Consider the following 144,179-nt stretch of genomic DNA (forward strand, 5'->3'; position numbering starts at 1 on the left):
GTGTGGGAGAGCTTGCTTACGTCAATGGTGGGCAAAGTGGTGGTGTTACACATTTTTTTATGGTTTCATTCACACTTAAAAATTAGCATCTTCGAACTTTTTTCTATACTTGTTTTGTATTTACGGTTTTGTTATTTCATTGAGTAAGGATGTAAAGGGAAGCCTTGAGCTAGATGAGAAGAGAGCAAGAGATGAGTCCACAGACTGAAAGAGCGAGAGAGGAGGGATGGTAAAAAGGGAGATCTCACAGATACTGCGTTTTTAGGTAGCCTCCTACATTGGGTCAACCTGATGTAAGTCACTGGTTTGACGTTGCTGGAAGGAATGGATAATTTAGAAACTAGAGGGTGCTGTTATTCATACCTACAACAGAAAAGGAAGGGAGCCCAGTTAAACTGAATAGACAAATTAGATTTTTGAAAAAACGCATGGAAAAGAGTGAGATGAAGAAGCAGAATGAGAGTGGAGAAAAAAATGTTTGAAACACTGGTACTTTGATCACAGTGTAGTATCCATGACCACATAATATATATTTTTTGCACAACTTCAACTTATGGACTGGTAGGCAAAAGTAGTTTGACACTAAAGTGCTATTGTTTATTTTAAAATGACTATGTGGATGTTTAGGCGTGTCCAGGTACTTTTGTCTATACATACAGGTGTAGGCCTGCTTTTTAAGTCATTATTATTGTAGTGCTGTTTGCAAATTTGTCACACTGCTACCAGCCATGTACATCAAGGAGTTTGTTTTTTAACTGTATTAAATGAATGAGTCAAAGCTATTGAAGATCTGTTGAAAAGCTGCAGACAAGGCATCATTCCTATCAACCAAAATAATTGTGGGTCCAACAATGAGAACAAATGCAGTGTATTTATAATTTTGGTGTTATGTAAAGTTCAATAGTATACAGGGTTAACTGAATTAACAACAGAGACAGAATGCAATATGGAGTTTTCTTAAGTTTGGGGTATGGTCTCATCTCCGGGGATTGCTCCTCAGAGCCAGATGCTGATAACGAGTAGCCCTACACTGGGCAGCTGGCATCAGAAACCAAACCCGCTGCCCGTTATTATAACTGGGGGAGGTGGATGGTTGTCGACAACTGTTGATGAAAGTGAGAGAACATGGGTAAGTTGACATATATAAATACATTGTAAGATTTATGCCCATTGGTTGAGAAAGAGGACGGTGATAATTACAAGAGTGAGCCCATGTGCTGAACAGCAAGCATGAGGAATGTGCATTATTGTGCCGTGCTTATAGGCTTTAAGGTAAATAATGAATGACATTCCGGACGTGGCTAATAGGAAAGAAGAGAAGACCGCTATACTGATAATACGTTCGTATTCATTCCCACTATGCCCATATAATAGGAAGCTAAGTGAATTATGTTATGCTTACTTGAAGTTAACCAAGCATTCAGACCAGCCTTCCTGATTGAACTTCCATAAACTATGTCTGTCATGAAGTAACTTGTTTGTTTAGAGAGGATGTCCTGCAAACCTTCATATAGATGTAATTAACATATGACTAACAGTTAGCCTACTTTCCCCCAGGGTGATATTTTACACAAAGCAGGATAGCCATCTAACTTTCTGAAAGATTGTGAATGTGCTCCATATTTGTGAGTTGAATCGGGCATAATTCTGTGACCCCAAACATTTTTGAGATGTTTTGATGAATAATTTGAGTTCTCAAAGCTGGCATTCTTATTTTATTTGTGAAATAGAACCCTGTTGATGATGTAGGATCAACATTTGTCCCCCATTTGTTCTTTACCTAATTCTAGAATAATGCATTGACTCTGTTTATTACTGTAGTGTAATAAGCCACAACATACAATTGTACTTAAGTCTGTTATATGTAATTATTTTTAACAGCAAAAAGCCGCTTGTATTCGTATACCAATGAATCTCGAACTATATCTAACTTGCACCCTGTAATCTGCCGGTATCTGCCATGTGTATTTTGTACTGAAATAAACCAAATACTTTTTTTACACCCACTTTTTATATGTTATTACTCAAATCTAGAGTTTTTGCTCAGAATGTGTCAGAATGAAATAGGGCAGCTGGTTTATCTGGACAACACCAACTTTTTTTCTACTTTACTATTTCTCTTCAACAGCATTGGTGAACACTTGGTGATAGGAAATAAGTAGTAAATCTCAGTTTGGCTGAGGTCAAATGTGATTAAAAAAAAAAAACTGATGAATGCAATGAGAAAAGGAGCATGTAACTGTACAGATCAATAAAAAGGACTGTTTTGAATTGGGATTGTGACAATTCAATGTACTCAAGCATGCACTTATCTGATGTTCATTCTCAAAAATATTGTGTATGGTAGCCTGTGTGGTCCAGTGGTTATAGCCGGCATGGGTTTGAATCCGTCCCAGTGCCCTTTGATTTGCCCTCCCCATCTTTCCAACACTGTTCCATCGCTTCAATAAAAGCTAAATATATAAAGTAAAAAAAATACCTTTAACCCTAGTGTAGTGTTCGGGTCTGTGGAACCCATTTTAAATGTTTACTAAAATAACAATTATACAATCATTTTTTTCAACCTGAGACTCATTGGACTTGGCTCATTTTCTGTGAAGAACATGTAAAAGAACACATTTTCATTGAGTGCACACCCCCCCCCCCTGCACATTTATATTACATATGTGGTGTTTGGGTCCACTGGACCCGAGGGTAATAAAAGTGTATGTGTGTGGGTGAAAACAAGTAATACTTAAACAAGGTTTGCTGTGTGCCTTCACTCTGTCTTCCTCCTCACTGGGCCTGCTGTTTCAACATAGCACCAAGAACCTGTCTGTCTCCTGCTTTCTTGCACTCTTTACCCTTTGTAGTGTGTGAAACCACACAATGTCTTGCGGGAACCTGAACAATGTTATTACATTACATTATTTCGATACATTGTAAAAAATTAAGTATTTCCTACACTGTACCCCAGTCAGGTGCAAATTGGGGGAGGGACAACAAATAGCTTTGCATGTGAAGCTCCTTACCACAATCGGTATGGCAAAAATGATCTCTGCTCAGAGGGCCCTTGAAATTATTTTCGCAGAGAGAGAAGCTAGTGTGGAAGGAGTTTTCCGAAATATGAGGATCATGTCTCTGTCAATTCGGAGTCTGACAGTGAGTTGGAAGGAGAGGATGAGATTGACCCTCAGCATGCACCAGAACCAGCCCATCAGCAACCAGCTCATCAGCAGCCTGCAGGAGGAGAAATATGGATGTCAAAACATTGTGATATTGAATGGTCTTCTTGGCCAAGGAATGAGCCACCCGCGTGGCTGCCAATGTGATAAGGATGCAACCAGGGCCGACGCGGATGGCGGTTACTCATGTGCAGGACATAGTCTTATTTTGAACTGTTCATCCCAGACACCATCCAGAAAATCATTCTGGACTGCACTAATTTGGAGAGAGATGTAAGGAGATGGCCCATTTACATGCATACTTTGTGGTTCTTATCCTTGCTGGTGTTTTCAGATCCAATGGGGAATCCCTGTGGGATGCAGAAACTGGCAGAACTTTTCCATGCAACATTGTCTCTGGAAAACTTCCAAATTATTTCCAGGATTATCCGCTTCGATAACTGAGACACCAGACCAGCTTGGCGGCAGAGAGACAAGCTTGCTGCAATCAGGTCAGTGTGGGACAAGTGGGTGGACCGCCTTCCCCTGTTTTACAAACCTGTGCCAAACGTTAGGCAGTACATACCATCTAAACCCTATACGGGGAGGCCAGGTGGAGGAGCCCCTGAGAAGACAGGAGCTCAAGAGGAAGCTGACGATGGTAGGAGCAGTATGCAAAAACAACCCAGAGCTCCCACCTCAGCTGTTGAATACACAGAACAGGCCTATCAATTCCTCTAAGTTTGTGTTCACGGCTGACACTTCCCTATTGTCCTACTTACCAAAGAAAGGCAAAAATGTGGTACTCATGAGTACACTGCATAGGGATGGGAGAATCTGTGGCCAGAAACTGATTACAATGCCAAAAAAATACAGGTGGACAATTTAGACAAGCTGTTGACTGGCTACAGCTGCAAAAGAAGAACCCTACGCTTGTGACGGCTGTCAAAAGGAGAGGACCAAGGTGCAGCGTGTGTGTAGTTCCACATTTTATTTACTCTGTGAAACTATGCAATACATCAAATAACCGAATAGACAAAACAACAAACCGTGATGCAGAGGAGAAACAAACACCACTCAAAAATAAATACCCACAAAACCCAGGAAGAAAAACCCCTACTTAAGTATGATCTCCAATTAGAGACAACGAGGACCAGCTGCCTCTAATTGGAGATCATCCCAAACAAACCAACATAGAAATACAAAAACTAGAACCTAAGAACATAGAAATAGAACACATGGAATAAACCCCCCTGTCACGCCCTGACCTACTCTACCATAGAAAATAACAGCTTACCATGGTCAGGACGTGACAGCACCCCGCCCCCAAAGGTGCAGACTCCGAATGCAACTAAAAACAAAAGGGAGGGTAGGGAGGGAGGGTAACCAGTGTCTATGGCGGTACCCAGAACCTTATCATCTAGCGCATCCTCCAGTAGAGGCGGCTCTGGTTCGGGGCGTAACCCCCGCTCCGCCTGCTGATCCCTCTGCTTCTGTGCCACCAGACTGTAGATCGCCACTGGAGGTTCCGGGCTGCAGGCCGTCGCTGAAGACTCCGGGCTGCAGGCCGTCGCTGAAGACTCCGGGCTGCAGGCCGTCTCAGAAGGTTCCGGGCTGCAGGCCGTCTCAGGAGGTTCCGGGCTGCAGGCCGTCGCCGGAGATTCCGGGCTGCAGGCCGTCGGAGGAGGTTCCGGGCTGCAGGCCGTCGCCGGAAGCTCTGGACTGGGAATGTGCACTGGAGGCCTGATGCGTGGGGCTGGCACAGGTGACGCCAGACTAGTAATGACGTAAATGTAAATATGGACCGATTCCTAGCTCCGACCAGTGGGATGACGAATACAGGTCTCCAGGCCTGGGAGATGACTCCGTTTTCTTTTAACCACGAGGAGCCAATGTTTAATGAGACTGTTTTCAATGTTTAGATTGACTGTTCCTTTGATGATAATTATGATGAAAATCCTGAAAACGAAGTGTCATAATTGGATATAGGCCTAGGACAATCATTGATGTGTATCGAATGTATATACATGTATTGGTTTTGTTAATCCTTGTATCACAATTATGTTTCCATATAGCATTTGATAATCAATGTGTATTATTAGTCATTTAAGAGTGGAATGATAAGAGAATTATCTAATAAAGGTAAATGAATCAATAATCCATTATTAATTAGTAGTTATGTAGCATGGGTAATGAATAATTAAAGTACTGAACGTTAGTTGCATAAGGTCTAGAAGAGACCCGGAAGGGAAAGAAATGTGCGTGTGTGATTAGTGGGCCTATGGGAACCGTAGACATGTGTGTGTGTGTGTAGAGACCGGGAGTAGCCTTCAAGGTTCTCCTAATCTCGGGGGAAAGGAACAGGCAGCGCTGGACAGTGATTAACAGTGGTGGGAAGTCAAGGGAGGCATACTGTTCACCTACTGTTTGCGTGTATGTGTGTAGGTTATCTACTGTTGGTATGGAGGTGTGTGCGTAAGCGGAGAGAGGATAAAATGAACTTCTTTGTTAACTTCTGTCCCACCTGCGGGACACAGCCAGTGAAATATCAGGGCGGCAAATTCAAAAACAACAAAATGTCATAATTCAACTTTCTCAAACATACAACTATTTTACACAATTTTAAAGATACACTTCTCCTTGATGTAACCACATTGTCCAATTTCAGAAAGGCTTTACAGCGAAAGCAAAACATTAGATTATGTCAGGAGAGTACTGAGCCCAAAATAATCACACAGCCATTTTCAAAGCAAGCATATATGTCACAAAAACCAAAAACACAGCTAAATGCAGCACTAACCTTTGATGATCTTCATCAGATGACACTCCTAGGACATTATGTTATACAATACATGCATGTTTTGTTCAATCAAGTTCATATTTATATCAAAAAACAGCTTTTTACATTAGCATGTGATGTTCAGAACTAGCATACCCACCGAAAACCTCCGGTGAATTTACTAAATTATTCATGATAAATGTTGACAAAATACATAACAATTATTTTAAGAATTATAGATACAGAACTCCTTTATGCAAACGCTATGTCAGATTTTAAAATAGCTTTTCGGCGAAAGCACATTTTGCAATATTCTGAGTACATAGCTCAGCCATCACGGCTAGCTAATTTGACACCCACCAAGTTTGGGGCAACCTAAGCTCAGAATTACTATTAGAAAAATTGGATTACCTTTGCTGTTCTTCGTCAGAATGCACTCCCAGGACTTGTACTTCAACAACAAATGTTGTTTTGGTTCCAAATAATCCATAGTTATATCCAAATGTTTTGGAGGGGCACACAGGGAGTTTAGCAGAGTCAGGGTGGAGACCTGAGCCAACTCCCCGTGCTTACCATGGGGAGCGAGTGAAGAAACAAGCACCGTGTTAAGCGGTGATGCGCACTGTGTCGCCAGTGTGCATTCACAACTCGGTGCGATCTGTGCCCGCGCCCCGCATTCGCTGTGCTAGGTTGTGCATTCAGCCAGGAAGGGTGATGCCAGCTCAGCGCTCCTGGTCTCCAGTTTGCCTTCTCGGTCCAGGATATCCTGCGCCAGCGCTGCGCACTGTGTCGCCACTATGTGTTCACAGCCCAGTTCGTCCTGTGCCAGCTCCCCGCGTTTGCCGGGCGAAAGTAAGTATCCAGCCAGGACGGGTTGTGCCAGCTATACGCTCGAGACCTCCGGTGCACCTCCACGGCCCATTATATCCTGTGCCTGCCCCACGTACCCGGCCTCCAGTAAGTCTATCCAGCCTGGTACGTCTTGTGCCTGCTCCTCGCTCTTGCCCTGAGGTGCATGCCACCAGTCTGGCGCCACCTTTGCCACTCCCACGCATCAGGTCTCCAGTGCACCTGCCCAGTCCAGGGTGTCCTGTTCCTGCTCCCCGCACTCACCCTGAGGTGCGTGTTATTAGTCTGGCGTCACCTGTGCCAGCCCCACGCATCAGGCCTCTAGTGCGCATTCCCAGTCCAGAGCTACCGGCGACGGCCTGCAGCCCGGAACCTCCGGCGACGGCCTGCAGCCCGGAACCTCCGGGCTGCATTCCATTGTACTCCCCCCAATCATTAGTTTTAAACTTCCTCAATGGTTATGTGATTGAACATGCGCTACCCTTGGATACAATACTGTACTTCAAATCTATGAAACTCCCATACCTAATATACTCCTTGACTAGTTTGGCCCAAGCAACCCCTTCAGTCTGTCTGCAAACAGGCTCACAAAGTGTTTAATAGGAATACCCTGTCATTATACACACACAACTGTGATTAATGTGCACTGTCCCTGTAAAATAAAATTAACTCAGCCTGAGGTCAATGGTTGCCAATTCAACACCTCACAGTCTGTGTCCTCTGAATCCTCACTGTCATCCCCCTCATCTAGTCATGCCTGTTCTTCCTCATCCTCGGACTCCTCTTGCTCTCTCATTCGCTTACGTTGCCTCTTCTGTCTATCCCTAAACTGTCTCTGTCTACTGTTCCTTGGTGGGGCCTTACAATCCTCTGCCATGTGGCCTGTTTTATTGCAGTTGTAGCACATTCTGTCCTCAGGTTCTATCCACTTTCTACTCTCCCTTTCTTTTTCAAATCTTTCCTGCTCTTTCCTGCAATTTCCCCAATAGTGGCGATCAAATGTTCTGCTCCTGTCTGTTCTTTCTTACTTTTCCTTTCCTTGCCATTATGCTCATGGTGTATAGCATACCTCTTTACTTCGGCCAATGTGGCTGTTCCCCACCCTATCAGAGTCTCTTTTATGATTTGGCAAATTTCAGGCTTCATACCACTCAAGAAGGCTATTTTTAACTGTTGGTGGTAAGGTCCGTCGTCTCCCTGTCTAGGATCTACCAGTCCACTATTAGCATTGAACACATCTCTCAGTCTCTCTAAATACTGGCTAACCGTTTCCCCATCCCCTTGTTCACACTCATATATCTTTGAAAAGTCCGCATGTGTATGGTAATAGTCCCTAAGATTATTACAGAGCTGTGTCAATTTGTCTGCATAATCCCCATCTCCTGCCCATGGTAAAACCGGTTCTCCTCCTTGCCCTGGAACCCAGGCTCCCTTCACTGCTGCCCAGTCTTTCCCCACTATCTGTCGGAAAGCCCTTTCCAATTCTCCTGTATTTAGTTTAAAACTCTCGGTCAGTCCCTCCATATCTCTCCTAAACCCTTCTATTCCTGTTTTTGGATGTACTATTCCCTTAACTGCTCTTGCGACATCTCTCTGAGTCCAGGGTCGATACACTTGTAAGGTATCCGATTGATCAGCTTCGCCTGCCCTAGGATTAGGAAGCTCTATGAGAGGACACTGATCCTCCTCCCAATCTGATTGAACCTCCCTCAGCCCTGGCTTATTATACGGTGCTAGTCGCTTTTTTAGGTTAGACTCTCTTGGTTCTGGCTCTTCTTTCCTCTCCCTGGCTATGGCTTGCTCTCTCTGTTCGTGTTCATATCTTTCTCTCTTTCTCTCTCTTTCCTTTGTTCTCAATCTATCTTTCATTGTTTCTTCCTGAATACTTTGCTCTCTCTCTCTAATCCTACTTGGCTCTCCCTTCTTTTCACTTTCCCTTTTATTATTACCTTCTACTCTTTTCCGGGCCTCTAACAACCACACCCTGGCTGTATCCAAACCTTCTGCTTGTTGTCTCTGGATGTTATTACCACAGGTTTCATGCATCTGTTTTATTATAACCTCCAGCTTGTCCACATCTAGACGCCCCATAAACCCGTATTTCTTTCTCCATTTCGGACCATAATACACATTCCTCTTATCCTCCTTTGAGGATTTACCACCCATGTTTATTCAATTACTGTTATGCTTATTCTCACAATATGTGTGTACTTACTCAATTACTACATTTATTTTCTAATATGTATTCTCACTTTCTATGGGTGTAACCTCCTTCCTCCTGTTTGGAATAATCAGACCTATTTTGCGCGCCTCCGGTAGATCTCGATTATCCCCTCTAAAATGTATTTTGACAGGTGATCTATATTCATACAAATTATGTCCCTGACCTACGCTCTTATAAATTGTATTATTATATTTTGCCTTCTATATTATGTTTTCCGCCTAATATATTATTGACCAGTTATCGTTTAGGTCTCGATATTAGCTCCAATTCTCACAATCTATGTGTGTGCTTCTATAATTCTGTTATTATACTTAAATCTCACAATCTATGTTTGTGCTCTACTGTTATCATACTTAATCTCACTTACTCCTGTTAGTCCTAGACTAACGTAACTTACTTATCTTTATTTCGCCTTCTATATTACGTTTTCCGGCTACTGTACTTCAACCAGTTAGGTCTTACTGTTAGGTCTTACTGTTAAATACTGTACTTCAACCAGTTTTACTTTTAGGTCTTACTGCAACCAGTTTTACTTTTAGGTCTTACTGCAACCAGTTTTACTTTTAGGTCTTACTGCAACCAGTTTTACTTTTAGGTCTTACTTAGATCTGTAACTCAGTGCCGCCAACACTAACATAGATTATTTTGTCTTAAACTTTCTCTACATTAGATTATATGGATGGTATACCCGATACAAATCTTACTTACTGTTAGTTTTACGGTTAAAATCCTCCCTCACATTTATCTTGACCAATGCTTAATAGGAATTTAATCCAATCCATTCTAAGTCAATTTTTAGTAAGTTTAGAATTTAACCCCAAACTAATGAATAAAGATTACTGACCTTATCATGCAGCTGAGAATTCAATGTAGGTTGGATCTCGTCACCGTTTCTGTCGCATACCAGTTCACCACCGGCCTGTAAAGAACCCTCAGAAAGGGGCCATGTCTTTAATCTACGGATATTTCATCCGCCCCGCCCGTGCACGGTTTCGCTGTCTCCCTGGACCGACAGAAGCAGATTTTGAGATCCGGCTCGAAAAGGACCAAGCTGTCAAAGGAATTATTCTATCCCAATGATGATAATTAACAATCAATAAGCCTTGACTAATTCCCAAGGTTTGTAAGACAATGGGTTAATAATTAGGCAAGGACTCAGCTTTCTGTAAAAGGTCCCTACGGTTTATTCAGAGAACATTCTGCCCAACATTAACAAAGAAGTTCATTTTATCCTCTCTCTCTGCTTACGCACACACCTCCATACCAACAGTAGATAACCTACTCACACAAATACACACAAACAGGAGGTGAACAGTATGCCTCCCTTGACTTCCCACCACTGTTAATCACTATCCAGTGCTGCCTGTTCCTTTCCCCCGAGATTAGGAGAACCTTGAAGGCTACTCCCAGTCTCTACACACACACACACATGTCTACGGTTCCCTTAGGCCCACTAATCACACACACACATTTCTCTCCCTTCAGGGTCTCTACTAGACCTTATGGAACTAACGTTCAGTACTTTAATTATTCATTACCCATGCTACATAACTACTAATTAATAATGGATTATTGATTAATTTACCTTTATTAGATAATTCTCTTATCAGTTTGGCAACGAGTATGAAGTGAGGGCCAACCAACGAGAGCAAACAGGTCGCAATGGTGGGTAGTGTATGGGGCTTTGGTGACAAAACGGATGGCACTGTGATAGACTGCATCCAGTTTGTTGAGTAGAGTGTTGGAGGCTATTTTATAGATGACGTCACCGAAGTCGAGGATCGGTAGGATGGTCAGTTTTACGAGGATATGTTTGGCAGCATGATTCAATATAGGAAGCCTTTGTTGCAATATAGGAAGCCGATTCTAGATTTCATTTTGGATTGGAGATGCTAATTGTGAGTCTGGAAGGAGAGTTTACAGTCTAACCAGACACCCAGGTATTTGTAGTTATCCACGTATTCAGAGCCGTCCAGAGTAGTGATGCTGGACGGGCGAGCAGGTGCGGGCAGTGATCGATTGAATAGCGTGCATTTAGTTTTACTTGCGTTTAAGAGCAGTTGGAGGCCACGGAAGGAGAGTTGAATGGCACTGAAGCTTGTCTGGAGGTTAGTTAACACAGTGTCCAAAGAGGGGCCAGAAGTATACAGAATGGTGTCGTCACCAGCAGCAAGAGCAACATCATTGATGTATACAGAGAAGAGAGTCGGCCCGAGAATTGAACCCCGTGGCACACCCATAGAGACTGCCAGAGGTCCGGACAACAGGACCTCCGATTTGACACACTGAACTCTATCAGAGAAGTAGTTGGTAAACCAGGCAAGGCAATTATTTGAGAAACCAAGGCTGTCGAGTCTGCCAATAAGAATGTGGTGATTGACAGAGTTGAAAGCCTTGGCAAGGTCGATGAATACGGCTGCACAGTAATGTCTCTTATCGATGGCGGTTATGATGTCGTTTAGGACCTTGAGGTGCACCCATGACCAGTTCTGAAACCAGATTGCATAGTGGAGAAAGGTACGGTGGGATTCGAAATGGTCGGTAATCTGTTTATTAACTTGGCTTTCGAAGACCTTAGAAAGACAGGGTAGGATAGATATAAGTCTGTAGCAGTTTGAGTCTAGAGTGTCACCCCCTTTGAAGAGGGGGATGACCGTGGCAGCTTTCCAATCTTTGGGAATCTCAGACGATACGAAAGAGAGGTTGAACAGGCTAGTAATAGGGGTTGCAACAATTTTGGCAGATAATTTTAGAAATAGAGGGTCCAGATTGTCTAGCCTGGCTGATTTGTATGGGTCCAGATTTTGCAGCTCTTTCAGAACATCAGCTATCTGGATTTGGGTGAAGGACAAATGGTAGGGGCATTGGCGGGTTACTGTGGAGGGTGCCAGGCAGTTGACCGGGGTAGGGGTAGCCAGGTGGAAAGCATGGCCAGCCGTATTGAAATGCTTATTGAAATGCTCAATTATAGTGGATTTATCGGTGGTAACAGTGTTTCCTAGGCTCAGAGCAGTGGGCAGCTGGGAGGAGGTACTCTTATTCTCCATGGACTTTACAGTGTCCCAAAGCTTTTTTGAGTTAGTACTACAGGATGCAAATTTCTGTTTGAAAAAGCTAGCCTTAGCTTTTCTAACTGCCTATGTATATTTGTTCCCAACTTCCCTGAAAAGTTACATATCACGGGGGCTATTCGATGCTAATGCAGAACGCCACAAGACATTTTTGTGATGGTCAAGGGCAGACAGGTCTGGAGTAAACCAAGGACTATATCTATTCCTAGTTCTAATTTTTTTGAGTAGAGCATGCTTATTTAAGATGGTGAGGAAGGCACTTTTAAAGAATAGCCAGGCATCATCTACTGACGGGATGAGGTCAATGTCATTCCAGGATACCCCGGCCAGGTCAATTAGAAAGGCCTGCTCGTAGAAGTGTTTTAGGGAGCGTTTGACAGTGATGAGGGGTGGTCGTTTGGTCGCAGACCCATTACGGATGCAGGCAATGAGGCAGTGATCGCTGCCTCGATTGAAAACAGCAGAGGTGTATTTGGGGGGCGAGTTAGTTAGGATGACATCTATGAGGGTGCCTGTGTTTACGGATTTGGGGTTGTACCTGGTAGGTTCATTGATAATTTGTGTGAGATTGAGGGCATCAAGCTTAGATTGTAGGATGGCCGGGGTGTTAAGTGTCGTGTCTTTGGCTATAAGTGATATGACATGCTAACTTATAAAATGATTTCTCTGTAATTAATATTACCTGATTAAGCTAATCATGTAAATGTAATTAACTAGAAAGTCAGGGCACCACGGGAGAGAACGTTTATAGAACCGTTATCTTCCGAATAAACTCTTAAAATACTTTGTAATATTTTACATCGATAGCAGTCAATATTAACCCTTGTATTATTTTCAGTCTCATAATGAAAGTTGTAAATTCTTGGTTATCTTCACGAACCCTGGCTAACAAGTTGAATCAGCAATACAAAATTGGGTTTAATTATTTATTTACTAAATACCTAACTAATCACACAGAATTACAAATACACAGAATACAATGATGTCATACAGAAAACGTCCCGGTAGACGGAACAGATATGACGGCTGGTTACACAAAGGAAAGGGGGTTGGGCTTGAATGAAAGAGCGGGAAGATTTAGGAACAGAGAAACAGCAGCTATGCTATCGTAAATACATTATCTTATGCATTCTAAATTACCGCCCATTTGGAAAAGGAAAATGCAATAAATATTTACTCTGAGCTGCGCTTCGGTAGATTGGTCGTAGATGCTGGCCGGGTTCGCCAACAAGACCTTCCGTACTCGGAAGAATGTCTCTGGTGGTAAATTGGATACGTGGTGGTATCTTCGTCTGGTTGTTAGACTGGATCCGTCGTCCGTCCTTTCCTAGCCCACGTTACAGCGGCCGCTGCTAACTCAACGGCTAGGAAGTAGCACTTCTGTAGTGAATAAGCTCAAAGTTCATACCAGTTCATACCAGAGCTCACGCCGAGGTTGGCTTAGTTCTGTACTTGACATGTGTGTCCTTCTAACGTAGAGGCTGCAGACCTCCCGTACTGGAACAACGTGGTTATCTTTTCATCAAAGGATTATATAGTGGAGAGGGGGAGGGAGGTGTTTCATCGTTTATAACCCCTGTCTCTTCACAGGGTTGGGCCACTGATCGAGCAGGGCACTTTCCTTATGAAAACCCAAATCTCTCATTCGGAAGCTAAAATTACATTTCATCTCCTAACAAACATTTTCAATATCAAACATTTCAATTGCATAACAATTCCATGTGACTCTGATAACTAGAGGGCGTATACTTTCTCAGATACAGTTTATGTCGTCCTGTCATCAGTCATAATGTCTCAGATGACAACCGAACTGACATACATACTCATTACGTTCCCAAGCATATTTCCAACTGGTTTTATTAACAAAATATGTGGTACCTTTCCCCATTTGTTTGATGTTCCCAGACTCTCTATATTTAACACAGGCTATTCAAGTCCTTCAGTAGATTCAGAGAGGGGAAGTGGTAAAAGGTATTTATGGGGGGGGGTCATAAACCTTACCCACAGGCCAACGTCATGACATTAAGCATGTCCCAGTTTAGGTCACCTAGTAGCACGAGCTCAGAAGATAGATGGGGGGTCAATCAATTCACATATGGTATCGAGGGCACAGCTGGGGGCAGAGGGAAGTCTATAGCAAGTGGCAACAGTGAGAGACTTGTTTCTGGAAAGGTGAATTTTTAGAAGTAGAACCTCGAATTGTTTGGGTACAGACTTTGATAGTAATACAGAACTCTGCAGGCTATCTTTGTAGTAGATTGCAACACCGCCGCCTTTGGCAGTTCTATCTTGGCAGAAAATGTTATAGTTAGCTATGGAGATTTTGGGGGTTTTGGTGGTTTACCTAAACCAGGATTCAGACACGGCTAAGACATCCGGGTTGGCAGAGTGTGCTAAAGCAGTGAGTAAAACAAACTTAGGGAGTAGGCTTCTGATGTTAACATGCATGAAACCAAGGCTTTTACGGTTACAGAAGTCAACAAATGAGAGCACCTGGGGAGTGAGAGTGGAGCTAAGCACTGCAGGACCTGGATTAACCTCCATATCACTAGAGCAACAGAGGAGAAGTAGTATAAGGGTACGGCTAAAGGCTATACGAACTGGCCGTCTAGCACGTTTGGAACAGAGAGTAAAAGGAGCAGGTAAGGATAATCTTTTCTCGTTTTAACGAATTAGGCTAAACGATCAATTATTTTCGACCAAAATCATTGGGCAGGCATCACTGGCCAATTGTTTATTATCGATATAACTATAGCTATGATAATTAATTATCGTTAATTGTGCTTCTCTTTTCTCAATGCAACCGAACAAATATTTTGTTAGATAGAAAAATAAAATTGTATTTCTTTATTTTCATTATTATTTATAAGACAGTAGGGCTATCTACGATAAGTAGGCCTACGATACGCTACAATGTAGGTATTTGTTCCTATGTGATTACATTTTGTTACATGTCGAGACGTTCTAAAAGTAACTTTTGTTTCGTTTTAACCTCCGCCTTAAGAGGGCGACATAGTCTAACAGTCGTTTATTTTATGTGTGGGGGCCTTTTTTACATGAGAAAATCACTGAATAATGTTTTGAGTATGGCATATTTATTTAGAGCAAATAATGAATAGATACATTTTGTTGCAGTTGTGTCTCCTGCTTGAGAAATGCCAGGCTTGGCAGAGATATCTACTGGCATGCTGTCGCTGCTCCCCCTGGCTTGGGCCAGAGTTGTCTACAACCACAATGAAGGTAAACGCACATCTGTTCAGTAGTGGTGTGTGGGTAAAATCACTGGGGAAGCCAAGCCAGGGAAGAAAAAGCCATATTACAACCTATGTGTTGTGATAATTGTGTTGTTTGCTCTATAACCTGTTAGTTCATATGCTTGCCACTGTAATATATAGGCCTAAGGCTGAGACAAGGAGACACAGTGGCAGAATAAATTCAACCACACCTTTGTTTCATCACAAACCCAGAGAGCAACCTCTGTCTGATGAAGTCCACAAAGCATATTGCATGTAACAAACAGTTACGTGACCTACAGCATCGTCAAGCAAGTTAATGTTTCAGATTTTTTTTTACAACTAAACAACTATTGATTTAGAACCACGGACAGTTACCGCAAGTCGCAAAGAAAACAGGAGCTGCCTTCACTATTTCAACTTCAACATTTCAACATCATCAAATCACCTATGCTAAGTCTAATACAGTGACAACTAAAATATAACAAAAACTATTTAGTTCAATCAACGTAAGCTAAATATGATGTGTCTGTCTGTCTGGCTGGCTGGCTGGCTGGCTGGCTGTAGAAAAAACATGTTGACTCACCCTACTTGTAGAGAAATTCTATCCTCCTCTCTTTGATGTTAACGAAACTGTCTATGACTGCCATACAGTACACACTTTTAATTTTTGTTGTACTAGGCTACCTGACTAAAATGCTTGCTCACTAACTTCCTTTCATGGGCAACGATGAGCCAGCTAATTAACATTAGCCTACTACATCTAGCTCCATATTGATCTTCCATCCTCTCAGGCCAGGGGCACAATGTATGAATTTATGGTTGGATCAGAATCTTTGTTATAATCATTGGCCAGCACGGAGAATTAAGTAAAACCACAAGTCTAAATCCCAATCTCCATCCATGGGTAATTTAGGAAAGGGGCAATTTTAGCTAGCTAGTTAGCTAGCCACCGGAGGACAATGACAACAATTACAATTTTTCTGTCAGTGATTGGTGTGAAGCCAACTCCAAACTGGCTTCCCTTGACACTTTTTTGTGCGCCAGGACCATTCACAGTTGGGCTCACTCAGTTTAGCTCAACGCTGATCTGCTATTGTTTTACACTTTTTTTTTTCAAGGGTGGCCAAATGTTCGCTGGCTTCCCTTGCATTCAGTGCTATGAGTGGCAACAATGTCATACACTTTTTGACCAGACAGCATCAGATAGATACAGAGACAAAGAGGTGCTGTCTTGGATACTTTCTCCAATGACATACATTCAGCCTCTTCTTGCAAATTGAAGGAAAATTATGAAACACAGAGAGACTAAAGATAAATTATTTCATGTTATTTATTTTTTGGTAAATTTTGTGGAGGGGAAGCCTGGCTTCCCTTGGCATCCATGAATACATGCCACTGCGTCTGTTTGTCCTTAACACTCTCAAGTGTGTGCACTGCACTGAGAGGGAGAGAATGTCTGTCCAAATGTGCATTCAGTTAAACTTGTTTTGGAGGCAAGTTTACACCCTCCTCTTTCACCCTATTTCATGTAGGGTCATATTGGGCCAGTGGTTCCCAAACTGTGAGGCATTAAGGAACTCAGTTCGGCTTTCAACGTACTCTTGAAAGTTGTAATAGTAGAATGCACAATGTGCAATTTCATGATTGGATAGTGAATCAGCAGTTTTCCTCTTGTCACTGCAGACCTTAGAGAGCTATTTATAACTTGTCAGAAAGTTTTTTTAGCCCGTTGATTTTGTTGTAATGTATCAGTCACTCAATTATCACATGAACACATACAAGACATGGCAAAATATGTAGAATTGCAGGAAATTTGCTTTAAAACTGCAAAATGTGTTCTCCACCACATGGCAAATTGTGTAGAATTGCTGTTTTAAAAAATCACCACCCCATGGCAAACTTTATAGAATTGCAGGAAATAGGTTTGAAACTTGCAAAATTCTCTCCTCCAACAAGAGGTGTGTGACCAGTTTGTGTCATTGACAGTGTAGGGGGAGGGGTGTCCCCAAAGATAGAAAGGGGGCTGAGTGAAAAAGTTTGGGAACCACTGTGTCAGGCAATTGTTCTTTTGCTTCACTTTTTCTATTTATATCTGATTGTGAGGTTATCCATTCAATACTGACTTTTGTCTGTCGAAGTCAGACTTATGATCAATGATTGCTAGTGTGTGTGTGTGCGTGTGTGTGCGTGTGTGTGTGTGTGTGTGTGTGTGTGTGTGTGTGTGTGTGTGTGTGTGTGTGTGTGTGTGTGTGTGTGTGTGTGTGTGTGTGTGAGAAAGAGGCTCCGTCTCTATCTCTGATTATATCAATCTCATGCCCATCAATATCGTCTCTCTCTCGGTCTGGCTTATTCCCTCTCTGTCTCTCGCACGCTGTCTGTCTCTCTGTTTCTCTCTTTTTCTGGGTCCAGTGTTCCTTGGACAACAGTCCGCATCCTCGTACCCGTCTCGCTCGCTGCTCTGGAACAAATGGGACCTGGAGCTGGTGACGCCAGGCAGGCTTGAGAGGGAGTGCATGGAGGAGGTGTGCACCTACGAGGAGGCCAGGGGGGTGTTTGAGGACACACCCCAAACGGTGAGGGAAGGGGGCAGTGAATGTGGTGGTACCTTTCATGAAAGTCTGATTGGGAAATTCTGTATTATTTACACACATTAAGAATACTGTAAGCTTGTTCAATTAATTGACTAATTGGATACTAGGAATTTACTTGGAATTAATTTTATATTTTCCCCAGAATGTATTTTGGGACACATATACCAGCAGTCACAGTAAGACCTTTTTTGGGGGGGCTTTTAGTAAATCTATACTAAGTCAATATTGACATTTACTTTCTCACGACTGTCCTCATGTTTCTCTATGGATGATGCTAGTGTTGTGTACTATAATCGCACAGGCTGTAATCTGAATATAATGTACATTGCAAATGTATTTATTGTGTTGGTTCTTTAGACACGGCGCCCAGAGTGGATGTGTCGGGTCTAGTGGCAGGGATCTTGGCTATTCTAGTGTCTGCTGTCATAGCCACGGTGCTGGGCTGCTACTGTTAAAAGAACAAGGCTGGTAGGACGGCAGGCAGGTAAGTTTGAGTGTGTGTGTTGTGTCTATGTATGTTAGTGTGTCGATCTTAGAGTGTAAGTATGTACAGTATAGCCTAAGGCGTCTACTGCCTGATTGCCCTACCTGTCAGCAAATTTAAAATGATAAAGTAGGCCTATGTAACCCCTGGTATCCCAACATAGTAGCAACATATGGTAAAGTACATTGTCTTATTATTTTTTAATTACAGTAGCCTACATGAGGTATTAGCAACATGATAACATAGGTCTATGTAATCCCGGGTAGCCCTACATAGCAGCAACATTATTTCAGAAATAAGCAATGGACCCTGACTCTTCCCATATTTTGTCTTGTGTGTGGCCAACATTACTTGTGTGTAGCCTAACCTAGTATTACTTTTATGTCATCTGTTTCAATGCTCCAGTGAGGATGGTTTTGGATGGCCAGCCTGCCCCAGAGACAGTGCCTCTCGCTGGGATCATCGCCCCAGGACTGCCCTCCTATGGCGAAGCCCTGAACCACAGTGGGCAGCATGACGCACCCCCGCCACCTTACTCTGGGTAGTCCTGTGTGTGTGTGTGTGTGTGTGTGTGTGTGTGTGTGTGTGTGTGTGTGTGTGTGTGTGTGTGTGTGTGTGTGTGTGTGTGTGTGTGTGTGTGTGTGTGTGTGCGTGTGTGTGTGTATCACAGGAGGTTGGTGGCACCTTAATTGGGGAGGACATGCTCGTGGTAATGGCTGGAACAGAATGAGTTGAATGGTATCAAGCACATGGTTTCTATGTGTTTGATGCCATTCCATCTACTCCGTTCCAGCCATTATTGAGCCATCCTCCCCTCAGCAGCCTCCACTGGTGTGTATGTACAGTTGAAGTCGGAAGTTTACGTACACTTAGGTTGGAGTCATTAAAACTCGTTTTTCAACCACTCCACAAATTTCTTGTTAACGAACTATAGTTTTGGCAAGTCGGTTAGGACATCTACTTTGTGCATGACACAAGTATTTTTTCCAACAATTGTTTACAGACAGATTATTTCACTTATAACTCACTGTATCAAAATTCCAGTGGGTTAGAAGTTTACATACACTAAGTTGACTGTGCCTTTAAACAGCTTGGAAAATTCCAGAAAATGATGTCATGGCTTTAGAAACTTCTGATAGCCTAATTGACATCATTTGAGTCAATTGGAGGTGTACCTGTGGATGTATTTCAAGGCCTACCCCCAAACTCAGTGCCTCTTTGCTTGACATCATGGGAAAATCAAAAGAAATCAGCCAAGACCTCAGAAAAAAAAATTGTAGACCTCCACAAGTCTGGTTCATCCTTGGGAGCAATTTCCAAACGCCTGAAGGTACCACGTTCATCTGTACAAACAATAGTACCGAAGTATAAACACCATGGGACCACGCAGCCGTCATACCGCTCAGGAAGGAGACGTGTTCTGTCTCCTAGAGATGAACGTACTTTGGTGCGAAAAGTGCAAATCAATCCCAGAACAGCAAAGGACCTTGTGAAGATGCTGGAAGAAACAGGTACAAAAGTATCTATATCCACAGTAAAACGAGTCCTATATCGACATAACCTGAAAGGTCACTCAGCAAGGAAGAAGCCACTGCGGTTTTGAAGCCACTGCTTCAAAACCGCCATAAAAAAGACAGAATACGGTTTGCAACTGCACATGGGGAAAGATCGTACTTTTTGGAGAAATGTCCTCTGGTCTGATGAAACAAAAATAGAACTGTTTGGCCATAATGACCATTGTTACATCAGGAGGAAAAGGGGGATGCTTGCAAGCCGAAGAACACCATCACAACCGTGAAGCACGGGGGTGGCAGCATCATGTTGGGGTGCTTTGCTGCAGGAGGGACTGGTGCACTTCACAAAGTAGATGGCATCATGAGGGAGGAAAATTATGTGGATATATTGAAGCAACATCTCAAGACATCAGTCAGGAAGTTAAAGCTTGGTTGCAAATGGGTCTTCTAAATTGACAACGACCCCAAGCATACTTCCAAAGTTGTGGCAAAATGGCTTAAGGACAACAAAGTCAAGGTATTGGTGGCCATCACAAAGCCCTGACTTCAATCGTATAGAAAAGTTGTGGGCAGAACTGAAAAAGCGTGTGCGAGCAAGGAGGCCTACAAACCTGGCTCAGTTACACCAGCTCTGTCAGGAGGAATGGGCCAAAATTCCCCCAACTTATTGTGGGAAGATTATGGAAGGCTACCCAAAACTTTTGACCCAAGCTAAACAATTTAAAGGCAATGCTACCTAATACTAATTGAGTGTATGTAAACTTCTGACCCACTGGGAATGTGATGAAAGTAATAAAAGCTGAAATAAATCATTCTCTCTACTATTATTCTGACACTTAACATTCTTAAAATAAAGTGGTGATCCTAACTGACCTAAGACAGGGAATGTTTACTAGGGTTAAATGTCAGGAATTGTGAAAAACTGAGTTTAAATGTATTTGGCTAAGGTGTATGTAAACTTCCGACTTAAACTATGGTGGAACATACAGTTGACGAATGTGTACTGTGTGTGAATGTATTCTAGCTTTCTGTACTAGTTGTAATATGCATGTCTGTCCACTGTGTGTGTCTGTCTGTCTGTCTGTCTGTCTGTCTGTCTGTCTGTCTGTCTGTCTGTCTGTCTGTCTGTCTGTCTGTCTGTCTCAGTGGTGGAAAAAGTACTAAAATATCATACTTGAGTAAAAGTAAAGAAAGTCACCCAGTAAAATACTACTTTCGTAAAAGTAAAAAAATATTTGGTGTTGAATATACTTAAGTATCAAAAATAAATGGAATTGCTCAAATGTACTTAAGTATCAAAAGTAAAAGTATAAATAATTTCAAATTCCTTATATTAAGCAAACCAGACTGCACCATTTTTATTATTTATTTTTTATTGACAGATAGCCAGGGGCACACTACAACACTCAGACATAATTTACAAACTAAGCATTTGTGTTTAGTGAGTCTGCCAGGTCAGAGGCAGTAGGGATGACCTGGGATGTTCTGTTGATAAGTGTGTGAATTGGACCATTTTCCTATCAAAATGTAACGAGTACTTTTGGGTTTCAGGCAAAATGTATGGAGTAAAAAGTACATTATTTTCTTTAGGAATGTAGTGAAGTAAAAGTTGCCAAAAATATAAATTTTAAAGTAAATTACAGATACCCCAAAACACTACTTAAGTAGTAATTTAAAGTATTTTTACTTAAGTACTTTACACCACTGGTCTGTCTGTGCATCTTTCATTCATGTCATTATTTTTCTTTCTCTCTCTTTTTTACACGGGGTCGCCATCAGAACCTCCTGACCCAGCTGACAATACTGAGATTACTGCTAATACTGAGGACACTGAGTGAAAAGGAGGGATGGACATTTTAAAAAGGGGCATTCATGAAGTGTGTGTGTGTGTGTTACAAGCTTCTTCAATTGGGGTTCTGGACAGTTATAAGTGAGCACAGCTGTGAACATTTCCATTTCAATTCCTGTGAGTTCTTGAAATAGACATGGTATATGTCCATTTAATAAGAGAGCATTTCAATCCCTGTACTGATTGAAATTGGGATGTAATTGACACAGTTCTAATTCTTAGGTCTTTTTTTTTTATTCAGGGGAAGAGGGGAGTTCATGGAGGGAAAGGCTGAAGGATGTTATAGATAGAGAAATTAAGGGAATGGGATGAAGACTTGTTAAGAGGTTACCTGTGAGAAAGAGAAGCAATCCCTTGAAAGTTACATATCTTGAAAACTTGATTGCTGACAGTCCCCAAATGTCAACAATGGACTAATGAAACAAAGGATCGTTTTTGGGTGGAATTTCCTTTAATATGTATAAACTAGCACCTGGTACTGTATTTAGGTCAACATGTTGGCTAATTTTCGTCTTATTTCAGTTGTTTCTATCTGTATTGTTACATGACAGACCACTCTGAACTTGTTTATATTTATACACATTTCTTATTAAAAACATTTTAATAAAATGTTTTGCACCTGGCCACTGGTCAATCAGACAGTCATCTAGACTCCATAGAGTTGCACGTTTTCAAGAAGGTTTTAAAATATGCCAGGGTGTTAGAAGTGAAAGTCATCCAAAAGTAATTGGATTATGTTACTCCTTTTGAGTAATCCAAAGGTTTCCGTTACTGATTACTTAATTAAAAAAAATATAACTGCAATCAGTAACGGATTACATTTTTTAAGTAATCCACCCAACCCTGCATATATCAGCACTCTTCAAAATGAAATTTCTCTTGCATTACTCCCAAATGTACCCTTTTTCTCCCTGGATGAGAATTGGCCTGTGCTACACTGTCTTCTGTCAGAGAACGGTCTCTGTGTATATGACTAAAGGCTTTACATGGTCAATCTGCAACTGAGGTGGCTGTAAAGCATTTACTGCGCAGACATATTGTGCTTAGCCGAACTATCGTGAAGGACTTTGTCAAGGAAGTTGAGTTGGTGTTTATAATGGACCTCCCGCCCCCACATACCGTCAACCAATCATGTCAATGCGGAGCTATACAGAGTCCTCCGCTTTGTTAAACAATTTGAGAGGCGCACAGCGATGCGATACAGAGCATGATTTGCCCTCTGCATTCCTCCGATTGCTCGGAAATTTCGTCACATCCGCCATACGAAACCTCCGACCACACTCCAGATCAAGCATAAATTGTTTTTTTAGCAAGAGTTGGACTAGCAGACAGACTGCGTGTGTGTGTGGGCACTGGGGAGGGAGAAAAAGTGAGTGAGTGGGGAGCGAGGGAGTGTACCAACATGCGATCCAGCCAGCCGCTCTCAAAAATGGCGTCTTCAGAAGAAAAATACGTGAAACCAAACATCAAGATTCTAGTACGGCCGCGAGACCTCTCTTCAATTCTCTTTGGTTTATTTATAATTGTTTTTTACAAAAGAACGCAAGCACTACTACAATATATTTTGAAGTGCGGTACGAATATTGTAGTCGTCGAAGTCAGAAGGCCCGCCTACTTAACCAATCAGATGAGGGAGTGTGATGGAAGCGAATGCCGGTTTACGATTCGTGGGAAAAGACCAATCAGATTAGGGAGTGTGATGACGCGTATGCTGACCGGCTTGCAGGGGCAGACGAGAGACATGTATTTATACCGCGTTCATATAGTAGTCGGAACTAGGAAACTGACATTTCCGACTTGCTAACTGGCTGTAGTTAAACACGTGCCGCGTTCAATGAATCATCAAGTCGGAAATTTCAGAGTTTCCTAGTTCCGACTAGCAACTGAACGCGGCACCATTTTATCACGTTATCCATCAATGGTTTCTTTATTTATTGGATGTCTTTTTCAAACACAGTTACTTGTCTTAACCCAAAATAGGTTTACTCCAATATCTGCATTGTTTTTAAAGTGGCATGTAGACAAATTGTCACCTTGATTTTATTTTCAAAATCCACAAGTAAAACGTAGTTTCATAGAAATGTTCACATACTTGTTTTTATTTTAAATGTGTTTATTTTTGGATGATTTAAGATCAACTTCAGCCCTGTTACTTTATTTGGCACCTATGAACATACTATAGTCGTTTATTTAACTTAACAGTACACCTTTTGGTATTTTGGTTCTGTTTCCGTTTCTGTACAAAGTTATGGAAGATGGCAAAACATTTAATAATAATCATGATTAATTGGACTTACAGTGGCAAAAAAAAGTATGTGAACCCTTTAGAATTACCTGGATTTCTGCATAAATTTGACAAAATGTAATCTGATCTTCATCTGTCACAACAGTACACAAACACAGTGTGCTTAAACTAAAAACACACAAATTATTGTCTCCCTGTATCCTGTATATTGAATACATAATTTAAACATTCACAGTGTAGGTTGGAAAAAGTATGTGAACCCCAAGGCTAATGACTTCTCCAAAAGCTATTTTGAGTCGGGAGTCAACTAACCTGGAGTCGAATCAATGAGATGAGGTTGGAGATTTTGATAATAGCTGCCCTGCCCCATAAAAAACACTCACAAAATTGTTTATAAATGGAGAAATTTCAACACTGTTGCTACTCCCTAGGAGTGGCCATCCTGCAAAGATGACTGCACGAGCACATCGTAGAATGCTCAATGAGGTTAAGAAGAGTCCTAGAGTGTCAGCAAAAGGTTACAGAAATCTCTGGAAGATGATAACATCTCTGTTGATGAGTCTACAATACATAAAACACTAAACAAAAATGGTGTTCATGGGAGGACACCACGGAAGAAGCCACTGCTGTCCAAAAAAAAACATTGCTGCACATCTGAAGTTCGCAAAAGAGCACCTGGATGTTCCACAGCGCTACTGGCAAAATATTCTGTGGACAGATTAAACTAAAGTTGTGTTGTTTGGAAGGAACACACAACACTATGTGTGGAGAAAAAAAGGCACAGCACACCAACATCAAAACCTCATCCCAGCTGTAAACTATTGTAGGGGGAGCATCATGGTTTGGGGCTGCTTTGCTGCCTCAGGGCCTGAACAGCTTGCTTGCTATCATCGACTGAAAAATGAATTCCCAAGTTTATCAAGACATTTTGCAGGAGAATGTAAGGCTATCTGTCCGCCAATTGAAGCTAAACAGAAGTTAGGTGATGCAACAGGACAACAACCAGACATCCCAAGAATATTGTGGAACTGAAACAGTTTTGTAAAGAGGAATGGTCCAAAATTCCTCCTGACCGTTGTGCAGGTCTGATCCGCAACTACAGAAAACATTTGAGGTTATTGCTGTTATTAAATCCAAGGGTTCACATACTTTTTCCAACTTGCACTGTGAATGTTTACACGGTGTGTTCAATAAAGACATTGAACAATTATAATTGTTTGTGTTATTCGTTTTAAGCAGATTGTGTTTGTCTATTGTTGTGACTTAGATGAAGATCAGATAACATTTTATGACCAATTTAAGCAGAAATCCAGGTATTTTTTTTATTTAACTAGGCAAGTCAGTTAAGAACAAATTCTTATTTACAATGACAGCCTAGGAATAGTGGGTTAGCTCCCTTGTTCAGGGGCCGAACAACATATTTTTACCTTGTCAGCTCAGGGATTCGATCTAGCAACCTTTCAGTTACTGGCCCAACACTCTAACCACTAGGCTACCTGCCACCCCAGGTAACTCTAAAGGGTTCACATACTTTTTCTTCCCACTGTACATGCCACTTTTTTAGACATCCAAAGCTCTTTACAGTGTAAGGGAAACTCACCACCCTAACCCCACTTACAGTGCCTTCAGAAAGTATTTATACCCCTTCACTATTATTTTTACCCATCTACTAACAGGTGCCCTTCTTTGTGAGGCTTTGGAAAACCTTTGTGGTTGTGGTTGAATTTGTGTTTGAAATTCACTGCTCGACTGAGTGACCTTACAGATAATTGTATGTGTGTGGTACAGAGATGAGGTAGTCATTCAAAAATGATGTTAAACACTATTATTGCATACAGCGTGAGCCCATGCAACTTATTATGTTACTTGTTAGGCACGTTTTCACTCCTGAGCTTATTTAGGCTTGCCATAACAAAGGGGTTGAATACTTATTGACTCAAGACATTTCGGCTTTTCATTATTAATTAATTATTAAAATTAAAATAAATAAAAATCATAATTCCACTTTGACATTATGAGGTATTGTGTGTAGGCCAGTGACACAACATCTACATGTAAACCATTTTCAATTCATGCTGAAACACAACAAAATATGGAAAAAGTCAAGAGGAGTGAATACTTTCTAAAGGCACTGTACATACTCTTTATTTATTTTATTGGCCCATCCACCCCCCTCTTTGGAGGACAAAAGTAACCTTGTTTTTTAAATTGTATATTAATTTTACATATATTTTCTTCCATATACTGTACGATAGGAATACAGTTTTATATACACATTACAGATAACATGGTACTCATCATTACAAACTCTTGCAATAAGTGCCATAGGACATGCATTTAAAGCCCCATCTTACATTTTATGCATTCCATTGTTGGTTGGTACTTTAACATGATTAAAATGAAATGAATGATGTAAAAGTGTATGGTATAAATTACTGTGATCGGTCTTTGAACTTACTGCTTTCATGTTCATTTCTGCAGCATATTTATCTTTTGCGTTTGTTTGTCTGTCTTTCCCCTGGTGGAATTCATACGTCTTTGTGCTCACAAGTTCAAGTTGGGAGACTTTTAACTCTCCCAACTGAGTTTTTTTCCTGCCAAAGGCTGTGCATCTGTTGAAGGTCAAGAATATGATATATTACTATTAGAATGAAATGCTTGTAGGGAAACTAACAACATTGCTCCATTAAATCGGTTGTGATCCAGGCTGTATCACAAACGGCCGTGATTGGGAGTCCCATAGGGCTGCGCACAATTGGCCCAGCGGGTTTGGCCGGGGGTAGGCCGTCATTGTAAATAAGAATTTGCCTAGTTAAATAAAAAATAAAAATAGAATAACTTCTCTGTGCTTGGAATGGAATACATTTACATTTTAGTCATTTAGCAGACGCTCTTATCCAAAGCGACTTACATTAGTGAATGCATACATTTCATACATTTTTTCCCCGTACTGGTCCCCCGTGGGAATCGAACCCACAACCCTGGCGTTGCAAACACCATGCTCTACCAACTGAAAATAAAAATACATTTAAAAAAGCCAATTTACCCTTTTGCCCAAAACTTTTGTCCTTTCTCAATGTTATGAATTTGAGTGACGTGCATTTAGATATTTGGTCGTCACACTCCCTTATCTGATTGGTTGGGTAGGCGGGCCTTCTGAGCCGGTTAGAGATTATCCAATCGCTGATTACTTTGTTTTGTACAACACCCCTGGCAGTCTCCGAGTGAAGTATGATGCGAACATAGAGCAGCCAAGTAATTCAGTTTGATTCGTCAGGCAACCACGGGGGATACGAGTGTATTATCGTCTGGGAACATCAATCCTAGACAATAGTGCAGATCTAGCGCCCACTATCGGCTGCCTAGGCTACCAATATTGGGGAGGGGGTGTGTGTAAATGAATTTTGGAGAGGGAACTGGCCAGCCAAAATATAAACAATAGACACTGTTGCTATAATAGAATCGCCCCTTATATATATATATATATTCCAAATATTTTAGAAATGCAACACTTCAACAACGTAGGGGACAGGGGATGGTAAGAGAGCGTGCTTCAGTCAAGAGTGATAAATGGGCACCAAATATTTTGATTTGCACAGACTGGTTTAGACTACGCGCTAGCATCAGCTGAATCGCTGGTTGTGCCTAGAAGGACAATAGACATTGAAATATATAGAGCGGGCTGAAGAGGGGAGGGAAGGAAGAAACCGGATTTTTGTGGTGGTGGTTGGTGTGACCCCCCATCCACCCCCTCCTCCTCTCTCTTTATCCTCCATATCCCCCTCCTCCTTCTCCTCCCCTCCATTCCTCTCCCCCTCCGTGCTGGTCGCAGTCTTGAGGACTTGCTAGTTAATCGGGAGAAATAAACAGACACTGAGCAGAGGGGAAAAAAGGATACAGGGAGAGATAGCGTGCGAGAATTTAAGACATCTCCTCCCTCCCCTACCCCCTCACTATCTCTCCATCTTCATCCCTCGTCTTTTCTTTAATGGAAAGAAATTATCCTGGTACAGGGTTCGGTGATTTGGGCGCTGGTACGGGATGGAGTTACGAGAGATCGGCCAAGGCAAGGTAAGCATTTGTACCCGTACATGTGCGCCCTCATACATAGGATGCATACATATGCTTGGCTTGCTGTAACAATGCCCATGCCGATAGAGGCAATGCAATCCGTGCTCCCTCTATCGTTCCGTTCATATATATAGATTACATTGTTTGCAAGCGCCAGGTAGGCTCTAGCAAGGCTATCAGTATTGTCATTAGCAAGATGGGTGGGGGGTCTTGAAAATGCAAGGAACGCGATTGAGAGTTAATGCGTGATACGGAAGGTAGACCGAGACATAAAAAACGAGGGGGGAGAGGGGCGAAAAGAGGGGGGATGGGTTGGACTTGGGAGGATATAGCTAGCTTTAGCTGGCTAGTGTATAATCAGAAATGGAACAAACATAATTTAATGATATTTGCCGAGTGCATTTGCATTTTTCACAATATTCCATAATTATATGAATGCATACTGGGTTGTCTTTACAAATGCATTGATTGCGTAATATGTTTACAAAGCAATGGTTGGTGCTAATTAGCTATACAAACCAAATGTATTTGACGATGCAACATGCAATGTTTGTAGCTAAGCTACTGTCGGCAGTTTACTGTAGCTAGCACACTGTCTACAAATGAAATGGCCTTTATGCTAGAAATGGTGGTGCTGCAGGGTTGCTTTTCCCCGTCTCACATTCTCGGTAATACACTTTAGGATGAGTGAAGGCTAAATCAAATCACGATATGCTGCTATCATCAAACAATTAGAGTAAACACTTTACATAACTTAGCTAATATCAGTGATCATCTAGTGACAGCTACTATACCAGTGAATTGTAAGGTATTTTAATTAACTCACTCTGTAAGCACGAGTACATTACATCCCATTATTAAAGCAGCAGCAGTTGCAGCATGGTTATTAGTGCAAATCTTTTTCTGTTGGGATAACCCCTAGATAGATTTAAGCCTAGCAATTGTATTGATGGAAACTTCGATAAATTGGTAACGGTACACCGTGTATAATAACTGTATAACTTCAGTCTCAAGTTTACGTGATAGGCGTATTATTAACAGGTGCAATGATAGGTGTATTACTTTTTTGGGCACAAAGTGCATTTTTATTAATGCAAGAAAAACGTCTACTAGCTAGTCATTTTGGGGTAAAGTTAGCTAGCTTAAAGGTACAGGTAACTGTTGTCTTTGCTAGCTAGCTAACGTTAGTTGTTCAATTCAAGTTAAATGATTCGGCATATTGACTCAATGCTGCAGGTCTTTGGCAATTAAGTAAAAACATAAGAATCGATCATAAACACAAACATATGCCATTAGCTAAAACGATGGCTTGTGTGATGTTTGCTAGAACTCGCTATCCATCTAGCTAAATCATGTTATGCGGTATTGAGAGACAGTTGGCTAACTCTAACCACCGAACGTTAGCTAGCTAACATTAACGCGTTAGCTAAGCTTACGGGCGTACTGGTAAAATATCTCAATAATGTTTCATTTCCGTTAACGCATGAATTAAAACGGGAATGCTATACTGTAAGAACATTAATATAACGAAATGTTACAATGTTTCACAGTTTGTTAATTAAAATGCCTAGTCTCTGTGTTTTAATGAATTGGGGCCTACTTACATTTCAAAGGCTACCCGGCTACGCACATTACCAGTCGTCGCCGGGACAACCAAATCAATCTTGCTACAGAACGTACGTTTCATGTAGCAACAGTGTAGCTCGCAGTAAACACCCGTTTATTTGGATAATTTATTTTTCAAACGCAGATACTGTGAAATTCCAGGTTGGCGATAAAATGTAATATGAGCACAATACCATTGCATAATGGTAGTAAGGGACATACCTCTTAAGTATTAGTCCCACAGGCAAATGTTGCATTCTGACTGAGCGTGTGCATGGAGTAATTGCTCAATTGCTGCAAGTCATAAAGCCCTATATTGTGCCCTCTATTACAGTGTCATTCACTGGTAGTGCCACTTATTATATTGTCTTTATAAAGTTTTACCATATTTTTTATTTTGGGCCTAAATACTCATTGGTTCCTCAAATATGTAAATGATTGCACTGCACAAACAAATTAAAATCTATAGTAATTGCTTATGCAGTATAGACAACTGTATGTAACCTTGGTAACTGACAGTGTTTAGATACATAAAATACAGTAGTAGGCTACATACAATTTTGTATCTTTGATGAAGCAAGGAGTATTTAGGCCCCAAAATAATATATATATATATATATATATATATATACACATATATATACACATATATATACATATATATGACCAGTGTTTTATATATATATATATATATATATATGGTCAGCTGTTCTAGCCTAGCCAGCTGTTTTTTTATGGCTGAATCCCAGAGTCAAGGGCATCTCCAAGCCCACATGCAGATTGATGTAGTCCTGGTGTTCTTATGATGACCTCATGCTCCCTAATGTGGGATTGGCTGGCTGCCTTTTTTTGCAAAAGGTAAAGGAACAGAAACTACTACTACTTTACTGTTCTACTACTGTTCTAGGGTAATGAACCTAACCAACATTGGATGGCAGTTACAAAATATTTTCTCTTCAGCCATATTGATTGAAGTGAATACATTTATAGAAACCTTTATTTTAATGTACAATACATATTTGAATATGTTAATTACTTGTATGAGTCATTTAATCAGTTAATTGATTGTATGAGACTGGTTGGTTACACCTATTGTGGTATCATACATGTACATGCTTGCAGGTAGCCTTGACAACATTTTGGTAGTCTAGCCCATTGGTAGTGTGAATGATATTGTATTGTAACTACAGCAGAGTTCCAAAACAATGCCCTCTGCTGCACTCAACTAACCATAGCAATAATACATTTGTTTAGCTCAGAATCTCCATACCAAGCTCTTACCAGCTCTTACTAGTACCAGACATGTCTGTAGAAGACAAATGTCTAGTGTATTAAACTAGTGAGCCTATTATCATCATACAACCGCCCGGACGGAACGGCAGGGTGAAATGAACTGTGGTTGATTGCGAAAGCAGTCTTAATGAAGGATTAATAGCTCCCCCTCCTTTATTTGTCCCCTCTTTCACAATCTTGAGGACTGCAGCTCACTCCATCATGGTTATACGGCCTGACAGAGAGTTGGAGAGAAGGGGAGGGTGTGGGAGAAGAGATGTAGTGAGGGTGGAGGAGAGGAGAAAAGAAAGAAGGAATGGTTGAATTTGGAAGAGAGGGGAGGAGATGTAGGGAGGAGTGGAGAGAAGATGACCGGTTGAAGAAGGAGGAGGAGGAGATGATGGAGAGAGAAGAGTGATAAGGATAGGAGGGTGAGTGAGCAGTCATAAGAGAAGTCTGTAGAAGGGGAGAGAAAAGATTGGGAAGAGGTGGAGAGGTTGTGCGCTCATTTGAAAAATGCATCTGAGCAGTACAAGAGATTATAGCACTCAACTAAATACATACTATTGATTCATTTGCTTAGCACATTGAATTCTCAATTTACATATATTCTGGGAAAGTCGAAGTACTGAACCTGACTGCATCTGGTTCTAGTATATAGTGTCTAGTTCTAGAACAATTCATTTCAATGGAACCAGTTTCTTAAACATATAAATCCACATTTAGGGATTAGGGTTCAGTTTGATATTTTAGCATTTAGACATAATTATTTCTATTGTTAACATATTATGAAGATTTCAATAGAATATATGGATGTGTCAAATTCAAGAATACTGAACACACTGATGGGTCATATTCAGAGAAAGATTAACCCCCCCCCCCCCACACACACACACACACACTTTTATTCCTGAGTCAGAGAGGGGCGTACGCTAACCGAGCCGTGGTTAAACTTAGCGCTGCGGAGGAGGAGGCGTCAGCGTCCGACACACTCAGACAGTCACCACCACTTTTATCAATAAAACCACTATGGGTCTTGCCTCACCACTTTGTTGTCCAGCCATAACCACTCGCCTCTGCTTCTAGCTGTCTATGCATGTCTGGGGAACAGCATTTCTAATCAACTAAGGTGGTTAGCCACAGTCACACGATTGGTTGATTGGTGACAGAGTGGTGGCCAATAAACATCACATTACACTGAAGAGAACCAAAGGGTGATATAGCGGTTTTCACGTTTGAGCAAAATACCATCCTCCGTCCTCTCTCCTCCGTGACCCGGAAACCGATGAGTGGTCGAAGAGTGTGTAAATTCGCTTGCAGACAAACAGAAGACAGTCCTCCCCCCATAAGCATTTCGCTACACTCGCAATAACATCTGCTAAGCATGTGTATGTGACCAATACAATTTGATTTGATGGCCTCATTTTGGCGAGGAAGCGTAACTTGTGAAGTGTATCCTACCTGAATCCTTCACGGAAGAGTTTTGAAATCACACCCCCTTTGAATCAGCTATTGTTTTATCGACGGAGAAAAGCATGCAAACATTTAAAAACAATATGCTACTTATCCTTTTATCTATAAAAGGTCTTGCACTGGCTTAATCGTTTTTGATCAGTTTATACATTTAATTTGGGATTCCACCCTGTAAACTTAATTTGCCTGATGACGCGCGATTGGAGAAGGAGAGTCTCATTTCATACAAGCCATTTTCATCCACTTTCCCACTCCTCTCCGCCAATCCTCAATTACCTTTGACCTTTTTCAAAAGGAGAGAAAGCAGGAGGCGAGCAAATCTAATTGATTAAAGAGGCCATGGTTATCGGGCAGTTCAAAAATAGAACCACAGGACGTTAAAAGTTAACAGTTAATAATACTTTCTTTATGCATAATAGTTTTGAGTGTATTCCACATTAATGAATGAAGGAAAGAATATAATTTAAATGTAGAGACTACACTGCACTGTAGTGTGGTGACTTCATGACCATGCCCAACCTTTGATTTCTTGACTCTGTTGAGATTTTCTGTTCTCTGAGACTGGTTGCATCCCAAATGGCACCCTATTCATACATAGCGCCATACTTTTGACCAGGCCATTTGGGACACTGTCTCTATGTTTGGGTGTTGTTTCTCTCCTTTGTGCAAGTAAGTGATTGGAAGTAGGGGTGATTAAAAATCTTTCTTTTCATTCAGACTTTCATTCGAATGTTGCTCCCAGTTCTATTCAGAGGCTGATATTGATGAACAATACCTTATTTTGAGTGTTAGGTTACCCTGTGTAAAGTGCAAGACTGGCTTAGATTGTATATGGTGTGGGCTGGAAAGGGCGATATTGCCCTTATACAGTATGGAGTATACCCAAGTAAACAACTCTACAAGAGAGTATAGGTAGATTAGAAAGGTAATCCATCACCAAAGCCTGGGAGACACTGTCAGCCAGGACCAGAATGCATTGTTGTTGTTGAGGCTTTGTGGTTAGAACAGGATTTTATCTGAAGTCGGTGCAGAGAGCCTTGCATTTGCTGATTCCTTCACACTACTACTAATGGAAGGACACTTTAGACATTTTTCCATTTGCCATGCCATCACCATTTTCTTGGATGTTTACAGTTATTTTGGTTGGGAAATTAACTATTTATTTGTTATTTAATAACAGGAGGTGTTATGGAAAATGCTGTAAGCTTTCAAGAAAGTAGCCGTATCTAGGCCTAATTGATGATGATGGGTTATCAGTAATATCCTGTACGCACAATACTTCTCTTGCCTCACTATTCGTACGGAACCCTCAAATTCATTTACATTTACATTTAAGTCATTTAGCAGACGCTCTTATCCAGAGCGACTTACAAATTGACCTCAAAGTCAGTTTTACTGCTTTTCCCTAGTAATCAGGGACTGATTTAGACCTGGGACATCAGGTCGGTGCAATCAGGTTGAAAATAAAACCAGCAGTACTCTGGACTTCGTAGAGTAAGATTTGAATACCCCTGGTAAACAACATGAGTATCCCAATTTGGATGTATCAAGTCTGCAGCACTTCTGGTTTTCATGATTGATTGATTGAAGGACTATGAGACAACATTACATACATTCACCCTATAATCAGAGACTGATTCAGACCTGAGACACTAAGTGAGTGGACTCTCTGGCCAATCAATTAGGCTTCATTAATCAATCAATTATCTACCAAAGAAAAACAGCTGTACTGCAGAACTCGATACCAGGATTTAGATAACCCAGATATAGAAGAATAATGCATCTTTTCATTAATGAATGATTCATTTTTCTCCCCTTTCTCCCTTCTTTCCTCAGCCTGGTGTATGGGAGTTCTAGGTCCTCCCATCCGGACTCAGAGCTGCTCCATCGCCAGGCTTATGGCACACCCCACCCTCTGCAGGGCTATGCAACCAATCACCATCCTGGCGGCTCTGGACAGGGCGGGGCATGGGGGGCTGGGCGGAGTCTAGGTAAGGGGCCGGGCTAATATTAACCTTGATTCAAATGTAAAATTGAGGTCTCTGCATGATGCCAAAAGGTTGTCATATAGAATGTTAGTATACCTGTTATTACAGTACAATATTGTCCTATCCTATACACACAGTCAGGAAGCGTGTGCATTTTTCTCTCTATCAAAGTGTTTTTGTTTAGATTAGACTTTTGTTTAGATGAATCACTTTAAACAGAAAAATGTGGGTGGTTGAGTAAATGCTTTTGTGTCTATGTCCTTTAGGCTTATCTGGGCTGTTTGATACTGGGCTACACCATGCCAGTCCCTCTGGTCCAGACCCATCTGTCATGAACTTGATTTCAGCACTAGAGTCCCAGGGTCGGCAGCCACCCCCCTCAGCCTCCTCTCTCCTCTCCCAGTTCCGAACACCCTCCTGGCAGACTAGTGAGTGCAGGAGCCAGTCATGAGTAATGCTCAAGTACAACTGAGTCGTGTTCATCATTTTCTAAGTGTTATGAAGGACAGCAGCACATTTCTAAAAATCTCTGTTACTTGTCTTTCTCTCTATCTCCATTTCTCATAGCGATGCACACTCAGCCAGAGCTCTTCATCGGGTCTGGCTCCTTCCCCTCCTCCTCCCTCTCGGCCTACCAGCACCCAGCCTCCTTTTCCGGGCGGTCCTTCCCTGGCGCCTCGCTCTCCCTCCAGGACTCCCCCACCTTCAGCCCCACGTCCAACGGCCTCCTGTCCCCCCACGATCCCCTGCTGCACATCAAGACACCCTCCCAGTCCAGCCTGGGCTTCGACCGCTTACTCTCCTCGCAGGGCGCCGCCTACCGAGGGTCGCAGGACCCCACAGGCCCGCCGCAAACATCCTCCTCGTCAGGCCGCCACCTACCCCCTCCACAGTTTAACCTGCTGTCCTCCCAGCTCCAGGACCAGTCCTCCCAGTTGTACAACGCCTCTGTGTTCTCATCATCACCCGCCCCCCCCGCCACCCCAGGAAAGGGCCATCCCCCGGCAGGACAGCGTGATCAAGCACTACCAGCGCTCCTCTCCGGCTCAGTCGCAGCTCTCCTCCTCAGCCCCCCATCCCCTGCAGCACTACCTCAGCTGTGGGGCATCGGGGTACCAGCAGATTTCCCACCACCGGCATGGAGGGGTGTCCTGCAGTCCGCTGGGGGAGCAGAGCCCTTCAGCAGACCCCAAGCCCTCCCCCGTTCAGACCAAGTGTACCGCCCCATCATCCAGACCCCGTACACCTCCTCAGCCGCCTCCTCGTCAGGGTCAGGTGGAGGTCTAGGGAAAGGGGCTAAGAACTCCAGCTCCAGTAGTGGCTACTCCTCCTCGGGCTCCTCGTCGTCCCGAACCCCCCACACCCCACCCTCAGCCTCCTCCACCTCCTCATCCTCCTCAAACTCCAACCCTAACCCTTCCTCCAGCTCTTCATCGGCCCCTTCCAGACAGCAGCCCCCAACTCAGTCGGTGCCCCCTCCCCCTCCAGTCTCCTCTGCCCCGGCCCAGCAGCCTCCTCCTAAACCCTGCCTGTCAGCATATGGTTCCCCTGTGGCCCCCGTCAAGCCCACCGCAGGCCTCCCTGGACAGACACCTCCCCAGCAGCAGTCCTACTCCCCCAGCCAGCCCCCTCCCTCACACCTCCCCTCCCATCAGCCCTATGGGGGCTTCAGCTCCCCCCAGGACCTGACCTCTGGCCCTGGGAGTTCTGGGAAAGGGTATGGAGGACTAGGGCCAGGAGGCCGCTCCTTCTCTGCCGAGGTGGTCTACGGGACGGACTCAGGATACGGCTCGCTGCCTACCTCCCTTGGGGGAGCAGGCAGTCCCTCGTTGGGGTATGGTGGCCCAAGGCACTCCCCTGCCCTCCTGGGGTCTGGAGGGGGTGGAGGGTCAGCCGGCAGCGGGACAGGGTCCGGGGCTGGTGGAGGTGGATCAGGAGTTGGGGGTGCAGGATCAGGTGGTAGCAGTGGAGCTGGAGGAGGCAGCTCATACCACCTCCCTGACTCCAGCCCTTCTCCCTCCAGCATCATTCGACCTGGGCTGCACTCTCCTGCTCCTGCCCGTCCTGCCCAGTCCCCCGGGGGAAACAAATACCTCTCATCCGTCCTCTCCCCTGCTTTCCTGTCCTCTCCGCAGGGCTACCCCGACACCCGAGGCCCCCAGCCTCAGTCCTACCACCCCACGCCCCCCAAGCCCAAGCCAGACACTGACATGCTGGGAGTAGAGCGCTCTCAAGACGAGGAGGATGACGATGACTTCCTGATCCAGCACTTGCTGCATGCCCAGAGCCCTGCGTCCCACTCGTCCCAGCACCACCCCCAGCAGCAGCCGCCCCAGTCCATCCCTCAGGCCAGGGATGGGGGCAAAGTTCTGGCCTACGACCTGAACAAGGCCTCTGAGGAGCGCTACCACCTCCAGAGCGTCATCCGCACCAACAGCGCCACCAACAGCATGGTCCCCGGTACTGCAGGTAACGTCAGCGGAGGTGGCCTGGAGAGCCAGCTGGAGATGTCTCTGAAGAAACAGCAGCAGCAGGTCAAGAACGAACAAGGGCTGTCTGGAGCAGGGGCCAGCGGAGGAAGAGGGGGGGCAGACTCCCTCTCACATCCCAACCCTCACGTGCCCTATCCGCAGCAACACGACTCCCTCGGCTCAGTGGTGCAATACGGCAGGGGCGACCCTTACTCCCAACACCCTCACTCCCAGCACCCCCACCATCCCTCGCAGGCCCCCTCACATCCCCAACACACCCAGCACTCTCAACATGCCCACCCCCACTCCCACTCCCACCCTCACATGGAGCTCAAAAAGCCTCCCGACCCGTCCGAGCTGCCATACCTGCGGAAGACACCCGAACTGCAGCAGCAGCCCCGACAGCCCCAGTCTTCCCTTTCCCTCATGGACTCCCCCCCAAACCAGCCCCAGCAGCCTCCCTCTGCCCACATGCTCCAGTCTGTTCTGTCCCACACTACCCGCAACAAGATGGACACCCAGCAAGCTGCTTCTCAGCAGCAGCAGCACTCCATGAGTCAGCAGGCCATGATGGGGGCAGGTGGAGAGGCAGAGTCTGGGGGACAAGCGGGGGTGGATCCCCAGCCCCAGTCTCAATCCCAGCTGCAGCTCCAACTCCAGTCCCAGGCTATGGAGGCCCACTACGGCCAGAGCCAAGCCAGCCAGAACTCGGTTTCTCCTCTGGACATGCTGGAGCGCACCCTGTCTCGGGCCAACAGCAGAGACAGTGTAGGGGCCGCGGATAGAAGTGGGGTGGGGGGAGGAGATGGGGGCAGTAGTGACGGACACAGACAACAACAGCAGCAGCAGCACAGGCTGCCGTCTCATCACCACTCCCAACAAACTGCCTCCAAGCTTCACAACTTCCTCTCCGAGCCAGACCTGGGCATAACCACACCCTCCCACCTACACCATCTCAACCCACACCACCCCCACGTCCATCACCAACAGCAGACCCACCCGCATCACCCCCTCCCGCACACCCATGCCCACCACCACTCCCACCACCTGGGGACCAACGCAGGGCCCCAGCAGCAGCAGCCTCCGCCCCATCAGAGGGACCAGGAGCCCCAGCTCTGCCAATCCCAGTTGGACCAGCTCAAAGAGCACCAGTTTGACACTGTGAGCCCCGTGGGGAAAGCGGGCCAGAACCAAGGCCAGCAGCAGCAGCACAGGTTTGTGCCTCTGACCTCCATCTGTTTCCCAGACTCCCTCTTACAGGATGAGGATCGCTCCTTCTTCCCCGGCATGGAGGATATGTTCTGCTCTGACGACTACTCCAAGTCAAGCTGCGGCGGGGGTCCTGGGGCAGGCCAAGGGATCCAGGAAGGTATGTCTGAGGCACGTGGACAGGGACCTGACAGCATGGAGGAAGTCAAGACCAGTGATGGAGGAGGTGTGTATGATGTGATGGGTCACCATGGCGACCATGGTTACGGGTACTGCCACGGCCTCACGGAAACAGAAAACAGCACCATGCATCTGGACCTGGACTCCCTGAAAACCCATGAGCTCCCCTCCACTGTGAACACAGAGCAGCTCGGCCTCATCCAGTCCCAGACCCCAAGCCTTGGCTTGGGGGGTCCAGAGGGAGTTCCTGGGGACGGCTCCGCCAACAAGATGATTGGGGGTACGGGCGTGGGGGGAGGTTCTGGTCTGGCCGGGCTGACGTCGCCCATCTTCTGCTCCTCCCGACCCAAGAAGCTGCTGAAGACCAGCTCCTTCCACCTGCTAAAGCAGCGCCGCGACCCGCAGCCGCAGGCCAAGAAGAACTACGCCCAGGAGTACGAGTTCGAGGGCGACGAGGACAAGGCTGATGTTCCCGCTGACATCCGCCTGAACAGCCGGCGGCTCCCTGACCTCCTCCCCGACCTGGTGTCCAGCTGCAGGAAGGCCGGAGGAGGAGGGGCCTCGGGGATGGGCTCCCTCAGCCCTCTGATGGGTGACCTGGACTTCTGCCACCCATCCGGCTACCCCTCCCTTGGCCCCCCTCCCCAGCTTCTACCCCATGATGGGCCCAAGAAGAGGGGCAGGAAACCAACCAAACCCAAACGTGAAGGGCCACCTCGGCCCAGAGGGCGCCCTCGCATCCGCCCGCTCCCGGAGCCGCCCTACTGTAGGGGGCTGATGGGAAATGTAGGCGGGGAGACCCGCAGGGGTCGTGGGCGGGGTAGGGGGCGTGGCAGGAAGGAGGAAGGGATGATCGAGATGCACCGAGACATGAACAAAGTACCCGACCTCCAATATCAGCAACAACAACAGCAGTTCCACCAACAACAGCACTTTCAACAACAGCAGCACCAACACCATCACCTCCAACCGCAGCAAAATCTACAACATCAACAGCAGCAACAGCAGCAGCACCTACAACACCTTCATCAACAACAACAAGCACAGCATCCACAGCACCATAAAACTTTCAAGCCTATCAAGGTAAGGGAGACATGAGCAGAGTGATATCATGTTTAGATAGCGAGTTGTATGGACTCCGTAAAGCATACAGTGCCTTCAGAAAGTATTCATACCCCTGACTTATTCTACATTTTGTTGTGTTACAGCCTGAATTCAAAATGGATAAAATGTTTTTTTTCTCACCCATCTACAGACAATACCCTATTATGACAAACTGAAAACATGTTTTTAGAAATCTTAGCAAATGTATTGAAAATGAAATACAGACATGAATACAGACATAGGTGTTCACACCCCTGAGTCCATACATGTTAGAATCATCTTTGGCAACGATTACAGCTGTGAGTCTTTCTGGGAAAGTCTTTTAAGAGCTTTGCACACCTGGCTTGTACAATATTTGCACTTTCAAGCTCTGTCAAGTTGATTGTTGATCATTTCTAGACAGCCATTTTCAAGTCTTGCCATAGATTTTCAAGCCTATTTAAGTCAAAACTGTAACTAGGCCACTCAGGAACATTCAATGTCGGCTTGGTAAGCAACTCCAGGGAATATTTGGCCTTGTGTTTTAGGTTTTTGTCCTGCTGAAAGGTGAATTTGTCTCCCAGTGTCTGTTGGAAAGCAGACTGAACCAGGTTTTCCTCTGTGCTTTTTTTATACCCCAAAAAACTCCTAGTCCTTGCCGATGACAAACATACTCATAACATGATGCAGCCACCACCATGCTTGAAAATATGAAGAGTGGTACTCAGTGATGTGTTGTGTCCATGCAACTTATTATGTGACTTGTGAGACTTGTTAAGCACATTTTCACTCCTGAACTTATTTAGGCTTGCCATAACAAAGGGATTGAATATTTATTGACTCAAGACATTTCAGCTTACATTTTTTTATTAATATGTAAACTAATTAATTCCACTTGGACATTATGGGGTATTGTGTGTAGGCCAGTGACACAACATCTCAATTTAATCCATTTTAAATTCAGCCTGTAACACAACAAAATGTGGAAAAAGTCAAGGGGTGTGAATCCTTTGTAAATACTCAGTTGTGTTATTTCCTCTCTTACCCCACTAACTCTTTCTCTCTGCATTTTCTCTTCCTCTATCCCTATACCCCTCACTTCAACTATCCCTTTCTTTTCCCCTCGCCATTCCCCAAATACCCTCATTCCTCCTTCTGTCCTTCTGTCTCTTTTCCTCTTTTCCCTACACCCATCACTCTTCTCCATCCCTTCTTTATATCTCTCAGATCAAGCTGCCTATTCCCTCTATGTCTCCCTCGGACTCCTTGCTAAGGACAGACTCCCTGTCCAGCACCGACCCGGTTCTCTCTGATGGGTCAGTGGGCTCGGCTCCCTCCCTGGGCCTGAGTCCTGGACCCACTGCTGGGATGGACATGAACATGACCAGGAGCCAGGAGAAGATGAAGCAGAAAGCTCAAGCCCAGGAGGTGAGTGCATTTGCCTTTGTCTTTTTTGGATTCTACCTGCTGTTTAGATGCCTTTTTCCATTAACCTCTTTGTACATCTGGACCTATTTTAAAGGGAAAGGGCAGGGAGTTGCGTGAATACTAGTGATGCACCGATATTATATTTTTGGCCGATACCGAATCCAGGCTGTATCACCTCCGGCCGTGGTTGGGAGTCCCATAGGGCGGCGCACAATTGGCCCAGCGTCGTCCGGGTTGGCCGTCATTTAAAATAAGAATTTGTTATTAACTGACTTGCCTAGTTAAATAAAGGTTACACACACACACACCACACTGACCAAAAAGTTATTTTGTTGGCATTTACCTATGTCCCCATTACCAGTAAAACATAATCAAAACCTATTTCTTTCACTTACTTGTTGTGCTGTTTCGTTGTTCATTAAACCCTAATTTATAAGACACTTCTTATTTGATTAATGGTGGTTGGACCCATCTATGTGAAGCTAGCCACAATAAGGATTAGCAACAATAGTGGACTTTGCGGTTAGCCTTCAAAATAAAAGTATGTAATTGACAGTGATGCAAATGCTTACAAATAGTAGAATTATGCCATAATTGAATAGGTCATGCTAAACGAGGTTGGAATGTTGTTATATAAAATCAACAAACGACAATAATTTGTTAATTTGACAAAAATCTGTTGAAATCACACTGGATGTATTATACTTTAGCTTTGGGGGCATACTTATTTCACTGTACAGTTTTACCTATGGATTGTGGATCAATGACATGGGGTATCAGTTTACTCAGTGACACCCAGAGAACATTAGCATCGTTGCTCTTTTTGCGGGACTCTGAAACAACTGTGAATTGAGCCACATTTATTGTCAACCTGTGTGTATTGAACACTATTCCAGAGATAAAGCAATACTGCTTGGATGTTTTGGAGTCTGATAACTCTGAGGAGGACATTGGGAAAAAATATCTTGGGTATTGAGTAGACTGTTACCCCATTTCATTGATCCTCAATCCTTAGGTAAAGCTGTACAGTGCAATATGAATGTCAATACACACAATAGGCTGACTGGGGAGGTGATTTCACACAGTCACAGTCTCGCGATAAGAGCTACAACGCTAATATTTGTGTAAACTCTTCGCAGTTTTGTTCTGTGGGTGTCACCGAGTAGATTGATACCCCATTACATTGCTTCACATTCCAACCTTGTTTACCATTATCTAGTCTTAATATGGCATGTTTCCACCAATTGGAACCTTCTGCATCACTTTCAAAGAGGTACTTTTATTTTGAGGGCAAAACGCAAATTCCACTATTGTGTGCTAATCCTTATTGTGGCTAGCTAATTCTTACTCACAAGGATTCCTAAATCATTGCTAAGAATAGGGAAAAGGACTGCAGTTTCTACTGGTCATTGTTTTCAGGCTGGTTGTATTGGTGCTAGCTTGGTACCAAGCTAAAGCTAGCTACCCCAGAAGTTGTGGTGTAACAAATAATGCTTTATTACCAACGCGGTATGGTAAACACATTGTTCGTGGCCAGTATTTGCTTGTTTGCAGACTTTTTTGTACAGCTTTGACAGTGCTACTGATAGTAGTGGTGGCGCTTGGCTTGCACGTGCAAATTCAGAACACACAACATTCTCTAATAGAACTGTGTTATTTCACATGTCAAATTAAGCGTTTATTTCAAATTGTGCTATTTGACATGTGTCTTTTTTGACACGCAAAGACCCAAACGCGTTCCATAGTATGTCGTGAAGCTAATAGCAGTGTGTATTACTATGTAACTCCGGTAGGGCAACATCTGAACAATAGCGCACTTGGTAACGTTAGTGTGTACTGGTGCTTGATCAGTCGCGAAAGCCAACATCACCCACAATAGAGAAGGGTTGATTGTCAAGGGCAATGAATTCCATTATCTTGGCATTAATGGATTTCGCCTTTGAGTTGTCTCGCTGAAATTTTCTTACTCTTTCAAATGACTGCTCGACTTGTTGACTCCTCGATCCACACAGCAGACATTGTGGGCTAGGTTAGGAATGCTGTGTTGCAGGTGTAGTGCAAAGTTTTCTGTGGCGTCATTACGTCATGTATGTACATTATATATATAGATATGCACGTCAGCTTTGACATTGGTTTTTCACATCGGCGTTAAACTAGACATCGGGCCGATACCGATGTTGCCATTTTTAGCTAATTTCTGCCGATTCTGATATGTTCACCGATATATCGTGCATCCCTAGTGAATACCGTTTATTCACCTTTTTATTTTGTAAATAGTACCTTTTACGTTATTATTGTTTGCATTAATGTTTACTTCACTCACCATCTGTCATTTTGACCAGTGTTCAGCTTTATCCCAACTTATTTACCACTACATGTACATCCTTGGGCAAGGGTGATAGGGAGGCCTCTCTCTATTGGACACTAAGGGATAGTTTCAGAGAATCAGTAGTGATGCATTGGTATGATTTTAAAGAACAAAGATAACATTTTTGAATATTTCATCAGCAATGATGTTTATTTTAATATTTTTCTACTGAACTCACTGGTCAGTACTTCCCTGTTGATTTGTTGTTATGCACTGTAGCTACAGTATCTGAGGTTTTGAAAGAGATTTCTTCTCATTAGTGGGTGTACCTGATATATGTTTTTAATTATTCATGTTCAGCAGAGCTTCTCACTACAAGGTGAGAACGACAAAGTTATTTGAAGTGTAAATCTGTCTGTCATGCACATAGTGTAGGAATTGTAATTTTTTACTTATGAAAAGGGTTGGGGGGTTGAATCACGTCAAATCAGTAATAATTTTACTATGCACATTTTTGGGGATTGACACTCTGTGGTGTGTGACCAAACCTGAGAGTTTTCTCCTCTTTCTTGTCACATTATACACACCAGTTTGGGAGGGATCACTTTATTTAAACTTCAATTTAAACTGACAAACCTTTTGCATTGAAAACTGAAATATTTCTGATATGAACAACTAGTCCCAAAAAAGAACTTGGACATCTACTTGATGTGATAACGAGTATGTTTTTAATCTATATCTGATTTTATATATTTAAATTCAGCATATATAGTATTCAGTATTTACAGTGCCTTCAGAAAGTATTCATGCCCCTTGACTTATTCAACATTTTGTTGTGTTACAGCCTGAATTCAGAATGGATTAAGTATTTTTTTAAATCTCACCATCTACACACAATGCCCCATAATGAATAAGTGAAAACATGTTTTTAAAAATGTTTGCAAATGTATTGAAAATGAAATACAGAAATATCAAATTTACATAAGTGTTCACACCCCTGAGTCAATACATGTTAGTGTCACGCCTGCTCCCGCTCTTCCTGCACATCGTTACGCACCCCTGTCACCATCATTACGCGCATCAGCGCAATATTGGACTCACCTGGACTCCTTCACTTTGTTGATTGCCCCTTCTATATCTGTTTGTTCCTCAGTTTGTTCCCCGTGTCAGCATTATTGTAGTTTTGTTTTTCCATGTCCAGACGCTGTCCGTGTTCTGTTTCATGTCCGTGTTTATTAAATGTTCACTCCCTGTACTTGCTTCTTGTCTCCCAGCGTCTGTTCTTACAGAATGCTGACACCACAAATTGAAGCATCAGGGAGTTTTGTTTTTTGGTTGGTGACATTGGGTCCGGGGCCGCTGCCGAAGGAACCAGGGGTGCCTCAGCTGGCTCTTTGGGCTTCCACACCTTAGCTGGCTCGAGAGGTTTCCGTGCCTTGGTTGGCTCGGCAGGCTCCCACCCCACGTCATGCCTCAGCCGGTTCGCCAGGCTCCCACGCCTCAGCCGGCTCCCACGCCTCAGCCGGCACGTCAGGCTCCCACCCCTCAGCCGGCTCCCCTGTCTTGGCCGGCCCGTCAGGTTCGCCCAGGTGTGGGGTGGGTGTACTGTCACGCCTGCTCCCCCTCACCTCCCTGGCACCAGGCTGCCCATCATTACGCGCATCAGCACAATATTGGACTCACCTGGACTCCTTCACTTTGTTGATTGCCCCTTCTATATCTGTTTGTTCCTCGTGTCAGCATTATTGTCCCTGTCCATGTTCTGTTTCATGTCTGTGTTTATGAAATGTTCAATTCCTGTACTTGCTTTTCGTCTCCCAGCGTCTGTCCTTACAGTTAGAATCACCTTTGGCAATGATTACAGCTGTGAGTCTTTCTGGGAAAGACACCTGGATTGTACAATATTTTCACATTATTATTATTATTTTGAAAATTCTTCAAGCTCTGTTGCTAGACAGCCATTTTCAAGAATTGCCATATATTTTCAAACCTAGGCCACTCAGGACCATTCAGTGTCATCTTGGTAAGTAACTCCAGTGTAGATAGGCAAGTCAGTTAAGAACAAATTCTGATTTTCAATGACAGCCTAGGAACTGCCTTGTTCAGGGACAGAACGACACATTTTTACCTTTGTCAGCTCAGGGATTCGATCTTGCAACCTTCTGGTTACTAGTCCAACGCTCTAACCACTAGGCTACCTGCCGCTCTGTGTGGGGTACAGAGATGAGGTAGTCATTCCAAATCATGTTAAACACTATTATTTCAGTGAGTAAATGCAACTTCTTATGTGACCTTTTTAAGCACATTTGTAGTCCTGAACTTGCAGTATTTAGGCTTGCCATAACAAAGAGATTAAATACTTATTGACTGAAGACATTTCAGCTTTTCATTTTTAATACATTTCTAAATATTTCTAAAAACACAATGCCACTTTGACATTATGGGGTATTGTGTGTAGGCCAGTGACACAACATCTCAATTGAATCAATTTTAAATTCAGACTGTAACTCAACAAAATGTGGAAAAAGTCAAGGGGTGTGAATACTTCCTGAAGGCACTGTATATTTATATTCAGTATTTGTATAATAATGGTCGGAATCTCATAGGAAGTCGTTAAGATGGTACATATAATGCCACATTTTCCTAACCTTTACAATGCCCTTTTCCAGGTGCTCAAAGCACTTAAAGTCACCTCATCCTCTATCAATATGTGATTGTAGTCTGAGCGTTACAGTGTAGCAGCAGCCAGCCATGTATGATATTAAGGGGGGTAGGGCTTTTGAATGTATTTCTTATGTTGGGCTAGCGATAGATAAGATGGAGTCTTTTTGTGTGAGTTTGATGTTCTGGATTCCATCTGTTGATGTCTGCTGGTTGGTCATGGTAAAAGTAAAATGGCGGCTGTTGCCTCAGCAACAGGGAGAGTGTGGACTCAGGAAAGTGGCCAATGAAATGAACAGTGTACATTTCTGTGCGATTTGCAGGGGTAGGGGGGTGAGGAGCAGAATCCCTCCCTAATTCTCATCACTTGCCTTTTACTCATTGTAAAGCTGTTGTAATTATAAAAATATACCGATGTCAATTGACTAATGCCTTTTTAACATAATGCAGTAAGTTTAATTGATGAGATGATACAACATTATCACAGTGGTGCAACAAAGACTGTTGTTTTGTCTTAATCAAGTGTGTTCAGATGTCCATATTGATTTGAAGCGGGTTGAACAGTCAAAACAGTGGCGACCGGTTTCCTCACGTCACTCTATAGATCATGGAATGTGACTTCAACCTGACAACAATGCAAAGTCAATCAGTCAATTCACCAATCATCAATTGAATCATTAATTAAACCTCTCTTGTAGCACACAGCAGTGCCGATATGCCAACAATGTAAATGTTACCCCATGAAACAAGCTAGCCGGACACTGCCTTTAATTGAATATGGGTTTAGTTTTTTGAACATATGATTAATGTCTTTGCTTTGTGGCTGCCACAGATGACGTGGGAGAGGGACATGGATGAGCAGCTGACCCCAGAGGCTTGGGCTGCCATGCAGAAGCTCTCCAACACGGTGAGAAACCTCAATCCGTCCCTAGCTACACCTCCTAATAACTCACAGTATTATCTATAATTCATTACTCATATTTCACAAGTCGTATAACTCAGAGATCCCTTCAGCGCTGGGAAACTCGCCAGACAAGAAGGCTGCAGGGAAGGCTCTACCTCAGTCAGAACAGTGGTGGGCTAACGTTGACTGGAACACAAACATCCAAAGGAGAGTTTATGTGTGTAGTTAGATATTGTGGTTAGTGGGGCATAAAGATAGAGGGGCATAGGGCTCCACAAGTGATATTTCAAGCTTCAGAGTAAAGTCGGGGAAAGACAAAAGAGAACCACACATTGGTGTGTGTAAGTTTTTAAAAAACATTTAAGGTGCAATTTTCAGAAGTATGTGGGTCATTTTCACAACTCTATTTTCGATTGACTGAGTACATACAACAAAGAACTTCACCAAAACACTCTTTCAATTTGGACACATATTCAATCCAAGTATCTGGTTTTCAAAATGCAATATTCACTTGCCTTTAGATATTATGTTCTTGTCATTTTCTAACAACACAACTATCACTTAATCAAAGTGCTCCAAACTGATAACTACTGAACCAAAAGTATGCTCATGCCTAGTTACTGTAGCTTATATAGTTTGATAACTTCTGAACACTACATTTCTATATTTTTCCCTCATAAATGTATCAAATTGACATAGATTTATGTTGGAAGGTAAAACCAAATCATATATATGGATGTGGCTGTAAATACTACATCATCAAACTCCATCAGCCAGTGTGCTTCAATAGGACAAAGTAGAATTTATTTATATAGCCCTTCTTACATCAGCTGATATCTCAAAGTGCTGTACAGAAACCCAGCCTAAAACCCCAAACAGCAAGCAATGCAGGTGTAGAAGCACGGTGGTTAGGAAAAACTCCCTAGAAAGGCCGACACCTAGAAAGGAACCAGGCTATGAGGGGTGGCCAGTCCTCTTCTGGCTGTGCCGGGTGGAGATTATAACAGCACATGGCCAAGATGTTCAAATGTTCATAAATGACCAGCATGGTCAAATAATAATAATCATAGTAGTTGTCGAGGGTGCAACAAGTCAGTAACACAAGAGTAAGTGTCAGTTGGCTTTTTCATAGCCGATCTTTGAGAGTATCTCTACCGCTCCTGCTGTCTCTAGAGGGTTGAAAACAGCAGGTCTGGGACAGGTAGCACGTCCGGTGAATAGGTCAGGGTTCCAGCAGGTCTGGGACAACAGGTCTGGGACAGGTAGCACGTCCGGTGAGCAGGTCAGGGTTCCATAGCTGCAGGCAGAACAGTTGGAACTGGAGCAGCAGCACAGCCAGATGAACTGGGGACAGCAAGGAGTCATCAAGCCAGGTAGTCCTGAGGCATAGTCCTAGGGCTCAGGTCCTCCGAGAGAGAGAAAGAAAGAGAGAATTAGAGAGAGCATATTTAAATTCACACAGGACACCTGAGAAAGAGTCACTCTATGTGCTACCATTTTTAATTATAGTGTAGCACTGCTGAAATACCTGGGTTGTATATAACAATATACAGTGAGCTCCAAAAGTATTGGGACAGTGATACATTTTTTGTTATTTTGACTCTGTACTCCAGCACTTTGGATTTGAAATTATACAATGAATATGAGACTATGAAGTGCAAACAATCAGCTTTAATTTGAGGGTATTCATCCATATCGGGTGAACCGTTTAGAATTTACAGCGCCCCCATTTTAGGCAGTGGTGTAAAGTACTTAAGTAAAAATACTACTTAAGTCGTTTTTTTATTACCTTTATTTAACTAGGCAAGTCAGTTAAGAACAAATTCTTATTTTCAATGATGGCCTAGGAACAGTGGGTTAACTGCCTTGTTCAGGGGCAGAACGACAGATTTGTACCTTGTCAGCTCGGGGATTTGATCTTACGGTATCGGTTACTAGTCCAATGCTCTAACCACTAGGCTACGCTGCTGCCAAGTATCTGTACTTTACTTTACTATTCATATTTTTGACAACTTTTACTTTTACTTCACTACATTCCTAAAGAAAATAATGTACTTTTTACTCCATACATTTTCCCTGACACTCAACAGTATAAGTTACATTTTGAATGCTTAGCAGGACAGGAGACTGGTAACATTCAAGTCCTTATCAAGATAACATCCCTGGTCATCTCTACTGCCTCTGACCTGGCGGACTCACTAAACATACATGCTTCATTTGTAAATGGTTTCTGAATGTTGGATTGTGCCCCTGGCTATCCATACATTTAAAAAACAAGAAAATGGTGCCGTCTGGTTTGCTTAATATAAGGAATTTGAAACAATTTCTACTTTGTCTTTTAGGGGACTAAAAGTATTGGGACAAATTCACTTATGTGTATTAAAGTAGTCAAAAGATTAGTATTTGGTCCCATATTCCTAGCATGCAGTGTTTACATCAAGCTTGTGACTCTACAAACTTGTTGGATGCATTTGCTGTTTGTTTTGGTTGTGTTTCAAATTGTTTTGTGCCCAATAGAAATGAATGGTAAATAAAGCATGGTGTCATTTTTATTGTAAATACTGTAAGAATATGATATGTTTCTAAACAATTCTACATTAATATGGATGCTACCATGATTACAGATAGTGCTGAATGAATTGTGAGTAATGATGAGTGAGAAAGTTAGACGCACAAATATCATACCCCCAAAAAATGCTAACCTCTCACCATCCCAATAACAGGGGAGGTTAGCATTTTTTGAGGGTATGATATTTGTGCGTCTAACTTTCTCACTCATCATTATTCACAATTCATTCAGGACTATCCGTAACCATGGTAGCAACAAACATTAATGTAGAAGTGTTGAGAAACATATTCTATTCTTATTTACAATAAAAGTGACTCTAAAATGACAGAATACATTATTTACCATTTATTTCTATTGGGCACAAAATAGAAATTAAACAAAATACCCTCAAATTTAAGCTGACAGTCTGCACTTTAACCTCATAGTCATTGTATCACTTAAAATCCAAAGTGCTGGAGTACAGAGCCAAAACATATGTACTGTATAAGGATAATGAAACTGTAAGGCTGACATACACTACATGACCAAAAGTATGTGGACACCTGCTCGTCAAACATCTCATTCAAAAATCATGGGCATTAATATGGAGTGTCCCCTTTGCTGCTATAACAGTCTCCACTCTTCTGGGAAGGCTTTCCACTAAATGTTGGAACATTGCTGCGGGGACTTTCTACTATTCAGCCACAAGAGCATTCGTGAGGTCGGGCACTGATGTTGGGCGATTAGTCTGACTCGCAGTCTGCGTTCCAATTCATCCCAAATGTGTTTGATGGAGTTGAGGTCAGGGCTCTGTGCAGGCCAGTGAAGTTCTTCCACACTTTTTACACGCTTCGGCGGTCCCGTTCTGTGAGCTTGTGTGGCCTACCACTTTGCTGCTGAGCCTTTGTTGCTCATAGACGTTTCCACTTCACAATAACAACACTTATACAGTTGACCGTGGCAGCTCTAGCAGGGCAGACATTTTACGAACTGCCTTGTTGGAAAGGTGGCATCCTATGACGGTGCCATGTTGAAAGTCACTGAGCTCTTCAGTAAGGCCATTCTACTGCCAGTGTTTGTCTATGGAGATTGCATGGCGGTGTGCTCGATTTTATACACCTGTCAGCAACGTGTGTGGCTGAAATAGTTGAATCCACTAATTTGAAGGGGAGTATATATTTTTGTATAAGTAGTGTATATCTCAACGCGCTCAAAACCTGTCAATTGATACAAATCATAAAGAAAATCTGTGCATGTCAAGCTATAGCCAAATACTGTATGGAAAATTATATTTACCATCTACTATTCTTTCTATTCAGCACTTCAAAAAGAACAGTGTTAAAATGTGTATGTTGTATTTTTTGCTATTGGATCGAATAGTAGTTAACTTGACTAAATGTTGAGCCTATCATCATTATCTGATGTATTGGTGACTAAATAAAATGTTCTCATGGTATTTCACAAAAAATGTGGATTTTGTATGAATGACTCAGGGGTGAAATATGTGTGAAACCCCAATGAAGGAACAATCAAATGTTCTGAGCATAAGATACAAGTGTTATCAGTTTAGTTTTGTACTTAGAGTTTTGAAAATATCCCACTGGGTACAAACTGATTGAATCAACGTTGTTTCAGCGTAATTTGTCAACGTATTGTGATGTAGAATCTACATTGGATTTGAAAAAAGTTATCAACTATTGTTTTGAGGTTATCAACCACAGGATTATGTCATCAAGGTAACCAAATTTCAACATAGACAAACCTTATGTTGAAATATGTTGAATTTGTACCAATAGGCCTGGCAGCACCTCCTACTGGAGAATTGATCTAGCTACAGCTACCCTCCCATCCAAAGTTTTAACAAAGCCCAGCTATTATATTTGTCACTGACTATTAGCGATGTGCTATTGTGAGAATGATTGTTGAGAGAGCTCCACTTAAAAACTAAATAGAGTCACTGTTGCTATCATTCCAAAGGGTAGGTTTAACAGAGCAAATATGTGACCATACTTTATCAATCATCAGTGATGCTATTTGCAAAGTCATCAGCAGCAACTGTTTTAATTCAATCCAGAATTCAACAAAAACATTTAAATACAATAGGCCTAGGGTTTCAAACTCTGGTTGATTTAAAATGTAATGATATTTAGTGATATTGAATTTAGTGTTTGGTTGTCAACGCAACCAAATATCAACATTTGAAGGAGATGTATCTTCTGCTTGAAATGTTCTATCTGTGCCACTGACTTAGTCTGGCTTTAATTCCAGTTTGTCTACAAATTAAAAATGAATATGTTGGATTCACGTTTCCTTCTCAACCAAAATCTAAGTTAAAGAATAGGACTAAATCAAATCAAACTCTATTGAAAGTTCATTTAAAGTTTGATTTGATTTAGTCCTATTCTATAACTTAGAATTTTGGTTGAGATGGAGACGTGAATCCAACATATCAATTATTAATTTGTAGATTAACAGGAATTAAAGGCAGACCTAGTCAGTTGCACAGATGGAGCTATCCAAGTAGAAGATCAACATCTTTTTCAAATGTTGATATTTGGTTGCATTGACAACTAAACACAATTCAATATCACTTTTGAAATACAATAATATGAGTAACACATCCATGGCCAAATTCTTCTTATTTCACCTTTATTTAACCAGGTAGGCTAGTTGAGAACAAGTTCTCATTTGCAACTGCGACCTGGCCAAGATAAAGCATAGCAATTCGACACATACAACAACACATGTAATCATATAAAGCGTGCATCTTCAAGATAGCATGCATAGGTCATCGCAAGTCTGTGGAGATTGCTGTAATAATTTGCACAGAATCTCAAACGGCATTGACACATCCAAGCGCCACATTTTGAGGTTACTGTAACAATACATTTCTTCTTATGTAATCATATAAAACGTGCGTGTAAGATAGCATGCATAGATCAACGCAGGTCTGTGGAGATAGCTGTAATAATCTCTGCAGAATCTCGAACGGCATTGATCACTTGCACCACGGACTTTTACTGTAATCTCAACTGCAATCTAGGTAATTTGGTTCTGCTATTAGATGAAGCACAGTGATATCACATTAATCTATTGTATAAATGAAATAAATATCTGACTTTGTATTCCAATTTGAACTTTGCTGTGAATTTATATGGTTGAAAGTGCAGTGATAGAGAAATAATTAGAAAAAGGTGTGAATGGGGAAGAGAAAAAAAGAGAGTATATAGGAGGGAGATTTTTATATATTATTATAATAAAGCTTGGACTGAAACAAATTATAATAAATCCCTAAAGGCTATATAACTGTATTTTCCCCCAAAATCAGACATTGTTTTATCAGACATTGTTTTTATTTTGGAATTTGGTTGTGCTTTTAAATGGTTGAAAGCATAGTGATACACATTGGAAATTCAACTAACTTTTGCCTGTTTTTTTGAGTGGGTGAATATAGGTTGTAATCTCATTGATCAACGTCTCAATCAAATATTAGCCAATTATCCACGTTGAAATGACGCAGTGTGCCCAGAGGGATACCACTTACATCTGAAAGTGTCAGGACAGCCGAAACAAATGACCTCACCATTTGGCTGTGCTTTGAAGATGCATTAGAGGTGTGTGTATGTAAGGCTGTGTGTATGTGAGTCTGTGTGTATGTGAGGCTGTGCGTGTGCGTGTGTGTGTGTATCTACATAGAGCTGTGTGTGTGAGGCTGTGTGTAAGGCTGTGTGTGTGTGCGCATATCGGCAGCCTATAGAGGGCGAAGCGGAGGCATGAGTCGGAGGTGATTGACAGCCAGCCTCTCTGACTGACAATAAATCAGAGAGAAAGGGAGAGAAGAGAGAGAAGGCTGTTGCCAGGGTAGCTGTTGCCACGGTTACCCAATTATATTTTCTTACCACCCTCAGACCCCCCCCTGCTGTTGGTAAGGTGAACTACCTCTATTCAGAGGAAGAGAAAGCTTTATAAAGGTACACCCCAACACGAAGCATGGAAAAATACGGTTATATAGCATTTAGGGATTTATTACCATTTGTTTCAGTCCGAGCTTTATTATAATGATATATAAAAATCTCCCTCCTATATACTCTTTTTTTTCTTTTCCCATTCACACCTTTTTGTCATTATTTCTCCTGCCATTCATTTTCTTATTTCTTTCCTCCCCTGTCTTGTCTGCACCTCACCTTTCCTCTTCCCTCTCTTTTCTCCTCTCCTCATCTCCTCTCCTCCTCCCTCTTAGACAGAGGACAAGCCCCCGGAGCTGAAGTCTAATTTCATGGCCTCCTTCCTGGACTTCCTCAAAACGGGGAAGAAGCAGCCTGAATCTGGACCTGGTGGACCACAAGACCTTGGAGGGCCAGTGGAAGGAGTTGAAACCACAGACTCTTCCTCCATGAAGGGTAGGATCCTGTCCCCGCCTCCCCCTCCACCGCCCCCTCCTCCACCCCCTCCGTTTGGGGACAGTAGCGAGGGCGAGGACGGGCTGAGTCCCTGTAAGCGTCTGGACGACGAGCTGAAGAGGAACCTGGAGACACTGCCGTCCTTCTCCTCCGACGAGGAGGAGGACTCTGTCAGTAAGAACCAGGACCTGCAGAAGAGCATCTCCTCGGCCATATCTGCCCTTTACGACACGCCCCATTCACTGGCTGCAGCCGTGGCCCTGCCCCCAACCAGCCCATCTCCGTCTCAGAGCCCATCGCTGCCACAAACGCCGCCGCCCGTGGCCCAAATGCAGGAGGACGTAGCCGATCTGGAGGAGCAGGACAATGACGTAGAGACAAACATGCAACTTCACAACACACAGGCCAACACACAGCCAAATACACCGTCCCCAGAACAGGAAGGACTGAATGGGATGGACAGAGAGGATGAACGACAAGAGGAGATGGAGAAAGAGGAGGAAGAGGAGGAGATGGAGAAGAAGAGGGTAAAGGAAGACCTGAATGTAGAGCGCAGGGGTGTGGAGGAAGAGGTAGAGGAGAGAGAAGAGGAGGAGAGAGAGCCTGAGTTTGAGATGCTGGATGCTCCTAAAGTGGAAGGTGAGTAGCCTACAACCTCAGATATTCTGGAATGGTATGACAAACAGTTGTTCATTTCCAAAGATGTAATATACTCTGAACCCCCCCCAGATTCTCCATCCGGGCCTCCCCTCGCCACCGCACCCCCCTTTCCCCCATCCCTCTCCCCTTCCCCTCTCACTTCTTCCTCCCCCTCCCCCCTATCTCCCCCACCACTCTCCCCACCCTCTCCTCTGCCCTTCCAGCATGAGGATGATGAAGAGGAGCAGAAGCAGCCGTCCCCCCAACAAACCCACCACCCCCACCACAACCCCTCCACCTCTCCTCCCCCCAGCTCCTCGCCCCTGGCCCTACCCTCTCCACCCTCCCCTTCCCCTGCAATGCCCCCCTCTACTACCCCCCCTCCCTCCTCCTCTCCTCCCCTTTCGGATGCTCCAGAGCTGGCCCAGCTTTCCTCCTCGCCCTCCTCTTCCCCACCCTCACCCCCCACCCCTGAGGATGCTCCAGCCTCCAAGATCACCTCTCTGCACCTGGCCAAAAAGCAGGACAATGCGGCCATCGCTGGAGAGAGCGAGGAGGAGGACAGCGAGAGTGGCGGCGAGGGCATCTTCCGGGAGAGGGACGAGTTTGTGGTGCGGACTGAGGACATTGGCACGCTCAAGGTGAGGGCTTCTGGCATTCACTATGTCTTGTCTTCTCACTCATACACACACACACACACACACACACACACACACACACACACACACACACACACACACACACACACACACACACACACACACACACACACACACACACACACACACACACACATACATACACACACTTACAGTGCCTTCAGAAAGTATTCACATCCCTTGACTTTTTCCACATTTTTTTGTGTTACATCCTGAATTTAAAATAGATACATTTTTAATTTTGGGTCACTGGCCTACACACAAAACCCCATAATATCAATGTGGGATCATGTTTTTAGACATTTTTCCTAATTCATAAAAAATGAAAAGCTGAAATGTCTTGAGTCAATTAGTATTCAACCCCTTAGTTATGGCAAGCCTAAATAAGTTCAGGACTACAAATGTGCTTAACAAGTCACACCATGAGTTGCATGGGCTCCCTCTGTGTGCAATAATAGTGTTTAACATGATTTTAAAGGACTACCTCATCTCTATACCACACACATATTATCTGTAAGGTCCCTCAGTCGAGCAGTACATTTCAAACACAGATTCAACCACAAAGACCAGGGAGGTTTTCCAATGCCTCGCAAATAAGTGCACCTATTGGTAGATGGGTAAAAAAAACAAAAAAACATTGAATATCCCTTTGAGCATGGTGAAGTTATTAATCCTTAAGAGACACACCCGTGCGTCAATCTAAGTAACATAATAAAAACATCCCCAGAGGTATCAATCCGCTGCATCCACCTATGTCGGCCTTCCGCGTCTGCGGTGGAAGGTGGCCGAGCTACAGCTGTGTTTGTCAGACCATGAGACATCCCGAAAATCGGTTTTCTCACGAAAACGTATGTAGCATCTGAACAGTCCTACGAACCCCCACAAGTGTCACGGGAGTCGTCTGAAATCGGTAACGTTGATGTGCCAATTGCTGACTATAGCGTCTGAACCGTTTGGGCTACAAACTAATATCGGTTTTGCTCTACGACCCCCACTCGTCTGAAGGTAACCCATACAAATGTATGGAGGTGGCTTTGTGGCAACAAAAATAAGGGGGTAAATATGTGCAAAACAATGTATAACAAAAATATTTCCTGAGCTTTCGTATATCTCCTAGATATAGGATAGACTTCAAAACCTTATTCTTTATGAATTATTTGTTGACATTTTGTTTGCCATTTATGGACGTGATTTTCAATGCATTTCTGTAGGCTATAGAAGTAAAGGCCAAATTCAATATTTTATCAAATAATGAAAAATACAACATTTGGGATACCTAAAGGTGTCTATAAATTCCAAATCAAATAGCTAAATGATCCCCCCGGGTGTTCTTCCTAACTCAGTTGCCAGAGAGGAAGGAAACCACTCAGGCATTTCACCATGAGGCCAATGGTGACTTTAAAACAATTGCGTAGTTTAATGGTTGTGATAGGAGAAAACTGAGGATGGATCAAAAACATTGTAGTTAAGGATCGCCTAAAATTTTGCCTAAAATGACATACCCAAAAATAACTGCCTGTAGCTCAGGACCTGAAGCAAGGATATGCATATTTTTGATACCATTTGAAAGGAAACACTGAAGTTTGTGGAAATGTGAAATTAATGTAGGAGAATATAACATATTAGATCTGGTAAAAGATAATACAAAGAAAAGGCATGCGCTTATTTTTTTATTTTTTTGTACCATCATCTTTGAAATTCAAGAGAAAAGTCACCATGTATTATTACAGGTTACGTGCAATTTCGATTTTGGCCACTAAATGGCAGCAGTGTATGTGCAACGTTTTAGACTTTTCCAATGAACAATTGCATTTCTGTTCAAAATGGTGTATCAAGTCTGCCCAAATGTGCCTAAATGGTTTATTGATCAATTTTTCAAGTTCATAACTGCGCAGTCTCCTCAAACAATAGAATGGTATTATTTCACTGTAGTGTCTACTGTAAATAGCACAGTGCAGTTAGATTAACAAGAATTTAAGCTTTCTGCCCATAGATATATCTGCCCATCAGATATGTCTATGTCCTGTGAAATTTTCTTGTTACTTACATCCTCATGCTAATCACATTAACCTTCGTTAGCTCAACCGTCCCGTGGGGTGGGGCACCGATCCTGTAGAGGTTAACAATACTAACCTAAATCAGTGAAAAGAAGGAAGCCTGTACAGAATACAAATATTCCAAAACATGCATCCTGTTTGCAATAAGGCACTAAAGTAAAACTGCAAAGAAATTAACTTAATGTCCTGAATACAAAGCATTATGTTTGGGGCAAACACAACACATCACTGAGTACCACTCTTCATATTTTCAAGCATGGTGGTGGTGACTGCATCATGTTATGGGTATGCTTGTCATTGGCAAGGACTGGGGAGTTTTTGGGGGATAAAAATAAGCAGAATAGTGCTAAGCACAGGCAAAATGTTAGAGGAAAACCTTGTTCAGTCTTCTTTCCAACAGACACTGGGAGACAAATTCACCTTTCAGCAGGACAATAACCTAAAACACAAGTCCAAATATACACAGGAGTTGCTTACAAAGACGACATTGAATGTTCCTGAATGGCCTAGTTACAGTTTTGACTTAAATCGTCTTGAAAATCTATGGCAAGACTTGAAAATGGCTGTCTAGCAATGAGCAACAACCAACTTGAAGGGCTTGAAGACTTTTAAGAAGAATAATGTGCAAATTTTGTACAATCCAGGTGTGCAAAGCTCTTAGAGATTTACCCAGAAAAACTCACAGCTGTAATCGCTGCCAGAGGTGATTCTGCCAGGGGTGTAAATGTAAATGGGATATTTCTGTATTTCATTTTCAGTACATTTGCAAACATTTCTAAAATCATATTTTCACTTTGTCATTATGGGAAAATGTGGAGTAAGTCAAGGGGTATGAATACTTTCTGAAGGCACTGTACATACTCTCTTTGTCTCTCAAGATGGCCCTGCAGACCGGCCGTGAGCCACCACCCATCTGGAGAGTGCAGAAAGCCCTGCTGCAGAAGTTCAGCCCTGAGATCAAAGACGGACAGAGGCAGTTCTGTGCCACCAGTAACGTGAGTTACTCACATCCCATTTAAGACAGGAGACTCTCGCCTTCTCTTTAATCTTAAAGTACAATCCAGCGATGGATGCAAGGATTTACAATCCAGCATAAGATCGTCATGATGGTTGTACAAATATTTTGAAGCTACACATTGTTTGTTTATAATAACTAAAATGATTATCTCTCTATAAATATTTCCCTCCCTCCCTCCCTTTCTCTCTCTCTCTCTCTCTCTCTCTCTCTCTCTCTCTCTCTCTCTCTCTCTCTCTCCAGTATCTGGGCTACTTTGGCGATGCCAAGATGCGGTACCAACGTCTCTATGTCAAGTTCCTGGAGAATTTCAATAAAAAGGATTATGTCCGTGTGTGCTCACGTAAACCCTGGCACAGACCTAGACTCATGTTGAGGTAGGTTTGTGCTGTTAGTCCCTGTGTGTTTGTCGTACTCCTCTGGGTCTTGATTCATACGTGCCCAACCCCATGTAGAACCGTAGCCCCTACCTCCATGCATGTGTAACTGTAAGCAATATCCTGCAAAATTACTAATTTTTTTTGTACCTTGACAGGCGTCAATCACTCCCATCGCTCCCCAAGCCACCTCCCCCTGCCATCAGTCAAACTCCACCCCGATTGGAGCGAGATGAGAGGGAGCGGAAGGAGAAAGAGAAGGAGCAGAAAGAGAAGGAGCAGAAAGAGAAGGAGCAGAAAGAGAGGGAGCAAAAAGAGAGGGAGCAAAAAGAGAGGAAGCAAAAGGAAAAAGAGAAGGAGCAGAAAGAGAGAGCGCAAAAGGAAAAGGAGCAGAAAGAGAAAGAGAGGGAACAAAAGGAGAAAGTGAGAGATCAAAAGGAGAAAGATAGAGAGAAAGAGAGGAAACAAAAGGAAAAAGCGAAAGAGCAGAAAGAGAGGGAGCAAAAAGAGAAAGCGAGAGAGCAAAAGGACAAAGAGAAAGAGATGGAGCAAAAGGAGAAAGCAAGAGCGCAGAAAGAGAGGGAGCAAAACGACAAAGCAAGAGAGCAGAAAGAGAAGGAGAGGGAGCAGAAGGAGCGAGAGAGGAGGGAAAAAGAAAAGGAGCGAGAGATGGAGAGGGAAAAAGAGAAACAGAGAGAGAGAGAGCGAGAGAAGGAGAAGAAGGAGAGAGAAGAAAAAGAAAAGAGGCATTCACCACCTCAGGAGAAGGTGGGGAGAAGGAGCAGTGAAGTGGACCGAAAGAGAGTGAGGGAGGAGAAGAGAGGAGGAGGAGAGAAGAAGACAGAGCGCCCATCGAGGGCGAGGCTAGTGAAGGTGGAGCCTCCACCCAAGAAGAGGAAGAAGTGGCTGAAGGAAGTCCCCTCTGACTCAGACTCCTCCCTCGATGGGCCCAGCGAGGACCAAGGTGAGGGACTATGTATGTTTGTGTGTGTGTGTGTAACTGTGTGTGTGTTAATGCAATTTTGGTATGTATATTTATGTGTAATGGCTTGGCTATAACTCAGAGAGTTAAGTCTTGTAACACACTGGAGCCCCAGGTTCAAACCCACTCAGTGACATATTCTCTCTCTCTCTCTCTCTCTCTCTCTCTCTCTCTCTGTCTCTCTCTCACTCTATGTCTCTCTCTCTCTCTCTCTCTCTGTCTCTCTCTCACTCTATGTCTCTCTCTCTCTCTCTCTCTCTCTCTCTCTCTCGCTCTCTCTCTCTCTCTCTCTCTCTCTCTGTGTCACTCCCCCGTAGCCCCGGTGAGAGGGGGGATGAACAGTCGAGCCATGAGGGAGATGTTCAGGAGTTACATAGAGATGCTGGTCAGTACAGCACTTGACCCCGACATGATTCAAGCCCTGGAGGACACAGACGGTGAGATGGATGGGGTCGTGGTGTGAGCAGATGAGTGGGTGATGATGTGATCAGGTCTGGGGTACATTCAGTGTCCATTCAGTCAATAAACTGAAATTACATTTTTCGCAATGCTTCTCTATGATAATTTGGAATTAGAATTTCAGTTTACTTCCTAAATTGACTGAATTCAAAGGGAATTTACCCCAGCCCTGGGAGTGTGTAAAGAGATGATTGATCAAAGTAAGTGGGTGAGAGTAGGATTAAGGAAGAAAGAAAGATGTCATGAGATAAGTCATACAGACTCTATGTCCCTCCCACTCTGGCCCCCAGACGAGTTGTACCTCCCGCCCATGAGGAAGATTGACAGCCTACTCAACGAACAAAAGAGGAGACTGTTAAGGAGAGTCAACATGAGTGGCCAACACCAGGTAATTCTGTCTGTTTAGTTGTAAAAATGCTGATACCTGATGTGATACCTACCTATGAAGGTACCTGTTGTGTTTGGAGTTTTACCATATCTCCTTCCAATCTCCATCCAACTTTCTCACTAACATAAAGAAAAGTGAAAGCTTTAAAACAGTTGAAATTACTACTTCTCCCTCTCCCCCTTGCTCCCTCCATCTTTATATTTTTCTTCTTTAGGAGACTCTGCATATGTTCCCCAAAATGACAGCAGACCCCCTGGAGTCTGGAGCGGTCAAAGTGCACCTCGGCGGTGAGTGCTACAACCGTAAAACCCTCAACCGCGTCAAGAAGAGCACCACGCCCAAACAGCAGGTAAGTGAACCACATCCAGTCATGAACTCCTTGACTTTAGTATCACACTGCTGACACCAATGTATCCAATCCGCTGCACTGTGGCTAACCCTGGCCTTGAAGATTATGTCTAGGTGTTGTAGAAGCCGAGTAGAAGAGACCATTCTATTTCACAAGAACTGGAGTAATAAAGTCTGGACCAGTTTGTCACTTTGCTTTGTACATAAACTTGTACCTCGGTGGTTTTAACACGGTGTGAATGGTGTTTACCCATGTGCTAACAAAGCAAAACCATGACGCTGTCCTTATTTAAACTTGCGTTGTCTTATTTCTTCTAGTCTCGCGTACCTCCAAAAACGTTGTTGTCAAGTCCTTTGGAAACGGTTTGAATGGTCCACTGGCTTCCAGCGGCTACATTTTTAGGTATTTTACATTTCAAGAACCCTCCCCCCACATGCCCGTTGAAGGAGTGCTGCGTGTTAAGCTCCGCCCAAGCAATGCATTTGATCGGGGTTTTTTTCGTGTTGCAAGGCGTCACTGATTTACACCGGGTTCCCACCCCTTTTTAGCCACTTTCGGCCATAGACTTCACCAGGCTTTCCAATCAGGGAAACCTGGTTCTCGACGAGGCTATGTTTCTTCTTTTAGCGTTGATCAAGTGTATTTGTATTTTTAGTGGTCCTCTGAAAGTATGTGAAGATGGCGCAGGAGAAGAAGGATGACGTTTTATGTGTCCCCTAACCGATTGTGTTTTTTTGTTTGTTTCTTTTCGTTGTTTGTAACTTATTTTTTTACTTATTTTGTACATAATGTTGCTGCTACCGTCTCTTATGACCGATCTTCTGGTCATCAAAACTGCGATTATTCACCACGAACTGGCAGAATACTTTATTTCCTTTAATGAGTCTGACGAGCCCTATGTGAATGACATACTGTTTTCCCGGGAACAGGCCCAGATCCCCGTCATTTGCGTGAAGAGAAGGTGTAGAAAAAGGGGTCTGAGAATTTGTAGGCGATCAAATAAACCCCCACTGCCTTCAATTCTGCTAGCAAACGTGCAATCCTTGGAAAATAAAATCGATGATCTACACGAAAGATTAAACTACCAACGGGACATTCAAAACTGTAATATCTTATGCTCCACGGAGTCGTGGCTAAACAACGGTATTATCAACATACAGCTGGCTGGTTATACGCTGTATCGGCAGGATAGAATAGCGGCGTCTGGTAAGACAAGGGGTGGCGGACTATGTATAAGTCTTGAGGTTTTGCTCACCTGAGGTAGAGTATCTCATGATAAGCTGTAGACCACACTATCTACCTAGAGAGTTTTCATCTGTATTTTTTGTAGCTGTCTACATACCACCACAGACTGAAGCTGGCACTAAGATTGCACTCAATGAGCTGTATTCCGCCATAAGCAGACAGGAAAACACTCACCCAGAGGCGGCACTCCTAGTGGCCGGGGACTTTAATGCAGGGAAACTTAAATCCGTCTCAACAAATTTCTATCAGCATGTTAAATGTGCAACCAGAGGGGAAAAAACTCTGGCCCACTTTTAATCCACACACAGAGACGCATACAAAGCTCTCCCTCGCCCTCCATTTGGCAAATCTGCCCATAATTCTATCATCCTGGTTCCTGCTTACAAGCAAAAATTAAAGCAGGAAGCACCAGTGACTCAATCAATAAAAAAGTGGTCAGATGAAGCAGATGCTAAGCTACAGGACTGTTTTGCTAGCACAGACTGGAATATGTTCTGGGATTCCTCCGATGGCATTGAGGAGTACCACACATCAGTCATTGGCTTCATCAATAAGTGCATCGATGACGTCATCCCCACAGTGACCGTACGCACATACCCCAACCAGAAGACATGGATTACAGGCAACATCCACGCTGAGCTAAAGGCTAGAGCTGCCACTTTCAAGGAGCGGGACTCTAACCCGGAAGCTTATAAGAAATCTTGCTATGCCCTCCGACAAACCATCAAACAGGCAAAGTGTCAATACAGGACTAAGATCGAATCGTACTACACCGGCTCTGATGCTCGTCAGATGTGGCAGGGCTTGTAAACCATTACAGACTACAAAGGGAAGCACAACCGAGTGACAGTGACACGAGCCTACCTGATGAGCTATACTACTTCTAAGCTCGCTTCGAGGCAAATAACACTGAAACATGCATGAGAGCACCAGCTGTTCCGGAAGACTGTGTGATCATGCTCTCCGCAGCCGATGTGAGTAAGTCCTTTAAACAGGTCAACATTCACAAGGCCGCCGTGCCAGATGGATAACCAGGACGTGTACTGCGTGCATGCGCTGACCAACTGGCAAGTGTCTTCACTGACATTTTCAATCTCTCCCTGTCCGAGTCTGTAATACCAACATGGTTTAAGCAGACCACCATAGCCCCTGTGCCCAAGAACACTAAGGTAACCTGCCTAAATGACAAACGACCCGTAGCACTCACATCAGTAGCCATGAAGTGCTTTGAAAGGCTGGTCATGGCTCACCTTAACACCATTATCCCAGAAACCCTAGACTCATTCCAATTTGCATACCTCCCGAACAGATCCACAGATGATGCAATCTCTATTGCACTCCACACTGCCCTTTCCCACCTGGACAAAAGGAACACCTATGTGAAAATGCTATTCATTGACTTCAGCTCAGCATTCAACACCATAGTGCCCTCAAAGCTCATCAATAAGCTAAGGACCCTGGGACTTAACACCTCCCTCTGCAACTGGATCCTGGACTTCCTGACAGGCCGCCCCTAGGTGGTAAGGCAAGGTAACAACACGTCCGTCACGCTGATCCTTAACACAGGGGCCCCTCAGGGGTGCGTGCTCAGTCCCCTCTGCACTCCCTGTTCACTCATGACTGCACACCCATGCACGACTCCAACACCATCATTAAGTTTGCCGATGACACAACAGTGGTAGGCCAGATCACCGACAACAACGATACAGCCTGTAGGGAGGAGGTCAGAGACCTGGCCGCGTGGTGCCAGGACAACAACCTCTCCCTCAACGTGATCAAGACAAAGGAGATGATTGTGGACTACAGGAAAAGAGGACCAAGCACGCGCCCATTCTCATTGACGGAGCTGTAGTGAAGCAGGTTGAGAGCTTCAAGTTCCTTGGTGTCCACATCACCAACAAACTAACATGGTCCAAGCACACCAAGACAGTTGTGAAGAGGGCACGACAAAACCTATTCCCCCTCAGGAGACTGAAAAGATTTGGCATGGGTCCTCAGATCCTCAAAAGGTTCTACAGCTGCACCACCGAGAGCATCCTGACTGGTTGCATCAATGCCTGGTATGGCAACTGCTCGGCCTCCGACCACAAGGCGCTACAGAGGGTAGTGCGTACAGCCCAGTACATCACTGGCGCCAAGCTTCCTGCCATCCAGGACCTCTATACCAGGCGGTGTCAGAGGAAGGCCCTAAAAGTTGTCAGAGAGTCTGGCTACCCAGACTACTTGCATTGCCCCCCCTTTTACGCCGCTGCTACTCTCTGTTGTTATCATCTATGCAGTCACTTTAATAACTCTACCTACATGTACATATTACCTCAGCTAACCGGTTTCCCCGCGCATTTTCTCTGTACCGGTACCCCCCTGTATATAGTCTCGCTATTGTTATTTTACTGCTGCTCTTTAATTACTTGTTACCTTTTATTTCTTGTTCTTATTTGTATTTTAGATTTTTAAACTGCATTGTTGGTTAGGGGCTCGTAAGTAAGCATTTCACTGTGACTAATACAATTTGATTTGATTTGAAGTTGTGAATACATAGTAGACTAGGCCTTTTCCCTATTCATCCTCAGTCCAAGAGAATCGGAGAGATTCCCTAATAAATGATTTCCTCTCTCCTTTCCATCCATCTCTTTTTCCTCTCTCTCTGTGACTCTCAGGACCTCAAGCTGTCCACAGAGACGTGTCGTGTCTATAGCCTTTATCATTCTCTCCATCACTACAAGTATCACACCTTTCTGAACTGCAAGAAGGAGGTAAGACTCAGCATCACAATCGCTTTTCACAACACTGACCTTCCAACACCCCTCTCTTTCCTCTATGGCATTGTTGTTCTTCTCTACTTTCTTCCTGATTCTCTCCCTTTCCCCTCCTCTCTCTCTCTGTTTCCATTGTGTTAAGAATAATTCAAATGGAGCACTGTGTATTTAGTCCTTTTGTTGTGAAATGTTGGCTGTCATTTGTTGTGCTTATATAATAATCACTTTATGTATTATCCATCCTAGAGTGGATATTTGAATTGCATAACATCAATTCATGTTAGATGTATATGCAACATGTCTATACTCATGGGCATTAATATGGAGTTGGTCCCTCCTTTGCTTCTATAAAAGCCTCCACTTTTCTGTGAAGGCTTTTCACTAGATGTTGGAATATAGCTGCAGGGATTTGCTTCCATTCAAGAGCATTAGTGAGGTTGGGCACTGATGTTGGGCGAGTAGGCCTGACTTGCAGTCGGCATTCCAATTCATCCCAAAGGTGTTCGATGGCGTTGAGGTCAGGGCTCTGTGCAAGTCAGTCAAGTTCTTCCCCACCCATCTTGACAAACCATTTCTGTATGGATCTCGCTTTGTGCACAGTGCTATTGTCATGATGAAACAGGAAAGAGCCTTCCCCCAAACTGTTGCCACAAAGTTGGAAGCACAGAATCGTCTAGAATGTCATTATATGCTGTAGCATTAAGATTCCCCTTCACTGGAACTAAGGGGCCTAGCCCAAACCATGAAAATCAGCCCCTGACTATTATTCCTCCTCCACCAAACTTTACAGTTGACCCTATACATTGGGGCAGGTAGCGTTCTCCAGGCATTCGCCAAACCCAGATTTGTCCGTCGGACTGCCAAATGGTGAAACGTGATTCATCACTCCAGAGAACGCATTTCTCAGTGACACAATGAATGGTCGTTTTGTTCAATACATTCCTTCTTTATATCCCCAAAATGTAAATTTATTTGACGCTTTTGATTCAGAAATACACAGGTTCCAACTTGTCCAACATGACTACAAAGTATCTACCTGTAAACTTGGTCCAAACATTTCAAACTACGTTTCTAATCCAACCTCAGGTACCCTAAAATGTAAATAATTGATCAAATTTAAGACGGAATAAACTGTTTCCAATACCGGAGAAAAACAACGAGGAGCGCGCTCCTGTTCACACGCACCAAAAGTCCACCTGAGTAACACTTAGAAAGAATAGGACTACTTTTTCATTTTTCAAAAGAAAAACATCAAACAATTTCTAAAGACTGTTGACATCTAGTGGAAGCCATAGGATCTGCAATCTGGGCCTTAATAAATCAGGTTTCCCATAGAAAAGCATTGGAAAACACAATGACCTAAAAAATTATTCCCTGGGTGGATTGTACTCGGGGTTTCGCCTGCCAAATCAGTTCTGTTATACTCACAGACATTATTTTAACAGTTTTAGAAACTTTAGAGTGTTTTTTATCCAATACTACCATGCATATGCAGATCCTAGCTTCTGGGCCTGAGTAACAGGCAGTTTACTTTGAGCATGCTTTTCATCCGGACGTGAAAATACTGCCCCCTAGCCCAAAGAGGTTATTAACTGACTTGCCTAGTTAAATAAAGGTTACACTGAGAGCATAACATTTCTACAACCTAATTTTCTAATTCTAGTCTAACCAATACCCAAACGGAGATTCAGTGAAAATAAAAATCTCAATATCAAGAACAGTCCCCATGCTTGTCTCAGAGCAGCGCGCAATGGAGCTAAAATAGAAGCAATTGGATTTGAAGCAATAGCCTACAACTAACTTTAATATGCTCTTTAAATAAATAAGACCTACACCACTTTTAAAAGCACATTACTCAACTCTAGTGAGACTCATGTCGCTTACGGTAGGCCTACAGTATATTGAAAAATATGACGTGACTCTCCGCCAATAATTACATATAAAGGATTGGAGGATTCTAAATTAAAACCAAAAGCCGTCTCATGGGTCTCCCGGTGGCGGCCGGCACGGGTATCTGTAGCAACGCATTTTACATTGCGATGCGGTGACTTAGACAGCTGCGCTACTGGGGAGGCCCCAACCACAAAGTATCAAATACAGAGAGGTGTTGGTAAAGGTATATTGTCCTGCTAATAGCCCATAATGGGCTATTATAATACTGTACATGGTGTCCATGTCAGGATAATCAAAACATTACTTTATTAAAGACTATCAGAAAGAATGTTGGTACTTGTTTATTTTGATCCAAAGCCATGAATGAGTGAGTCACTCAGCTATAAGACTGTGTCATCAAGTTGATAATATACTGTGTAATGATATTTTGGAGTTTATTTTGTTTTCAAAAAAATGAAAGAGCGATTATAATCTGAATAAAGGCCAAAACATTTATTTCTCTTTTTAGAGGGAGAAAAACACTGTGCCAATTGTGCGCCACCCATAAAGGCCAAAATATAGCCCTGCTAATAGCCATCATCGCGCTGTACAACGTGACCGTGTGTGTTTGAAAGAGTATTTTTTATCATTATTTTATTAACGAAAGCATAAAGATGCTGATGAAGAAATACAGTACTGTACAGTATATGCTTTTACATTTGGATAATTAAGCATTTAAGCATTTGTGAAGATATAAGCCACCTGCATTTGTTTTAGGCTACTGTGCAGTCTGACAAGTAAACATACTGTAGTATACATGGGAAAGTGCCTAATTCCTTACATAAGGGAGAGCAGGCCATGTCCAGACTTTCTCAGTGACCTCAAGTACTCATTAACTCTGTCTTTAATGCTTTTTTGGGTTGTACCAGTCATGGACAGAAACTTCTGAGACACAGTATTAATGATGAACACCTGGAGGTTCACTGGTAAGCCACAATTGCCTCGGCATCTATCCCAGTTGGTATTCTGTGCCCACTCCTGGTATCTCTCTTCGGTTACATATCCTTGGAATAGCAGAACAGCATAACGGTCCGGATGGCCCTTGCTGTGCCTGGTGAGCAGTTGGTTAAGTTCTGTTGTCAGACGAGGAATGGAATGTCAGGGTGAACAGACGACCTGATGAACCTGCCAGGCATGTTGACTCTGGCAAAACTAACCGCTTTCTTGGCAACAATGCGTTTTTTCGGTGCGGCCCGTTGTCCCGCCTTTTGTCCACTGATCTCCACGGGTGGTTGTCGGCATGTTTGCATGCACACATTCATGTTTTTAGTACACAATCATTTCTATATATATATATTTTTTTAATTTAACCTTTATTTAATTATCGATTTTATAACACAGTATGCCTTCATATTGATAGGCTATATACATTTTTTAAAGAAAATGCACTGAAACCAAAATAACTTTAGCTTTAGTGATCCTTTCAGCTCCGGCTCATTTTCAAGTCCTCTCGTGGTGGTCCAAACCCTGGAATGGGTAGCACCATAGAAAGAAGCTGGCTTGATGAAAATGATGTCCATTTCATCTGTTCTCTTTGGTCGCAATGTCATTTTTTTTAGATAAACAGCTCATTTTTGAATGGTAACTGTTTCTAGTTATTTTATTAACGAAAGCATTAAGATGTTGATAAAGTACTGCTGTTTTGAGTTAGCAATGTAACACTTCAGAGTACTTAAGCATCTAATAAATTGCAGGTAGGGGGATGTTCACACATACAGTAGCCGGGCTATAAAGAGTCTTTTGTCCTGCTAATCGGCACCAAATGTTTGATAACCTGTTTTCAAAATGCCACCAGCTGTCCATCACTACTGTAAATAAAAACACAGCATCTTGTTTACATCTTGTTTACATTCTTTATTGTAACCACAATGTTACAAATAATATACCTTTCCAATTACTTATAGAGTTTGGGATTAATTTGATTAATATTATGGTGTTTCTATTCTAATAAAAATGAAAAACCCTCTGGGTTTTCGTTAGGATGGAATGGAAAATATGGCGCTGTACAACGTGATGGTCGGGAGCACAGTACTGGGCTATTTAGCTAAATAATCCCTGTGTCGTGCAGGCACGCGGGAGACCGTGGTTTAATTTCCCGATGGGGAGGAAGGAGTAGCCTGTCCTTTTAAATAAGAATTTGTTCTTAACTGACTTGCCATTATTAGTTGCATTGTATTAGTTTGAACGTGCAGACTGGCACTAAGAACAGAACAGAGGGAACATTTCGCTAGTCAGCGTCATTATTCGTGCAATGCCCCTTAAAGTATTGCCAGTGTGGCGGGGTGGGGGTCCATCCACCTTCCTCCTCCTCCCTTTCCAATGGTCTAGGTCGGTCTTCTGTGCGCGGCTCTGCGGCCCATCCCATGCCCCCTGCCCTCGTGCCTTGAACCTCACACGCTTTCAGTGGATACAGCTGAGGAACTGCAAGGCAATCCCATTGTGCACCACTTGGGAGCCATAAACAATATGACCAATATATATTGTCCTGCTAATAACAGGGTTAATAATATATCTGTGAGAATATCCAACAGGCTTTTATATCATTCTAAATTAATTATAATAATAATCTCTTTGTTTAAAAAATAATAATATTGTCACCTTACCCTTTTATTCTCTATTTGGTTGGGTCAGGGTGTGACTAGGGTGGGCAATCTATGTTTTCTATTCCTTTGTTGGCCGGGTATGGTTCCCAATCAGAGGCAGCTGTCTATCGTTGTCTCTGATTGGGGATCATACTTAGGCAGCCTTTTTTCCACCTTTAGTTTGTGGGATCTTGTTTTTGGTACTGTGCTGTGTAGCCCTACTGAACGTTACGTTTCATTTGTATTTGTTTTGTTTTTGGTGTTCATTTTAATAAAGTAAGATGTACGCCTACCACGCTGTACCTTGGTCCAATCCTTCCATCGACGAGCGTAACAAATATTTTGTTTTCAAATAACGTAAAATAAGTGAGGAAAAACGCACATTTTGAACATGGGGTGAGACATTGTTACTAATTTGTAAATAAAGCCAGTTTGTTATTTAGAATTATTTATTTCTATTTTTAGAGGGAGAGATACCAAAAACCTATAATCATTGCATGGGTCTCCCAGTCGAGGCCAGCATGGGTATTGAACCAGCATCTGTAGCAACATAGCTTCCACTGTTATGCAGTGTCTTAGACCGTTGTGCCACTTAGCCACTGTATAACGTATCTGGTCGGGAGTGGCCTACAGTACTACAGTAAGAGCAAAATAGTCCTAACAAAATAAAATAATAAAAACCTTAGTGTAACAACAGTTTTAGTAAGTAATACTGAAGTCGTGGAGAATTATCAGTTTCTGTTTAGGTTTATGTCGCCCATTCATTGTCTGTTAGTGACACAGTAGAACCCAAAAGCATAATTAGTTAACTCCCCCTTGCACTGGTCTGGAGCAATGAAGTGGTGACGCAGGGTACCGTACTAAACCACAAATTGCCTCTAAGTCCCGCAGCATAATCGCAAAACGTTTTTGGAGCAACCACTGTACCACTTCGCAGCTGAGCAGTTGTTGCTCCTAGACGTTTCCACTTCACAATAACAGCACTTAGAGTTGACCGGGGCAGCTCTAGCAGGGCAGAAATTTAACAAACTGACTTGTTGGAAAGGTGGCATCCTATGACGGTGCCACGTTGAAAGTCACTAAGCTCTTCAGTAAAGCCATGTTTGTCTATGGAGATTTCCTGGCTGTGTGCAGAATTTTATACACCTGTCAGCAACTGGTGTGGCTGAAATAGCCGAATCCACTAATTTGAAGATCCACATACTTTTTGTATATATTACTGTAAATAAGCAAGTGAACTTCAATAGCAAAATAATCAAATGTCTTCCTTGGAGGAAAATAAACTATTCTATTCTCTTTCCCCTCCCTCCCAGACGGACAGTATAGAGCAGGCAGCGGAAGACCCTGGTCAGGAGGAGGTGGTGCAGCAGTGTATGGCCAACCAGGGCTGGCTGGAGACCCTCTTCAACTCCTTCATCGACCTGCTAACCCTCAGCACCAAAGCCTGATGAGGGAGGAGGGGACACAGTCCGAAATAGTGCACTACAATTGGCCAGGGCCTATATGGAGATTAGGGTGCCATTTGGAAAGCAGAATGTGGGTTGGAGAAGGGAGGGGAGGGGAGGGAGGAGGTATACAGTATTTGGGAGACAAAGCAAGAGAGTTGGAGTGGAGAACACTGGACCGTACCAAGATGGAGAGAGAGAGGGGGGTTTCCATTCTAGTTCTTTCCGAGCGAGAAAGAAAGAACAGGCAATGTTCGGTCTGTGAGTACGGTTGAGTTTTAACTTAAAATGGATGCTACTATGAACTGTTTTTAGCGCTTTTGTTTAGTTTTTCTCCCACAAAATATCTCTTGACTCAAGAAAAGAGAAGGACGGAGGAGAGCAGAGGAGGCGGATTGAAAATAGTGAATGTGTGAAAGGGTATGACTTCTGCCACTTGACCTGAACTGGGAAAGCAGGGGACCACAGTGAATCTACATCCAAACATGCACGGGCACACACACCAACATACAAACACTATATATATATACACGTATATGTATTAATAGTTATGATTTGTATTATTTATACAAGGAAATTACCCTCCCTAGCTGGGATTGTTTGCTGTTGTTATTTTAAATAATCATGTTTTATTAGGGTAACATGAAATGGCCTACCTGAAATCCTTTGCTCAGTCCCCCTTTTACAGCTGAAGGGAAAAAAAACGAGTGGAGGGGAGCAAAACTGACGTGAAGGGAGGGAAGGGGAGAGAGGTTAGAGGAGTGTGTGATGTTCCCTTTTTTCTGTCTGCCTAAATATATTGTGAGGGGGAAAGATGTATTTAAAAACTAAGCAAACTGTGTTCTTTATGTTTGTTCTTCAAAAGACAATGAGAGCAGAGTTTACACCTGAAGTTAATAAATTAAAATAAATATCTGTTCGCTTTCTAAAAGAAAGCTCTGTGGTTTTAGGGAGGTGTAACTGTTAAAAAGCGTATAAAATCTGTGTTGACTGTTTTTATTTGATCTGTTTGTTGTTTATGATAATTATTATTTGGGAGGTTTACCTATTTGTTCAAGCTCTCTTATCTGTAAATATTGTACAGTTACTTCAGTCTCTAAAGCCCAGTTCCTCTTCTGTACATGCTATTCCTGTATTTGACAAAAGCAAATAAAAAACTGAAATTGATGAACATGACAGGGAAAAACAACTTTAGCTGTAATTTTGATTTTCCTCCTAAAACGTTATAAGATAATGCATTAAGTGTGTGGTTGACCACATATCAGGGTTGGGGTCAAATCCATTTCAATTCCAGTCAATTAAAATTGTACACAAAAATTGCAATTCCAATGAGGAACAGTTTGGAATTGGAATTTGGTGTCCTTTTGATTTGGCTGGAAATAGGATTTTCCCAACCCTGAACCACATGTACTATTGTTAGTAAAGTACACTATATATACAAAAGTATGTGGACACCCGTTCAAATGAGTGGATTCGGCTATTTCAGCCCCACTCGTTGCTGACAGGCTGTTATTGTGAAGTGGAAACGTCTAGGAGCAACAACGGCTCAGCCACGCAGTGGTAGGCCACATAACCTCACAGAACGGAACCGCTGAGTGCTGAAGCGCATAGCTCATTAAAAATGATCTGTCCTCGTTTGTAACACTCACTACCGAGCTCCAAACTGCCTCTGGAAGCAAAGTCAGCACAATAACTATTAGTCGGGAGCTTCATGAAATGGGTTTCCATGGCCAAGCAGCCACACAAAATCCTAAGATCACCATGCCCAATGCACATGGTGGAGGAGGAATAATGGTCTGGGGCTGTTTTTCATAGTTCAGGCTAGGCCCCTTGGTTCCAGTGAAGGGAAATCTTAACGCTACAGCATACAATGACATTCTAGATGATTCTGTGCTTTCAACTTTGTGGCACCAGTTTGGGGAAGCCCCTTTCCTGTTTCAGCATGACAATGCAGCCGTGCACAAAGTGAGGTTCATACAGAAATGGTTTGTTGAGATCAGTATGGAAGAACTTGACTGGCCTGCACAGAGCCCTGAGCCCCCAGCAAACCAAAGTTGGTTCTTTGAACATTCGTTAGGTTGAGGCAAATCTCATCAGAAACAGTCCAGTTATGTGGATGATTATACAATGTTTGTAGAAAACATTCCCCTGATGTTCAAGAACGTTCCCTTTCACATTTAGTTGTGGCAGTATGTTCTAAAAATATAACTGGTACATTGTGTTATTACATTAACTGGAATTGTTGTGCACAACATTTTAGTGAATGAGAACATTCCAAGGATATTTAATTAAAAACATTTTCTGGAAGACAAAAATCATTTGTTATCAAAAACATTCTTTGAATGCTTTTGGGATTTTATCATCCTAATGTTAGATAAAATCTTAATTAGAACTTCATTGGAATCTTAGCTAATGTTCTGGGAATGTTCCCGGTTTGCTAGGTCATCTGTTACGTCAGTTAAAGTCTGTGTCTGTGAAGTTTCTGATCCAGTCAAGTTAATAATTTCTAGTCTGTGAAAATGCTGACAAAACATGTTTTCTCTGACAGCCCCAGAAGAGTTTCAGAGGATTTTACCCCTATTGATTATTTTCCTATCCAAGGCAGACACTGTGACAGTACAGTACAGCAGGAATGGTTTATTTATATTTCCACCTGAGAAACCATATGCATTTTACACTACAGCAAATATTGGAGGGGAAAGGAAGTATATACGCAGAGGAATGAATGACAACATTTTGGAAGAGGAAAAAGCATGTTACTCAAAGGTAATGCTACCCTTTCCCTTCACATGACAGGGACAGACACCTGCACAATAACTGCTCCCACATCATTGATTACAATCATCATGGACCTGTTATTGCCTCCAGTCCAATTCTGATATATGTTCCACATTGGGATAATGTCCTCAGAGTGGATTGGCTCCTTGGTTGGGTGGAGTGTACAAGTACAGGAACACACAAACACACCACACACTCAACCAGATCTATCCCCTGTTACAAGCAAATGGCATTGCACCCTTGAATATAAGTGGGGGTATCTCCAGGAGAGGAACCAGAGTGGAAAATAAAGGATATGGAAGCATAACAACACTACGATTGGCAAGGAATCTGAGGACTCTATTCTCTGCTCCTTGTCCTTTCTCTTGCGTTTTTTTCTCCCTCGATGAATGTACCTGGCTACAGTGTTTCTAAGAGTGTTGTTTTGGTGGGTGATGCTACCGTATACAGTACATTCAAACTAGTGCTACACATAGGGACAGATGAGGTGGGGTACAGACACGCTCCAAATTAAATTGCTTTCAAGTAAATGGATGAAAGTAAAAAATATTTTGAAGTACTACTTAAGTATTTTTGGGGGGTATCTTTACTTTATTATTTATATTTTGTACAACTTTTACTCAGCTACATTCCTAAATAAAATATGTAGTTTATTTGGTTTTTTTCTGACACCCAAAAGTACTTGCTACATTTCAAATGCTTAGCAGGACAGGAAATGTGTCTAATTCACAAACGTATCAAGAAAACACATGGTCATCCCTACAGCTTCTGATCTGGCGGACTCACTAAACACAAATGCTTTGTTTGTGAATGATGTTGGAGTGTGCCCCTGGCTATCCATAAATAAATAAAAATCAAATAAATTGTTCTGAAATGGTTTGCTTAATATAAGGAATTTGAAAGGATTTATAGCATTTACTTTTAATTTTGATATTTAAGTATATTTTTTGCATTGTCTTTTACTTTTGATACTTAAGTATATTTAAAACCAAATCGTTTTTGCTAGGTTACTTTCACGTTTACTTGAGGCATTTTCTATTAAGGTATCATCACTTTTACTCAAGTATGACAATTGGATACTTTTTCCACCACTGTGCTATATAAATACAAACCAACCTCTATCTCTCTTACTCTCTCTCTCTTCACCATCCTATGCTGTAACGTCATCCTAACTCCTTGTAATCGTCTTACTCCACCCTCCTATCTCTCACTTTTTTTTTCTCTCCTCCCTACTTTTCCCTCTCTCCTTCTGATTCCACCTCTTCCACAGTGCTCCCCCTTATCTGACCACACAGGGACTCCAGACTCCCCCCTGTTGTCACTCCCACTGGTTGGATGATCTTGTCCCTGAGAGAAACAGAGGGAGAAAGAGAGAAAATGGCAACATCCATCTATTTCACACACTTGGATAGTCACTAACTGAAACATATATGAATGGGGGGGTGAAAGAGAGAGAGAGAGAGAGATATGAGTTACTACATGTGCTATGAGGGGTTAATAAGTGGGTTCTAACTAAGAGTTACTTTGAAATGAGCTAGTAAGAGTGACAGGAGTGTGATTATGATGTGGGCACCGTTCTCTTTGCAGAGCACAAAGAGGAGCTCGGCAGCACAGTGCTTCATGTCCGTGTCCACGTCCCCTCACTGTGGCCCCGGCCTCAGTGCCACATCCCTCAGAGGGGGGAGGATCTGTAGCGGTGGACAGGCAGAGGCAGCTGTTAGTGCTGGGTGGGAGCAAAGACCTGCTCAACCAGTTAGTTGCTATCCAGAACCCATGTAGGGAGGGGACAGACAGAGGCCCCAATATCACAAGTAGAAGCAGGCTTCTCCAACAATGTAAACTGAACATCAGACTAACATTATAATTCTGTATTAAAGCCACAATAATCAGTTGGAGTTTCAGCCCAACGGGAGAGAACAGTACCTGTTGTCTGAGGTAGTGGCGTGTCTCGCGGTGCAAACGGCAGCTCTCAGTCAACAGATTCAGGACTGCAGTCACTTTCTCCTTCAACTTCTGACCCCTCATAATAAATTCATAGGGGATTTTGTTAGCTTATGCTTCCATAGCTATTCTCTATTGAGATGCAACGCTCCACTGCACACCATGGGAGGTTATAGGTTAAAGGTCAAGGGTTAAGGGTCAGGGATCAGAGGTAAGGAGACATGGGGCAAACCTGAAATGGCACCCATTTCGAAATGATTCAGAACATATCTTTTCCACTTTGCCACGAAAAAGGAAACATTTAGACAACACCTAGAATGGCCACCATTACTTTCAAAATAAAGATTCAAATACAAATACATGGATAGACAACAGAAGAGGAGACAGCAGAAGCCCTCGTACATACCCCTGAAACTCCTCAGTGAGTTCTTCTCCATCACTGGTCAGCAGCAGGCAGTGATGTAGCACTGCAGCCAGGCGGCGATAGAGAGCTGCATCCTCCTGAGAGGGACATAAAGAGAAGGAGATGTTAAAAAGGCCTCCTGACCACAGATCTAGAATCAGTTTAAACTAACCCCCATTCTTAACTTAAAAAATACTGGCGACAGCTCCTAGCTACGTACACCTACCTACTCACAAACTAAAAGCCAGCGATGCCCCATAGAAGACGGACAAGGTACAGATTCAATAATTCAATGGAACTCTCCTCCACCCACCTCATCTGGCTCCTGTCTGTGGAAGCTGTATGTGATGTTGAACAGGGTCTTGAGGATCTCCACAGCCCTCTGTGACACCTCCTTAGAGACAGAGGCGCACTGTGGTCGCTCAGCACCTCGTACTCTTCCCCCCACTGCACAGACAGACACAGCATTGACACCCCTCGCTCCTGACAGAGGGAGACAGGGGATATGGAGAGAGAGAAAAGAAAGAGAAATGTAGAGATACCCATCCCAAATCATACGCCTAACAATTATCAGGGAAACCACAACTCCATCCTCCTCTAGGTAGTTACCTGCTGCAGTTGCACCCTGAGCTCTGGCCTTAGTTAGTTTTTGCTGTACTCCAACAGTTGCTCTCTCTCACCTCAGAGCGCTGACCCTCTCTTGCGCCCTCTGACTGTTGTAGATTATATTACAAAGGGCTTTCAGGGCCTCCCTCCTCCCCACCTGGTGATCTTCCTCTTTCTCTTCTTTGTCCTCCTCTTCATCCCTCTCTTCCCGGACATCCCTCTTTCCGTGCACCAGCGCTCCATGACCCAGAGAGCAGTGGTGCTTTGCAGTGCAGGTTTCCGTGGAGACAGAGCGCAGGTTGCCGTGGCAGGTTTCCGCGCTGAGGGCGCAGCAGGGGTCCCTGGTCACCGATGGCAATGTCGTTGCTCCACCTTGGCTGTTGTTGGCCGTAACCAGGGCTGGACAGGTCTGAGTGGAAGCCTGGGGCAAGGGGTGCTGGGTCGGGCTATCACCGACAACATTAGAATCCACGTTGCTAACCACTAACGAGCTAGCATTAGCGCCCCTACTGTACCCACTGACCTCCGTGTCGCTCTGTTTACAGGCATCCAAATTGACATCATCGAGGACACAATTAGCTTTGGAGTACATGCACACACACACACACACTTACGTAGGCCACACACACGCACACACACATAGGCACGCACTTTCACACACATGCACACACCCACTAATGAAACACTGCGCTGAATGGAGATTGGTGTAATGTAGTGTAAGGACCTGTCAGCTCAACTCTCACCCTCCCCCTCCACATCTGTCTCTCTCTCTTCCTTTTTCTCTCTATTCCTTTCTCTCTGTATCTCTCTTTCCTGTATTCCTATCTCTCTCTCTGTATCTCTCTCTCTTTCTCCTTCTCTTTCTGATGGTGTAATGAGTTTCTTTTTACCTCATCCAGCTAGTTTTTGCTGCAGTCATTTGCACAGCCATTATAGTAGAGCCATTATAGGTGAAAGAAAGAAGACAGAAATTAGGAATAATGACGTCATTAACATTATGAAGAGATACGACAGAGAGAGAAGAGAGGAAGTGAAGGGGATGACAGAAGAGAGGGAGATGAGGGGATGAGAGGGAGGGAGGTGGAAAAGAACCATCCCACTGGACATTGTTCCTACGTCATTTCAACAACAAAAAAATATATGTGATAACGTTGAATCAACTTGGAAAACTGATTGGATTTGCAAGAAGTCATCAACATAAGGGAATTTTGTATTTTCATTTACCCAACTTTTAACCTAAATTCAATGACATGGTGACCTTTTTGTTGATGGCACATTCAATTCACGTTATTTGAGGGAGGAAGAAATAGAAATTAAGGGATGACAGAAGAATGAAAGAGAGAGGCAACGGAGAAACGATGCAAAGGAATGACAGAAATAAAGAATAGTTCAAGTCTTTTCTTCCTCCTCACCTTTCTTCTTTCCCTCTCCTCAATATTGAAGAATGGCATTCAGCATACTGTGGATAAGATGGGGGGATATGTGGGAGGGAGGGATAAAGATAATTGGAAAGAGAAGGAGAGGGTATAACAGTACAGTCAAGGATATATGGTGCAGTATTGTAGTTATGGAAAGAGACAGCCCCATGGTATGGTAGTCATGGTTACAGACAGTTGTTTACAGTAGTGTGGTAGTCATAGTAACACAGGCAGTGTAGTACTTGAGTGTTGTAATGGTCCTGGTGTGTCTGGACACTGTCCTGGTCTCCTTGTTTGATGCACTGAATGATCCTCTCCAATCCATATGCATGCCTTCACACACACACACACACACACACACACACACACACACACACACACACACACAATTACAATGCTGAACCAGAGCAGTGTGATAAAGCATTACTTTTTATCCTCACGTACAAGATTCAATACCATCACCTTAAGTCATGCAATAGCAGCACACATTCTACCTACATCTACAACCAACAAACCAGGTGTCCCTTCAATGGCAGGATACAGATAGCAACCTTGGTCTTGTCTCTTTGTCTATCTGTGTTTCTCTGTGCAGTTTCTCTCGCCTAAACTCTGTATGTAATCTAATCTAATCTCCCTCACCTCTTTCTCTCTCTCCCTCTCTCTCTCTTTTCACAGTACAATAGGCCATGGATTATATTGTGAATTTTGACTAGTAAATGGACAGAGACAGACAGCAAAATAAGGAACATTTCACAGATTAGAAATTGGAACAATACAGAGAAGATAGCCTGGTAGTGAAGGGAAAGCATGAGGAAATGAAGGAATGCTTCACAAATGTGAATGTTTTAATATTTTATCCTCCTCATAGACAGACAGACAAACAGACAGACATGCAATGAGACAGGCAGTCAGACTTTTGGGAGAGAGTAAGTGGTCACCATCAAAGAGAAAAAGAGAAAAGATGATAAAAAATTAGGAGGGTGCGTTGACAAGGTACTGATGCTGCTCATACTTGTTAAAGAAACGGGAGGATGAAAAGAGAGTTGTGAAAAGGGGGAGTCGGAGAGATGAAAGCCTGTGAGCCTACCCAGCTAGCACAGTGGATCTGGGCCAATTCCGGCTGAGTAGTGGGCACACGGCTGAGAGTCAGACTCGGCCGACATCCTTCGGCAGTATTACTTATGGCTAGGATGCGGGGATTGAGCTCTGGCCGATTCCGGTGTGAGTTATCTGGGCCAAATGTATTACAGGGGGCGGCAGGTAACCTGGTGGTTAGAGTGTTGGGCTAGTAACTGAAAGGTTTCTGGATCAAATCCCCGAGCTGATAAGATACAAATCAGTCATTCTTCCCCTGAACAAGGCAGTTAACCCACTGTTCCCCGGTAGGCTGTCATTGTAAATAAGAATTTGTTCTTAACTGACATTACACTCACAAATGTTTCTCTCTCTCGCTTTCTCTCTCTCTCTCTCCTTGCAAATCGCTGTTTGCACATCTACAAATATGTTTGTCATGGTAAAAAGCACTGCCAGAAGTCTGAGCGTGCGAAACTGACATGTGCAGGTGTACAGATGCAATCATTGCTTGCAGATATTACAAGTTTGCGAATGCGATTACAACGACAAAAAATGGTATGTTCACAACTCATCAATTACACGTTTGAGAATGTGTTTACAACTACAGATTATTATTTCATGTTCACAACTGATCAGTTACACAATTGCAAATTGTGTTTATAACTACAATGATTTACCTGCATACTTTCTTCTCTTTCTTGTGATGTAAGTGTCAAGAAGATGAGTTAAATCCCCATCCAAGCATTACCCAGCTAGCAATGAGGGGGGCTTGGAACTGATTGAATTGGCCCGGAATCGGGTGTCGGACTCGGGCCGTTTCCGTCTACCGGAATTCAGCCAACTTTGCCGGCATCTTACCAGAATCCCTCCAGAATCGTCCCGATGCAAATTTAACTAAATGTATTCAAAATGATCCGATTTAGTAATTTTAAATATTATTATTATACATACAAATTATACCCATCCACAAAGAAACATTTAGTGTCAGAGGAAACACCATACACCTGGTGACTGTGTCAGCGTGCATGTTCCTGGCCCGTCACTGGAGTCGCTACAGCGCGATGGGACAAGGACATCCCGACTGGCCAAACCCTCCCCTAATTCGGACGACGCTGGGCCAATTGTGCGTCGCCTCATGGGTCTCCCGGGCGCGGCCGGCATGGGTCTCGAAACAGCATCTGTAGCAACGCAGTTTGCACTGCAAATGCATTGTCTTAGACAGGCTGCACCACTCGAGAGGCTCCATCCACAAAGTTTTTAATGCTTATCTACTGAATTGCACAAAGGATCAAAATACTGAAACACTAAACAGGACTCTTAAAGATTTTCATTTAAATGTTAATTGTATTTTTTGATCACAGACACAATGAGAAAATAGTGGAAATGTTAATTATATAAAGCAGCCAGTGTAATAATTTGCTAGAGAGTAGCCTCAATAAAGTTTTTTATTTATTTAACTAGACAAGTCTTAACTGTTTATCTTTGATTGATTATTTTGTTTAATATCTATTTCACTTGCTTGGGCAATGTTAAAATATGATTCCCATGCAAATAAAGCCCATTGAATTGAAATAAATTGAGAAAGAGAGAGCAGGAGATCTTGGAAGTGGAACCTGTTTCTTTTAACCAATCGGATTAGGTTTTAAAAGACCAGTATAGGCTACTCTACACTGGTTGGTTACAGCTCACATGGGCGTGCTGGCGCAACCACCTGTCAGTGACGTGTGTTACCAGGTTACCACTTGTGCTGTTACTTGTCATGAAAGAAAGACATTTAAACTTGCTCAGCTGTTACTTGTCATGGCGATTAAGTTTACATTTATTTCTCTTATGGCTAGTAGGCAAGCTTTTTTTCCCCTTAGTAAAACTTTTTGGTGAAGCTATTGTTCAAGTCTCTCTCTCCTTGCTTGCAAATCTTTGTTTGCACATATTCAAAAGTTTTAGAACACCTACTCATTCAAGGGTTTTCTTTATTTTGACTATTTTCTACATTGTAGAATAATAGTGAAGACATCAAAACTATGAAATAACACATATGGAATCATGTAGTAACCAAAAAAGTATTAAAAAAATCGAAACATATTCTATATCTAGATTTTTCAAATAGCCACCCTTTACCTTGATGACAGCATTGCACATTCTCAACCAGCTTCACGGGGTAGTAACCTGGAATGCATTTCAATTAACAAGTGTGCCTTATTAAAAGTTAATTTGTGGAATTTCTTTCCTTCTTAATGCATTTGAGCGAATCAACTGTGTTGTGACAAGGTAGGGGTGGTATTTGCCCTATTTGGTAAAAGACCAAGTCCATATTATGGCAAGAACAGCTCAAATAAGCAAACAGAAATGAAGGTCAGTCAATACGGAAAATGTCAAGAACTTTGAAAGTTTCTTCAAGTGCAGTCGCAAAAACCATCAAGCGCTATGATGAAACTCGGTCTCATGAGGACCGCCATAGGAATGGAAGACCCAGAGTTACCTCTGCTGCAGAGGATAAGTTCATTAGAGTTAGCAGCCTCAGAAATTGCAGCCCAAATAAGTGCTTCACAGAGTTCAAGTAACAGACACATCTCAACATCAACTGTTCAGAGGAGACTGTGTGAATCAGGCCTTCATGGTCGAATTGCTGCAAAGAAACCACTACTAAAGGATACCAATAATAAGAAGAGACTTGCTTGGGCCAAGAAACATGAGCAATGGACATTAGACCGGTGGAAATTTGTCCTTTGGTCCAAAATTGAGATTTTTGGTTCCAACCGCAGTGTCTTTGTGAGACGCTGTGTGGGTGAATGGATGATCTCTGCATGTGTATTTCCCACCGTAAAGCATGGAGGAGGAGGTGTTATTTTACATTTACAGTTACGTCATTTAGCAGGCGCTCTTATCCAGAGCGATTTAGAAATTGGTGCATTCACCTTATGATATCCAGTGGAACAACCACTTTACAATAGTACATCTATATATTTTTGGGGGGGAGGGTGGGGGGGGGGGGGGGGGGGTTAGAAGGATTACTTAATCCTATCCCAGGTATTCCTTAAAGAGATGGGGGTGCTTTGCTGGTGACACTGTCTGTGATTTACTTAGAATTCAAGCCACACTTAACCAGCATGGCTACGACAGCATTCTGCAGCGATACGCCATCCCATCTGGTTTTGGCTTGGTGGGACTATCATTTGTTTTTCAACTGGACAATGACCCAACACACCTCCAGGCTGTGTAAGGGCTTTTTGACCAAGAAGGAGAGTGATGGAGTACTGCATCAGATGACCTGGCCTCCACAATCCCCCGACCTCAACCAAATTGAGATGGTTTTGGATGAGTCGAACCGCAGAGTGAAGGAAAAGCAGCCAACAAGTGCTCAGCATATGTGTGAACTCCATCAGGACTGTTGGAAAAGTATTCCAGGTGAAGCTGGTTGAGAGAATGCCAAGAGTGTGCAAAGCTGTCATCAAGGCAAAGGGTGGCTATTTGAAGAATCTCAAATCTAAAATATGTTTTGATTTCTTTAACACTTTTTTGGTGTTATTTCAGAGTTATGATGTCTTCACTATTATTCTACAATGCAGAAAATAGTCAAAATAAAGAAAAACCCTTTAATGAGTAGGTGTTCTAAAACTTTTGGCCGCTAGGGGAGATAACTTTTTCTCATGGTAGAGCGCAAAAGCACTGCATTGCTCACAAATATTGGCCTTGTTTGAGAGGATCAAAACCGCATTATAAACTGGGTGGTTCCAGCCCTGAATGCTGATTGGCTGACAGCTGTGGTATATCAGACCGTATACCACGGGTTTGACAAAACATTTATTTGTACTGCTCTAATTACCTTGGTAACCAGTTTATAATAGCAATAAGGCACCTATGGGGTTTGTGATGTATGGCCAATATACCACGGCTAAGGGCTGTATCCAGGCACGTGAACAGCCCTTAGCCGTGGTATGTTGGCGATATACCACACCCCCTCGTGCATTATTGCTTAATTATACAATGGGTGGTTCTAATCCAGAATGCTGATTGGTTAGAACTGCATGCCAGCCGGTGTCTATTCCACAAGTTACCACAGGCTAAATCTATGAAGCTAAAATGCCTATTTACTTTGTTCCATCTGACCGCGCAATCCACTGCCTCATCAGCCCAGCCAGGCAATTTATGAACTTGATCTCCACTATAAAAATCATCTAGACATTATCTCACATTTCTTTTAGACTAAAGTTTGGTTTTCAATGGCAGAGATTTGTATAAATCTTGCTGTCTGTCTCTCCGACATTTGCAACATTGTTTCAATACTGAAATTCAGTCGTCAGCTGTCCCATAGTAATGAGCGTGTCGGGAGTCGGGACGAGACAGACAGCATTTCTAATCAATTCAATTAGCTTTTGCAAATGCATTCATGTCCAACTCCCACATTACTGATGCAGTATTGACTGTTCATTAAAGTCTATAAATAGATTAAAATTGTTTTGCCGCTTTTAACGACTCAATACGCAAACTTTGAAAAAATAGGAACATTTTTCCTCTCAAATGTTCTAATAATGTGCAAGCTATCAGAGGGGGTGGTCCCCACTCCCCCGCTAATTAGTGAACCCTCACCCATAAAAGGATTGATCGCTGACCTTAACAGCAATACCAACCCTATCTATGCCATTAGCAGAAAAACAGTAGAAATCGCGAACAAACGCTCTCTAAACTCAACCATTGCTAAACTGTAAAGGTTCTCTCCAGTTTAGCCCTGATGTATTGCCATCCAAGATTGGTTCTCTCCAGTTTAGCCCTGATGTCTTTCCATCCAAGATTGGCATCGATCCAATACCACAGTGAACAGCTGAAGCACGAGCAGGAAACGGTAGACATAAAGGGACAGGTAGAGAGAACCGGGAAACGAATGACAAAAGCAGAAAAGGGAATAATACTGCTAGCTATGGAACTGCATTTGAAAGCTGAACAATTAAAAGTTATTGCAAAAACTTATGATGATGAACAAGCACAAACTTGTCAACAAAATCATTTTCTACAGGAACATAATAGTTTTCTAAAGGAACAACTCGATTTAGCCAAAACTAAATATGATGATGTCCACGCGAAACTAGATAAATCTGACGAGTTATCGACAAACAGGAGCGTGCAACTTGATAACATGCATGCAGTTTTGTTGAACGTTACTCAAAGTAACAATGTTCTAGTCCAAATGCTGCAGACTCAAGACGATCAATTAATGAACACCATGACTAAGTTGGATGACAAATCAGCAGAACTCATTGAAGTTGCTGACAAAATGAATGATGAGAGAACTCAGGTGAATTCTAAGCAAGATGAGGAAATCTCATCACTGAATCTCTCGCTTCGTACTCTAGACCTCTAGCTGCAAACCATGACAGATAAGTATGTGGCCGAACGGAGCAAGTGCGACACTCACGTGTCCAAAATCAATACTCTAAGCGCTCAAGTGGACTCTACTATGCAGCAGAATACCACCCTTAGGTACCATCTGGTGGAATTCCAGGATGGTCACTCGCTACAGCGTGACTACCCAACCAAGCAACCGGAGCTCTGTACTCAAAGGAGTGAAGATTATAGAAGATTTCAGACTTTGCCTCCCTCATGTGTCCCTCAGTCTTCTCCTCTTGGCCATTCGGCACAGAGTAATATGGCGCCTCTTCGACAAAAAAGCCAAAGCTTGGCTTCTTCTCTTGGCCTTTCGGCCCCTATTTCCCCACAGGATGAAGCCAACCCTCTCCGCCTGCTTGGCACGGAATGCCTTGACAAACTCGTGAAAAACTTCCCCACCTTTGACCCCATTCCAGGTCAGCCAAACGATACCGACACGTTCATAGCTGACATAGAGGATGCCTTGGATAGCTACCCGGGTTCTGACAGGTTTAACCTGTTGAAGCTAACGTCGAATAGACACACGTATACAGCAGCAACACATGCAAAACAACTACGCTAAACTTGCCACAGCTTTGAAAGTAGAATTCAGTGGTTCTGTGACTCGCAAACACAATAGTTCACTGGCTAACACTGTCAAACAAGCTCAGAATGAACACCCACAAGCTTACTATCATAGGCTTCGTTCAGCTTACTTTGGCCTACTCACTGAAACGGGAATGGAAGAGCTGTTACCATTCAATCAAATGTTTCTGTCGAACATGTATCCCAACTTCATTACCTACTTGGGCCCTACAGCCCACGTTGGCTTGCCTATCTTACAACTCAGAGAGCATTGCAAGCACAGCTTTTGAGGCATCAAAAGCAAGCAATGCTAAAAGCCCTGACATCTCCTTTTTGAAGTGACCAGGAGCACTCACTCCAGTTAGAGGGTGCATTATCAGGTATTGGAGCATTGAGAGATGACGCACAACAACGGTTTCTACCACGAAACCACAAATCCAATAACCACAGCGGTCTAAATAAGTGTAAAGTACATTACCATCGAAACGACTACCGCTACAATCGACCTGTTCACTACGTTCCTGCACCCAACCCACACAAAGTGCCAGAGCACAAGGGTAACAAAAGGTTCAAGGACAATCAAAACGTAGACCAATGTTCTCTAGAAGTTCTACTATGTGAGGAACTAAAGCGAGAACAATTTGAGAAGAGGTAAAAAGATATGTCACACAAGGACTATACGGGGAATTGCCGGACACCAGGTCTGCAGGAATTAACACCCTTAGCAAGGACGTTAATACTCACATTTTTCTCACTCTCACTCGCGACCCTATCCAGGGCCTGCTCGATCAAGAAACAAGATCACAGGTTTTGTCTATAAACTCTGATACAATGGTTGCGAAGAAAAAGGTCAAAAGCTTTGCTTAAGCCAAGCCCACTCAAAATCCGATAATTCGATCTGCTTTCACCTTGAACAGAAATGACACATTACGTCTTTGTGAACGACCACTCCACTTTGTGGGAAATATGTCCACTAAACGCTCTAAACGCTCTAAACGTCCATACCTGGAAACAGTCCTGGAGGACTACTTGACTTGTCATGAGCTAATTGATTCGGGCGTGACAATATTGCTCATCTCTCAAACATTGTTTAGTGATCTCAAAAGGGCTTTGAAGCCAACGAAACATTGGTTAAAAGTGGAACGATGCAACACTAAACTTCGAGGTTTCACTCAGAATACCTTGCATCTCACATTGAGAATCATGCTGAAACTACACTTCCAGGACGTATCACTTGTTCACCCTTGTAACGATCGGCGTATGAAATGGACTAAGGCGCAGCGGGTTGAGTGCTCATTTTTACTTTTAATTAGAACACTGAAAACACAAAACAAGAAAACGCACGGACGCACAATAATGCAGGCTACACACAGCAATGCAAAAACAACTTCCCACAAAGGGACAGGTGAAAACAGGGCTACTTAAGTATGACTCTCAATCAGCAACAACGATGTACAGCTGTTCCTGATTCAGAGCCATACCAGGCCAACAAAGAAATACACAACATAGACAGAACATAGAAATACAAAATATAGAACATAACCCAAAAACCCCAGAATACTCTAAGCAAACACCCCTCTACATAAACACATATACTAACACACCCCGGACCACATAAAACAAATACCCCCCTGCCACGTCCTGACCAAACTACAATAAGAAATAACCCCTTTACTGGTCAGAACATGACAGTACCCCCCCCCAAAGGTGCAGACCCCGGATGCACCTCACAAAAAATAAACACAAAAATAAACCCCCCCAAACTAAAGGGAGGGAAGGGAGGGTGGCTGCCATCACCGACGGTTCCCGTGCTATACCCCCCCTCCCCAATCCTCCTACTGTGGAGGTGGCTCAGGCTCTGGCCTTAGTCCCCCCCTAACCTGTCCTCCCTCGCTGAATACCTCTGGCTGAGGCACGTCGCTGTAGACCTCGGGCTGAAGCGCTTCGCTGTAGACCTCGGGCAGAAGGGTGACCCTGGGGGCTCCGGACTGTAGGGCGACCCTGGGGGCTCCGGACAGTAGGGTGACTCTGGCTGCGCCGGTTCCGGACTGTAGGCCGACTCTGGCTGCGCCGGTTCCGGACTGTAGGCCGACTCTGGCTGCGCCGGTTCCGGACTGTAGGCCGACTCTGGCTGCGCCGGTTCCGGACTGTAGGCCGACTCTGGCTGCGCCCGGTTCCGGACTGTAGGCCGACTCTGGCTGCGCCGGTTCCGGACTGTAGGCCGACTCTGGCTGCGCCGGTTCCGGACTGTAGGCCGACTCTGGCTGCGCCGGTTCCGGACTGTAGGCCGACTCTGGCTGCGCCGGTTCCGGACTGTAGGCCGACTCTGGCTGCGCCGGTTCCGGACTGTAGGCCGACTCTGGCTGCGCCGGTTCCGGACTGTAGGCCGACTCTGGCTGCGCCGGTTCCGGACTGTAGGCCGACTCTGGCTGCGCCGGTTCCGGACTGTAGGCCGACTCTGGCTGCGCCGGTTCCGGACTGTAGGCCGTCTCACTCGGTTCCGGACTGTAGGCCGTCTCACTCGGTTCCGGACTGTAGGCCGTCTCACTCGGTTCCGGACTATAGGCCGTCTCACTCGGTTCCGGACTGTGGGCCTTCTCTAGACTGGGCACTGTCGCCGGACACTCTGGACGGGGCACTGTCGCCGGACACTCTGGACGGGGCACTGTTGCTGGAAGCTCTGGACGAGGCACTATTGCCGGAAGCTCTGGACAAGGCACTATTGCCGGAAGCTCTGGACGGGGTACTGTCGTCGGAAGCTCTGGACTGCGCTGACGCACTGGAAGCCTGATGCGTGGGGCTGGTAGTGGAGGTACCAGACTGGAGACACGCACCTCAGGGCTAGTGCGAGGAGCGGGAACAGGATACACTGGGCCGTGAAGGCGCACTGGCGGTCTCGAGCGCAGTACTGGCTGGATGCCCGCTTCCCCCTGGAAAATGCAGGGCGCTGGCACCGCGCACACCGGCCTGTGAATGCTCGGCCTTGACGCCGTGCGCATCACCCCATAGCACGGGGCCTGACCAGTAACAGGCTGCCTCCGATAAGCACGGGGAGTTGGCTTGGGGCTTAACACTGGCCCAGCCAAACTACCCGTGTGCCCCCCCAATTTTTTTATTGGGGCTGCCTCTCAGGCTTAAATGCCAACCGTGTGCCAATGTAACAGTCCCGGTCCACTCCAGCCTTCTTCCATGGTCCCTTTCCGGCTAATATCGCCTCTCAAGTCCACGACTCAAATAACTCCTTTCAAGCTCCTTTCCTTGCTGCTTTCGAGACTTCATGCAACATTGTACGAAGGCGCCAGAGCAGAAAATAAATCTAGTTGTAAAACTTTCCCATGAGAACAGAGTGGAGCGGACAGGCCCCTCGACGGGGATATCCTTAGAACACATATAAAATGTCACTGAGGTGTACCACACTGGTCATAAAAGAAGTCCAGTGGACTATCCTCCTCCAAAACAAATGGAAAAATGTATCATTCCTTGCCATGTGTAGTTTAAACTACAATGCAATTAGTAAAATGCTCTAATCATGTGTTCCGGTAGGATAACATTTCAGAATAAATCGGTATGATAACTTGTCCCCTTGAGTACCAGTACCAATGCCAGCACAGTCAGTCCAGCCACAATCAGTAAGAAGGTTAGAGACCTAACAACAGCGACAACAGCGACAGAGTAGTTAGGAGTCACTCAGATTGCAACACGTGGAAGGGAATCTCCAAAACACTCTTCTGATGGTTAACACACATGCCACTAATAAATAGAACCCTTCATTCAGGAGGAAAGTTATTAGAAGTCATGACTCATGTTCACACCACTTACAACTGGTTCAGTGCTTATAGAGTACTTCAGTTGTGAGGTTAGCTTCTCCGTGGATAACCCATTGCCACTACAATGGTGGAAGACACAGTGACTTGTAGTAAAACCACTACAGATTCCCTCGACACAAATTCTTACTGACCTCCAGGCATTGAGCTGAAAATGATCTGATTATGTCAGATTCATTCTGAACAGGTTGTAGCCTACCAGGATACTTGTTTTTTTCTCCTTGTCATGCACGCTTGTGTACGTATAAAAGCACACGTACAACAGAACAGTTAATGAGGATTTATGCTGGGATCACTTAAGGATCCAAGCAAAATACCAGCCTTAGTAAAGTTGAACATTTACTATGAGGTGTTTGACTCTACAGCTACAGTACTCACCAGTTTCTCCACAGAGGTCCATAGGTCGTCCCTGTAGACTGCCCGAAGCTGGTGTCTTACAGCCGTAGACTTATCATGTAGTTATCAAGTTAGGATAGTGCCTAAGCAACACACCACTAAGTAGGAAAACTCTAGACATGACATTAGAGACAATGCCATGATAGAGTAATTTAGCCAAGACTGTGGATGTATATAGAATACAGTCCAATTAGATGATTAAGGTGTGGTAACTATATTTTGTATCTCTTTTGTTTGTTCTTTTATGATTCTTTTTTACATTTCTTTGACACATAGGAAGTGATAGCGGCACTCATTTGGGAAAGAAATGTAATTATGTATTTTGTGAGGGTGTGTGCGTTGCTAACATGTACCTGAGTTACTGCCCAGCTCTACCAGCTTGTACGACCAGATAACGGGTCCGGAATGGGGGTGCCCAACTTGGACACCCGCTGCCCATTCTTGTGGTGGACTGCTCCATTGGAAGAAACCCTGTCAGGTTAAACAAAATGGTTATAAACTCTGAAACTATCGATCACTACAGAAAAAGCAAATCCTAGACGTTGCGTTATCAGTCTGCAGCTGAAAACGTATGTAGTCTAGGACGAGAACACCGACAACCTCTGAAGCATTCTAACAAGATCAACTTTAAGAACTACTGTACAGGGTACGTTGAAGTATCCATTCTTACCACCACCATGACCAGGAGCTCTACCTAAGGACATGGTGATCTCTGGTGGTCGAACCAGAGCTGTACACCCACCATCTCCATGACCAAAGGATTTGGACTATCAAGGATAGCTCAATCGTAAATGCATAAATTGCATTTTCTTTTTATGAATGTGCGGTTATTAGAGTGCTTAAGATTTTGTATTTTCATGAGCGTAGCATCTTCCCCCCTCCTCTCTCTGAATTTGCCACCGTGTTATAACCAAACTGTCCTGTTTTGTTGGTCTTCTAGAGACAATTTACTGTATAATGTTGGTGTGTATTTGTGTATTTTGTAATTGTTTAATTAGTTAGTAAATAAATAATTGAGCCAATTTGTGCAGGGTTCGTGCAGACTACAAGAAATGATGACGTTCATAATGACTGATGAGGTAATAATACATTAATAAGTGACTGTAATCGATAAGATATGAAAATATCTGAAGAGAGTTACATTTGGGAAATAGTAACTCTTTAAACAACATTTTCCCGTGGTGCCCCGACTTATTAGTTAATTGTGTTTACATTATTATTTTGACACGTAATAATAATTACACATAGAGAATTGATTTGATATAACCGTCTTCACATTAATAAAAAGTCACTTCATGACGGTGTCCAAATCAGTAAAGACTCAAAATGGTCCAAACACACATGCACAGTTGTGAAGAAGGTGCGACAGTGCCTCTTCCCCCTCAGGAGGTTGAAAAAGTTTGTCATGGGTCCTCAATTCCTGAAAAGGTTCTACAGCTGTACTGAGAGCATATTGACTGGCTGCATCACTCCTTGGTATGGCAATAGCACTGCCCTCGATCGTATGTATGATTTAAAGCTGGTTCTAAATTCAGGTAAAACAAAATGTATGGTATTTTCAAATGCCAGGCATGTTACTAATCATGTCAATGCTACATTGGCTGGACATTCTATAGAGCAAGTTAAAGTGTACAAATATTTGGGTGTGTGGGTTGATGATAAGCTGAGCTTCACTGTGCATGTAGAGAACTTGATAAGGAAGCTCAAGCTGAGAATAGGTTTTTATTACCGGCATAAGGCTTGTTTTTCTTTGGAGGCCAGGAAGGAGCTGGTACGATGTACATTACTGGCGGTTTTAGATTTTAGTGATGTTATATATATGCAGGCGTCAACCACTACCCTGAGAGCACTTGATTTAGTGTATCATGCAGCCTTCAGGTTCATTACAAATCAAAAACATCTAACACATCATTGTGATCTCTACAGCGCTGTTGGCTGGTCGTCATTGACGTTGCGTAGGCGTAAACACTGGTATACACTGATTTCTAAGGCCATATTGGGTAAAATGCCATTTTATCTCTGTTATTTTTTAGTCAGGTCGGTAAATAAATATCAATTACAGTCCCATTCTCATTTGCTTCTAACGGTACCAAAAATTAGAACAGGTCATGGTAGAAATAGTTTTAGTTTTGCTCTGTAGTCCTGGAATTCTCTCCTGAACATTTTAAAATTTGATGTTCTAGTTTTGTTGGTGGAGTTTAAACAGTTGATCGATGTATATATCATAGAAGAGTGTAATTGTCTTTAGGACAGCTGTTTTTAGTCAAGACTTTCGTGTTTTTAACGTAATATGTAATTGTAGTACTGTGTGTGTGTTTATAGTTTTGTTTAATGTTGTGTTAGTGTATGTAAATTGTATTGTCTGAAACGTTGTTCCGCCTGCTGCTGTTGGACCATGTTTCTCTTGGAAAAGAGATGTTATCTCAATGAAAAAAACCTGTATAAATATATGTAAAAACATTTTTTTTTTTTTAATGGTGCTACAGAGGGTTGTGTGGACAGTCCAGTACATTACTGGGGCCAAACTCCCTGCCATCCAGGACCTCTATATCAGGCAGTGTGAAAAGAAGGCCCGAACTACCCAAGCCGTAGACTATTTTCTCTGCTGCCGCACAGCAAGAAGTACCAGTGCATCAAGCTTGACACCTACAGGCTCTTGAAAAGCTTCTATCCTCAAGCAATACGACTGATAAATAGCTAACAAAATAGCTACATTGACCGAGTTTACCTTATATCTTTATTGACCTTTTATTTCAGTATTTGCACTGTCTCTATGCACACTCAGAGGGCCCTACACACTTACACACACTGTCACTCCAATGCACACACAAACACACACTCCATTTGCTCACTCACACATAATATGCACATACATTTATACTGATTTTACACACCTGCACACCCACTCACATGCAAGCTGCTGCTACTCTGTTTATCTTATATCCTGTTGCCTAGTCACCTTACCACTCACTATACACATCTACCTCCATCACTCCAGTATCCCTGCACATGTACATTTGGTATTGGAACTGACTTAATATTTCCTGTGTATAGTATACTTACTTTATTGTGTATTTCTTATTCTTATTTCTCGTGTTTTTTTTATAGTAATACATTGTTATTGATTATTGCATTGTTGGGTTTTGAGTTTGCAAGGAAGGCATTTCACTGTACTTTCACATTTCACTGTGCATGTGACATTAAAAACTTGAAATTTGAAACTAGACACATGTACTGGCTAACTACAGTGACTTGGATGAAGCTACATCTCCAGTAGTCTTTCACTCTCTCTCTCAGCTCTGTTTGACAGTAAAGTCTGCCACCACTACAGGCCATATGAAGATGTATTGTCACAGCATTGATATCACTCGTAGATATGGATAGAATGGTGTATTGCCATTATCTGTTATATGGTTAATAAATGTAATGTGTTTCCAACGCAGGTTTAGAAATAGACCTCTCTCTCATATTTGTAACTTTTTCTCCAGATCTACAGTGCATTCGGAAACTATTCAGACCGCTTGACTTTTTCCAAATTTTGTTACGATACAGCCTTATTCTAAAATTGTTTTTTTTCCTCATACATTTTTTCAAATGTATTAAGAATATAAACTGAAATATCACATTTAAATACAGTTGAAGTCGGAAGTTTACATACACTTAGGTTGGAGTCATTAAAACTCGGTTTTCAACCACTCCACAAATTTCTTGTTAACAAACTATAGTTTTGGCAAGTCGGTTAGGACATCTACTTTGTGCATGACACAAGTAATTTTTCCAACAATTGTTTAGAGAAAGATTTTTTCACTGTATCACACTTCCAGTGGGTCAGAAGTTTACACAGATTGGAAAATTCCAGAAAATGTCATGGCTTTAGAAGCTTATGATAGGCTAATTGACATCATTTGAGTCAATTGGAGGTGTACCTGTGGATGTATTTCAAGGCCTACCTTCAAACTCAGTGCCTCTTTGCTTGACATCATGGGAAAATTAAAAGAAATCAGAAAAAAACTGTAGATCTCCACAAGTCTGGTTCATCCTTGGGAGCAATTTCTAAATGACTGAAGGTGCCACGTTCATCTGTACAAACAATAGTACGCAAGTATAAACACCATGGGACCACGCAGCCGTCAGACCGCTCAGGAAGGAGACGCGTTCTGTCTCCTACAGATGAACATACTTTGGTGTGAAAAGTGCAAATCAATCCCAGAACAACAGCAAAGGACCTTGGTGAAGATGCTGGAGGAAACAGGTACAAAAGTATCTATATCCACAGTAAAACGAGTCCTCTATCGATATACCCTGAAAGGCCGCTCAGCAAGGAAGAGGCCACTGCTCCAAAACCACCATAAAAAAGCCAGACTACGGTTTGCAACTGCACATGGGGACAAAGATAGTACTTTTTGGAGAAATGTTCTCTGGTCTGATCAAACAAAAGTAGAACTGTTTGGCGATAATGACCATCGTTATGTTTGGAGGAATAAGGGGGAGGCTTGCAAGCCGAAGAACACCATCACAACCGTGAAGCACGGGGGTGGCAACATCATGTTGTGGGGGTGCTTTGCTGCAGGAGGGACTCGTGCACTTCACAAAATAGATGGCATCATGAGGAGGAAAATTATGTGGATATATTGAAGCAACATCTCAAGACATCAGTCAGGAAATTAAAGCTTGGTCTCAAATGGGTCTTCCAAATGGACAATGACCCCAAGCATACTTCCAAAGTTGTGTCAAAATGGCTTAAGGACAACAAAGTCAAGGTATTGGAGTGGCCATCACAAAGCCCTGACCTCAATCCTATAGAAAAGTTGTGGGCAGAACTGAAAAAGCGTGTGCGAGCAAGGAGGCCTACAAACCTGACTCAGTTACACCAGTTCTGTCAGGAGGAATGGGCCAAAATACACGTGGGAAGATTGTGGAAGGCTACTCAAAATGTTTGACCAAAGACAATGCTAACAAATACTAATTGAGTGTATGTAAACTTCTGACCCACTGGGAATGTGATGAAAGAAATAAAAGCTTAAATAAATTGTTCTCTCTACTATTATTCTGACATTTCACATCTTAAAATAAAATGGTGATCCTAACTGACCTAAGACAGGGACTTTTTACTAGGATTAAACGTCAGGAATTGTGAAAAACTGAGTTAAATGTATTTGGCTAAGGTGTATGTAAACTTCTGACTTTAACTGTACAGTTGACTGGGTTTTCTGTGCATTGGCAAGACAGAACAGCTACCTCCGGTAAGACGAGGGGTGATGGTCTGTGTCTATTTGTCAATAAGAGATGTGCTCGAAAATAATTTTATAGAAGTCTCGAGGTTTTGCTCGTCTGAGGTAGAGTACCTCATGATAAGATGTAAACCACACTATTTACCAAGAGAGTTTTCATCTATATTCTTCGTAGCTGTCTATTTACAACCACAAACTAATGCTGACACTAAGACCGTACTCAATGAGCTGTATAAGGCCATAAGCACACAAGAAAATGCTCATCCAGAGGCTGCGCTCCTAGTGGCTGGAGAGTATACAACATTAGTGCATTGATGACGTCGTCCCAACAGTGACAGTACGTATATCCCAACCAAAAGCCATGGATTACAGGCAACATCTGCACTGAGTTAAAGGGTAGAGCTACTGCTTTCAAGGAGCGGGGCATGAACCCGGACGCTTATGAGAAATCCCGCTGTGCCCTCCGACGAACCATCAAACAGGCAAAGCATCAATACAGGACTAAGATTGAATCATACTACACTGGCTTTGACGCTCGTCGGATGTGGCAGGGCTTGCAAACTACTACGGACTACAAAGGGAAGCCCAGCTGCGAGCTGCCCAGTGACACAAGCCTACCAGACGAGCTAAACTACTTCTATGCGTGCTTTCAAGGCAAGCAACACTGAAGCATGCATGATGGAACAGCTGTTCCAGACGATTGTGTGATCACACTCTCCGTAGCCGATGTGAGTATGACCTTTAACAGGTCAACAATCACAAGGCTGCAGGGCCAGATGGATTACCAGAACGTGTACTCAACTGGCAAGTGTCTTCACTGACATTTTGAACCTCTCCCTGTCCGATGTCCGAGGCTGTAATACCAACATGTTTCAAGCAGACCACCATAGTCCCGGTGTCCAAGAACGCCAAGGTAACCTGCCTAAATGAGAACCGAACAGTAGCACTCACATCTGTAACCATGAAGTGCTTTGAAAGGCTGGACATGGCTCACATCAACACCATCATCCCTGAAACCCTAGACCCACTCCAATTCACATACCGTCCTAATCTCTATTGCACTCCACACTGCCCTTTCTCACCTGGACAAAAGGAACACCTACGTGAGAATGCAGTTCACTGATGATAAGGGAATTTATATGCTTAAAGGTAATGTTTAAAGAATTCCACCCTGAAACGTAACTATTAGTGAGTATTAGTTTATGTAGCATGTATAATGAATAATTAAAGTACTAAATGTAAGTCCAATAAGGTTCAGTAGAGACATGTGAGGGAGAGAAATGTGTGTGTGTGACTAAGAAGATACCGAGAACAATTAAACTGTGTATGACCTGACCTGGTTAGAACTCTGAGAAACTTACGATAGGACAGGGAGTCCTTTCAAGGTTCCTCTAATCTCGGGGGGATGGAACTGCTAGTTTGGTAGTGATAAACAGTGGTGAGAACCATGGGGAAGGATACATTCCACCTACTGTTCGTGTGTATGTATGTGCGTAGGCTATCTACTGATTGTGTGGAGGTATGTGCGTAAGTAGGGAGTGAGTTATAAAATGGCATGTCTTTGTATTGTGGACTTTAGAACGTTCTCGTGAATTAACTGTACGAACCTTTTGCATAAGCTGAGTCTTTGCCTAATTATTATTAAACCCAGGGTCTTACAAACCTTGGTCAAAGCTTAATTGATTGTTAGTTATTATCATTGGGATTGAAAATTCTCATGACAGCTGACTACAGCTCAGCGTTCAACCCCATAGTGCCCTCAAAGCTCATCACTAAGCTATAGATCCTGGGACTAAACACCTCTCTCTGCAACTGCCTCCTGGACTTCCTGATGTGTCGCCCCCAGGTGGTAAGCGTAAGCAACAACACATCTGCCACACTGATCCTCAACATAGCTGCGCCTCTGGGGTGCGTGCTTAGTCCCCCGCTGTACTCCCTGTTCACCCACGACTGTGTGGCCAAGCAAGACTCCAACACTATAATTAAGTTTGCTGATGACACAACAGTGGTAGGCCTCATCACTGACAACGATGAGACAGCCTATTGGGAGGAGGTCAAGGCAAGTGGTAGTGGAGCGCTAAGTCTAGGTCCAAAAGGCTCCTAACCGGCTTCTACCCCCAAGCCATAATTATGGCTGATGCGATGAGCATATTACTGCCACACCGCGGTCTTGAGTCATGAAGGGAGTCAAATTCCACGTGACCATTTAGTCACGGTAATTAGGCTTCTTCAGGCTCTGATTCTGTTGATGGTCATTAGTAGCCTATCAAACTTGCTAACTGCCTGGTACTCAGCACTCTTGTCCCGCTAATCACGCTGACATCAATGGAAATGTAATTGAAAATCTAATAAAACACTTCATGAGAGCCGATGAGCACATGTTGCGCAACATTTTTATAGGCTATGTAATTGCACTTGAAAACAGAGTGATAGCCTCTATTTAAAAGAGGAGGATCACATCAGCTTTTTTTGTCTAAGCCTAATATATTTATTTCTCAACTTTCCTAATATTAAGCGCATTGCTTATCTTTACAACAGGAGTATAGCCTACCTGGCTGGCATGAAAATGAATCATAGGAAAAACATCCTTCATTCGATTTTTAAGTGCATAGATTACATTTTTTTTCCTGCTGCCCCTGTTTGGAGACAGGTGCATGATAATGGTCAATTCTAAATCAAAACAAATTTCACACATATATTATTTAGTATATGTAAAAACAAGATTAAATCAAGAATAGTCTGATGGGTGACAATATTTTTTGAGACTTTTTCGAATCATAGTCGTATACCTCATGTAGCCTAGCCCATAGGTCTATATGCTTTGATAAGGTTTGTATCACAACTAAAGTGGCCAAATAACTTATAAATAACTAAAATTACACACATTAATCCGCATTACAAGGGGTGTAGAGCCTAACTGGCATACATAAGTAGCGCATGAGTTTCAAGTTTGGGGAAGATCATTTTCACCATAAAAATGCGCCTTTATAATAAAAGCATTACATGCATAATCTAATTTGATAATGGTGTTTTCCCGCTAATGTTTTCCCGCTAGTGTTTTCCCGCTAATGGAACTCGCGCTTATAGCCTACTGCCATTTGCGCATTGCTGTTTACGTAATGCGAACAAATAGCATAATAGGTTATCAACATTTTAAGCTTAGCATTCTCATTTGTTGGGTCAGCCACATTGTGGTTGTATTAATTTGGGATCTATCATATCCCCAACTGTCCCAGACTATGTTTGGAATATTAATTTCTCGCACAGAATAGAATAGGTCAACTTTTGTACTATGGGGTATAGTAGATTGACATAGGCTAGTGCTTTTGCTGTTTGTTAGGCCTACTCATCTTGTTGGCTGACGAAAAGTAAATGTGGACTGTTCTTCCAATATCTTCAAAATGCACTTCAGAATTGGATAAGGATGCGCGCAGTTGCATCCCCGATGTGTCTGTCTTCACTTGTAGCCTGTGAGAAAGACCCAATCACGTGATGGAAAGTCATGTGAGTGAGAGGTGCTTCGGAGTGTGCAGCACTCAGGGAGAAGGGCACAACGCAGCACTCTGGGCCAAGGGTACAACAGCCACTGGCCGCAAATGGAATGGATTTTTTTAGGGTGCATTACAGCCACAGAAAGGGGATGCTGCCGTGAAATTTGAGGCATTATCAAGTGTGTAAGAATATTTAGAAGATAAATACACAACGTAGAGGACTAAAGGTCAAGAGGACTAAAGGTCAAGAGGACTAAAAGTCAATAGACTACTAACGATCAATGGAAATAGTGTTTTTTTCTGTAATAGGGAATTAATGAGCAATGGGTCAGAGGCATGGGAGGAATTTGTCTATACATTGAGCCTGAAATAGGATACTTGTTATCTGGCCACTGGCCCAGTTTTATTGCAAGGAATTCTAATTGGTCAACCACGGGCTAGGGTTGGGTTATAAAACTACATCCTGTCCTTTGTTCTGTGGAGAGCATCACTAAGGAGAATCACTGAGGACAGGGGAGAATGAACATATATCTCTCAGCATAACATCTATGATTTGTCCTCTTTGAATAAACCTATTTTTCTCCCCCTGTTTTGCTTTGGGGTCTGTTATTGAAGAGTAACATCAACTGATAACAAGTGTTTGTCAAATTGTGAATGAGAGGCGTGTGTACAGCCTGCGCAAAAAACAAAGCAGAGCTCATGCCGTTCAAGCAACGTTTTTCAAATCCTAATTAGTGTCGCATCATGCAGCCTTACAATGTATTAAAAATCCAAACATATAGCCCAACGTTTGTAAAACATCTAAAGTTAACATTAATAACTCTAAATTAAGCATATAGGTGTACCTATTTCTTTGTTAACCACTCAAAACAGAATAGCCGCATATTAGCACTCCCTCAAATCGTTCGGAGAAAATATCCTTTCTATTTTATTCTGATTCTATTTTATTCTGATTCTATTTTATTCTAATTGTATTCTTCATACTATGAAATAATGTAAAATAATGGCAAGGAATTCTAAGCAAATTTGTCTACTAAATTAACTAGTGTAGCCCACAGCCATTTGGCATAGCCAGATCAAGACCTAACATAAGGACAACTCAGAGTATGCTATTCTGTTCTTCTGAAATAGACTACATTTTCTTCATATCATGCTTCTTTAGACCTGTCTAAAATAAATCCTGGATTTATTGTGAAGGCAGAGTTGCAAAGAAAAAGCCATATCTCAGACTGGCCAATAAGAAGAAAAGATTAAGATGGGCAAAAGAACACAGACACTGGGCAGAGGAACTCCGCCTAGAAGGCTAGTCTTGCTCAGTTGTGCACCGGGGCCTGCCACTCCTCTTTCTATTCTGGTTAGAGCCAGTTTGCGCTGTTCTGTGAATGGAGTAGTACACAGCGTTGTGCGAGATCTTCAGTTTCTTGGCAATTTCTCTCATCGAATAGCCTTCATTTTTCAGAACAAGAATAGACTGATGAGTTTCAGAAGAAAGTTCTTTGTTTCTGGCCATTTTGAGCCTGTAATCGAACCCATAAATGCTGATGCTCCAGATACTCAACTAGTCTCAAGAAGGCCAGTTTAATTGTTTCTTTAATCAGGACAACAGATTTCAGCTGTGCTAACATAATTGCAACATGGTTTTCTAATGATCAATTAGCCTTTTAAAATGATAAACTTGGATTAGCGAACACGACGTGCCATTGGAACACTGGAGTGATGGTTGCTGATAATGGGCCTCTGTACGCCTATGTAGATTTTCCATATTTTTTAAATAACTGATATAATTGTATATATGAGTGCATTCTAAGATTTTTGTTGTTGTTGTTGAAATTTTACAATAAATTGAATACCCAAATCATGGTTGGGGTCTATTCCCTTTCAATTCCAGTCAATTCAGGAAGTACACTGAAATTACAATTCCAATTATTTTCAATGCTTTGAAATTAGGAACATTTGTAAAAATCTGATAGATAAAAAAAATAAAAAATAAAAAATAGTTTGGAGTATCTTCATCCATTGTCCAATTGTTGCATTTATATTAATAGTTTTTAAAACCTTTTAATAATGTTGATGATTGTTGCTAGAGGAATGGGGGTAATTATGAATGCTCTTAGTGATGATTAATTGAAGGCCTCTGGCATTTGGCCTCGGACATTGGTATTAGTTAATGTACAGTAGATAGATAGAATGGAAGTGTGTGTGTGTGTGTGTGTGTGTGTGTGTGTGTGTGTGTGTGTGTGTGTGTGTGTGTGTGTGTGTGTGTGTGTGTGTGTGTGTGTGTGTGTGTGTGTGTGTGTGTGTGTGTGAGAGAGCGAGAGAGAGAGAGAGAGAGAGAGAGAGGGCGAGAGAATAAGGAGGTAAGGGATACATATTGATGACACAACAGAAACACAAAAGGTTGGAGAGGAGCAAATCATCTTTGGGTGTGGACATGAGCACATAGAGAGACTCACAGACTGAGCTGGCATTGAAAGTAAAAGCCCTAACAGCCAGTTAACTCTATTTTAAAACTGTACTTAAAACTGTACTTGCATTTCCGTCTTTGAATTCACAGCAACTTTTTTCTTCTTAGCATTTGTCGCTCACCCTCAATCTCACCTCTCTCTCTTTTTCTCTCTCTCTGCCTTTCTGTGTTGGGTTACTTCTTTTTCTACTCTTTCTTTCTTAATCTTTTTTTTCTGTCTCTTCTTGCTAACAAATTGTTCCTCTCCATCCCTTCCTCTCTTGTTCTGTCGTCTATCTAGCTAGTCCTTTGTCTTTCTTTCTTTCTTTCTCTCTCTCTCTCCCTACATCCCTCCCTCCCTTCTTCCAACCTTCCTTTATTTATCTCTCTCACAAACCCCCATCATGTTGCTCCTCTCTACTCTGTACTCCTCCTCTGTAGCAGTTGGATGCGCCGCATTTGGTCTCCCTCTCCTGGCCCTGTGCCTGCTCCCTCTGCCATCCCTGTGTGCGCGTTTGGGAACCGCAGTCTGTGTGGAATCCAGCTGGTCGAAGCTCTGCTGTTGGTCTGTGGAGGGAAGGGGCTGTTCTACCAGCATGGGAGACGGGTCAGAGAGGACAACATAGGTCTGCATAACTTTGTGTGTGTGTGTCTCTGTTGTGTGTGTCTATGTGTCTATAAGTGCCTTTTTCTGTGTAACTGGGTACCCTGTTTTCAACTCTAACAGGTATCATCCAGTGGAGGCTGGTGGGAGGAGCTATAGGAGTACAGGCTCATTGTAATGGCTGGAATGGAATTAATGGATAACATGTTTGACTCCATTCCATCAATTCCATTCCAGCCATTACAATGAGCCCATCCTACTATAGCTCCTCCCACCAGCCTCCACTGGCATCCAGATTAGGGACATAGCCCCTTTCCAAATGGGAACCAGGGTGATGCTGGAGAATGAAGAGTGGGAGAGATAGAGATAAGAGCCACAGATTGTTAAAGAGGGGCTACTGAAATTACTATGACCTGGAAAACTACTGCAATACTTAGGAATGCTGTTGCATTGTACTAGTTTGAAGCCCAAAAGCCAACAAGCAAGGAGAACCACAGAACACTTTGAGACACATTTAGCATGGGTTTACACCAGTGCAAAGTATATACAGTAAAATGATATGGGTCAACATATGAGGATAAAAAGTTTGAAAGTCAATTCACATGTGAACAATAAAATAGTGTATAGTCATAATTATTTGTTATAATAAATGCAAAAAATTGGAAAAATTATAATCTTCAGGAATAAATACACATGTAGATTTATTGTCGGGGAAAGTATTTATTTTGAGCAGGATCTTTCAAATAGCATTTGGAAGGTTGTCATCCCCAAAAGGTAGTTACTTCCTTGCTTTGCTAGTGGGAGATTTCCGAGGAAGCGGACTGGTGTGAATTGTAATGGAAGGTCGGATGGCCCAGCTGCGTTGTTGTAGGCACATTATTGGGGACATGAGCAGAACTCCACAAGGGAAAATGGAGTCCTTAGAGAAAGCAAGTACAAGATGGATGTCAGGGATGGAGCGGCCGTATTATCATAAGGAGACATGTACTTGGAAAACGGAGAAGGAATGGAGGGAAAAAGAGAGGGAGAAAAGGTCTAAGAGAGTGAGGGAAGAAGAGGGTGAGCTTGAGTCGGATAAAAATTGTGGAAAAAAGGGAGATGTTTGTCAAAGAAGAATGGTAGAAAGTGTAAGCAGAGGGAGCTGAAGACAGGGGGAGAAATGGAAGTGAATGAGGGTGAAGTATCGGAGGTGGTAGGTGCGGTAAAGTTATCAGAGACTCTTGCCTTTTGGCGGATCCATTTGTGGTTTCACGGTGGGTGACAAAAGAGTTGGGTCATGTGGAATCGGTGAGGGTAACTAGAAGTCGTCTAGTGATAATTGTTTGTGTCTCTGTTGGGCAGAGGAAGAATGCGCTCGAAGTAAAACGAATGGGGGCAAGAAAAGTGAATTGTTTCGTTCTCAAGAAAAGGGCACCAATGGAAGGAGTGATAACTGGGGTAGTAGTAGATATAAACGTTAGGGGGCAAAGATTCCCGGTGTATGTGATGCTTGTCGTTTGATGCGACACAGACAGGGTGGCGAGAGTGGGGAAACAGAAGTCATTGTCTGTTCTTTTGAATTTTGAAGTTGAGTCTTTGCCTGACAAAGTGAAGTTAGGATATATAAGTTATCCTGTACGAGTGTATGTGCCGAATACATTAAGATGTTACAGGTGTCAAGCTTATGGGCATGTGACAGCAGTGTGTCGGAGGAAGGGTCCAAGGTGTGAAAAATATGCAGAAGGCCATGAGACAAAGGAATTTGTAGTATTGGGGAAAGTAGTGGAATGTGTTAACTGTCAGTAAGATTGGATTTTTAACATTTATAGCAATGGTTATTAATTGTACTGCAGGGATGGATCGGAAGTCTCAGAAAATTGAGGTTGTGGTGGCAGCTGCAGAGAGGTATTTGGGTGTGCGAGACTTGACAGCAGAAGAGTTACAGGATGTGTTAAGTGGTGATGTCCCATCCTTTCAGTGTGATGACGAGGTAGGAATAAATACATTCAATTAGCGGAGTAGGGGGGTGTTAATTTTATTTAATATCATTTTGATTCGTGAGTATAGTGTTAGATGGTAGGGTATTTATTTAGTACATTTTTATTTTTCAAGTAAAGTATAAGGGAGTTGTACTCCAGTCTAGTAGGTGGCGGTAATGAAACAAATTGGATGCCAAACGCCGTTAAACCTCATAGAAGAAGAAGAAGAAGAAGAAGAAATCCCCCAAATTATCGCGATCAACGAAAAACGTCAATTCCCGTCGGCCCTTGTTTCAAGTGAAGGGAAGTAAAATGTCGGCGATGGATGGGATGGGCCTCTTATTGTGCTTTTAACAATATCTCAACCTTTAATACTGTATTTTAAATGTACATTTCACGTTTTAGAAAATAAAGGTTAGTTGAAGATTGTGGATTTAAACGGACAAAACATATAACTGGATCTAAGGTATGTATTTGACTGGTGTAGCTAGGAGGAGAGCTAACGTTAGCAAACCTGGCTAGCTAGCTAACGTTACTGCTATTTCTGGCAGGTCTGGCTAGCTAGCGACGAATCTGATTCCAGTGAAAACGTGATGATTATAACTAGTTCTCAGTGATCAAGTGTATTTGCTAGTTAAGTTAGTTTATGTAGTTTACCCGCCGGGTCAACTAGTGTTGCAAGCAACAAGACGAGAGTGCGGCCTGATCCAGGTATTTTGCAACAGTTAACGTTAGCTTGCCACTGCCAGTTAATGCAAAGGCTAATTAGATAGCTAGCTAACATCGTCACACACGACACTGCAAGATTCTTCAAAACTTGATTTGACTTAAGTTATGTATCATCAGACAAAGACTCCAGCGAAGAGGAAACAGAGAAGGATGAAGAAAGGAGTAGGGCGAGGTTGAGGTGTTACCAAGGTGATAGGGAGAACCCAGATGACGAGCCTAGCGAACTGGTGAGTGTTATTGTGTGTGTGTGTGTGTTTTTTTTAAGCTCATCCATTGACTGTAGCAGCTATTAATGTCTGTCCCCTTCATATAGGGAGCTGGCCTTACTGCAACCCCCGAAACACTTTCCTGCCTGGTCTCTCTTCACTGCTCTCCACAGCATCTCCTCGACAGGTAATTCCGGCAAACGCTACATTAATTTGAAAAACTTTCCTATATTTGTTTGTCTTGCCAACGTAGTGGTGCACACACTAAACGAAGTGGCAGAGACGGGGGTCACACACTATACAATTCTTCCCTTGGTCGTGAGGATTCGCGATACCACGCTGTCTCGCGAAAACGATGTAATTAGATTAGCTAGAACGAGCTGTGGCTCAAAGCCGCCTCATAAACGTTTTCAGTCAGACATGCACGCTTGCCATACAGAGTTGAAATGTCAAGCCAATACATTTTGAATTGAATAACATTGCGTGTCAACTTCAGAGCTGTAATGATTTGACGCTTTGGTTAAAGGCAATGGAATATTTTGAATTTTTTTGTCACGAAATGCGCTAGGATAATGACCTGAATGCACGAACAAAACGGAGCTATTTGAATATAACTATGGATTATTTGGAACCAAAACAACATTTGTTGTTGAAGTAGAAGTCCTGGGAGTGCATTCTGACGAAGAACAGCAAAGGTAATAACATTTTTCTAATAGTAATTCCCAAACTTGGTGGGTGTCAAAATAGCTAGCCGTGATGGCCGAGCTATGTACTCAGAATATTGCAAAATGTGCTTTCGCCGAAAAGCTATTTTAAAATCTGACACCGCGATTGCATAAAGGAGTTCTGTATCTATAATCTATAATCTATAATTCTTAAAATAATTGTTATGTATTTTGTGAACGTTTATCATGAGTAATTTAGTAAATTCACCGGAAGTTTTGGGTGGGTATGCTAGTTCTGAACATCACATGCTAATGTAAAAAGCTGGTTTTTGATTGAACAAAACATGCATGTATTGTATAACATAATGTCCTAGGAGTGTCATCTGATGAAGATCATCAAAGGTTAGTGCTGCATTTAGCTGTGGTTTTGGTTTTTGTGACATATATGCTTGCTTTGAAAATGGCTGTGTGATTATTTTGGGCAGGGTACTCTCCTGACATAATCTAATGTTTTGCTTTCGCTGTAAAGCCTTTTTGAAATCGGACAATGTGGTTAGATTAACGAGAGTCTTGTCTTTAAAATGGTGTAAAATAGTCATATGTTTGAGAAATTGATGTTATAGCATTTATGAGGTATTTGTATTTCGCGCCACGCGATTCCACTGGCTGTTGACTAGGGTGGGACGCTCGCCCAGGGAGGTTAAACGAGCATCGATGACAGCTGCGAGCTTCGAGTAGGCAACACCATAGGTATTTTGTCTCCGATTTCAAACTTGTCTGGGACAGATAAATTGGGGCCAAAATCACATGCCTGACTGAAGAGAGGATGTCAGTGACAAGTAAGCTGAAATGTATGGGAGAGTGAGACACCCTATATAATGAATTACATAACAGGGAATTTAGATGTGCCAGTTCCACTGTGCGTGGTTTCATGAGTGATGTATTTGTATTCCAGTTCTGACCTTGAAGTGGAGTTGACAGCTGAGGTGTGAGTGGAACGCTCGTCACTGCTCAGTATCCTGTCCACTGTCACCCCTGGTGTAGGCAGCAGGAAGACGGGTAAATACTTTGTACCAACTCTAATACACACATACAGTACTCTACTTCCCCCAAACACACACACACACTTGACAGATTGTGGGCCCCAGGTGGTTGATAAAGGCCTAACATTTCTTGTCTCATCTTTCAGGGTTGCTCTTTGATCCCCGGCCCTCAGTATCCCTCCTCCACCCACAACCCCAGGCTCCAGGGAGTTCTGGACTACAGCTTACCCCAGGCCCAGCTCCCATCCTGGCCATGGACTTAACTCAAATCCCAGGCCTTAAAGGGATGCCTGCTGTCCCTCCTCCTCACGGGATCACAGAGACTGCCAAGAGCCCCCTGCCCTCCTCCACATCTTCCTCCTCTCCCGCCTCCCCACCTTCCTCTTCATCCTCCTCTCCTGGTGCCGTGGCAACCAGCTACCACAACGATATCCAGGAGGGAAGGGCCAACAGCATGATGATGGGTGACGTGGTGTCCTCCACTTCCGCCTCCCTGGCTCCCCCCTCCTCTCACTCTGACCCCTCTTTCTCCTCCTCAGATCCCTTGTTATGCCTCTCACCCCTTGTGGGCACCGACGGACAAAAAGAGCTTGAGACGGAGATCTACGACCCATTTCACCCCACGGAAGGAGAGAGGGAGGAAGGAGCGCCGGAGGAGGAAGGGGAAAAGTACGACCCCTTTGATCCGACCGGCTCTCCCCCCTCAGAGAGAGAGGAAGAGGAGCGAGAGACGGGGGGAGGGAGGGAGAGAGGGGATAGCGTGAGCAGCAAGGAGAGCGATGCCAGAGGGAAGAGAAGGAAGGCAGAGACTGGGAGGACAGGAGGAGAGGAGAAAGACAATGCTCCTCCAGACTCCACGGACGCTCTCTCTGTTCCCCCGCTCTCACCGCGCTCCCTCCCTCTCCCCCTTCGGAGGAGGCTGGACCGAACCAAAGAGCCCCGGGTGAAAGTACGGGACAGGAGAGAGAAGGCGAACCACTCGGACCACTCTGAGATTGAGGAGGGTGAGATCGTTGGGGCCACCGAGAGGGACGGAGGAAAGAGGGAGGAGAGAGGCCGGGAAGGAGTCCTTCCTCTCGTCCTCCCCATCTCCTCTGGCAGTCCTTTCCTCCACAGGGGAGCCAAGCCGGAGAGGATCCTGAGGGTGTTGGACGGGGATAGCTTTGTGTCGGTGCGGGCTGAGGGGGACTGGGCGGGGCCGGTGATGCCTGGCAGGGAGGATGGGGAGCCCATGGAGGAGGAGGAGGAGGAAGAAGAAGAGGAGGAGGAGGTGGTGGTGGTCGGGGTGGGAGATCTGAGGAGGAAGCTGGTCAGCCGGCGTAAGGCGAGATACCGCTCCTCCTTCCCCTCTTCTCTCTCGCCTCAGCACCTCCCACCGTCTCCTCACACCGTCCCTTTGCCCCCCTCCCCGCTCACTGCCGAGAAGGACAAGAGCCGCAAGTCATCCAAGAGCTCCAAGGAGAGGGAGCGGCGTAAGCGAAAGGAGTGCAAGGTAGGGGAGGAGGAGGAGAGGAGGAGGAGGAAGAAAAGGAAAGAAAAGGATGGTGGTGGAGAGAATGGTGGTGAGAGGAAGGAAAGACACAGGGAGAGGGGGCGGCGGAGTGAGAAAGAGAAGAAAACAAAGGTGGAGGAGGAGAGAGGGAGGAGCAGCAGAAGTGACAGCAGAAAGAGGAAGAAGAGACGACGGCGTACCCCGGAATCTTCAGCACGCCCCCGCTCACAAAACACCTCAGTGCAGCAGGCCCACGGAGGCCGCTCCTGGTCAAACAATTCAGAGGACCGACACAGAGAGAGAGACAGAGACAGAGAGAATAACAGAGACCGGTACAGAGACAGAGATGGGGAACGAGACGGCGATCGAGACAAGGACAGAAAGAAAGACGACACCCGGAGAAGGGAGAGGGATGGAGACTCTAGCCGGATAAAGAGGGAAAGAGAGCAAGACGGCGTCCGCAAATCAACCAGCCGAGAAAGAGGCAGCTCCAAGAGGTCCAAAGGAAGCATAGAACCAAGGCACCGGGAAAGGGACAGGCACCAGGACAGAGAAAGGCACAGAGAAAGGCACAGAGAAAGGCACAGAGAAAGGCACAGAGAAAGGGACAGGGAGAGACGTCGAGATGGTCGACCCGTGGTGCCGCCATCCATCCAGGATCTCAATGGCTCTGACCTGTTCGCCATCAAGCGCACCATCACGGTCACCACGACCACCACCACCACTCTCCCCGGTTCCCCCCCGCTGGCTCCATCCTCCCCCCGCAGCCCCTCCCAGGGCTCCGAAAAGCCCCACAAGAGGAAGAAGAAGAGCCGTCGGCGCTCGGACGAAAAGTTAGAAGACAGCATTGGCCGGCGTGGGAGCCTCTCCCTTTCGCCACCGTCACATTACCATGGCTACGACTCGGACCACTTCTCAGACAAACTGGAGATAGACATGCACTCTCTGGACGGGGAGGCTCTGGATTCAGACTACCCCTCTATAGAAGACTCCCCTCCCCAGCTTCTGGAACCCGCTGCCCTCAGCGCCAAACCCAAGACCGCTACCAAACCTGGACGCCACCACTTCAAGAAGAAATCACGAACGGGCAAGAAAGCTGGTCAGTCCAAGTCGTCCTCTTCCTCCTCGGTTCGACCCAAAGGCAAGGGGCTCTCCACACCTTCACTCTCCCCAACCCAGGCCACCCCCGGCCTGGCCTCCACCCCAACCACCCTCCCCTCGGCCAAACAAGGGCGGAAGATGGGGAAGGAGAAAGAGCGTGGGGAAAAAGGAGGAAAGAAAGAGTCTGGTCGGTCTGGCAGGTCCAAGAAATTAAGTGGGGGTGGGAGGAAAGCCAAGCTGCAGTCCAAAGTGTCAGTGCTGGTGCGCGAGGGCGTGAGCAGCACCACGGGGGGCTCGGTGGGCTCGGGGAAGCTGGGCATGGAGCTCCTCGGGGTGGGTGGGCCAGTAGGGGCTCTGGGGTGCCGGTGGTGGGAGGCTCCATTGCTGTGGTCTTTAGGAGGGACAATGAGAGCAGGTCTCCGTTCCTCAAGCCCTGCTCTGAGCCTCTATTGCTGAGTGGACGCAACAAGGACTTGGGGAAGGTGGGAAAACGCCGTTCCCTGGCCGTTCCACCTTCCTCTTTGCTGGCTAATCCCACGGTGGCAGCGCTGAAGTCCAAGAAGGCCAAGCCCAGCTCTACCACATCCTCCTCGGCGTCTTCGCCCTCACTGTCCCTAGCAACCAAGCGTAGGAGGAGGCTGGCAAAGAAGATGCGGGGAGAGAAAGGCTTAGCCAGCGTTTTGACGGACGTGGATGGCGCTATGGCCAACTGTAGCTCTGAGGGCGGCGGCTGGGGTGGGTCTTCCTCCGACATCCAATCAGGAGTGGGGGCTAAACCCTCCAGTCCGCACTCTGGTCCAGCTGGTCCAACTCCTTCCTCATCCTCTTCATCATCCTTTTCCACCAGTGTCCTCCCCCCCATCCTCCTCACCCCCCCACACCCCTCCCCCCTCCCTCACCGCCTCGCGTGATGCTCGGGAGTCGTCTCCCGACTCTCAGACAGTGGACAGCAGCTGTAAGACCCCTGAGCCCTCTTTCCTACCCGAGGACTGCCCTGCTCAGACCCAGAGCACCCTCAACCTGTCCCCCTCCAGTCCCTCGTCCCTACCCTCCTCCCAGGGGGGAGGCCTCTCACAGTACGGCCCCTCTAACATGAAGCCCCTCCTCTGGACGAAGGCCTCAAATCCCTGGCCTCACCCCCTTGTTCCTCCTCATCTGGCTCTGCCCTCGCCTCGCTCTCCCTTCCTCCTTCCTCCACAGACCCCTCCTCCTCTTCCTCCTCTTCTGTTTCTTCCTCCTCGGCCAACAAGCTGCCACCGCTGCCTCCTCCCCCTTCTGCTGCCCCCACCCTCCCCTGGAGTCTGCAGACAGGAGTGGACTGCACGGCCGGAGGAGTTTTAGCATGTAAGTCTCTGTCACTAGCATTCATTATAATACACTACGTGCACAATTACAAGTCAGTATTCTGATCTTATCATTGTTTCTATTCACATTTTCCAACTCCAAACCATATAAACTTGAATGCTTATTGTATTTAATCATTTTCAGGTGATATGTATTTGTGTAATGAGGGAGGGTGTGGCGAAAATTATTAGGCAGCCTCATTACCTCTGGTGAAATGGGCCAAAAAATAAATTTAACTGACACTGAAAAACCAAAAATGTAAAATGCCTTTCAGACGGATGCGACACTCTTTAAATAGCTAAACTATTGAGGTGTGACCACCAGACATTCAAACGTTTTGTTGCGAATAGTCAACTGGGGCGCAAAAAAACGCATGGGGAAGAAAAGGCGCAAATTAACTGCAAAAGACTTGAGAAGAATTAAACGTCAAACTACCAGGAACCCATTATCCTCCAGTGCCACCGTATTCCAGAACTGCAACCTTCCTGGAGTGTTCAGAAGTACAAGGTGTCAATTTCTCAGAGACATGGCCAAGGTCAAGAAGACTGAAACAAGACCACCACTGAATAAGATTCACAAGTTGAAGCGTCAAGATTGGGCAAAGAAATACCTGAAGACAGATTTTTCAAAGGTTTAATGGACAGATGAAATGAAAGTGACTCTTGATGGACCAAATGGATGGGCCCGTGGCTGGATCAGTAATGGACACAGGGCACCACTTTGAGTCAGGTGCCAGCAAGGTGAAGGAGGGGTACTGGTATGGGCTGCTATCATTGAGGATGAGGTAGTTGTACCTTTTTGGGTTGAAGATTGACTGAAACTCATCTCCCAAACCTACTGCCAGTTTCTGGAAGATTCTTTCATCAAACAGTGGTACAGGAAGAAGTCCTCAGCATTCTAGAAGGCCATGATCTTTATGCAGGACAATGCTCCATCACATGCATCCAAGTACTCCACTGCTTGGCTAGCCAGCAAGGGCCTCAAAAATGCCTGAATAATGACCTGGCCCCCTTCCTCACCTGACTTAAATCATATTGAGAACTTGTGGGCCCTTCTCAAACGTGAGATTTACAGTGATGGAAGACAATACACCTTTTTGAACAGCATTTGGGAGGCTGTGGTTGCGGCTTCAGTGAAAATTGATCGTGAACAGATCAAGAAACTGACAGACTCCATGGATGGAAGGCTCATGGCAGTTATTGAAAATAAGGGTGGCTATATTGGTCACTGAATATTTTTTAAAGGCCAAACATTTTATATAATTGTCATTTTGTGTTATCTGTTACACTTACTCTAAAAATTGAGAATAAACAAGTGAGTTGAGAGAAATTATTTTTGTAATTTAGTTGCCTAATAATTGTGCACACTAATAGTTGCCTAATAATTGTGCACACTTATATATTTCCCTGAGAAAGACAAAACTCACTTTTCCTTTGTTAAACATTTCAGGTTTGAGGTTCAATAACATTTTGGATTGACTGAGAGCATTGTGTCTGTTCAACAATAAAATTAATCCAGAGGAATACAATTTGCCTAATAATTGTGCACACAGTGTAATGTCAACAAGTGGAGTTTTGGTACGTTTTTGTGTATTCCTGTTGCTACTATGAAGTGCATATAATATGTATAAGGTTTTACTAACCCCATGCTCTCTGTATTTCAGTGACAGCTCTGCTGTTTAAGATGGAAGAGGCCAATATCGCAAGTAGAGCCAAAGCCCAGGAGTTCATCCATGCTACCAGCCAGGTGTGTGTGTGTGTGTGTCTTTGAGTAATTATATTCCGTTATCTGTGTGTGTGTGTGTGTGTGTGTGTGTGTGTGTGTGTGTGTGTGTGTGTGTGTGTGTGTGTGTGTGTGTGTGTGTGTGTGTGTGTGTGTGTGTGGTAAAAAGAAAAACCCCGGAATGAGTAGGTGTGTCCAAAATGTTGACTAGTAGTGTATCGTACGTACGTACGTACGACACACACACACACGGTACTAGTCAACATTTTGGACACACCTACTCATTCCGGGGTTTTTCTTTTTACTATTTTCTACATTGTAGAATAATAGTGAAGACAAACTATGAAATAACACATATGGAATCATGTAGTAACCAAAAAAGTGTTAAACAAATCAAAATATACTTTATGTTTGAGATTCTTCAAAGTAGCCACCCTTTGCTTTGGTGACAGCTTTGCACACTTTTAGAATTCTCTCAACCAGCTTCATGAGCTAGTCACCTGGAATGCATTTCAATTAACAGGTGTGCCTTGATAAAAGTTCATTTGTTTTCTTAAGGATCCAACCCTTTTTTTCAATTTTCGCCTAAAATGACTTACCCAAATCTTACTGCCTGTAGCTCAGGAAGCAAGGATATGCATATTATTGGTACCATTTGAAAGGAAACACTTTGAAGTTTGTGGAAATGTGAAAGGAATGTAGGAGAATATAACACAATAGATCTGGTAAAAGATATTACAAAGAAAAAACCAACCGTTCTTTTATTTATTTTTTTATATATATTTTTTTTGTACCATCTTTGAAATGCAAGAGAGAAGCCATAATGTATTATTCCAGCCCAGGTGCAATCTACATTTTGGCCACTAGATGGCATCATTGTATCCGCAAAGTTTTAGACTGATCCAATGAACCATTGCATTTCTTTTCAAAATTTTGTGTGAAGACTGTCCAAATGTGCCTAATTTGTTAATAACTTTTCATGTTCAAAATTGTGCACTCTCCTCAAGCATGGTATTCTTTCACTGTAATTGCTACTGTAAATTGGACAGTGCAGTTAGCTTCAATTCTTGTTAATCTTTCTGCCAATATCAGAATGTCTATGTCCTGGGAAATTTTCTTGTTAGTTACAACCTCATGCTAATCGCATTAGCCTTCATTAGCTCAACCGTCCCATGGAAGGGACACCGATCCCGAAGAAGTTTTAAGAGGTTAACGTTTGAGCCAATCGATTGTTGTGACAAGATAGCCCTATTTGGTAACCCACCTCTAACATCCGTTCTATTGGCCAACGTGAAATCACCTGGAGAATAAACTGGATGAGTTCCGTTCAAGACTATCCTACCAACGAGACATTAAAAACTGTAAAATGGTATGTTTCACCGAGTCGTGGCTGAACAACGACACGGATAATAAGTTGGCTGGGTTTTCCGTGCATCGGCAGGACAGAACAGCTACATCCGGTAAGAAGAGGCTGTGTCTATTTGTCAATAACAGCTGGTGCACGATGTCTAATATTAAGGAAGTTGAGGTATTTCTCGCCTGAGGTTGAGTACCTCATGATAAACTGTAGACCACACAAATTTTTCTTGTTTTTGTAAATGTTAATTTGACCTTTTATTTAACTAAGCAAGTCGACCAAGTTTTCATCTATATTTTTCGTAGCTGTCTATTTACTATCACAAACCGATGCTGGTACTAAGATTGCACTTAACAAGAAACAATAAAAGGCTCATCCAGAAGCGTCATTCCTAGTGTCCGGGGACTTTAATGGAGGCAAACTTAAATCCATTTTCCATAATTTCTACAAGCATGTCACACGCAACCAAAGGGGAAAAAACTCTAGACCACCTTTACTCCACACACGGAGACACACGCGTACAAAGCCCTCCCTCGCCCTTCATTTGGCAAATCTGACCATAATTCTATCCTCCTGATTCCTGCTTACAAGCAAAAACTAAAGCAGGAAGTACCAGTCACACGCTCAATATGGAAATGGTCAGATGATGCGGATGCTATGCTACAGGACTGTTTTGCTAGCACAGTCTGGAATATGTTCCGGGATTCATCCAATGGCATTGAGGAGAAACCACATCAGTCATCAACCTCATTAATAAGTGCTTCGACGACGTCATCCCCACAGTGACTGAAAGTTCATATCCCAAACAGAAGCCATGGATTACAGGCAACATCTGTACCGAGCTAAAGGCTAGAGCTGCCGCTTTCAAGGAGCGGGACACTAATCCAGACGCTTATACGAACCACTATGTCCTCAGATTAACCATCAAACAGGCAAGTGTCAATACAGGACTAAGATTGAATCTTACTACGCCGGCTCTGACATTTGTCGGATGTGGCAGAGTTTGCAAACTATTTACCCAGCCGCAAGCTGCCCAGTGACGCAAGCCTACCATATGGGCTAAATGCCTTTTGATGCTCGCTTCGAGGCAAGCAACACTGATGCATGCATGAGAGCACCAGCTGTTCCGGACATCTGTGGGATCACGCTCTCCGTAGCCGATGTGTGCAAGACCTTTTAAACAGGTCAACATTCACAAGGCTGTGGGGCCAGGCGGATTACCTGGACGTGTACTCAAAGCATGTGCGGACCAACTGGCAAGCGTCTTCACTGACATTTTCAACCTCTCCCTGACTGAGTCTGTAATTCCTACATGTTTCAAGCAGACCACCATCGTCCCTGTGCTGAAGAAAGCGAAGTTAACCTGCCTAAATGACTACCGCCCCGTAGCACTCATGTTGGTAGCCATGAAGTGGTTTGAAAGGCTGATCATGGCTCACATGAACACCATTATCCCATAAACCCTAGATCCACTCCAATTCGCATACCGCCCTAACAGATCCTCAGATGACTTAATCTCAATCGCACTCCACACTGCCCTTTCCCACCTGGACAAAAGGAACACCTATGTGAGAATGTTTTTCATTGACTACAGCTCAGCGTTCATCATGCCCACAAAGCTCATCCCTAAGCTAAGGACCCTGGGACTTAAACACCTCCCTCTGCAACTTGATCCTGGACTTCCTGGCGGGCCGCCCCCAGGTGGTAAGGGTAGGCAACAACACATCTGCCATGTTGATCCTAAACAGGGGGCCCCACGGGTGCATGCTTATTCCCCTCCTGTACTCTCTGTTCACCCACAACTGTGTGGCCAGGCACAGCTCCAACACCATTAAGTTTGCTGATGACACAACAGTGTTAGGCCTGATCACCGACAACGATGAGACAGCCTATAGGGAAGAGGTTGGAGACCTGGCAGTGTAGTGCCAGGACAACAACCTCCCCCTCGACATGATAAAGACAAAGGAGCTGATCGTGGACTACAGGAAAAGGAGGGCTGGACACGCCCCCATTCACATCAACAGGGCTGTTATGGAGCGGGTCGAGAGTTTCAAGTTCCTTGGTGTCCACATCACCAAGAAACTATCTTGGTCCAAACACACCAAGACAGTCGTGAAGAGAGCATGACAACACCTCTTTCCCTCTCAGGAGACTGAAAGGATTTGGCATGGGTCCCCAGATCCTCAAAGTTCTACAGCTGCACTATTGAGAGCTTCCTGACTGGTTAAAATACAATTTTATTGCGAACATAAACATGGTTAGCAAATGTTATTGCAAGTGTAGCGAAATGCTTTTGCTTCTAGATCTGACAGTGCAGCAGTATCTAACATTCCACCACAAAACCTAATACACACAATCTAGTAAAGGAATGGGATGAGAATATATAAGTATAAAATATATAGATGAGCAGTGACCGAACGGCTAAGATGCAATAGATAGTAAAGAATAGATAGGTAAGATTACAGTATATACATATGAGATGAGTAATGCGAGATAAGTAAACATTCTTAATTTGGCATTATTAAAGTGACTAGTTCCTTTTATTAAAGTGCCCAATGATATCAAGTCTGTAGGTAGGCAGCCGCCTCTCTGTGCTAGTGGTGGCTGTTTAACAATCTGATGGCCTTGAGATTGAAAAACCGCTTCTATTTCTCTGTCCCAGCTCTGATGCACTTGTACTGACCTCGCCTTCTGGATGGAAGCGGGGTGAACAGGTAGTGGCTCGGGTGGTTATTGTCCTTGATCTTTTTTGCCTTTTTGTGACATCGGGTGTTGTAGGTGTCCTGGAGGGCAGGTAGGTTGCCCCTGGTGATATGTTGTGCAGACCGCACCACCCTCTGGAGAGTCCTGCAGTTGTAGGCAGAGCAGTTGCCGTACCAGGCGGTGATACAGCCCGACAGGATGCTCTCAGTTGTGCACCTGTAAAAAGTTAGTGAGGGTTTTTGGTGACAAGCCACGTTTTTTTTTTTCAGCCTCCTGAGGTTGAAGAGGCGCTGTTGTGCGTTCTTCACCACACTGTCTGTGTGCGTGGACCATTTCAGTTTGTCCGTGATATGTACACTGAGGAACTTAAAACTTTCCACCTTCTCCACTGCTGTCCCGTCGATGTAGATAGGGGGTGCTCCCTTTGCTGTTTCCTGAAGTCCACAATCATCTCCTTTGTTTTGTTGACATTGAGTGTGAGGTTATTTTCCTGACACCACACTCCGAGGGCCCTCACCTCCTCCCTGGAGGCTGTCTCGTTGTTGTTGGTAATCAAGCCTACCACTTGTGTCGTCTGCAAACTTGATGATTGAGTTGGAGCCGTGCATGGCCACGCAGTCGTGGGTGAACAGGGAGTATAGGAGAGGGCTGAGAACACACCCTTGTGCGGCTCCAGTGTTAAGGATCAGCGGAGTGGAGATGTTGTTTCCTACCTTCACCACCTGGGGGGCGGCCCGTCAGGAAGTCCAGGACCAAGTTGCACAGGTTGTGGTCGAGATCCAGGGTCTCAAGCTTAATGATGAGTTTGGAGGGCACTATGGTGTTGAATGCTGTGCTGTAGTCAATGAACAGCATTCTTACATAGGTATTCCTCTTGTCCAGATGGGATAGGGCAGTGTGCAGCGTGATGGCGATTGCATCGTCTGTGGACCTATTGGGGCGGTAAGCAAATTGGAGTGGGTCTAGGGTAACAGGTAGGGTGGAGGTGATATGATTTTGGACAGAAGTGAGTGCTACTGGGCAGTAGTCATTTAGTTCAGTTACATTAGCTTTCTTGGGAACAGGAACAATGGTGGCCATCTTGAAGCATGTGGGGACAGCAGACTGGGATGGGGTTGATTTGAATATGTCCGGTCGAATCAGCGCCTGGTATGGCAACTGCTCGGCATCTGACCATAAGGCGCTACAGAGGGTTGTGCGTACGGCTTAGTACATCACTGGGGCCAAGCTTCCTTTCGTCTATGACCTATATACTAGGCGGTGTCAGATTTTCAAGCAGATTTAAGTCAAAACTGTAACTCGGCCACTTAGGAACATTCAATGTTGTCTTGGTAAGCAACTCCAGTGTACATTTGCCTGGTGTTCTAGATTATTGTCCTGCTGAAAGGTGAATTTGTCTCCAAGTGTCTGTTGGAACGCAGACTGAACCACGTTATCCTCTAGGATTTTGCCTCTGCTTAGCTCTATTCAGTTTCTTTTTATACAAAGAAAATCCCTAGTCCTTGCCGATGACCAGCATACTCATAACATGATGCAGCCACCACCATGCTTGGAAAATATGAAGAGTGGTACTCTGTGATGTGTTGTTAGCACCAACATAATGCTTTGTATTCAGGACAAAGTTAATTTCTTTGCCACATTTTTTTGCTGTTTTACTTTAGTGCCTTATTTTTCTGTACAGGATTCCTTTTCACTCTGTCATTTAGGCGTAACTACAATGTTGTTGGTCCATCCTCAGTTTTCTCCTATCACAGCCTGCAAATGTTTTAAATTCACCGTTGGTCAAGCCTCCTGAGTGGCGCACCTGTCTAAGGCACTGCATTGCAGTGCTAGTGGCGTCACTACATACTCAGGGTTCGATCCCGGGCTGTTTCACAACCGGCCGTGATCGGGAGTCCCATAGGGCTGCGCACAATTGGCCCAGCGTCATCCGGGTTAGGGGAGGGTTGGGCCGGGGGGACTTTACTTGGCTCATCGTGCTCTAGCGACTCCTTGTGGCGGGCCGGGCGCCTGCAGACTGACCTCGGTTGTCAGGTGAATGGTGTTTCCTTCCACACATTGGTGCTTCTGAGTTAAGCGGGCGGGTCATGTTTTGGAGGACGCATGACTCGACCTTCGCCTCCCGAAACCGTTGGGGAGTTGCAGCAATGAGACAAGATCGAAATTGGGGGGGATTTAAAAAAAATGTTTTTATCACCATTGGCCTCATGGTGAAATCCCTGAGGGGTTTCCTTCCTCTCCGGCAACTGAGTTTGGAAGGACTCCTGTATCTTTTTAGTGATTGGGTGTATTGCTGCACCATTCAAAGTGTAATTAATAACTTCACCATGCACAAAGGGATATTCAATGTCTGCGAGGCATTGGAAAACCTCCCCAGTCTTTGGTTGAATCTGTTTTGAAATTCACTACTTGACTGAGGGACCTTTTCAGATAATTGTATGTGTGGGTTTACAGAGATGGGGGAAGTCATTAAAAAATCATGTTAAATGCTATTATCTGCCGGGCTAGACAATCTGCACCCTCTTTCTAAAATTATTTGCCCGAAATTGTTTCAACCCCTATCACTAGCCTGTTCAACCTCTCTTTCGTATCGTCTGAGATTCCCAAAGATTGGAAAGCTGCCGCAGTCATCCCCCTCTTCAAAGGGGGAGACACTCTAGACGCAAACTGCTACAGACCTATATCTATCCTACCCTGCCTTTCTAAGGTGTTCGAAAGCCAAGTTAACCAACAGATTACCGACCATTTCGAATCCCACCGTACCTTCTCTGCTATGCAATCTGGTTTCAGCGCTGGTTATGGTTGCACCTCAGCCACGCTCAAGGTCCTAAACAATATCATAACCGCCATCGATAAAAGACAGTACTGTGCAGCCGTCTTCATCGACCTGGCCAAGGCCTTCGACTCTGTCAATCACCACATTCTTATTGGCAGACTCGACAGCCTTGGTTTCTCAAATGATTGCCTCGCCTGGTTCACCAACTACTTCTCTGATAGAGTTCAGTGTGTCAAATCGGAGGGCCTGTTGTCCGGACCTCTGGCTGTCTCTATGGGGGTGCCATAGGGTTCAATTCTCGGGCCGACTCTCTTCTCTGTATACATCAATGATGTTGCTCTTGCTGCTGGGGATTCTGATCCACCTATATGCAGACGACACCATTCTGTGTACCTCTGGCCCTTCTTTGGACACTGTGTTAACTAACATCCAGACAAGCTTCAATGCCATACAACTTTCCTTCCGCGGCCTCCAACTGCTCTTAAATGCAAGTAAAACTAAATGCATGCTCTTCAAACGATCGCTGCCCGCACCTGCCCGCCCGCCCGTCCAGCATCACTACTCTGGACTGTTCTGACTGGTCTGGTTAGACTGTAAACTCTCCTTCCAGACTCACATTAAGCATCTCCAATCCAAAATTAAATCTAGAATCGGCTTCCTATTTCGCAACAAAGCATCCTTCACTCATGCTGCCAAACATACCCTCGTAAAACTGACCATCCTACCGATCCTTGACTTCGGCGATGTCTTTTACAAAATAGCCTCCAACACTCTACTCAACAAATTGGATACAGTCTATCACAGTGCCATCCGTTTTGTCACCCAAGCCCCATATACTACCCACCACTGCGACCTGTACGCTCTCGTTGGCTGGCGCTCGCTTGATACTCGTCGCCAAACCCACTGGCTCCAGGTCATCTACAAGTCTCTGCTAGGTAAAGCCCCGCCTTATCTCAGTTCACTGGTCACCATAGCAGCACCCACCCGTAGCACGCGCTCCAGCAGGTATATCTCACTGGTCACCCCCAAAGCCAATTCTTACTTTGGCCGCCTTTCCTTCCAGTTCTCTGCTGCCAATGACTGGAACAAACTGCAAAAATCTCTGAAGCTGGAGACTCATATCTCCCTCACTAGCTTTAAGCACCAGCTGTCAGAGCAGCTCACAGATCACTGCACCTGTACATAGCCCATCTGTCAATAGCCCATCCAACTACCTCATCCCCGTACTGTGTTTATTTATCTTGCTCCTTTGCACCCCAATATCTCTACTTGCACATTTCATATATACATATCTACCATTGCAGTGTTTAATTGCTATATTGTAATTACTTCGCCACCATGGCCTATTTATTGCCTTACCTCCCTTATCCTACCTCATTTGCACATACTGTATATAGACCTTTTCTACTGTATTATTGACCTTATGTTTGTTTATTCCATGTGTAACTCTGTTGTTGTATGTGCCGAACTGCTCTGCTTTATCTTGGCCAGGTCGCAGTTGCAAATGAGAACTTGTTCTCAACTAGCCTACCTGGTGAAATAAAACAAATATTGCACAGAGTGAGTCCATGCAACTTATGTGACTTGTTAAGCACGTTTTTGGTCCTGAACCTGCTGATGAGGTTGTATACTTATTGACTAAAGACACTTCAGCCTTTCATTTCTAAAAGCATAATTCCACTTTGACATTGTGGGGTATTGTGTGTTGGCCAGTGACACAAAGTCTCAATTGAATCCATTTTAAATTCAGGCTGTAACACAACAACATGTGGAATAAGTCAAAGGAGGTAAATACTTTCTGAAGGCACTGTATACGTGTTACGTATTTGTCTTGGATTGTTTTGAAGGTGTTCGATATCTGACCAACCGTTTCTCATCATACCTTCCATCTCTCTCTCTCTTGCAGATTCTCTCCCAAACCAATCAGAACCATTCATCGCAGCATGCCCCTTCCTCTTCTTCCTCCTCCCAGGTTCCTCCTTCCCCTGGCCCCACCCCTGCCCAGTTCATCCTGCACAGCGCTCTCCCATTGGTGGGCTGCACCAAAACCCCGCCCAGCCACCTGCACCTTGGCATGTCTTTGGGTGGCGGCTGTGCCCAGACCCCGCCCCCACCCATGCCCTCTGGGTTCTTGGGAGGGTCCGGAGACTCCAGTGATATAGGCTGGGACAACGAGAGCAAGGACCCTGACAAGGTAGCACCATTAAAAATCATGTCTTTCTACCGCTCCCATATCTTCCAATTACTTGTGTGTGTGTGTGTGTGGGGGGAAAGGAATAAGGTCATCTGACTATCAGTACAGTACTGCATAGTGTTGGCACAATACCAGAATGTTAACTTCATTACTGATACTAGGTTTAGTATCACGATGCTCGATACCAAAACGATACCGTGGCAAAAAAAGGCATATTAGCCAAAGTTACAGAATGGCACATGATCCAGACAGATATACTCAGCTACTGCTCTGTTCAATCGTTGGGCATCTTGAGTTCAATATCAACACATTTGCTTTTTTTTTTTACATGTTTTTCTTTTCAGAGACAGCCATGTATGCATTAATGAATCAATTATGCAATCAGTTTGACTTAGGTAAAAACAATCTAACTACATAATGGTAATCATTTATTTGAATGGTAAATACATCTGTAGCATATCCACAATACAGGTGAATGCATATTCAATAGGAGTGTGTGCATGCATTGAGTTATTGAGCTTGTTTTTGGGTGATTCCATGGGGCTACAGATGACAAACCATTTCCCTTCCATTTTGGGACACATTTTATTGTATTCATCAACAGCATTTGCTTAGAAGTAGCTTTTTTCATAAAATTTTTTCTCTTTAATGAGTAATGATGTCATTACATTTACATTTTAGTCATTTAGCAGACGCTCTTATCCAGAGCGACTTACAGTAGTGAATGCATACATTTCATTTCATGGATTTATTTTTTTTGTACTGGCCCCCCGTGGGAATCGAACCCACAACCCTGGCGTTGCACACCTATGCTGGCGTTGCAAACACCATGCTCTACCAACTGAGCCACAGGGAGGCAGGCAGTTCGCTGAAGCAATAGATCATCTTTTGGACATTTTGTGTCTAAAATGTAAATCTTTTGGAGAGATGAGAAAGAGACCGACTAAGTGAATCCATAAAGTTTTTATTGGCAATCAGCTATGAAATCAATATATTATGCCTTAGTTTGCATATCATCACAAACAAAGTCTAGGGTAGTGAATTGATGTTAGCTTTAGCTGTCACCTAGCAAGGAAAGTTAGCCTACAAAGCTGGACACTATCGGTATATTCTTCCATTGTAAAGGGTTCTAGCCTGTATCGACTTTGTTTTGCGAACAGTAATTAACAGTTTCAACATCTACATGCCTTGTTACATTATTCAAGTCTGTTAACTTCTGTGCAGTGTGAGTGGGAGCTTATATGATGCAGCCCAGACTCCCAGTGCAGGCTCGCAAGTGGAGCAGGCACTGTGCGCTCTATAATAAGGGGTCGACTGCGCTGATAAGAACGGCTTGATCTGTGAGACACATTTGACAGAAGTACCGAAAGTAACAAATTCTACTGCAAAACAGTTTTTCATGTTCTGGTATCTAAAAAGTACTGATGTATTGGTATACCGTGCAACACTAGTACTGCACCTCTTATTTAATTTCTCTCGCTCTCAGTACCTGAAGAAGCTCCACACTCAGGAGCGTGCGGTGGAGGAGGTGAAGCTGGCTATTAAGCCTTACTACCAGCGTAAAGACATCAACAAGGACGACTACAAGGACATCCTGAGGAAGGCAGTGCACAAGGTAACCCAGCCCTCTAACCATGAACCTGCTTTAGCTGCATTACTTTATTACATGGTTTAGCACAATGTTATGTTATTACATGGTTTAAGTACGCTGTTACGTGGTTTAGCACAGTGTTGTTACGTGGTTTAGCACAGTGTTGTTACGTGGTTTAGCACAGTGTTGTTACGTGGCTTAGCACAGTGTTACGTGGCTTAGCACAGCGTTGTTAACTTTGTTATTCGATGGTGTAAAACACCTTATTCTATGAATGACTTGATAAACAGTTGGATCAGTAGTTGAATCAGGTGTGTTAGTGCTGGGCTGGAACAAAATAGTCTGCTCAGCAATGGTCAGGCTTTTGGGTTTAGGCTGTAGTGTCTCTCAGTAACAGAGTGTAGGTGCATTTTGTTCCATAGGAATAACAACCTGTTTGTAACATTTTAAAAGATTGGCTAAGACAATGTTAAAAGATTGGCGTAATTACTAGACTGAGTGGTGTCGATATAATTACTTTTGACTGGTTTGTGAATGTTTATAGAATTTCCACAAACAGGTATTGGCAGTTGTTGGAAGTAGACTTCATAAATAAGGCCAGAGGGAGTGTATTATATTTAAGCAATAAGGTCCGAGGAGGTGTGATATATTGGCCAATACACTGAACAAAAATATAAATGCAACAGGTTAAGTGTTGGTTTCATGAGCTGAAATAAAATATTAAAAAAGTAACATATGCACAAAAAGCTTATTTCTCAATTTTGTGCACAAATTTGTTTACAGCTCTGTTAGTGAGCATTTCTCCTTTGCCAAGAAAACCCATCCACCTGACAGGTGTGGCATATCAAGAAGATTATTAAACAGCATGATCATTACACAGTTGCACCTTGTGCTGGGAACAAGAAAAGGCCACTCTAAAATGTGCCGTTTTGTCACTGCCAAGGATGTCTCAAGTTTTGATGGAGCGTGCAATGGGCATGCTGACTGCGGGTATGTCCACCATATCTGTTGCCAGAGAATGTAATGTTCATAAGATGCCTCCAATGCCGTTTTAGAGAATTTAGCAGTATGTCTAACTGGCCTCACAACCGTAGACCATGTGTAACCACTACAGCCCGGGACTTCCACATCCGGCTTTTTCACCTGCGAGACCAGCCACCCGGACAGCTGATGAAACTGTGGGTATGCACAACCTAAGAATTTCTGCGCAAACTGTCAAACTGTCTCAGGGAAGCTCATCTGCACGCTTGTAGTCCTCACCAGGGTCTTGACCTGACTACAGTTTTGGCGTCGTAACTGACTTCAGTGGGCAAATGCTCACCTTTGATGGCCACTGGCAAGCTGGAGAAGTGTGCTCTTCACGGATGAATCCCGGTTTCAATTGTACTGGGCAGATGGCAGACAGCGTGTGTGGCATTGTGTGGGAGTCAGTGTTGTGAACGGAGTGCCCCATGGTGGGGGTGGGGTTATAGTACGGGCAGGCATAAACTACGGACAACTAACACGATTGCATTTTCTCTAAGGCAATTTGAAAAAACAGAGATAATGTGATGAGATCCTGAGGCCCATTGTCGTGCCATTCATCTGCTGGCGTCACCTCATGTTTCAGCATAATAACGCATGGCCCCATTTCGCAAGGATCTGTACACAATTCCTGGAAGCTGGAAATGTCCCAGTTCTTCCATGGCCTGCACACTCACCAGATATGTCACGCATTGAGCATGTTTGGGATGCTCTGGATTGACGTTTACGTAGGGTGTTCCAGTTCCCGCCAATATCCATCAACTTCTCACAGCCATTGAAGAGTGTGACAACATTCCACAGGCCACAATCAACAGCCTGATCAACTCTATGCGACGGAAATGTCTCGCGCTGCATACGGCAGATGGTGGTCGCACGAAATACTGACTGGTTTTCTAATCCACGCCCATACTTTTTTTTTTACGGTATCTGTGACCAATAGATGCATATCTGTATTTCCAGTCATGTGAAATCCATAGATTACAGCCTAATTTATTTATTTAATTGATTTCCTTATAATCTGTGACTCAGTAAAATCTTTGAAATTGTTGTATGTTGTGTTTATATTTTTGTTCAGTGTTAGGCCAGTTAGACATACTGACAAATTCTCTAAAACGGCATTGGCCTAGGGCTGTTCTTATGCACGACGCGAAACTGTATATTGGCCATATACCACAAACCTCAGAGGTGCCTTATTGCTATTATAAACTGGTTTCCAACATAAAAAAGGACAGTAAACAAGTATTTTTGCATCATACCCGTGGTATATTGTCTAATATACACAAGGCTGGAATACTGTTTCAGCCATTAAGCATCCAGGATGCAAACTATCCGGTTTATAATGCAGAATATGTAACTATGTTCCAACACAATAACAATTGGAAGATGTAAATACGTTACATTGTAAGTAATTACAGCCTAGCGTAAGTAATTACTGTGTAGTTAGTTTAACAGCAATTTGATATAGTGTGTTTATGACTAATACCGACCTGTGTGTGTGGTTGTCTCTGCTTCTCAGATCTGCCACAGTCGAAAGGGAGAGATCAACCCGGTCAAGGTGAGCAACCTGGTCAAGCTTTATGTTCAGAGGTACAAGTACTTCAGGAAGCACGGTCGAAAGATGGATGAGGAAGTGAGGGAGGACAGAGAGATGGATTCCTCCTATTGATTGGACCAGGGGTCGCTCTCACCCTACTCCCATTGGTTCTGCTGCCCACTCTTTGCACGTGACTGGGCCCACTGAGGCCGTAGAGTGACATTTGTTTTATTCACCTCCCTATTTGCTGTCCCCATGTAAACTCGTAACCACCCCCCGCCCCCTCTCTCGTCTCCTGTGTGTCTTGCTGTACAGAAATATTGAGTAGATATCTGCAAAATATACACACGCAGTATATGAATAAAAAAAACTACAATGTTATGGGAGCGATGCAGAACACACATGCATACACACTTACACGTGCGCGCACACATACTGTACATACTGTAAGTACACTACACTGACTCTCCTTTCTCTCTGTGTGGTATAAACCTGTCAAATAGTCAGGTTGTTGGTCGGCTGGTTTAAATATAGAGATTTGACACTTGATTTTCTGTTCCTGTCTCTTTTTTGAAGTCTGTACTCTGAGGGGCGGTTTCCTGAGCACAGGAGATTCTCTATCGAGTTCGCTTTTAAGTCCAAGACCAGGCTTACTCTATGTCCGGGAAACCAATCCTGAAGGTTTTACTACTCTGATCAGTGCTTAGGCAGAGAGTGAAATAAATGAACGCAAGTTGTCACTGTCCTACAAGCTATGGATTTTACAGGCTTGCAGCATACCTGTCACTGACTGAGTGAACTGTTTGTAATAGATTCTTTATAAGGGCTGTTTCTGAACCAGGCGTAAATACTGTAGGTAATGTTTAAGTTATGTAAGAATGTAAACACTTTAGTTAAAAGAAGAGCCACTTTGCAGCCTAAAGTAATTGTACGCATCTGTGTGTATCCCCCTCTGTCATACAGAGGCAGATCTAGGATCAGTTTTATCCTCCACACAATCCTTACCCTACCCATTAAAGTAGGGAACTGCAAAACTGACCATAGATTTTAGGTGCAATTTGACACTTACTCTGTGCTTAGTCTGTTTGAGTCTCCATTGGTTTCTATTAGTGTTAGTGAGTAATTTTTCTAGTCCATGACCACAAATGAGTTATCCGTCAATAAACGGACATCGAATTAAACATTGAAAGCATATGACTTGTGACGTCAGAGCTGACTGTTAAAAGCAACCATGAAAATGAGGTACTTCTATAGAAGGTGAGTCAACGTGTGTTGGGTGACTGGGATGTGTGTACTATGTTGGATGTATCAACGCGTTTGTTACTTTCATTGTCAGGTCTCTGTTAGTGGGTGAACACTCCTGTCAGTTTATCTCTACAACTGTTTGACCAGTCAGGCAGTCAGAATTGGAACCAATGGAATAGTCCCAAAAGAGTCAACTCCATCAAGAGCACCTCAAAACTATGTAAGTATATAATTATTAAGGCAGTCAAAAAGTTGATGAAAACTGATTAAATCTGACAAAGGCCCAGTTCTATCCCCTTCCCTTATCAACCAAAAGCTTTAAATCCTAGGCCTACACTGAGTTCACCAAACATTATTCCTAATATTGAGTTGTACTTGCACATCCCCTTATGCCTTCAGAACGGCCTCAATTCGTCGGGGCATGGAATTTACAAGGTGTCCAAAGCGTTCCACAGGGATGCTGGCCCACGTTGACTCCAATGCTTCCCACAGTTGTCAAATTGGCTGGATGTCCTTTGAGGGGTGGACCATTGATACACACGGGAAACTGTTGCACTTGGAAAAACCCAGCAGTGTTGCAGTTCTTGACACAAACCGGTGTGCCTGGCACCTAATACCATACCCAGTTCAAAGGCACTTAAATATTTTGTCTTGCCCATTCACCCTCTGAATGGCACACATACACAATCCTTGTCTCAAGGTTTAAAAATCCTTCTTTAACCTGTCCTCCCCTTCATCTACACTGAAGTGGATTTAACAAGTGACATCAATAAGAGGTCATAGCTTTCACCTGGTCAGTATATGTCATGGAAAGAGCAGGTGTTCTTAATGTTTTGTAAACTCAACATGTTTTTAGGTGCAATTTCACGCTACTACTCTGCTTAGTCTGAGTCGTCATTGGTTTCTATTAGTGCTATCAGTAAATAAACAGACAAAATAAAACGGTAATACACATTGAAAGCATATAAATTGTGACGTCAGAGCTGACTGAAAGCAACCATGAAAATGAAGTCTTCTGTAGCTTGGTGGTTTCACACGTTCCATTTTCTACTAGGTTAGAGCTTATTTTAAGTCATAATCAAAATATAAAATGTTTCACTCGTTGACGCCCAAGAAATAGAATCGTGTTGGAAGTTGAAGATATAGAAGGTGAGTCGACGTGTGTTGGGTGCCTGGGATGTGTAAACTGGTGGATATATCAGCACACGCTCTTTCCTTTCATTGTCAGGTCTCCGGCAGTTAGTTAGTGAGTGAGTGAACACCTCAGTCAGTTTCTCTACAAGTGTTTGACTTGTCAGAATTGGAACCAATGAGACAGTCCCAAAAGAGTCAACTCCAAGCAACAGCAAGAGCACCTCAACACTATATAAGTATAGAATTATTAAGGCTGTCAGAGTTAATCAGTTTTATCAACTTTTTGACATTTTAATGCACCATTTTTATTTTTTATAACAACTAATCACATTATCTGAAAGTGTTGGAAATACATTGAAAACATCCACAATACATGATCTATACAGCAAAAATCTACAAGTTGACAATCAGGTTAAATAAAGTGAGCTTTCTCAATTTACGTAATTTGCTAACCGTTACTTTAGACAAAATCAAGACCTCCCTATACGTGTAATGTTTTTTTTGTATGAACTTGGACACTTCAACCTCCTATTCATCATCTCCAGCACTAAACCAGTGTCTACATATGTGAAAACGGCACATTTCTATCAGGGGCAGTCGCCATACCCTAGCTCAAGGCAAAAAATGTAAAGTAAGCAACAACAAAGTAGGCTAAAATCATTCCAATCCTGATTCAAATGACTTTAGGACCATGCAAAGCGTCACTCGGAGAGCAGTTGTCAGCCTGCAGCCTTTTTTCTCACTTTTAGAAATTGGAGACAGTGCCAGTTTGTTTTGCAAGTCAGCCATTTAGGCAGTGCACAAATTGCTTTGAATTTGATGTCTCCATTTGAACTCGTAAACCTTGTTGTAATCTGATAGCCAGGGGTTAATTGAATTGGGAGGAGGGCAATGTTCCCTCTTTGTTTCGGTACTGAGCAAATTTAAGGTCGGCTGAGCACAAACCTGAACGTTGTGAAAATGATGTGCAAATTCCAGCAGACTTTTACTGAGAACACTGAGGCTGTACCCTCTTTAAAGTACAGTTTTAACAATGGCCAAGTAGGCTACTGTGGCTGTTTGATCATAATGTAGGCCTACCAGTGGCATACCATCAAAAACAATTGAGAAAATCCATCCTAAAACATTTTAACATGAAAATAGCTGTTCTATCATTCAGCCTACATTAGCAGCCAATGTGTGGTGCTCAATGTAGGCCTAAATTCCATGAGACTTTTGGAGAAAAAAAACCATGCAGGGCTTGACATTAACCTGTTTTCCACTTGTTCTTCAGACAAGGAGATTACTGGAAATGTTGTTGTATTGTTTGATGCAAGAAACCACTTTACAAATTTTTTTTTTTTATTATTCCCATACCATTATAACAAAAAAAATCGAACAAATTATGCTACCCTCTGCCTATTGGCTACTTAGCTTAATCAAGTATGTCTCAAAATACAACACTGCCCCTTTAAGACAAGACTCTTTCAAAGATGTCTAGATATCTTTTGATCTTTGAGATCACGTTTTCTGCACAAGCCAGGGAAACATTTGCACAAGCTGCCCCCTTGTTGGGGCTTTACGTACACCTTAGCCAAATACATTTAAACTCAGTTTTTCACAATTCCTGACATTCAATCCTAGTAACAATTCCCTGTCTTAGGTCAGTTAGGATCACCACTTTATTTTAAGAATGTGAAATGTCAGAATAATAGTAGAGAGAGTGATTTATTTCAGCTTTTATTTCTTTCATCACATGCCCAGTGGGTCAGAAGTTTACATACACTCAATTAGTATTTGGTAGCATTGCCTTTAAATTGTTTAACTTGGGTCAAATATTTTGGGTAGCCATCCACAAGCTTCCCACAATAAGTTGGGTGAATTTTGGCCCATTCCTCCTGACAGAGCTGGTGTAACTGAGTCAGGTTTGTAGGCCTCCTTGCTCGCACATGCTTTTTCAGTTCTGCCCACAAATCTTCTATGGGATTGAGGTCAGGGCTTTGTGATGGCTACTCTAATACCTTGACTTTGTTGTCCTTAAGCCATTTTGCCACAACTTTGGATGTATGCTTGGGGTCATTGTCCATTTTGGAAGACCCATTTGCGAACAAGAATTAACTTCCTGACTGATGTCTTGAGATGTTGCTTCAATATATCCACAATTTTCCTACTCACGATGCCATCTATTTTGTGAAGTACACCAGTTCCTCCTGCAGCAAAGCACCCCCACAACATGATGTTGCCACCCCCGTGCTTCACAGTTGTGATGGTGTTCTTCGGCTTGCAAGCATCCCCCTTTTTCCTCCAAACAAAACGATGGTCATTATGGCCAAACAGTTATATTTTTGTTTTATCAGACCAGAGGATATTTCTCCAAAAAGTACTATCTTTGTCCCCATGTGCAGTTGCAAACCGTAGTCTGGCTTTTTTATGGTGGTTTTGGAGCAGTGGCTTCTTCATTGCTGAGCGGCCTTTCAGGTTATGTCGATATAGGACTCGTTTTTACTGTGGATATAGATACTTTTGTACCTGTTTCCTCCAGCATCTTCACAAGGTCCTTTGCTGTTCTTCTGGGATTGATTTGCACTTTTCGCACTAAAGTATGTTCATCTCTAGGAGACAGAACAGTATGACGGCTGCGTGGTCCCATGGTGTTTATACTTGCGCACTATTGTTTGTACAGATGATGTGGTACCTTCAGGCATTTGGAAATTGCTCCCAAGGATGAACCAGACTTGTGGAGGTCTACAATGTTTTTTTCTGAGGTCTTGGCTGATTTCTTTAGATTTTCCTTTGATGTCAAGCAAAGAGGCCTTGAATTTGAAGGTAGGCCTTGAAATACATCCACAGGTACACCTCCAATTGACTCAAATGATGTCAATTAACCTATCAGAAGCTTCTAAAGCCATGACATTTTCTGGAATTTTCCAGGCTGTTTAAAGGCACAGTCAACTTAGTGTATGTTAACTTCTGACCCACTGGAATTATGATACAGTAAATTATAAGTGAAATAATCTGTCTGTAACAATTGTTGGAAAAATTACTTGTGTCATGCACAAAGTAGATGTCCTAACCGACTTGCCAAAACTACAGTTTGTTAACAAGACATTTGTAGAGTGGTTGAAAAACGAGTTTTAATGACTCCAACCTAAGTGTATGAAAACTTCTGACTTCAACTGTACTCTCTATATAAAAAGTATGTGGACACCCCTTCAAATTAGTGGATTCGGCAATTTCTGCCACACCCATTGCTGAAAAGGGTATAAAATCGAGCACATAGCCACGCGATCTCTATAGACAAACATTGGCAGTAGAATGGTCCATACTTAAGAGCTCAGTGACTTTCAACATGGCACCGTCATAGGATGCCACCTTTCCAACAAGCCAGTTTGTCAAATTTCTGCCCTGCTAGAGCTGCCAAGGTCAACTGTAGGTACTGTTATTGTGAAGTGGTAACATCAAGGAGCAACAACGGCTCATCCACGAAGTGGTAGGCCACACAAGCTTAAATCAAATCACATTTATTTATATAGCCCTTCTTACATCAGCTGATATCTCAAAGTGCTGTACAGAAACCCAGCCTAAAACCCCAAACAGCAAGCAATGCAGGTGTAAAAGCACCTGAACGGAACCGCCAAGTACTGAAACTTGTAAAAATTGTACTTAAATATCAGTTTTATATGAAATGTCATTTCCACCACTCTGTCATTACCACAACACTAAGTCATTACCATCAAGGAACATATTTTTGAGATAAAGGTGCATTAAATTACAATTGATATTGATGATTTTTCCCATATGTGAACCTTTATATGCTTGTTCTCTATTTTACATTCCTTTAGAAATTCTTAAGATTTTGATGTGGTAAATACATTTTTCTGAGTATCATCAAGGCATATTTAGACATGACAATGATTAATACATATGATTAAGAAAACTTCCAAATAGTAAATAAATAACATGAAAAAAATACAATTCATGTGAAATATTATATAAAATACCATATGCACAATTTCGGTAATTTCCTTTTTAAACTAAAATAGCACATTTTATGATGTGGTGGTAATGACATTTCCCCTCGGCAATTTGGTGAAAAGATAAACATCTTTATATTCTTAAATAGTATGGTCTCAGCCACTATTAAATCTTGTTTCCAGACAGTGAAGAAAATATTCAGATAGATAAAAAGCAGTTTCAAGAGGTTTCATTTTCCAAAACATTTAACATCCTAAAGTTACCATATATTCAACCACAAGGAGGTACTAATGAGCTATGCGACATATGTATATTTTTAATCATAATAGAGGACTACTGAAATTGTATTATTTCGGTGTTGATAAGGGCAGGTTAAAATAAAAACATGACAGACAGAAAAGCCAGTGTATCTATCAAACTGATTCGCATATGAATGTAGTGGAAATTAACTGACTTCGTGATCTGTAAGGTAAGTAACTGTAAAGTGTCAAGCAGATTACACGTTTTTGCCCCATTTCCCGAAAGGTAGCAACATTTAAGACATGGATTTCATGTTGTAATGTTAACAAGGTACCCAAAAGTAGTTTGAATTAATGTTGTTTTCATTTTATTAGCTAAACAAAACTTATTTAAACAGCGAAATTGTCGCAGAAATCAGCCTTGTCTGCATAACGATGATGAAAAGAACGTCATTTAGGCTGTAATGATCTCCAAAATTCAAATGATTATGTCATCACACCGTTGATATAGCAACGGACGCTAATAGTTTATCGAATCCCATTCTGACGCAGAGGAGGACATTATTTGGCCTGGGGACATTATTTGGCATGACAGGCCCAATGTGCCTCCTCTGGTTTCTCTCTCTCTGCATTTGGATTGCTGCTGTTGTATCTGCCTGCTCAGCACTGTACAGAGCCAATCTGTCATGGTCACCCCTCTCACCCTCCCTCTCTCCTCTCTCTCTCATTCCCAGTTGGAGTACTGTTCTAGTGCCCTCTCCTGGATGACAGAGGCTCTCTTTCAGAGTAACTTGATAAAGCCCACATGTCCTCCACCCGCTCTGAAGTAAGGTCGCATACAGATATATTTAATACATACAGTATATATGATATAGGTTACATATATGTTCTATTTCTATGTAAGGTTGCCTCCTAACTCCGAGAGACCTTTCCAGTCAAAATGTAAATGAACTTTATTGATCCCCAGTCAATTTTATTACTTAGTTTTATGTACTAATTTCAGTTTCTGTTCTGTTTTCTCTTTCAGATCTGACCCCTCTCTCTCCAACTAGCTGACCCATGTCTGATGGAGAACAGTGAAATCTAGACACGCGCACACACACACACACACACATTTTAGCAATCCATTGATGTCGATGATGACGGATGTTCCTCTTGTGGTTCGGGGAAATGCCAAAGATGGACTCGATGCTCATTCAGCCATCCTTTCAATGTTGTTTTTCAACTTTGATTATTTGAACTGCTGTCATTTTGTATGTGGACTATTGTTGCTCTTCTATGTTACACTTTGTTGTTCCTATGTTGGTCTAGGAATCTTGTTCCTGTGGGTTATAGAATGGATGGGCAATCTGTTCTTAATGTAATATGTACAAACATTTTTAAAGTTGCAATTCAAATTTCTCTACCTACATAATGACATGACCAAGTACAAACACATTCAACCTGACACAATCACAAAAACATAGATTGATTGTATGTTGCTTTTTGGTTTTACACTTGAACAAATGCTCCACTAAGCTACATTCAATCAGTTCTGCCTTAACCCATGATAACTGACAACATTGTTTTAATGAAGGCGATGTCGGAGGTGTAACTGCATTGGAGCTGTCAAATCACCAAACGCCTCCCGGCATTATAGCTGTCACGGACATTGCCATTGGATGTGCAGAGACACAGTAGTAATAATCGCATGCAGCCTTGTTACGAGCCGTCAAATCGGTGAGCAGCTGCTCTTGTGATCGTTGTCAAAAAGCCACACCTGCCCATCTCGCATTATAAGTTCAAAACAAGAAAGTGTAGAGTATATTGAAACAATTACTCTCAATTTGAAAAATCAATAAACTAAATCATGAGGATTTATATCATCCTAATCGAGGTGTAGATTACATCTCAAATTCCAGTGATTGAACTTGTAAACAAGGCTGCATGGGGATTTCTCTTAACGTTCCACTCCATGCAGCCAATGGCAATGTCTGCTATAGGTACAATTTGATATTGAGATAAAAATGGCTGCATTGGACCTTTAAATGTAGCTATTTGGAGTCTTTGGACCCGTTTACTCCCTTTGTATAGCAGAATATTTGCTTGCTAAATAACCTTTTAAGTACCTCTGTAAATTCGTACATTTTTCAATGGTGAATTGCTGTACACAGTTTAAGCACAGGAATTTCACCAGTATATGTGGTGATAAAACACATGAAAGTTCAGACTGTTACAACTGCTGCAACCGTTAGTGCTCTATTTGGAAACTCGGAAGTGATTTTCCGCTAGTGGTGTAAAGTACATAAGTAAAAATACTTGAAAGTACTACTTAAGTCGTTTTTGGGATATCTGTACTTTACTATTTATATTTTTGGCAACTTTTACTTCACTACATTCCTAAAGAAAATTCTATACTTTTTACTCAATACGTTTTCCCTGACACCCAAAAGTACTCGTTACATTGGTAATACATAGCAGGACAGGAAAATTGTCAAATTCACACACTTATCAAGAGAACATCCCTGGTCATTCCTACTGCCTCTGTTCTGACGGACTCACTTAACACATGCTTTTTTTGTAAATTTTGTCTGAGTGTTGAAGTGTGCCCCTGGCTATCTGTAAATTAAAATAAACAAGAAAATGATGCTGTCTGGTTTGCTTAATATAAGGAATTTGAAATGATTTATACTTTTACTTTTCATACTTAAGTACATTTTAGCAATTACATTTACTTTTGATACTTAAGTATATTTCAAACCAAATACTTTTAGACTTTTACTCAAGTAGAATTTTACTGGGTGACTTTCACTTTTACTTGAGTCATTTTCTATTAAAGTATCTTTACTTTTACTCAAGTATGTTAATTGGGTACTTTTTCCACCACTGTTCTCCGCTTCAGCCGATCCTTACAGGGAAAGAGCTTGGGTCATGTTGTTGGAGGTGAATGAATGGAGTTCTTTTACATATGTTGGATCGTCACACCCTGTTGCAGGAGAACTTTCCTGTATTTCAGGAAACGTAAAACTTGTAGTATATTTGAGGTTTAAAAAGGTTTCTGAGGTTTGTTATTTCCACTTTGAAATTTCAGACTTGATTTTCCCGAAAAATGTATCAACCCCTACAAAACTGCCCATTAATTATAATCCACATAATACTTCACATTTAATGTTGCTGCAGGATTATTTTCCCGCTGTAGCAAACTGGCTCAAATTAAGATCCTACATCTGTAGCGTCAGATCTTTCTAACCGACCGAAGCCTAAATGTGTACTTTAGAACTGGGTTTTACCGACTCTTACTGCCTTTTCACTCCACAACAACCGTACTTCTACAACGGGTATTAATAACCAGCTATTTTCAAATATCAGTTTGGAGTTATTAGCACCTTTTGTCCGAGTAGACGTGCTGTTAACTGAGTTGAGGGAGGAAGGCTGCGGAGGGCTAGTGTCCACATTTGCCCTCAGCTGTGGCCTTTTCCCAGGGAGCACCTGGTAACCTGAAGGAAGGTTAGCTAGGCCAGTGTAAAAACACTGGCCCTCTGACATTCACTAATTTCAGAGTTAGAGCTCAAATTTTCAGGGAACGTTGTACATTGAAGATGTTATTAAAGATGCCAAGTGTTAAATATTTGGGTCAAGCATTTCTAACCCAGCTTGAGGCAGGTCATGTATACTGCAGCTCATCCAAATAGAGAGATAAATATGTCTTAGGCATGTCTGCATACATCTCCACTTTCAGCTACATTGCAGTCTTCGCCATGCAGTTTTCGGTGTTGCATATCTCTCCTCTTGTTCATCTGCATCTCATATCACTCTCTTTCTCTACTTTGGTGGTCTCAATCATAACTGTTTCACACAGTAGTACAGAAGTTTGGGCTGGTAGTAGTGAGAAATGGGGTGGGGACCATAGGGCCAGATTCACTAATCATTGCAGAAAGTTTGCACCTTTTATTTTCCAATCGGAAAAAAACAGAGTGTTGAACGAAAGATGAAATAAAGGGAGGTGCAACAAGTGCAAAAGCTTTGGGTAAATTTGGCCCTGATTGGTTGGGTTTGGCTTCATTTTGGAGGCTTTGCAGATATAGTTTGCAGAGGCTCCTCTCGCTGACCTCTCATGGGGAGCAGCTGGAGATGTGGAAGAGAGGATTATGAAAGGAGGGGGATAGAGAAAGAGAGAGAGAGAGTGAAAAAGAGGGGTAGAGAGAGGGTGGTATAGAGTATCAGAAGGGAGGGGAAGAAAGAGGAGAAAGAGGAGAGAGAGAGAGAGAGAGAGCGAGACGGTGGTCTCTTCAGAGTGTCAGTCAACTCACAGTGCCAGGGATGGTCACATTACACTGACTCTGGGAGTGCAGGGTTTTAAATAGAGTGGCTATTTTGGGGGCTACATGTTCAGGCGGGGCTAAGGAGTACCGGGGAGGGGGTGTACTCAGAAGGAAGGTAGTGAAATGGCTATATGGGTTGAGTGTGAAGACCAGGCCATTCATTGTTGATCATTGTGCCTGCAATGCTTGGTAATGTGTGTGTGTCACCAAGGGCTGGTTCATTGCTTGTTCCTACATTGCTGGAATTGTGAGAGTGGTGGGTTGGTGGGCATATAAAAATGGTGGGTAAAAACTAAGTGGAACATTTGGTACAAAACTAATTGGCATAGGCATTGACATTGGCAAATAGTTCCCAATTGATAGCTGATATGATAGATCACCAACGCTCTCTTTTCTCTCTCCCCCTCACTCGTTCCACTGATATAGTTCTGATATCACCCCTCTCACTCTCCCCTTTGCTATTTCAACTCTTCCTCCTTCCACCTCCCTTCTTTCACGATATATGGTCATCCTGGCCTGAGCCTCCTTCTCCCACCGTCCTCTCTAAAGTTAAACTTGAACATTTGATGACGGCAAAAAAGCAAGCAATATCTGCCCCTCTCTCTCCCTCCCTCTCGCTATGTGCCTCTCTTCCCTGTTCATTCCATTTTAGACGGTGCAAGCATGGTCAACGGTGGAGCATTTGCCCCTGTCACTCAGCCTAATTGCCCCCCTTCCTTCTCATCTTACCCCCCGGGTTGGTCTCTCTCTTCTCCTGCCCGTCCCACATTAGTGCCGTCTGTGTCGGGTCTGCAACGGGGTCTCTTCAAACTGTGCCATTTTACTGCATGCTTAAACTTTAAAGGGTGGAGTAAACAAGCACTATTTAAGGAGGACAAGAGGGTTACTTTTTTTCTCCAAAGGAGAAGGACACCTACCTTTTCCAGGAGGGATTTGGTTTATCGTCGTGTTGTGAGGAGTTGAGAACAAGTGTCTGGATTTCTACTTGGAATATCCCCGTTCAACTGGGCATTACATAGGCCTATTGTGTGCACTTCTTTATAACTGGTGCCCGTTCCCCATCGCTGTCCTTAGGGTTTGTGTGTGTGTGTGGGTGTATTGTGTGTGTGTGGGACAGAAAGGCAACAAACTCTGGGGGTGTCAGTGTGCACGTGCTAAACCATTGCACTGCAAAGGGAGTGATCCCTCGTTTATCTGGTATTATCCCTCACTCTCCTCGTTTATCTATCGTCCCTCACTCTCAACCCTTTGTTCTGAGATTAATCATGGCCTCCTTTAAGACGTGGCTCTTGGGACTGTTCCTAGCCCTGCTCTGTACCTTCCAGACCCCTCTTGCCCCTGGCGTCAAGGCTCAAGACCTGCCGCTGGCCCCCCAACAGGATGTAGTAGCTGATGATGAGGGGGAGCATGCAGCGGATGTAGGAGGAGATGACGACGACGATGATGATGATGATGGGGACAGTAAAGAGGACGACGAGGATGATGACGACGATGACGACGACGACGACGATGATAACGACGATGATGATGACGACGATGATAACGACGATGATGACGACGACGATGATGACGACGATGATGATGACGACGATGATGATGACGACGATGATGACGACGATGATGATGACGACGACGATGACGACGATGATGATAACGACGATGATGATGATGACGACAACGATGATGATGACGACGATAACAACAACGATGATGACGACGATGAGGATGACGATGATGACAACGATGATGATGATGATGACGACGATGACGACGATGATGACGACGATGACCACACTGGTAAGTTACGTCTTTTCACTTAAATTATGCTGCATTCTTTACCCACCTTCCCTCGCCATCATCTCTGTGTGACCCTAACCCCACTCCTCTCTGCCTGTCTGAAACTATATCAGAAGAGAAAGGGAGAGGGGAGGGGCTTAGCCACACCTTGGCCACTCCCCTCTCCTTACCTCTCCATGCCCTGCAGAACGTCTCCTTGTCAGTTAGTTCTCAGCTCAGCCTGTCACTCAGTTCAGCTGTCCAATCAGAGTAGATATAGGAAAAGAGACTAGTACATAAGTCCAACCTTCACCCCTTTACAGCTGTCCATTACCTTTGCTGTGTCTGTCTGACTCTCTCTGTGTTCTCTTCCCTGCTTAAATAGAGTTATGAACACTCTGGGGAAATTGAACTGGCCCGCCTGGAGTCCCAACTGTGTGTCATCCTTCGTACAGTACACTAGATATGAACCTGGGGACTACAGAAGCATTGTAATGATGAGTTAAAGGAGTTTTTTATTTTTATTTAAAAGTAACACAGAGACTTGATAGAATCAGTCATCGGATCATAATATAATTCAGATCTTTTGATTTGTGTCTTGTTTGAAATAATGGTTTCTTCTTTTTCACTCCGTCCTTCCTTTCTCACGGTTATGGATTGGATTGACCTGTATTTGTGTCTCCTCCATGTTAACCTACAGAGAAAGAAAGAGAGACAGTGATGTAGAAAGAGGAGGCTTGATAGAGATAGACAGACAGACAGGAGGAGGAGGAGGTGGAAGGGGTGAGGGGTGAGGGGAGGCACATGAGGGCTAAAGAATTCATTAATTTACTAGATAAGAGTAGTAAGGAGTGGTAATAGTAATAGAGGGTCAATAGAGTTTCTCTCTTTCTCCACATCTCTCGATCTCTCTCTTTCTCTGTAGAGCATCCTTCTTTGTCACTATGTTGAATAGTTCCAATGAAATTAATGTACTGTATATGCAACCCTGGTCTATGCTTTTACATCATCTTTGAATGCATATTAATAACACATCTGTGAATGTTTCCATTAATATTTTGTAATACTCACTCAAACTCACTCAAGCAGTTCTCAGACTATTATATTTGTACAAAGATAATCATTCACATACTGACAACAGAAACTTCCTTTATTTTCTTAAACTAATTTAAAATATTTATATGGCCATTCGTCATTTGTCACTTTAGAGAGGATAATTGGAATATGAATTATTCTTATAATACATTCATTTGTATAATTGCGTATGATACCTCTTTAGTTAGATTACATGTCAGATATCAGAGATTTTACACCAGGTCAAGCAATGTTTGTGTGGGCTACCTCTAGCCTGGGACTCGACGTAGATGTTGATGAGGTTTTTCATATTTTGGAGAAAAAAAATTGTATTTGGAAAAAGAGAGAAATATATCTGTTTTAGGTAGCTAACTGACAAGACATGACAGTTACTCCAGGTGTTGCATGAATAGAAGTGTTTGACTCTGCTCTTACTTTTATGTGGATTTTATTTATTTCTTTTTTTGTTGACTGTGAAACAACCCCTTTCTGTGAAAACTGTGACAAAATATCACCTCTGATCATGTCTCTCTAACCCTACTTTCAATCATAGAATAAATCAATTGATCATGAAGAGTTGCATGGATGTACTTCTGTTGTTGCCTAGAGTCATGGGTTTGGTGACTGACTACATGCATGGAGTAAATCTGTATAGTATAAAAAAGGTGGGAGATAGTACTGAAACAAAGTCTGTTTGAGTCAAATGAACAGGAAAAGTTAAAATGTTCATCTTAGTGTGGATTGCTTTATTGTATGGTCATACTGAGTGTGAACCTATATATATTTCAAATGACTAGACTTTTCTTTATGGGCATTTGTGATTAGAATCTACCTACGTGTATTTGTGTGTACAAAGCATGTTCCTTGAGGTAGTCTATACATTGTACTGGTTTGTGTATGTGGTTAGAATTTGTGTGTGTCTACAGAATATGAGCGTGTTGAACTAGTGTGTGCATGCGGGACTGTATGTAGGAAATTAGTTTTTGTACAGTATGAATGAACTCTACACTGCCATCCTGTTACACTATTACCTTGCTACACAAACCAAAATACATTCATGAACACCATCACAGAAAATGTACAGATACACACATACGTGTTAGGATGGGAGTGAACAACTTCTTTTACAGAGGCTGACGGTAATGATGACGATGATGATGATGATGTACCGGCTGCAGCTGATGACGACGATGATGATGATGATAGTGATGATGATGATGCAGCTGATGACGATAATGGTGATGATGATGACGATGAGGAAGAGGAGGAGGACGATGACGGTCAACTGTATCACAAAGGATCCCTCTGTTCATACTGTGAATACTGTGAGGTAGGTCTCACCTTCTAGATAGAAACACCAGTTTGGTTACATTTATTGGTAAAACAATTTGCACCCTTTTAATATGTTTTCCCCATCCTTTTTTCTCTCTCACATTTTCCCCCTCTCTCCCTCTCCTCTCTCACCCTCCCCCATCTCTTTATCTCTCTCTCTCTCTCTCCTTCTTAGCACTGTGACACCTGCAACAAGTGCCCATGTGCAGAGGGAGATGAGTCTGCGAACTGTGACAGCTGCCAGGTAAAATGACCTTCCCATTCAACCACTAGTACCTACACCCTCAGAAAGAAGGGTTCCACAAAGGTTCTTAAGCTGTCCATGTAGGAGAACACTTTTTTGGTTCCAGGGAGAACCCTTTTTTTGGTTCTAGGTAGAACCGTTTTGGGTTCAAATTGTAGAACCCCACATGGAATCCAAAATGGTTCTACCTGGAACCCCCAAAAAATGTTGGTTCCAGCGACAGTATGAAAATGAGACGGACTGGATTTTGAACCCAGGTCATCTGTGCACCACAAGACTTTGCATTATAATTAGCTTGGGAAGTTAACACAAGTCTTCAGGTCCTAGGCAAGGTTACAACAGAGCCAGTCAAAACCTAGTCTCTCAAATCTCTGGGAGCTCTCTACGCTACGCACGCTACATACAGCGGTTGTGAAAAGAAAGACTAGTCAAAATCAAGCTGACCAAATCATCATCAAACCTCACTGTTACCCTTGAACTAAGCCGAAATCAGATAGGATCTAGATATGGTGACTTAGGCAGAGCCTTCCTTTGGCATGCAGAATTCTATGCAGTGCAACTGTCTACACTGAAAGACATCATGACAACCACATAACTCTGTTAGAATTACTACTGCATAATAATCGGGACTATGGCTGTAATCGCAAACGTGGCTGGTTGTAAAACATGATGACGCCTGTGACTGTAGGACTGGGTGACTCTCGAAAGATAATTTGATAGTGGGGTTCACTTTTTATCATAACGATGAGTTGACTCTAATTTTGCATTTGGGCATGCTCCTCGGAAGTTAGGAAGCTGATCTTAATATGATGATTTTTTTTTTTACATCAAGAGGGCTGGTTATGATGCAATGACAAGGTCAGATCAGAGAAGCTCCTCCCTCCGGTTATGTCCTATGATGTTATATCCTCCTTTATTTCTTATCCTTCTCTAATGCCTTACCTTTTCTCTGCTTATTTCTTTAGATGTGCAACTTCTGCTACGTGTGTCCCATTTGCAGCACACTTTGCCAACCAGGTAAGACAGGGGTGTGGGACTGTTTGATAAGGAATGATTGTATGAACTGCTTGCAAAAAACAGTAGACATGTCATTAGTTGCTATTAGAGGAATGTTTGAGGTTGAAAGCCAGGCAGCAGAAACATCAGCTTCACTGTATGTTTTTAATCCCCAAGGTGGTTTTCTGGACGAGCTGACTGGATCAATCTATAAGTAAGACACAGTTACACATTCACAGTGACATAACACCTTTTGAATGCCTCAGTGTGAGCTATCAACATTCCATTTGACCCAGAATTACGTTTATTCTCAAAATGACAAATAATGTCTATCTGCGGAATGCAGTTACTACAAGGAGCGCCCCACCGGAATCCTCCGTTAGCATCGAATCACTCACTACATGCCGCGCCCACTGCCATTGAGGCTGCTTCTAACAGCACGGCTCGTATCGAATGGATGGAGAAACAATTATCCACACAATGTGGAAAGATGTCTTGGGCTACACACAAAAAAAACAGACATTAAATGCTGTTAAAAATTAAAAATAGTTATGTTTATTTCACAATTAGCTAACATTACTGCCTTCGGAAAGCATCAGGACAAGCCAGTGCAAATGACCAGTGCACACCGGTGTTGTACCGAGGTGCCTGCCGACCTGAGGTGCTTCCCACTGGGCAGCTGTATCAGTACATCAGTACACTGTGTCATTCGCCTGTCGAGCACTGCTTTCTCACAGTTAACGTTACGGCGAGGGAAGTAGCTAGCTACAGTGCCTTTTGAAAGTATTCATATCCCTTGACTTATTCCACATTTAGTTGTGTTACAGCCTGAATTCAAAATGGATTAAATTGATTGTTTTTCTCACCCATCTACACAACATACCCCATAATGAGAAACTGAAAACATGTTTTTAGAAATATTTGCAATTGTATTAATTACCATGAAGTCTAAGGAACTGTCCTTAGAGCTCTCAGATATAATTGTGATGAGGCATATATCTAGGGAAGGGTAAAAAAAAATATTTCTAGAGTGTTGAAAGTTTCCAATTGAAGAAATATGGAACTGCTTAGAGGTGGCCGTCTGACCAAACTGAGCAAGAACGACCTTGTCCTGGTGACTCTCTACAGCACTACACCAATCTGGGCTTTATGGGAGAGTGGCCAGAGAGAAGCCACTCCTGAGAAATAGGCACATGACAGTGTAACAGTATAGCTTCCGTCCCTCTCCTCGCCCCAACCTGGGCTTGAACCAGGGACCCTCTGCACACATCAACAACTGACACCCCACGAAGCATCGTTACCCATCGCGCCACAAATGCCGCGGCCCTTGCAGAGCAAGGGGAACAACTACTTCAGGTCGCAGAGCGAGTGACATCACCCGATTGAAACGTTATTAGCGCGCACCAATGCTAACTAACTAGCAATTTCACATCGGTTACAACAGCATGCTTGGCGTTTGAATGTGAAAGACTGAGATCATAAGGCAAAATATTCTGTGGTCTGATGAGACAAAAATGTAAATCTTTGGCCTGAATGCAAAGCGCTATGTCTGGAGAAAACCAGGCACAGCTGATCACCCATCTAACACCATACCTACCGTAAAGCATGGTAGTGGCAGCACCATGCTATGGAGATGCTTTTCAGCAGCAGGGACTGAGAGACTGGTACGAATAAAGAGGAACAATGAATTGAGCCAAATGCAGGTAAATCCTTGATGAGAAACCTGCTTCAGATTGCAAACTACCTTAGACTGGGGTGAAGATTCACGTTCCAACAGAAACGTTAACTTAACCAAGTTTGAGAAAAGCTGCATGGAAGAACGGAAGAAAATCCCAAATCCAGATGTGCAACGCTGGTACAGACATACCCAAGATGGCTGAAAGCTGTTATCGCCACCAAAGCTGCTTCTACAAAATATTGACTGTGTGAATACTTATGTAAATGAGATATTTCTGTATTTCCTTTTCAATATATTTGCAAACATTTCTAAAAACATGTTTTCTCTTTGCCATTATGGGGTATTGTGTGTAGATTGGTGAGAAAAAAATATATAGTTAGCAAATCCAAATGGCAAGCTATCACACCCAAATGCACATGCACCTCACCCTGTGATTCTTTCAATAGGTCTACCCGTGTGAGTAGAAATGTGAAGACTGATGCGCAGTAAAATCAATAAACCAACCACTTGTCTCCCTTTATCCGTTAGGACTGTAGCCGACGTCTTCGAAGCTGACAAATAAGCCCCTGTCGCCACCATGTGGCCAAGGAAGATGCTGCAGCCAAGGGATTGTATTGTCTCTTAGATTCACTGTCATTATTTTCATTTTTAATAAGTTATAAATAATTTTTCTGTATTTTTTGTTGTTGACTGAGAACACCACAAACATGCAAACTGGATATAGAGATATTGGATAGATTGGATACACATATTGGATATAATGGATAGCCTATAGAAGTTGTAATGAGAATAACTTTAATTGAGATATTTGTGTATTATTGTTAGATGACAGGTTTATGGTATTCTTCTCAGGAACATGCATTCGTATTTTAAAGTCATATCTGTGTTTCTTAAACACAGTGGGGTTGTATGAAATAAACTAAAGGGGAAGTTTTAAACATTTGTGCTGTACTGTTTTTATGTGCACTGTCATATCAAATGGAAAATGCAGCTAGAATTAGGCTATAATAGAACAAAATATGTTGGCAGATATGAGCAAACATTGGGTATTTTATCATTTCAGCTTCAATTTGAAGAGTCATGTTTTGTAATGGGGAATATAAGCGTAGAGTGTAAATTGTTGACTGCCATTGAGTAGAATGTACGGTATATACTGAACAAAATATAAACGCAACATGTTGGTCCCATGTTTCATGAGCTAAAATAAATTGTCCCAGAAATTATACATCTCTCTCAAATTTTGCACACAAGTTTGTTTACATCCATGTTAGTGAGCATTTCTCCGTTGCCAAGATAATCCATCCAGCTGACAGGTGTGGCATGTCAAGAAGCTGATTAATAAACAGCATGATCATTACACAGGTGCACCTTGTGCTGGGGGACAATAAAAGGCCAATCTAAAATGCAGTTATGTCACACAACACAATGCAACAGAAGTCTCAAGTTTTGAGGGAGCATGCAATTGCCATGCTGACTGCAGGAATATCCACCAGAGCTGTTGGCAGAGAATTTAATGTTCATTTCTCTACCATAAGCCACCTCCAACATAGTTTTAGAGAATTTGTGTATAGCGTCATGTGGGCTGGCATAAACTACGGACAATGAACACAATTGCATTTTATCAATGGCAAATTGAATGCACAAAAATACTGTGACACAATCCTGAGGCCTATTGTGAGGCCCATTTTTTTATAGGCATCTGTGACCAACATATGCATATCTGTATTTCCAGTCATGTTAAATCCATAGATTTTTTTCAATAGACTGATTTCCTCATATGAACTGTTAACTGAAATTGTTGCATGTTGCACTTATATTTCTGTTCAGTATATGTCTTTGGTCTTCACAGGTCAACATAATTGGGGTCAAATACTATTACTGCATAACATTTGAACATACCTCTAATATAGTTTTTGGGCAAATCAATATTTTTACGTCAAGTAGTATTCACATAGGCAAGGTTGGGTAGTAATGGATTACATGTAATGGGGATTATGTAATCCGATTACCAAAATGAAGTAACTAATCAGCCCAGATTACTTTTAAAAAGTTGTCATCGGGATTACAGTTAATGTATTAAAAACATCTGATTATATTTAGGATTACTTCATCCAACATCAATAGGAACATTTTATTTTGTCA

At 43.1% G+C, this 144,179-nt stretch overlaps 5 protein-coding genes, 2 long non-coding RNA genes and 1 pseudogene across 8 annotated transcripts in view; 7 read left to right on the forward strand and 1 right to left on the reverse strand.

Annotated features, from left to right (window-relative positions):
* LOC106583918 (ras-related protein R-Ras) overlaps positions 1-2,006 on the forward strand; it is an 18,120-nt gene extending 16,114 nt beyond the window's left edge. The window contains exon 6 of the mRNA XM_014168578.2: positions 1-2,006. This exon is cut by the window's left edge and continues 277 nt beyond it. The gene's annotated coding sequence lies outside the window, so the exon portion shown is untranslated.
* Positions 2,007-15,221: 13,215 nt separating this feature from the next.
* On the forward strand, positions 15,222-21,729 carry LOC106583898 (transmembrane gamma-carboxyglutamic acid protein 2-like; annotated as a pseudogene).
* Positions 21,730-27,742: 6,013 nt separating this feature from the next.
* Positions 27,743-71,647, forward strand: LOC106583894 (proline-rich protein 12-like). The gene is given in 18 exon segments (XM_045706133.1): positions 27,743-28,056; positions 34,243-34,397; positions 34,661-34,822; positions 34,962-35,359; positions 35,361-35,597; positions 35,600-39,337; positions 40,565-40,765; positions 46,567-46,641; positions 53,427-54,225; positions 54,316-54,866; positions 57,820-57,936; positions 58,200-58,333; positions 58,492-59,297; positions 59,633-59,752; positions 60,065-60,162; positions 60,377-60,511; positions 64,414-64,509; positions 70,340-71,647. Coding segments are annotated over 18 exon segments (8,040 nt in total). The 5' UTR covers positions 27,743-27,973; the 3' UTR covers positions 70,475-71,647.
* A 1,378-nt stretch (positions 71,648-73,025) lies between these two features.
* On the reverse strand, positions 73,026-75,261 carry LOC106583897 (uncharacterized). The gene is made up of 3 exons (XR_001323644.2): positions 75,173-75,261; positions 74,823-74,937; positions 73,026-74,596 (listed from the first exon to the last, which is right to left on the reverse strand). It is a non-coding gene; the product is annotated as an uncharacterized lncRNA (long non-coding RNA).
* Positions 75,262-102,820: 27,559 nt separating this feature from the next.
* LOC123729816 (splicing factor, arginine/serine-rich 19) lies at positions 102,821-108,288 on the forward strand. The gene is made up of 5 exons (XM_045705966.1): positions 102,821-103,050; positions 103,431-103,540; positions 103,627-103,706; positions 105,140-105,243; positions 105,374-108,288. Exon 5 carries the CDS (start codon positions 105,481-105,483, stop codon positions 108,274-108,276), a length of 2,796 nt encoding a protein of 931 aa, XP_045561922.1. The 5' UTR covers positions 102,821-103,050; positions 103,431-103,540; positions 103,627-103,706; positions 105,140-105,243; positions 105,374-105,480; the 3' UTR covers positions 108,277-108,288.
* A 630-nt stretch (positions 108,289-108,918) lies between these two features.
* Positions 108,919-124,613, forward strand: LOC106583916 (splicing factor, arginine/serine-rich 19). 2 transcript variants are annotated; one of them, XM_014168576.2, is made up of 5 exons: positions 108,919-109,164; positions 110,828-110,910; positions 119,629-119,916; positions 121,403-121,531; positions 124,047-124,613. In XM_014168576.2, the coding sequence occupies exons 2-5, from the start codon at positions 110,848-110,850 to the stop codon at positions 124,194-124,196; spliced, it is 630 nt and encodes a 209-aa protein (XP_014024051.2). In that variant the 5' UTR covers positions 108,919-109,164; positions 110,828-110,847; the 3' UTR covers positions 124,197-124,613. The 2 variants fall into 2 exon arrangements, with proteins under 2 accessions (XP_014024051.2, XP_014024052.2); XM_014168577.2 differs by having other exon boundaries at positions 119,695-119,916.
* Positions 124,614-129,930: 5,317 nt separating this feature from the next.
* On the forward strand, positions 129,931-133,265 carry LOC106583917 (uncharacterized). Its single transcript, XR_001323647.2, has 2 exons — positions 129,931-131,462; positions 131,664-133,265. It is a non-coding gene; the product is annotated as an uncharacterized lncRNA (long non-coding RNA).
* Positions 133,266-135,684: 2,419 nt separating this feature from the next.
* LOC106583915 (protein PFC0760c) lies at positions 135,685-142,975 on the forward strand. Its single transcript, XM_014168575.2, has 6 exons — positions 135,685-136,734; positions 138,918-139,117; positions 139,295-139,363; positions 140,329-140,380; positions 140,537-140,573; positions 142,566-142,975. Exons 1-6 carry the CDS (start codon positions 136,203-136,205, stop codon positions 142,597-142,599), a joined length of 924 nt encoding a protein of 307 aa, XP_014024050.2. The 5' UTR covers positions 135,685-136,202; the 3' UTR covers positions 142,600-142,975.
* The last annotated feature ends 1,204 nt before the right edge of the window (positions 142,976-144,179 follow it).

The sequence above is a fragment of the Salmo salar genome, chromosome ssa23, assembly GCF_905237065.1.
Source record: "Salmo salar chromosome ssa23, Ssal_v3.1, whole genome shotgun sequence".
NCBI lineage: Eukaryota > Metazoa > Chordata > Actinopteri > Salmoniformes > Salmonidae > Salmo > Salmo salar.

Excerpts from the sequence above, each read along its gene's own strand:
- LOC123729816 (XM_045705966.1), top strand. The coding sequence starts at position 105,481 with ATGGACTTAACTCAAATCCCAGGCCTTAAAGGGATGCCTGCTGTCCCT.
- LOC106583916 (XM_014168576.2), top strand. The coding sequence starts at position 110,848 with ATGGAAGAGGCCAATATCGCAAGTAGAGCCAAAGCCCAGGAGTTCATC. Across the intron at positions 110,911-119,628 it reads TCATCCATGCTACCAGCCAG|ATTCTCTCCCAAACCAATCA; the intron begins GTGTGTGTGTGT and ends TCTCTCTTGCAG. Across the intron at positions 119,917-121,402 it reads AGAGCAAGGACCCTGACAAG|TACCTGAAGAAGCTCCACAC; the intron begins GTAGCACCATTA and ends TCTCGCTCTCAG.
- LOC106583915 (XM_014168575.2), top strand. The coding sequence starts at position 136,203 with ATGGCCTCCTTTAAGACGTGGCTCTTGGGACTGTTCCTAGCCCTGCTC. Across the intron at positions 140,381-140,536 it reads CAGCACACTTTGCCAACCAG|GTGGTTTTCTGGACGAGCTG; the intron begins GTAAGACAGGGG and ends TTAATCCCCAAG. Across the intron at positions 140,574-142,565 it reads CTGACTGGATCAATCTATAA|GACTGTAGCCGACGTCTTCG; the intron begins GTAAGACACAGT and ends TTTATCCGTTAG.